The sequence below is a fragment of the Trichomycterus rosablanca genome, chromosome 23, assembly GCF_030014385.1.
Source record: "Trichomycterus rosablanca isolate fTriRos1 chromosome 23, fTriRos1.hap1, whole genome shotgun sequence".
NCBI classification, from domain to species: domain Eukaryota; kingdom Metazoa; phylum Chordata; class Actinopteri; order Siluriformes; family Trichomycteridae; genus Trichomycterus; species Trichomycterus rosablanca.
The window spans coordinates 12,690,503-12,805,008 of NC_086010.1; the positions used below are offsets into that span (position 1 = coordinate 12,690,503).

A 114,506-nucleotide genomic window follows, 5' to 3' on the forward strand; every position below is an offset into this window, starting at 1 on the left:
ATATAATTTTCTTTTTCTGCTTTTTTAATTAATTTAGTGGCACTCACTTGTTTAATTGGCAAAACCCCTTAAGTTTTAGTTCCACATTTATAGGGTGTGGTAGCATTTTATCACTGGTCCTCACGTGCACTGTTTTTATTATACCAGCTTAAATAATCTTGGCTTTCTGTCCTGGTCTCAATATTTTTCTATGAAGTTACTACAAAGCATCTGTTTAAACTTGAATGTTTAATTTTGGAACATATTGTTTTATTTCACTCTCTACATCCACCATATAGTTCTTTATATATTATAAACTATTATTGTTCTGCATCACTTGCACCTCTTGGTTCTTGCAGTACTGTTAAACAAGTAGTGTTCTGTGTATTAGGGCTTCCTTTATCATGTATGAATCTTTGAAGAATTTGAGGTACTTTTATTACTGTTGTAATTTTTTCTTTTCTGTTTTTAAATAAACAATAAACTATTTTAAAAGCATTTTGGCTATAAATAAATGTAAATACAGGTTAAGTGTCTACAAGATAGTGAGCACAAAACAATTATTAGGGTAGAAAAGTGGGCAGGGGAAAGGGGGAGTGAACAAAAGAGTTCTTGGTATTAAAACAAGAGAGAACAATTGAGGAAGAGGAGTTAAGAAAGAAGTCTTTTTCTTTACACCACTTTAAGACATTTTAGCAGATGGAGAAAATAATTGTCTTTTTCATCTGTTTCCTAGCAGGTAGGAATGCTTTATAAAACCTGTTTATTTGTGTTCTTTATTAAACTCATAAAAGAGTTTTAATAATTATTTATATTGGTGCTAAATTTGCATTTAACAAAACATAGACTGTAGCATGACTGTTTAATTTATATGAACAACAAAGTTCATAAACAATTTTACACAAAGGGAACCTAATAAAAAAAACTAACACAAGAATTGTATTTCTATGAACAACAAAGTACATTCCAGGACACTGTGTTAATAAATGTCAGTAATAAATGACTTGAGATGACCAGAATTAGTTTTTGAGGCATGTTTAAAATGTGTTTGCTAAAAATATTGAAGATTTTACAAGTTAATTTTGAACTCATTTGCCTCAGACAAGAAACACCTGTGTGTGTATGTGTGTTCCGCTCTGATGGAGCCAATCTCCTACTGAAGCAGATGTTCAAAACTCATCAGTATTATATTTAAGTAGTGATGTACAGGGGTGCACAAACATAAAAAATATAGAATGCGGTCATACAGTGGTTCTTAATAGTTTGATGGAACGTTAAACTATTTTTTCAGTTCGTCGGGTATTGAGGAGGTACATTATCTACTATCTAGTCTGTGTTAGAATGTCCCTTCAAAGTTTAATGTTTAAAGTCTGATAACTGGATGTAGAATGAAAACATAATTTCAGTGTTTATTAAACCACTCTGCATTAAGTATAGGTGTATTATTTTCCTTAAAGATGGAAACTTAACTAGCAGTAAGTGTTTTTACCATAGAGTGGGAAAATTAAATCAACAATTACTGTTAAATTACTAAAGATTGGTTTTATGCAATCATGTAAATCAATGTCTGGACAGAATTATTTCAGAAAGATAGCTACCCTACCATTATAGATCCCTCATCATACTTACTACATACAGCAGACCTTGAGGGTAAAGGCATCCTTTAGCTTCTCAAAACATAGATCTATCTAGATATAGTAAAATAATAAAAGTTAACTTTTTATAGGTATATGTTAATGCCTTGGTTTTATGCTCCTTACACCTAGTTATGCAGTTTTAAGACAAATTACAATAAACATTTTCTTTTGAAAAAGGAAATTTATACAGACTTCAGGTAAAAAAAAAACACTAATGAACAAACCGAGGCAACAGTGGGAAGGAAAAATTTACATAATATAATGGATCCAATATATCCAATGTTCACTGAATATAATGGATATCTATTGATGATTTAATATTATTATTGTTATTAGTGTTGCTTTACTTAGCAACTATCTTGTAACATGTTCATCTAGCCCTGGAATTGTGTTCACTTTTTGTAGTACTATTTATAGTAAATTATGCTACTCTGTAACTCATTACACAATAAAAGCAAAGACAAAAGTAAGTTAACTACTTGATTTTACATTGTTTTATAAGCTGCTGGCAAAGCTGAACAAGCAGAAATTATACTGAAGTACGACCAGCCCTCTCTGCGGATTCCTGTCTCGCACACAGCCACTGTACGATGCTGTTACAGCTGTAAACAGTGTAAACCAGGCATGAAATGGTTCCTGACTGTTTCTACCAACAAAACTTTTATCAATGATACCAAACGAATGACGCAGACAGGGGATGAAAAAAATAATGAAATGTGTAATAATCTGAAGCTGGAAAATGTCACTTTAAATGATACAGGTCTATATCAGTGTTCTCTAACACAGGCAGGTCACATTGTCTTTACGCCTGGCACCTTCCTTCATGTATATGGTGAGTAAAAAAAATTTTTTAATGTGTGTGTGTGTGTGTGTGCACAGCTATACAACCTACTTTTGGGGATAAATATCACAGTAATCACCAGTAAGATGTGTCTGTGTCTAGTCTTCTAGTTAAGAAAGCTCAATACAGCAACTGACATTTTATCAGCCTCAAATAAAATAAACAAATAAATAATGCATACTTTTGAATAACCAAAACCAATAACCTTTTTTAAAACAATATAACAGTAAAAACATATCATAATTACACATAAACATCATACAGATAACAGTTGTATTTTGTACTGAACATGTAAACGTCAGGTCCTTCAATGGTTCTTCAATGGTCAGAACTTTTCCAGGACCACCACAGAGCAGGTATTATTTAGGTGGTGAATCATTCTCAGCACTGCAGTGACACTGACATGGTGGTGGTGTGTTAGTGTGTGTTGTGCTGGTATGAGTGGATAAGACACAGCAATGCTGATGGAGTCACTGTCACTGCAGTGCTGAGAATAGTCCACCAACCAAAAATATCCAACCAACAGCGCCCCGTGGGCAGTGTCCTGTGACCACTGATTAAGGTCTAGAAGATGACCAACTTAAACAGCAGCCAATAGATGAGCGATCGTCTCTGATTTTACATCTACAAGGTGGACCAACTAGGTAGGAGTGTCTAATAGAGTGGACAGTGAGTGGACACGGTATTTAAAAACTCCAGCACCGCTGCTGTGTCTGATCCACTTATACCAGCACAACACACACAAACACACCACCACCATGTCAGTGTCGCTGCACTGCAAAAGAATGATCCTGGACATTGATGGAAAAAAAAATGATGAAAGTGCTAGCTTGCTACTAGCCATCAACTGAATGAAATGGGAAGCTGTAAGAGACCCCTGAGGACTCCACTGCTGACAAAGAGACATAAAAAACAGACTGTAGTTTGCCAGAACGTATCTGATAAAGCCACAATTATTCTAGGAAAAAGTCCAGTGGAGACCAAAACAGAGCTTTTTGGTAAAGAACATCAATGTACCATTTTCAGTTAATTAAATGAGCTCTTACAGAACCAAACATACTGTAGATCTTCCATCAGGACAATGACCCAAAACATACATTAAAAGCACCTAGAAATGGATTAGGCCCTGGAGAGTTCTGAAGTGGTCAGCAATGGGTCCAGATCTAAAGTTTAATAAACATAATGTGGAGAGATCTCAAAAGAAAAGGCTGAAAATCAAAATGAAAGTCACTCGGGCTGACTTTCAAAATTCAGTGACTAAATCAACCATGTCTAAGCTCTTAAAACAAAATGTTCTGTAGAGACACATTGTTAAAAATAAAGCTACAGTTTAATTACACAAGAAATTTAAATTTTGTTTATATTTATTTTCCCATCAAAACTGATTAACCTGTAAAACTGTACGCTGAATCTGCAGTTTCTATTTAAGGTTCTGTTTACATTGAAATGTTTTAATGTGATTCTCTTTAAGAACTCCACACTGCAAGAGAATAAACATGTTTGTGATCCGCCACCCCTATGATACCAAGATGTGATCTTTTGATTTCTCTACTAGAGCCCATGCGGAAGACCCTGAACATCAGTGAGAGCGCTAAGAACAGCATCATAACTGCTGAAGGTGTACTCCTGCTGATCTGTGTGGTGCTTCCTGGCACCTTACTTCTCTGCAAGGTCCTTTATGCATACTCTATATAGGTGTAACAAATCAATTATAATCAATTATATATTTTCTGTTCCAGCATGGATGTGCCTGTGCACAAAGTGAGCTCCATAAAAACATGGCTTGACAAGATTGGTGTGGAAGAAGTCCTGTGGCCCGCACAAAGCTTTGAAGTTAACCCCACAGAACTGTGTGTGTGTGTGTGTGTGGGTGTGGGTGTGGGTGTGGGTGTGTGTGTGGGTGGGTGGGTGTGTGTGGGTGTGTGGGGGGGGGGGGGGTTACTGATGTTGTTCGAAAAGCCTCAACTGATGTTCAGTTCATTCCAAAGCTGTTGAGTAAAGCTGAGGTCAGGGCTCTATGCAGGTCACTGGAGTTTAAACCAAACTTTTTCAGGTCTTTATAGAGCAAACTTTGTGCACAGGGGCACAGAAAAAGGAAAGGGCCTTCCCTACACTGTTGCTGCAAAGCATAACTTTTTCTGTTATATAATTGATTTATTACACCTGCTAGCAATTGTTGTGGCTGAAACACATATAATTAAATAATTAGAAGAATGATGTTGATTATTTTAAATTATGAATCTTTCTTTCTAATAACTTTTAACTAATAACTAGATTTAGATTATAGCATAATGACACAACTTTCTCCTATTCTCAAGCTTTTACACCCCATAAACCCAGCAATCTACAAATTACTTTTAATACAAAAGTGTTTGCTACAAAAAATTAAGTCTATTTAACATACACTGATCAGCCATAACATTAAAACCACCTCCTTGTTTCTACACTCACTGTCCATTTTATCAGCTGCACTTACCATATAGGAGCACTTTGTAGTTTTACAATTACTGACTGTAGTCCATCCGTTTTGATAATAAGTCCACTAGTTTTGAATACTGTGTATACACAGTATATACTCTGTATACTCTGTGCAATTTCTGTTTTTTTGTCATTTAGTCATTTTGGTTATTGTGGACTGGCTGTCAGTGTTTTCCTTTTGGAAATTGTGCTGTTTAAAACTGCTTATGTATTGTGTGTTTGTGGTGTTTATTTAGATTATTTGTGTGTGTGTGAGATGTTTGTGGTGTTTATTCTGATTATTTGTGTTTGTGAGATGTTTGTGGTGTTTATTCTGATTATTTGTGTTTGTGAGATGTTTTTGGTGTTTATTCTGATTATTTGTGTTTGTGAAATGTTTGTGGTGTTTATTCTGATTATTTGGATTATTTGTGTTTGTGGGATGTTTGTGGTGTTTATTCTGATTATTTGTGTTTGTGGGATGTTTGGTATTTATTCTGATTATTTGTGTTTGTGGGATGTTTGTGGTGTTTATTCTGATTGTTTGTGTTTGTGCGATGTTTGTGGTCTTTATTCTGATTATTTGTGTTTGTGAGATGTGTGTGGTGTTTATTTTGATTACTTGTGTAAAGGGTAAACTTACACTTTTAAATTCACTTTTTTACACAGTCAAAAGGCATAAACGAGCTGAACAAAATAAAAGGCAAGGAAGAAGAAAATATTTATGAGGTATTTTTTTACAACCAATTTTATGTAAAGTGGTTCTTGGTTGTAAGGATTTTATGACACAAACCCCTATTATTCTTATTTCTTTTACTTTTGTAGGGTCTCAACCTGGATGAGTGCAACTCCACCTATCATCAGATCCAGTGCTCTCAGCAAGGACCATATCAGGATGTGATGAACAGTGGAGAGGACATTCAGCTGGAGAAGCCATGAATGACTGGTGGTGATGAGTCAAAAAAAAGATGTACATTAAAATGGTTACTTTTTATATAATAAAATTCTGAACATGTATACCAACAATTGCTAAGAATAAAGATGGTAATGATAATTAATGTCTAATCATAAATGAATGTAGAAAAACATCTGAGAGAGATAATGTTTAAGTAGTTTTGTATGATTAAATATGATTTTATTGTTGTACAATATCCCCATTTGCAAAAAAAATGTGAACATAAGAAGAATTGCATGTCTTGGACCTTGTGGGAGGAAACTGAAGCACCCGGAGGAAACCCAGACGGACACAGGGAGAATGTGCAAACTCTACACTGAATGGACCCTGGCCTTCTGGCAGGAAAATCAAACCTAGACCCTTATTGCTGTAAGGCGACAGCACTAGCCACTGTGCCACCATACTGCCCAGTAGGAAGACAATGTGATTTGTTAATTCACTCAAACTTTCATATACTTAATAAAAGTTTTAAAAATATTTTCGTTTTTACTGACCAACATAATTGTATTTTGTGAATCTAAACAAATTTAGAAATTGAAGCTTGCAACAAAGTCAAAATTATTAAAACATGGACCACAGTGTACATTTCCAATTTGCTAGAAAATTCTGCACATCTGTGTGTATGTTGCTGTATGCCTTTTTGTTTGCCTAATACATTTTTATGTTACTTTTCTTGATGCAGCAGTGTACTGTATTAAGTTACAGCGGTTTTCCAAAGTATGCTTAAGCCTGTGTGGCTAGATTTTTCACAGTGGCATGATGTTTTCTCATGCAATGCCATCTCAGGTGGACTCCAGTTCTGACACATCTCAAGTATCATTAAAGCAATTTGCATCTGACCACAATTTGGACTAATACATCAAAGTGTCTGAATGAGAGTTTAGTGTTTTGCTAAAAATTCTGAAGATAAAAAACTAAATTACTTTTTTATTGCAGACAGTATGAACCCAAAATATTTTATGTTTTGTCCGGTCAGCTGCATTTCATTTGATACATCCATTTTTTGCATTTCAGGTCTGTAACACATTCCAAAAAAGTTGGGACAGTAAAGCATTTACCACTTTGTAATGTTGCTATTCCTTCTTACAACACGCCAAGCGATGAAGTGTTTCAGGAGTTATTTGTCCTATTCTTCCTGCAAACACATCTTAAAGTCTAACAGTATGGGGTTGTCATCGAATTTTTTCGTTTCTAAATTCTCCACACATTTTCTATTGTAGACATTTAAAACGTGTAGGCTACTTTAAGAAAAAAGTGTTAATTGCTAAATGTGTTAACTGCTAAATTGCTATTTACTTATTAATTCAATCATTTTTTAAACATGACATCTAACCAAAGTTGCATTGGGTCCGGCACCACCAAGAAAACATGGTAAAATACAATATTTTTGCCATTTTAGTAAACTGCTAAATAAATCCATGTAAATCTGACAATTTTGGACTCCCTAATGCAGTAACGCCCAAAGTAAACCTTTTTACGTTTAAACATTAAAACACATACATGATTTACTGTAGTATTGAGTATTGATGTGCATTTATTTATTTATTAATAAAGAAACTCTGGTATTCAACTCAAGCAATGCACTTTGATATATGTAATTTAATTTTATAGTTTGTATTTAATTTTACGTCAGCCCCTTACAATGCACAAAGCGGAAAGATGAATAGGCGGTGCTTTCAGTGAAAATAAAACGCGATAGGTTTGTTTACTAATCTGCGGTTTGTGATTGGTTATGATTGTGGCCGGTCGCGTGACTGTATGACAGGTATGACTTGAGAGGAACAAAGGGGGCGTTGATGAATTAGACGAGAAAATGGCGTCAAGAAAGAAGTCTGTGAGCAGTGTTATTGATAAAGGTGCTAATGGAAAGCGCTCGTCAAAACTTAAAGACGGTGTACCTATAGGTAAGTGGCATGTGTATTTTTACGTTTCTTGGTTTAACTTGGAAGCGAGGATTTTTTTTTTTTTATCTTACTTCATTGGTGTTTCATATTCCTAGTATGAATTATTTTCAAACACGCGTTATTGTAACGACAGCAATGCTCTTAAACACAGAAAATGGGTATTGGCTGCATTCTTTAATGTCTTCATCTTTAGGAACATCTTTATGCTATACAGAGCGCCAAACTATGATAGATGAAGCAACAGGGAGTAGCCAGTCCAGCGCCTGAATGTTTCTGAGAGGTGGGGGTAACCCACCAACTCCACCCAGAGTTTGACTGGAGATTAGTCTTGAACCCAGGTCTCCAGAACCCTGGTGCTGCATGACAGTCACACTCCTTGCTGCGTCACAGTGCTGCCATTGTAAAAAGCTCATCAAGCTTTTGATTAATTTGGACCAGTAAAATATAAAACAAAAGGCAGTATTTTGCTGACTGACTCACTAGATGGTACACAGCTTATAACAGCTTTAACCTTTTTATCCATCACAGAAATCTGAACACAGATCTATTACTTAGTTTTAGAATCATAGATGGGATCATATTTATATTAGTATAAAAAGTAGCATAAAAAGGTTAGCTTTCCATTGGTTAATGCTTAAAAATGAAAACCTTCCCATGGTTTTAAATGAAAATAACATTAAAGACGTTTATTGTTTAAATAAAGTAATACTAAAATATTCAATAATTATTTGTTGTTCATTCAAGTTGTTGTGTCTTGTTTTGTCCCGGTGATGCCGCTTTAAATGTGTGGCTATGCTTGATGTATTGCTGTGGTCATATGGCTTTCTCATAGGGCTGGGCGATATATCGAGATTTTATAAAATATCGATAAATTTTCATACAAGATATAGGATAAGACAATATCGCTTATATCGATATAGATGTTGCGTTACAATTTGATCCGACAGTTCGTCTTTCTTTTCTCCCAGTTTGTCTCTGCACATGTTCACCTGCCTCTCTCCCTCACTGAACACAACTCGCCCCTCCCCACCACCAATCCTTTCTGCCCTCAGAACACATTTCTGTAAGTAAAACTCCCATGATAGCATGGAGACGGTGGAGGAGCTGGTTAGTAAAAAGAATAATAATGGCTCAGTTATTTGGAGATGGTTCGGATTCAGTGGTGGAGAAGTGTCAGATGAGCAGCAGAATAATGTATTCTGTAGAGAATGCCGAAAACAAGTCCAGACAAAAGGTTCGAGGTCTGTGTACCTTTGGTCATTAGTTTTTCACTTAAAATCCCAAAGTTGGAAAACAAGAAAACGAGTCATTATTCGTTTCAAAAACCAATATTGGAAAATGGAAATAAACATGCACGCGCTGACATGCACGTATTTACTTCATATATAAACAGTGTAAATCATGCAAGTGTTGAGAAAGTAATAATAATGTAACGGTGCGTCTCCTGTTGTTTGGACTTGTGCGTTTGTATATGTGAACGTACATATATTTGCTCTATCTGTAAAAAACAAACGTTATGGGGAGTGATTTCTGTACTGGATGTTGTACATGATCATGTTAGTTTATACTGCACGATCGCCCGACGTCCGACACGTCATTTATTTATTCATCTTCTATTATAGTATTTCTTGTTCTTGGCCAATAAACAACCAAAAATTAATAAATTTGCATGAACTAACTCTGCAGTAAACAAGGAGCAAACAGCAATTAAACAACAAATAAATAACAAATAAATCTGTTAAATAATAATAAAGTGCATTAAGCAGAACGCTGAATAAAATGCATTAAATGTTGTAATAGTTACACAGTAACATGAACGATTAGTTCTGCCTGTATTGCAGAACTGAGTTCTATACGTAAAAAAAAAAAAAATAATGCAAATGTCAATGTTGTGGCGACTGATGTAAAATAATGTATAAAGTCCAAACAGGTTTAACGAGAACGCTACTTTTAATGTCACACAAGCTCAGTGCAAAACAACAGAAGAACATGAGCACAGCCGGAAACGATCAATTCTGATCTCTTCCCTACACACTTGCTCCCTGCGCCCTATAGTGCACTTAACATTCTTAAAGAGCCAGACAATATATTTGTAATTCACATTACACGACAGGTGAGACGTTAGAAAACAACAAACTTTTTCTTAGAATAGTTCTTTTTTTGTTTTTTAAGGAAAAATAGTTCTTATGTGAAGCTTCCCCAGCATGAATATTAATAAAAGTGCCTGTTAAAAATTTGGAACATGTAGCTTTGTCTCAGAAGTGTCTTTTTGTTATTACCATATGGGATGAAAAAATATCGAGATATATATCGTATATTGCCATTCAGCTAAAAAATATCGAGATATTATTTTTGATCCATATCGCCCAGCCCTACTTTCTCATGCCACAGTGTTTACATACTGTAACGGTATTGTCCACCACCCTTTCTCAGCCGTCAGTATATGTTACAGGAAAGCCAAAATGCTCTCGTACATGTGATTTCACTGATGTGGGAGGCTTTTCAAGTTCTTCCCATTTTAGTAGCCATGACTGTTGCTTTTAACTGCTTAGAACAGGCTCTGTTCATGTGACACACAGCAGCTTTGTCTGTCTTTCCACTGTAACCCTGCATTATTTAGAGATTAAGTAAACTGCTGCCAAGCAGTGTATTACACTATTATGGTTAAATCTTTTTTAATAATTGTTCCACAAGTCTCCTGTTGAACCATGGGGGTTAGGGTCTGTTTGGATCACAGATTATCCTTAGCCTGCTACACCACTCCTCAGAAGTGTACTTGCTTTTGTCCTCCTGCATTACCCAATTATATCTTAACTTAGCTCACAAAAAGATGACTTTACAGATTTGACCATGACAGACCCTGGCTTTTAAAAAAAGATCTGAAGTATTGATTAATCTGTCCACAATACATGTTTCCACTCTGTGATGGTCTATCCCAGATGCCTCAGAACCCTTGTTAATGTAACTCTGTATTTTACTGCTTGACAAAGGTTTGCTGAAGTAATCCCTTGCAAATGTGGTTATGTCAATAATTGATAAATGTTTCTTGAGGCAGTGCCATCTGAAGGATTGGTGATCATGGGTGTTCAGCTTCGAGGCTTGTGCCCTTGCCCATTTTGCTCTGAAATTTTTCCAGATTCCTTGAATCATTTAATGATATTATTCAGTACAGAGGGAGAAATATGCAAATCCCTATCAGTACTTCTCAAACAAACATTGTTTTTTTAAAATTGTAATAATTTTCTTACATATTTGTAGACATTCTGGAGATCCTCTGTCCATCGACATTTAGATTTAATCTAGAAATGTGATCGTCATAGCCTAGTGGGTAAAGCTGTGGGTTGTAAGTTCAAATCCCAGCTCTGCCATGCAGCCATTGTTGGGCCCTTAAACAAGGCCCTTAACCCTCTTGGGTCCAAGGGCACTGTACAATAGCTTCCCCTGTACTATGACCCCAGCTTACAAACAAGCTAAAATATGCAGAAAAGCATTTCATTGTACTGTCCATGTATATATAAATTCCATCTGCCCTAGATCATTGTTAACATTATGTGATAATATAATGATTTTAATGGCTGGCCAGTGGCCAGCTTTGCTATTAAGTATTAAGGTAAGGGTGCTTTCAAATGAGAAGCCTTTTTGTTCTTCGCTTGACACAAAACTGTGGGCAAATTACCACCTAGCTAATCAGTTAGTTGGCTTTGAGCATCAAAAGTGTACCACAACACAAATAACCATTTGTGTGAAATAACCTTCAATTCACTCTAAAACCATCAACATAAGTTTAGCTGTTTTTTTCCTCTAAATGTACTGAGAAATGGGAATCAGCTTTTCCGTGTTTGTAGTGCCCGAGTCACTTTTCCCACATCATATGAAACAGTTTGTCTCTTTGGGTGTGCTCTTAAAAGGTCAGCTGGAAACTGGGTCAGAGTTCAGTCAGATTTGAGCGCTGTGCCAAGCGCTAAAAACGCGAGCCATTACAACAAATGTGCGGGTGCACTCCTCTCAGGGAAGCTCAGCAACATCGGTAAACTTTATAGGGAGCAATGGCACAGCCAGCGCAAAAGCCACACATCATGTGAATATCCCCATACCAGCAACAACGATCACACTGACCTTTACACAGAGCTGATCTTACATCGACACAAGTAATTTATTTCACTCCCAGCATGCAAAAATGTAAAACATCCCAGGCGCATTGACCTTCTGCTTTATAAAGTAGTGTGCTGTTTATGGAAATAAATAGTGACTAAAATTCAACATCTTATTTTTTTTCAAGCATCTTTGCTAATGTTTGGGAATAAAATCTTTGTTTACAGAATGTTTGTTTAGGATTGAATTGTAAAAGGTTTGAACAGTGTAACATTCAAAATAAATGGTTGAAACAGAAGTATATTAACTTACAAAAACATGTTTATTCCCTGTTTTTTGTCTTTATATTTCCTGCTTCTTTTTGGATCTTTTATATGTTTAATTTTGACTTTATTTTAGCTGTAACACAAGAAAAGCAGAGTAAGAATTGTACAGTTCAGTGCAACTGACTGTTTACTCTGCATATGATAAACTTTTGAATGTTGAAAATGGGTTTCATACCTTTTTTTTCTGTAAATGCTTTTACTTTATTAAATGGTTTATTAATTGCATGTTTAAACACTGATTTATTTATTTTTTGCTTTTACATTTAGACTCGCCTTTGACTAATAGAAATTTACAAAAGTACTTTAAAAACTACAAATTTATGACTTTATATAAACTATTTTAAAATTAGTAATTTAATTTAAAATATGCCTTGCAAAGTTCCACTTTTTGTATCTTTAATACTGAGAGGCTATGAAAAGTAATGGGATGAATGGTTTCTTTTCTACAACCAACACACCCTAAAAAATGTTAAGTAATAATCTCATTGCATATCTTAGAAATATAAATCTTTAAATAAACATTAATTAGTTAGAAGTTACTAAAAAACATCATAATGTATCATACTGCTAAATTGCTCAGTTGCCAAACGGCTGTACTTCGGTAGTGTGTACTGTAATTTATGTATATATATACAGTGTATCACAAAAGTGAGTACACCCCTCACATTTCTGCAAATATTTCATTATATCTTTTCAAGGGACAACACTATAGACATGAAACTTGGATATAACTTAGAGTAGTCAGTGTACAACTTGTATAGCAGTGTAGATTTACTGTCTTCTGAAAATAACTCAACACACAGCCATTAATGTCTAAATAGCTGGCAACATAAGTGAGTACACCCCACAGTGAACATGTCCAAATTGTGCCCAAATGTGTCGTTGTCCCTCCCTGGTGTCATGTGTCAAGGTCCCAGGTGTAAATGGGGAGCAGGGCTGTTAAATTTGGTGTTTTGGGTACAATTCTCTCATACTGGCCACTGGATATTCAACATGGCACCTCATGGCAAAGAACTCTCTGAGGATGTGAGAAATAGAATTGTTGCTCTCCACAAAGATGGCCTGGGCTATAAGAAGATTGCTAACACCCTGAAACTGAGCTACAGCATGGTGGCCAAGGTCATACAGCGGTTTTCCAGGACAGGTTCCACTCGGAACAGGCTTCGCCAGGGTCGACCAAAGAAGTTGAGTCCACGTGTTCGGCGTCATATCCAGAGGTTGGCTTTAAAAAATAGACACATGAGTGCTGCCAGCATTGCTGCAGAGGTTGAAGACGTGGGAGGTCAGCCTGTCAGTGCTCAGACCATACGCCGCACACTGCATCAACTCGGTCTGCATGGTCGTCATCCCAGAAGGAAGCTGACGCACAAGAAAGCCCGCAAACAGTTTGCTGAAGACAAGCAGTCCAAGAACATGGATTACTGGAATGCCCTGTGGTCTGACGAGACCAAGATAAACTTGTTTGGCTCAGATGGTGTCCAGCATGTGTGGCGGCGCCCTGGTGAGAAGTACCAAGACAACTGTATCTTGCCTACAGTCAAGCATGGTGGTGGTAGCATCATGGTCTTGGGCTGCATGAGTGTTGCTGGCACTGGGGAGCTGCAGTTCATTGAGGGAAACATGAATTCCAACATGTACTGTGACATTCTGAAACAGAGCATGATCCCCTCCCTTCGAAAACTGGGCCTCATGGCAGTTTTCCAACAGGATAACGACCCCAAACACAACCTCCAAGATGACAACTGCCTTGCTGAGGAAGCTGAAGGTAAAGGTGATGGACTAAACCCAATTGAGCACCTGTGGCGCATCCTCAAGTGGAAGGTGGAGGAGTTCAAGGTGTCTAACATCCACCAGCTCCGTGATGTCATCATGGAGGAGTGGAAGAGGATTCCAGTAGCAACCTGTGCAGCTTTGGTGAATTCCATGCCCAGGAGGGTTAAGGCAGTGCTGGATAATAATGGTGGTCACACAAAATATTGACACTTTGGTCACAATTTGGACATGTTCACTGTGGGGTGTACTCACTTATGTTGCCAGCCATTTAGACATTAATGGCTGTGTGTTGAGTTATTTTCAGAAGACAGTAAATCTACACTGCTATACAAGTTGTACACTGACTACTCTAAGTTATATCCAAGTTTTATTTCTATAGTGTTGTCCCATGAAAAGATATAATAAAATATTTGCAGAAATGTGAGGGGTGTACTCACTTTTGTGATACACTGTATATTTAAGCGTCTTTGAGTATCTTGAAAAGCGCTATATAAATAAAATGTATTATATATATATATATATATATATATATATATATATACAGTGTATCACAAAAGTGAGTACACCCCTCACATTTCTGCAGATATTTAAGTATATCTTTTCATGGGACAACACTGACAAAATGACACTTTGACACAATGAAAAGTAGTCTGTGTGCAGCTTATATAACAGTGTAAATTTATTCTTCCCTCAAAATAACTCAATATACAGCCAATAATGTCTAAACCACCGGCAACAAAAGTGAGTACACCCCTTAGTGAAAGTTCCTGAAGTGTCAATATTTTGTGTGGCCACCATTATTTCCCAGAACTGCCTTAACTCTCCTGGGCATGGAGTTTACCAGAGCTTCACAGGTTGCCACTGGAATGCTTTTCCACTTTTCCATGACGACATCACGGAGCTGGTGGATATTCAAGACTTTGCGCTCCTCCACCTTCCGCTTGAGGATGCCCCAAAGATGTTCTATTGGGTTTAGGTCTGGAGACATGCTTGGCCAGTCCATCACCTTTACCCTCAGCCTCTTCAATAAAGCAGTGGTCGTCTTAGAGGTGTGTTTGGGGTCATTATCATGCTGGAACACCCAGTTTCCGGAGAGAGAGGATCATGCTCTGCTTCAGTATTTCACAGTACATATTGGAGTTCATGTGTCCCTCAATGAAATGTAACTCCCCAACACCTGCTGCACTCATGCAGCCCCAGACCATGGCATTCCCACCACCATGCTTGACTGTAGGCATGACACACTTATCTTTGTACTCCTCACCTGATTGCCGCCACACATGCTTCAGACCATCTGAACCAAACAAATTAATCTTGGTCTCATCAGACCATAGGACATAGTTCCAGTAATCCATGTCCTTTGTTGACATGTCTTCAGCAAACTGTTTGCGGGCTTTCTTGTGTAGAGACTTCAGAAGAGGCTTCCTTCTGGGGTGACAGCCATGCAGACCAATTTGATGTAGTGTGCGGCGTATGGTCTGAGCACTGACAGGCTGACCCCCCACCTTTTCAATCTCTGCAGCAATGCTGACAGCACTCCTGCGCCTATCTTTCAAAGACAGCAGTTGGATGTGACGCTGAGCACGTGCACTCAGCTTCTTTGGACGACCAACGCGAGGTCTGTTCTGAGTGGACCCTGCTCTTTTAAAACGCTGGATGATCTTGGCCACTGTGCTGCAGCTCAGTTTCAGGGTGTTGGCAATCTTCTTGTAGCCTTGGCCATCTTCATGTAGCGCAACAATTCGTCTTTTAAGATCCTCAGAGAGTTCTTTGCCATGAGGTGCCATGTTGGAACTTTCAGTGACCAGTATGAGAGAGTGTGAGAGCTGTACTACTAAATTGAACACACCTGCTCCCTATGCACACCTGAGACCTAGTAACACTAACAAATCACATGACATTTTGGAGGGAAAATGACAAGCAGTGCTCAATTTGGACATTTAGGGGTGTAGTCTCTTAGGGGTGTACTCACTTTTGTTGCCGGTGGTTTAGACATTAATGGCTGTATATTGAGTTATTTTGAGGGAAGAATAAATTTACACTGTTATATAAGCTGCACACAGACTACTTTTCATTGTGTCAAAGTGTCATTTTCTCAGTGTTGTCCCATGAAAAGATATACTTAAATATCTGCAGAAATGTGAGGGGTGTACTCACTTTTGTTATACACTGTATATATATATATATATAAAACATCAGCCGAAATGAAGATATATATACAGGGGTTGGACAAAATAACTGAAACACCTGGTTTTAGACCACAATAATTTATTAGTATGGTGTAGGGCCTCCTTTTGCGGCCAATACAGCGTCAATTCGTCTTGGAAATGACATATACAAGTCCTGCACAGTGGTCAGAGGGATTTTAAGCCATTCTTCTTGCAGGATAGTGGCCAGGTCACTACGTGATGCTGGTGGAGGAAAACGTTTCCTGACTCGCTTCTCCAAAACACCCCAAAGTGGCTCAATAATATTTAGATCTGGTGACTGTGCAGGCCATGGGAGATGTTCAACTTCACTTTCATGTTCATCAAACCAATCTTTCACCAGTCTTGCTGTCTGTATTGGTGCATTGTCATCCTGATACACGGCACCGCCATTGGATGCACATGGTCCTCCAGAATGGTTCGGTAGTCCTTGGCAGTGACGCGCCCATCTAGCACAAGTATTGGGCCAAGGGAATGCCATGATATGGCAGCCCAAACCATCACTGATCCACCCCCATGCTTCACTCTGGGCATGCAACAGTCTGGGTGGTACGCTTCTTTGGGGCTTCTCCACACCGTAACTCTCCCGGATGTGGGGAAAACAGTAAAGGAGGACTCATCAGAGAACAATACATGTTTCACATTGTCCACAGCCCAAGATTTGCGCTCCATGCACCATTGAAACCGACGTTTGGCATTGGCACGAGTGACCAAAGGTTTGGCTATAGCAGCCCGGCCGTGTATATTGACCCTGTGGAGCTCCCGACGGACAGTTCTGGTGGAAACAGGAGAGTTGAGGTGCACATTTAATTCTGCCGTGATTTGGGCAGCCGTGGTTTTATGTTTTTTGGATACAATCCGGGTTAGCACCCAAACATCCCTTTCAGACAGCTTCCTCTTGCGTCCACAGTTAATCCTGTTGGATGTGGTTTGTCCTTCTTGGTGGTATGCTGACATTACCCTGGATACCGTGGCTCTTGATACATCACAAAGACTTGCTGTCTTGGTCACAGATGCGCCAGCAAGACGTGCACCAACAATTTGTCCTCTTTTGAACTCTGGTATGTCACCCATAATGTTGTGTGCATTGCAATATTTTGAGCAAAACTGTGCTCTTACCCTGCTAATTGAACCTTCACACTCTGCTCTTACTGGTGCAATGTGCAATTAATGAAGATTGGCCACCAGACTGGTCCAATTTAGCCATGAAACCTCCCACACTAAAATGACAGGTGTTTCAGTTATTTTATCCAACCCCTGTATATCTTCATTTTGGCTGATGTTTTGAGTGTTATAAGTTACACTATTGCCAAAAAAGTATTCATGGCCACAGGTGTATAAAACCAAACACCTAGGCATGCAGACTGCTTCTACAAACATTAGTGAAAGAATGGGTCACTCTCAGGAGCTCAGTGAATTCCAGCGTGGTACTGTGATAGGATGCCACCTGTGCAACAAGTCCAGTAATTAAATTTCCTCACTACTAAATATTCCACAGTGAACTTTCAGTGGTATTATAACAAAGTGGAAGCGATTGGGAACGACAGCAACTTAGCCACGAAGTGGTAGGCCACGTAAAATGACAGAGCGTGGTCAGCAGATGCTGAGGCGCATAGTGAGCAGAGGTCGCCAACTTTTTGCAGAGTCAATCGCTACAGACCTCCAAACTTCATGTGGCCTTCAGATTAGAACAGTGTGTAAAGAGCTTCGTGGAATGGGTTTCCATGGCCGAGCAACTGCATCCAAGCCTTACATCACCAAGCACAATGCAAAGCGTCAGATGCAGTGGTGTAAAGCACGCCACCACTAGACTCCAGAGCAGTGGAGATGTGTTCTCTGGAGTGACAAATCACGCTTCTCCGTCTGGCAGTCCGATGGCTGAGTCTGGGTTTGGCGGTTGCCAGGAGAATGGTACTTGTCTGACTGCATTGTGCGAAGTGTAAGGTTTGGTGGAGGGGGGTTGTTTTTCAGGAGTTGGGCTCAGTCCCTTAGTTCCAGTGAAAGGAACTCTTAATGCTTAAGCATACCAAGACAATTTCATGTTGTTATTAATTAAATATTCTTTAGTGTAGGGATGTACATTTCGATATTTTAATTGTTAACCCAAAGCATATACTGTAGTTCTATCAAAATTTAAAAAACCATACGAGTTTTATATCAACAAGTGTTTATGCTTAATTAAATAATAAACAGCAAAACACAGTGAGCACTAGTTCTAAATAAAGCAATAAGCCACGAGAGGCCGTACGTTACTGTGATTTTAGCACGGGGATGACGTTTTTGAACTTCTTTCCCCGTGCTAAAATCGTAACAGTAACGTACGGTCTCGAGTGGCTTATTGCTTTTATAAAACGGCGGTCAACATAAAATATAATAAATACAACAATGTTTAATCATAAATGTATTTATTGTGTATAAACTTACAATAAAGCATTCTTCGCGACGCAAGGTAATCCGATTAACAGTGTTGCTAGGCAACGTGAGGGCGAAAATAACATTAACTTTCTCTATTCAGTGGCGTATTAATATGGAATGATGTGAGGTGGTCCTAGGTGTGCGTTTATCGGGGATTTTACAACGGCTTCGAACGCGGCTCAGCCAATCAGATTTTAGGACCGGAACTATCCGTTTTATAATGTAGATTTTATTACAAAAGTTAACAAAACAGTATCTTAAACCTCTTTCTGACAACTTAAGTGTAGTTATAATCAGTTAAGCAAAATATCTATGACTTTAAAGACTTACTAGAACTGCATTGTGTGAAACAGATGTAATGTTGAACTTAAAATATTTGTGTATAAAATAAAAATTAAGTGTTTAATATCCACTGCTTTGTTTCCATCAAAAAATATACCTAATCATGATGAGCGCACAAATTCCTTTTATGTTGATATGTTATTATTATTTAAAAAAAAAACTATTATAAGGTATGACATTGTAAATATAAAAAAGTGTTGTTTTACCAGTCCATGTATTTGTATGTAGTGGCTCTGGTTTACCATTCAGGGTTTTTGTACAATAAGCATTCTGCATTAAAACCCTGGAGAGGTAATTATTTGTTTCTTTGTCAAGCTGCAGTGTTCAAAACCTATTTTTTGTCTTTTCCATTCCAAATTTATCTTTGAGTCTTTCCCATCCACTGAATTGTTTTAAAGATTTTCAGACTCTCAAAAATGTGTGCACTTTCACACATTACTTTTGCATATTTTGCAGATGTATGTTCCGCGTTGCTTTTAGAAACACTGAAGGAAGGCATCTGAGGAAGCATATCTCAGCCTTAAGAAACAAAAACAGGATGGTGAAGGAGAAGTCAGGACAGGGGGGGGTGGAGAGGAGTGAGATAGACAATAGTTGTCAGCGTCCAGAGTAACCAGTCGAGTTTCCTTTTCCTTAGTCCCCTTTACACACTTTTTAGACTTTGTGTCTCTACAGCTGTTATGTGAACAGAATGGACAACTATAACAACAGATTTCAGATGAGGGCAAAAGTCTAGATTCTTCTCATTAACATGCTCACATTATCAACTTTACATGAAATGCAATTCAGTTCTGCTCTTAGACTAGAGAGTTGAAAAATATGCTTGTAATTCTCATATTTCTTGTTATAGTGGGCCATATAATTACATTTAAATGTGTTCTGACACCAAGACCCAAGCCTAAAAATATATAAAAAAATTCTATTGAATTAACATGTCAGCGTTTCTTATTCATTTCATACACTTGTATGTTTTATAAGTAAAAATGCACAGTAAAAATTGGCTTTATTATTTTACTACTATACCAGTCTGTAAAAGCAGTAAGGGGTCATGGCTCACTTTGTGCCAAGTTGAGAGAATTGTCGATCAGTTCAGAAAGAACATTTCTCAGTAAAAGTTTGATACATCAGTCATAATATTGTGAAAAGATTCAGAAAATATGGAGAGATCCCTTGTTGTGTAAGGCAAAGCCGGAAACCACTGGTGAATCTGTGTGACTTTTGCGCTCTCAGACAGCAGTGCATGAAAAACTGTCATGCTTTTGTGATGAATGAAGCCATATGGGTAATGCAATCTGAAACTCTGTTACACAAAGAGAAAGCCATACATCAGTTCTATGCAGAAACACCTTTGAGTTCTTTGGGCCCAAGCTTATCTCAGTTGGTCTGAAGGACTGTGGTAATGTGTGCGGTGGTCAGATGAGTCCATGGTTCAGCTTGTATTCAGAAAAGATGTTAAGGTCTCTTGTAAAAGAGAAAAGGGCCATCCAGAAATCAGTAAAAGGTACAAAAGTCACCATCTTTTCAAAAAAAAAAAAAGCCAGTCAATTACACACATTCTGTGTCTATGGTTGTAGTGCTTACAGAAGTCAGCCATGCCATGGGCACTTATGCACCCCCATACCAAGGTATGGGGTTTTTGTGTGTTGCTTGTTAAAATTTTTAGCTACTTAACCTTGTCCACAATGTTCAGTTTAGGTGATGTTTAAATTAAACAGAGCTGGCTGGAACCAAAACTGGGCGTATCTGGTCTAATTGAACCCAACTATCAATCAGTCACTTGCTTTACAGTTTCTTTATAGGTTAACTGTGCATTATAATTTATTAAAATGTTATTTTTAATCAATAATTAAATTATCAGTCATTTATGATTTGCTAAAATATTTTTTTACTATAAATTCAACACAAATTTAGTTTGACACTAGTGTCCAAACTTTTCCATAGATATCTATTTTCCTAAAAACTTTATGTGTAGTGTTTAGTTTTTGTGCTCACATTGGATTAGCTGAGATTTAAACTCACGAGTTTGAGATGTCAGCTCTGGTATGCTAGCGTGTTTACCGCTGTGCCACCTGAGCACCTGCACATATGGATTTTTGTTTAAATGTATATTTGTCCACAAAAATGATTAGAATATTCGCATCATGCCCAAGTCAAAAGGTAAAACTCGTTATAATACGAATTTACTATTGTTGTCAGGAAGAGATTTATTATGCATGCTGTGTCTCTATACAGTACTTTGATTAGCATGTTTAGTTTTCCCTTGTGGTAAATTTTATTTATGCAAAGAATCAGTTCAGCATTATTTGTTATCTTACAGTTCTGTCAGGGCTCTAGACTAACTTTTTGCACTGGTTGCACTGGTGCGCCTAACTTTTTTTCTTAGGTGCACCAGCACAAAAGTTAGGTGCACCCAAATTTTCGACTGCATCGCATTTAACACCGCAGTTTTACAGGTTCACTTTTTTTTTTTTTTTTTACTCACTGTCCATACAGGCAATACTGACTTGTAATTAACTAACAATCTGGTCAACATGGCCTCGTCTGATGATCTGTTTGCTACTGCCTGCCACTGAAAGGCAGTGGGGAGAGGGGGACACTTGGGCAGTGCATTTATCGATGCATTGTGCTTTTTCAGCCTTTCAATTCAAAATGTATTAGAACCAGTCACAAATACACTATTGCCGGCCATGGTCTTCCCATGCTCTTTACAGTTAATTATAGTATTATAGTCTAATTATAGCAATTCTTTTTTATAAAAATTATAAAAATAATAATAGAGTAAATGTGTATGTATGTGTGTATATCTATTTATATGTGTGTGTATATTTAAAATTATATGTATATATATATATATATATATATGTGTGGGTTTGTGTGTGTGTGTGTGTGTATGGGGCTCTAGAGTGTTAGTGTAATCTTAAATGCAGTGCATTATATTATCGGCTTTACTGAATCTTTTACACAGATTCCCAAAATCGCTTGCGGTGCACTCACTGCGTATTTTGACTACATGTATTCTAATATATTATGGTCTTTTAGTTATTTTTATATTTTATTAACGAAAATATTGTCGTGTTTTTACTTTCGCTATCATCGCACTTTATCGCTAGCATTAGCCCCTTGCTACTAGAGGGTCGTCTCACCTAGCCGCTGTCCGGTGGGGATGTAACAGGTCTTTTGCTGTGCGGTGGTGGAGGTGTGGGAATTAAGGCTGCGGTGAGCATTACAACACTTTAGACTGCCTAGCTCCAGAACCCGAACTTCCATTCTGGGGACATCCGGCGAGTCTCATATACAAAACTAAACTTACTGCAGAACATCCGAACGCACGTGTATAAACCGGGTGCTGCATTCTGATTGGCTGAGCTGAATGTTGCTTACATATCGCCGCTAGAATATTGTCCCGCCCTTCACTATCTCTGATTGGTTTAGACCATGTTATTGGCCTAATGTGTGTCTGTTGTTTTTTTTTTCCCTCGGAAGCCTGGTCGCACCGGTGCGACCTGAGATTTTTTTTAGTCGCACCATTGAGAAATTAGGTCGCATGTGCGACCAAATTGGTCGCACTCTAGAGCCCTGTCTGTTATACGTCCATGTTTTTATGTTTTTATTGGCTATATATTAAGGTAGTTTGGTACTTATTTACTTTGTTTTATTTTTTTATCCTCATTATGTTTTTCTCGGTTTTTATTTGTTTTTCAGTTATGGACACTAAAGCAGTTTTTACAACACTATATGAGGTTTGTGAAGAAAATGCTGCCTACTTTTCTAACAGTTCGAAGGGACCAGTTGTGGATGCCTCCCAGAGACTTGTTGACTCTATGCTGACTATCCAGAAACATGCCAGTGCCCTTGAGCCAGTCGTTTGTGGCTTTGCTGCTATTTTTCATCACTTTGACTTTGATCCTCACATTCCTGCCAACGGATATCGCTCACTAGTGAAGGTGTGTCTTTGTATTTATGACTGGTATTGTAATCTAGAATTTGAATGTAGAATTTACAGATGTTTTCTAGACCTAGTTTTAATGTATTGACATTTTAAAAGTTATCAAATTAGTTTATCTACAACTATGACCAAGCATAAAGTTCTGAGTAGAAGTAAATGGGCATTCTGTTTTCTGTATATTTAAGAGATATACAGTCAGTTCAACAGTCTGATAAAAAAATCACCATGTAAATAGCAATTCTTTAACTCTCTTCTCTTTGTATTTGTAAGACTGAGAGCTCAACTGGAGTTTATCTGTTGCAATGTAAGTGTATTGGACATAATGTGAAAAGGCAAACACCTAGGTCTGTAGGGCCCACAATTTACAGTGCATTGTCAGGACAAAAACCAATCCGTGATGTCCAATGAACAGTCTGGGAACCTTCTTTATTAAGTTGGCATAGATCAGGGCAAGTATAGCAAAAAATATCTAAGTGTTATCTAAGTTAAGTTTTCCCAGGATCACATTGGTCGAAATTATTTTGAAATGGATGAAAAAAATGCACAAAATTGTGCATTCAGGCAAGAAAGGCCTGTTGGATAGACAGCTCTGGAGCACTTTGTAAATCAGGCCTTTATGGCAGAATGGTAAGACATAAGCCATCCTTTAAGTGGTAAACATGTTTACATTGCAATTTTTACTGATAAATCTAAACTTAATCACTCATAATGACAATTTTATTTATTACAAATCAAATCCTCAACACAAAGTTTCTTTGGGCTTACTGTTTATAGGTGTGTTTGAGTAAAAGTAATATTGAAGACGTGAAGAAAATCCGGTTAAATGAATTTTTCAAAAACAACACCAATGTTTTAATTTAAAAAAGAGTTCAGAAATCAATGTTTGGAATAAAGATGTTGGGTGACTTAATGCCAATGGGTAAAAACTTCACCTGCTAGAGGTTCATTTGGGTTCAGTTCTAAAAATTGGACTGGCCATGACAGGGTCTTGTAGCATCTAACCATTAGACAACCAGGAGTTGGGCCATGCTGACCATTAGAGAAGATGACCTTAATTCAGTCCTCTACAGACCAGTCCTAATGGTCTGTTGAAATTTTTTGCCTGGCCTTTCACTGCTTCTCATTGATCAAAAAAATATTAGCATCTTTTTTCCACAACCTCAGCCATTTTAAACCTTTGTCAATATGTGTTTTACCCAAACTGCCATTTTTTTGTAGGTCAGTTCAAGTGTAAATGCAGGTTAAACTTCCCTCAGATTCCCTAAATGTTGTATTATATTATGCAGCATAGAGGGTTATACTGTATATTCCTATCTCTCTATGAGGATCATTGTTTTTAAACATTTTAATATTTTTCTAATGCATACAGAAGTCTTTTGGAGTCCATGCCTTGACACTAGAGCTGTTTTGTTAGCATAAGGGTGACTTACACAATATTAGGCAGGTGTATTGACATAATACATTTCATATTTTTTTTATTTGGCAATTCTAAAAACCATGTAAGCCTATTTGTGAAACTGACAATCTCAGTTCATTTGTGAGTCTTAACCTTTGATTGAAGCACATGCTGGGATGACTTTAAGCATGTGAATTAGATCTAATCATTAAAAGCTAGTGAAGTTATTAAATTTGCAGCCATTTTCTTTGTAAAAAGAGGTTATTCAACTTGCTGTGGCCATGTTATAATCAATTTGGCAATTTTCCTATAATGTCTTTTATTCACAAGGCAGACAAGTAAATGTTCACATCCATACTGCATAAAAGGATGGTAGCCAAAAATGATGTTTTATAAATAAATAAATAAAATAAAATCCATAAACATTTTTCTGGAAATGAAATGTTTTCTTTAATCCGCCACCTTGACTAAGTTAGGCATTGCTTTCTAGTGCATGGTAACTGGAAACACGTCATAAAAGGTTGGCCACTATGTTAAATTTGAATTAAAACTTAAATAAGTGATTTGTATGTTATTTTTGTTTAATAATTAAAACAATACAACCGGCATTATTTGATGGTGTACCCCATGGATTTTTTTTTTTTTTTTTTTTTTTTTTTTATTAAAATAAACACTTGGTTCTTGGTTTGGTTAATAAACAATTTGGAATTGTTAAAAACCAAATTGACTGACACCAAATAATGAAGTTTTCTGTCCCATTCTACCTCAAATACGTTTTAAGGTGTACAACACTGTTGGGTTGTATTTTTGTGTATTAAAAGGAATCACACATGTATGGGTGACCGGTCTGGACTGCAGCACCTGCACTCTCTACTTCTGCAGCCATACTTTTGAGAAGTGGGCAGAATATGGTTTTGCATTGTCTTGTTAAAATATGCATAGACGTCTATGGAAAAGATGTTGTCTGGAAGGCAGCATATGTTGCTCTAAAACCTCAATTTACTTCTTCAAAATTAATACTGCCATCACAGAATACTGCTCAGACACAGCTCCATACCAGACAGACCCTGGTTTTTGGACTTGTTGCTGATAACAGTCTGGATGGTCTGATTCATCTTTGGTCCAAAACAAACAGTGTTCATTTCTTTTTAAAATGATGTAAAATACAGATTGTTCACACCACAATACACATTTCCACTTTGTGATGTAACATCCCAGATGCCACTTTTAAACACAGTTAGCATAAGGCTTAATTTTGTCACAATAAAGTTTTTACTGCCGTTGTGAATGTTACTACATATTGTAGAGCTTGGCAAAGGTTTGCTAAAGTAATCATGGGCCCATCTAATGATATAACTTATAGATGACGATTCTTGATACAGTGCTGTCTGAGGGATTAAAAAGTAGTTATTCATCTTAGACTTTCATCCTTGCCCTTCATACTCTAAATTTCCTCAGATTCCCTAAATGTTGTATTATATTATGCAGCATAGAGGGTTATATATTCCTATCTCTCTATGAGTATCATTGTTTTTAAACATTTTTATATTTTTTTAATGCACACATTGGGACACAGGTGATCCTCTGTCTGTCTTTGCTTCTAAAAGAATAGGCCTTTTCTGGATAATGCTGTTGTTCCAAATCATGATTACAATCCCATGTTTGCATCACCTTTCAGATTTCAAATCACAATGTTATAGAATTATTTATCTCTTTACTAGCCTAAAATTTGTTTGTAATGTATTGCAGGCCCAAATAGCGGAAATAGATGTGTATTAACAAAGAATGTAGCTGACCAGACAAAACAGGAAATATCTTGTGTTCATACCATCTGCAATGAAATAAAAGTCAAAGTAAATTTAAGTAATCACTGCTTTTTATTTGCTTGTTTTATATGTATTATAAAAACATGAATTTAGATGTAATTACAGTTACTTCTCTTTAATTTTCTGCTTTTTCTTTTCACAGGTAGTGCGTTGCTGTCTCCTCCACATTATCCACAAGGGGCAATACATTTTATCAAATAAACGGAGCGTCTTTTTCCGTGCAGCGCATAATGCTAGAGAAATGGAGGCCTACTGCAGTGCTCTGTGCCAGTTAAAGGCTTTACTTTACCTGGCTCAACGGCTTCTCCATGATAACGGACAAGGAAACCTCTTTTACCAGGATGAGACTGGTCTCAGCCAGATCTTTTTTCAGGAGTATTCCTCCATGTACAAAGGGTGCTTTTTTGGCCGTTGTGTTGGCTTCCAGGTTTGTTTGTGTGTGTGTGTGTGTGTGTGTGTGTGATGTTTTTTTGTCCACATCATGATTTTTGTTCGAATTACATAAAAGCATGGAATCAAATTCACATGAGGCAGATTTAGCTGAAAAACCCCTAGCTTAGGCTGGTACAGATTATAGAGTGGGTTCCCCAGATAAAGCTGGTATTAGGAAATGTATAAATACACTGCCTGGCCAAAAAAAGAGGTCACCACCTGGATTTAACTAAGCAAATAGGTAAGAACCTCTCATTGGATAATTACTGCATGGGTGATTGTTTCAGCTGGCAACAAGTTATTTAACCCTAACTGATGCAGTGAGTAGCTCCTGTGGTCGTGGAAAAGATGTTAATCTCTTTCAGAAGGGTCAAATTATTGGCATGCATCAAGCAGAGAAAACATCTAAGGAGATTGCTGAAACTACTAAAATCAGGTTAAGAACTCTCCAACGCATTATTAAAAAGTGGAGGGACTGTGGGGAAACATCTTCGAGGAAGGAATGTGGTCAGAAAAAAATCTTGAATGATTGTGATCGGCGATCACTTAAACGTTTGGTGAAATAAAATCGTAGAAAAACAACAGTAGAACTCAGGGATATGTTTAATAGTGAAAGATAGAGCATTTCCACACGCACAATGTGAAGGGAACTCAAGGGATTGGGACTAAACAGCTGTGTAGCCTTAAGAAAACCACTTGTCAATGAGGCTAACCGGCAAAAACGGCTTCAATTTGCTAGGGAGCATAAAGATTGGACTCTGGAGCAATGGAAGAAGGTCATGTGGTATGATGAGTCCAGATTTACCCTGTTCCAGAGTGATGGGCACATCAGGGTAAGAAGAGAGGCAGCTGAAGTGATGCACCCATCATGCCTAGTGCCCACCGTACAAGCCACTGGGGGCAGTGCTATGATCTGGGGTTGCTGCAGTTGGTCAGGTCTAGGTTCAGCAACGTTATGTGCCCAAAGAATGAGGTCAGCTGACTACCTGAATATACTAATATACTAATATATTTTTTCACTGATGGCACGGGCATATTCCAATATGACAATGCCAGGATTCATCGGGCTCAAATTGTGAAAGAGTGGTTCAGGGAGCATGAGACATCATTTTCACACATGGATTGGCCTCCACAGAGTCCAGACCTGAACCCTCATTGAGAATCTTTGGGATGTGCTGGAGAAGACTTTGCGCAGTGATCTTGGGGAAAAATTAATGCAACTCTGTACAGAAATAAATGTTGTGACATTGCAGAAGCTTGTGGAAACGATGCCACAGCGAATGCGTGCCGTAATCAAAGCTAAAGGCGGTCCAACCAAATATTAGAGTGTGTGACCTTTTTTTTGGCCAGGCAGTGTATATGTTAACTGCATTATGCAAATAAATTTTTTGTGAAATGTAGTAACAACATTTTTTTGAACCTTTACTTAATTGACAGGAGTACAAAAATGAATTTTTTGCTTGACCAACTTGATTGTATTTTGTAAATATAAACAGATTTTTAATTTGCATATGATATTGTAAAAAGATTCAAGTTTGTGTTCGTTAAAACAAACATTGTTAACAAGTGTGTGTGCTTGACTGGCCTGCCTGCAGTCCAGATCTGTCTCCTATTGAAAATGTATGGTTCATTATGCAGAGGAGAATCAGACAAAGTCATCCCCAGACTTCAGCAGCTGAAGTCTTTTAGCAAACAAGAATGAACAAAAATACCACTAAAACTCCCCAGTTCTCATATTTTTATTGAGTGATGTAACACAGTAGTAAATGGGTCTCTCTACCAAATTTTGTTGCAGGCCTTAAATTCTAAATTTGTTTATAATTACAAAATACACTATCTTGTTCAGTGAAACATGAAACAGTTTTTTGGTACTTATTAATTTAATTAATTTAAAATTTGAAATTTCAGCAGCTATTTCATTAAAAATAAAAAAAGTTTAATCCTTTTTTCAAAATCACTAAATTGTATTCATCTTCATAGCGTTTAATAGTAACCCAGAGACGCCAAAATTGAAAACCACTGGCGTAATCTGTTTTTAGATAGTATGAATCAAGGGGTCCCACTTTGTTAAAAAATGTGTCTGTGAATAATCAAGGAGTTTAAAAACAGATTTATTTTTACCATTGCAAGTATTTTTAATATTTTACCTTATATAGTGCATAATTTGATCAATGTTATCTAAACTATTTGAAACGTAATACATTTAAAAAGGAATGTACAATTTACAGCTGTCTGTTTTAATTGACACAGAGATTGAGATTTAAATTGTTATAATCTAGTATTTAGTGGCTTCACCTTTAAGAGAATATCTGTTTAAAATATTTGTCAAACACTACAATCTGTGGGATTAATGTTTGTTTTTTCCTCTTTTTTTAGTTCACGCCTTCCATCCGGCCACACCTGCAGACTATTACTATAGGCTTAGTTGCATTTGGAGATAACTACAAGAGGCATCAGTCTGGGATAGGTCAGTGACTTCTTTTAATTCATTAAGTGACTTTTAATTGAGGATGTCCAGGTCCAGTTTTTGCACCTCAAAATCATTGCAAAATATGTAAGGTGTGCTTTAAAAAAGAGTGTGTTATGTTAGTTTACTTTTTCTCAATACAAACAAGATTTTAAATCTGCTCTTACAAATATTAAACATGTAAAACAGCATGACAAATGCAGTAATCTTTTTAATAACAGTATATCCAAAAAAAAATTTCTGTTACCCTGGTAATTTAACATATACAGTGGTATTTTGAAACTCAATGTCAATTGGTTCTGAGTGGAAAATAATGGGGTTGTTTTGGACACTTATACACTGAAATACAATAAAAAGAGATTTTATGAGCAGTAATATTTAGGGGAGGTTTAGTGTTTCTATGTCATTCTTTTAATGCATTGTTACATTAAGCTTTTTTTTAACAATAAGCGTTTTAGACTATCTCGGAAAAGCTTGCAATTTCTCAGAACCTCGAGCTATAACACAAGTGAAACAGGAGGAAAATCCAGATAAACACAGATACATGTGGAGCTTTCAGAGTGAATTTGACGATTATTCCACACAAATGCAGATCTGTCTCATATTCACACTTTGATGACGTTTTACGGCACCGCTCAAGCCGAGCGCTGACCTAAGCAGCAGTCGCACACACGTTGAGTTTAAGCGAAATGTTGAGTTAAGGGTACAAATTTCTTGATGAAGGGTGTTGAGTTTTAAAGATTTTGAGTTTAGGGGACATTGAGTTACACGGTAACACTGTTTTAGTCACCCATGCAATGGGCACTGATGCATCACCATGTCGGCTCTAGCACCTTTTAATGACGAGTCTTTATATGCTTTTTAATTTGTGACATGTAGAACTCAAGGTCCATTTTTTTCTTAGAATAAAATTAAACATGGACTTATCTGACATCTCCACTGTCTTGGTCTATCCAAGATAAACTCGGGCCTTGAGAGTGTTTCTGTGTAGAACTGATGTATGGATTTCTCTTGGCGTAATAGAGTTTAAGGTTGCATTTCTTGATGCATCTTTCATTGAGTAATGTTCTTTATGAACTGAGTAACAATTCTCTTCCGAGCTTTGGCACATAGTGGTTAACCATGGCCCATCTTTGCTTGCACATTTTGAGCCAGATACAGATTCTTTTTGAATGCATTATGGTCTAGCTTTTCTGACATTTCTTATTGACTCCCTGAAAAAAAAACTAAAAAAAACACCCGTGTCACTAAATTAGACACACTAACCTTTAACAGTTGTTTATAATTGTTGTGTTCATTTCTGCACTCTAGTGGAAACAGGAACAATCACATCATACGGTGAGTCCATACTACCATGTTAGTCATAAAGAGACAACAGCTGAAACATCTGTTTTAATACCCATTATGAGCTGATGTCAGATCATATCTTGTTACACTAACTGAAAATAGCATTAACTTAGTTGTTTTTACCAAGCGAATGTGGCACAGTATAATTAAGTAGCATGCCAGACCAGAAGACTTTGAAACTCTGAAAAATTAAACAACTAAATTAAAAAGCATAAATCATGAACCTAGGATACTGTGTAGATAACCCAACTTCTCCCTTTAGGCTCAGAATATAAAACAAAGGTAGATTGTGCTTTTGCTAATGTTGTTTAATTTTTTAGTCATTTTTGTTGGTATCAAAAGGTAAGCTCCAAAGTATTTTTGTGTTCCTCAGTGTTACTTTCACAGTCTTAGTTTGGTCTTCAAGAGAGAAAGCAGAGCAGTTAGATAATCAGGGTGATTAATTACATGGGTCTAATTAAAACCTTACTGCATGTAAGCAGGTTCATCAATAATTTAGCTTCTTTGTCAGTGTACCTACAGCACTTGCATGTGCAGATGGATTACCTCTATCTTTACAACTGATTCTTTTATTCATGGTGTCCAGACCACATAAGATGGTCTACTCTTATGGAGTTACCAAGATGTTTGTAACTGGTTTCTTTACCAGTAATTTCTTTATGTTGTGGCCTACATATAAAAAATTTTATTTCTACAACATGCAACACTGGAACATGATTTTTTTTCAAATCCTAATATAAAGTGAACAACCACATTTTTTATGCATTTATTTACATACGTTAAAATACTAATGCATTAAAACAAACTAGTTGCCATGCAATTTAAAAAATTGGACTGGTCTTGTTTAGTAATACTAAAATGTGAAAAATGAATAAAGTTTTCCTAAGCTGAAATTTGGAAGCTTGTATATGTCCACCAGAATGTGGGCACACCTTTCAGTTATTAAGTTTAGGTGTTTCAGCAAAATTTTTGCTAAAAGTGCTAAAAAGTGCCAGAAAAACTGGTACACCAGTCTTATATTTGTTAGGTTTCCAGCGTAGGACTGCAGAAATACGATGGGGCATGGACTCCACAAGCTTGCGAAAATATTCTGTAGGCCAAACCCATCAGAATAAATGCAGGACATAAATAGGTTAACTCATCACAAAGGAGGTACACATAGCGTTCACCTGTCAGAGACGTTTGTAGACATAAGGGGTTCCATGGAATGCCAGCTAAACAAACAAATAGGTGGTGTTGCTATGTATTTTACATAGGCTCCTCTGGACCAGTTTTTATGGCACTTCAGTGTATAATCAAGTTTAAACCCCATATTTGCAAATTAGTGTGGATCAAACAAAAAGTAAAAAGTCCATGCAAAGAAAAAGTGGAGATAATTGAAAAGGCTCATATACATGTTCTATTTGACTTACCAATTTTGGAGCTAAGGATAAAAAGCAAGTCATATGTTGACCAGTGCTTCCGGTTAAAAACTTATTCCAAATTAAATTTCAGCAGCTGACAATTCATTTAAATTGACATGTCAGCAGTCAGCAGTAATGAGCTGTTCTGATGAAACTCATGTTTGTTTTATGTTTTGATGGGACTCGCTTAAAGGTGTACAGTTGATCAGTGACAATTGGTTGTTAAAAGAAATTTACATCCCTAGTTTGAGCAATTATTGGTTTCATTTGCTCTAGTTTTTTTTTTCAAATCCTAATATAAAGTGAACAACCACATTTTTTATGCATTTATTTACATACGTTAAAATACTAATGCATTAAAACAAACTAGTTGCCATGCAATTTAAAATTTTTTATCTATATGTTAAATATATAAAATAATAAATATATTTATTACTGTGAACTAGTCTACCTATGCTCATGTGTATTTTAGAATTATGTGGTAGTCTGTTTGACTTTTCATCATGTAGCCCCTTGATAAGACTGAAGTAAAAGAAGCCAGAAATATGAGTACGCCACTTAAAACTCTCTCCAGATAATTTAGACTTTTCTGTCCTTACTATTTACCTTTAAAGAAAAATCCCATATCTGCCATACCTAGTAAAGTTCCAAATGCTGAACTAAGTTATTTTTATATTTTTATATTACAATTTTTTATGACAACACCGGTATTTTTTTTTTTTGACCATTACTAAAATAAAATCCATATTAATACTACATAACCCTAAAAGACTATTGTATGTCTTTATAACTATTTGGCTATCTCAACATGATGCTGACTGGCTGCTCTGCAGTTTTTTATTAGGCTCATGTTTTTACCAGGAAAAGAAGTTATTATCATATTACCCTGGTCTTGTTAAATTTTGCATTGACTTGCATATAACCTATCCAGATCACTTTGTGTTTATTTTCTTGAATCTTTGCATAACTGATAAAAGTTGAAAGAAAAGATTTCCAATGTGTTTTATTGTTCAACTTCATTGTATTTTGTAAGTATAAACACATTTAGAATTTGACACTGGCAAGGCACGCCAAAAAAGTTGGGACAGAGGTGTTATTGGTGTGAGGAGGACACTAATTGTTGCAGTTTTGAAAGTGGAATTTTTGTCCATTCCTGATTAGTAAGAGACTTTAGCTGCTCAACAGTCCATAGTCACCATTGTCTATATCTTACATCAGCACAGGTTTCCACAGAATTGATGTACTGCTATTTGTGTAATAGAATTTCAGGTTGCATCTTGATGGTGGTTTTCTGAAGTACTCCCAAGTCCATGTGGCTATATTTATCACAGTTTCTTAGGCAATTACATCTGAGAGCTCAAAGGTCATGCATATTGAACCTTTTTTGGTAAGCATGAAGATCAATCACCACCCACCCATTATATATTATGATATTAATACTATTAAATTCACATATCAGTGAACTAATCTATGGGTGTGTTCGAAAAGCTAGGGAGCTGTCTACATAGACAGCATTTTACGTCATCCTGTGCGCGCTCCCGAGAATGAGGCTGTTCGATGCCTTAACTTGTACCTAGTGTTTTTATTTGCAAGTTCGGGCTTGTCAGGAAATTTAATCGGTACATGAAGGAAGATGTTATATTGACGTTAGGGTGCTGTGCTACCTCAGTTTATTGGTTTTAATGGCAAGATGCTAAACGCGAAATGCGAAACCCGATGGAATCGCTGTCTAAGTAGTGCGTTCGAATAACCTAACTTATAGTCACTGACTTATTAGAATCCTCTCTACTAAGGCAGCTGCCTGTGTAGACAGTAAGACAGCAAGGCAGCTCCCTAGGTTTTCGAACACACCCTAAATGTCAAAATGGATAATAATGAAAAATCAGTAATTGTTTTTTGTTTCTTATTCTGTTTCTTTTGCCGTGTTGCTTTTTCTGTCAGGTGTTGCTGCTAGTTCTTTCTTCACTTCTGGGAAGTATGTAATTGATCCTCAGCTGAGAGGCTTGGAGTATGAGCGTATCACTCAGAACTTGGATATTCATTTTTGGAGGACATTTTGGAATATTACAGAAATTGAAGTTCTAGCGGTCAGTATAATCTTTTTTTGAAAGCACCCTGGTCTATTATGTACCTTTTAAGGTTTTGTTGCCCTAGTAGTTATCTATTTTACTCTGTCTTACAGGGCTTGGCAAGTATGACATCCACTCAGGTTAAGGTGAATTGTGCATTCTCTGTGCCACCTGTGTCTTTTGAGCTACCATTGATGGCTGATTCCACAAGTACAGTTATAATCTCTCCTCCGGCTTCTCATATCGGCCCTGGCCCTGTACAGATGAGACTTATTTCCAATGAGCTGAGGGAAGGACAGGTAATATAGCTCCTGCCCATTCTAATAGTCTGATTATGTCGGAAAATATATTTTGCCCTATGTCTTTATTTTCTTTTATTCTAAACCAAAAGCCCTTGAACCTTGTTTTTCTTCACTAGGACACTGACAAGTTGTTGGCAATGTCTCTTTCTGAAGGTGGCTCTTCCTCTCGCTCTCTGAGTCTCAAGTCAAAAAGGAGCCCTCCATCACCTTGGCTGGTAGTGCATATCCATGGTGGAGGTTTTGTTGCACAGACTTCAAAATCACATGAGGTGCTTTTTTCTGGAAATTGTTGAGATTTTTATATACCCCAGTGTCATTACTGGGAAGAAAATATTGTTCAGCCTAATAGGAACGCATGTAAATCACTCATTTTTCCAAAAAGAACAAAAAATAAAGACATTAATTTAAGTGTGAAATTATCATTTTTAAAAGAACATTATTAACAGCAGCTGTTGCTTATATCCCCTCTTTTTTTCTCTTCTAGCACTACCTAAAGAGTTGGTCTCAAGACCTCAATGCTCCAGTCCTCTCGATAGACTATTCTCTTGCTCCAGAAGCACCATTTCCACGGGCACTAGAAGAGTGTTTCTATGCCTATTGCTGGGCTCTCAAAAACAAAAAGCTTTTGGGTAAGCCAAGCCATTTTTATGATTTTTGTACAGTTGCAAAACCCAGGGGAAATGATTGTCCCCCTCCTTATGTCCTCTATTTCTGCATGTTACAATTATTGGTTTTAGATTGTTAGGTCTACACTAATGCATGTTAATGTAAAGTACAGTATATTTTAACAAGTTACACTTTAAGCTTATAATCAACAGAATGCTATCCCATATCGGTGTTTGTTGGCAAATGTGAGACTAGTCTTCTTTTCTCATGCTTAGTAGTCATTTTGGCCTAGCAACTCCCTCATCAATACCATGCTTGCCCAGTCTCTCTTTCTTATGGTAAGATCATGACCCCTCAAGTGGGTGAAGTGAGGCCTCTACTTTCTTAAATTAATTGTCTTGGTTCTTGTGTGACTTTCTGAAGGACTCCGTTGGTGCACTTCTGAAGGAAGTTTGGTAGAAAGTCTTTCTTCCGGAATTATAAATTATCCTGTTTGGAAAGAAATGGCTCCCACTTTGGTTTGCTTTAGTTCCAGAGCATTATGGGTTTGTAACCCTTTCCAGTCTTTTAGTTAAATAACTTTTCATCTTTTCTGTGATTGTTAGAACATTTTATGCTAATATACATTAAAAGATAAAAATTTTGTGCTGTTTAAAATAAACATGTCTGGCTTCTTTGGAATCACTGCAGTAACACACCCCAGACAGGATGTCAATTCGTTGCGGGGCCTCAGCCGACCCACATTTGGAATTTGTTGTCACAAAGCTCAGATTTGTCTTATCTGAACATAAAACACACTCTGATGACTTACGATGTTTGGTAAACTGCTCGAATTTGCTAGTCTTTGACAGCAAAGGTTTTTTTTTTCTAGCAACGCTTTCAGACAATCTGGTTATGTAGGCAACCTCTGATTCTGATTGTAGTTCCCAAGACTTAACTAATGTTTGTAATTCCCCAGCTGTGATCCTTGGAGATGTATAGACAAACATCCTCTGCAGATTCAAGTTGCTTTCAAGTTGCTTCAAACTGGAGATGTTACTTATTTTTCATTATTGGTCTGATAGGCATTTTAACTGAATAGATATGTTCATGTAGCCATTATCTGATTTTTGCACCTCAACATGTTTTGCTGTATTAAATGGCACAGTTGGAGTCTATACATTAACTCCATTTAGATGCCACAGCATGACCTGAAATTACATAACTGTCTTCAATTCCAATCCACTGCTGTGCATATCTAATTACAAACTTCAGGACATGTTATCTGTGCTAAAGGAAGGTTCTGATTTATATATATAGCCTGTGATTATATACTGTAGTTTAAGCTCAAGACTTGATTAAGTAATTAGTGTACCTAATCAAAGTAATTCCAAATAATTCACACAAAATGTATTATTACTGTGTTTAATTAGTATTTTTGACAAGACAGTGCAAGCATAATTAGTTGTACGGTCTATCTGTTCTCCTGCTTTATTTCTATCTTACTTATCTTTTAACTCCTGTAAACTTTCAGGTTGGACTGGTGAACGTGTGTGTTTGGCTGGTGACAGTGCAGGAGGTAATTTGTGTCTGACTGTGTCAATCAAAGTTGTGGCTCATGGAGTGCGGTTGCCAGATGGCATTATGGCTGCATACCCTGCCACTATGCTCACTGCCTATGCCTCACCTTCTCGTCTGCTCAGCCTTATGGATCCAATTCTGCCCCTTTGTGTGCTGTCACGCTGTCTCAGTGCTTATGCAGGTCAGGGAAATCAACACATGAAATATTTGGAATAATTTTGGAATAATTTTGTATAATAATATAATATAATTGTTGTTACCATGAAAGAAGTACAAACCCCATTTCCAGAAAAGTTGGGACACTTTCTAAAAATGTAATGAAAACCTAAAAGCTGTATTTCTTAATCATGTAAACGTTTATTTAACTGATAAAGGTACAAAGAAAACAATTTCAGTGGTTTAACTAAGAAACTTGGTGGGTAGCACTATCGCCTCACAGCAAGCAGGTCCTGGGTTCGATTCCCAGGTGAAAACATGATGTTAAAATCCTAACAAATAACTGAGACGCCCAGTTGTATTTTTTAAATATACAGAAACAATATAATGTAATGCCTGCAACATACTCAAAAAAAGTTGGGACAGAGACAAAACAAGTTTATACAAGTAACACTGTTCTGGAAGGTTCCACAGTTTAACAGGTGTTTAACAGGTGAAGTCATCAGGATTGAATATATAAAGAGGATCTACCAGAGGCTTAGTCTTTGCAAGCAAAGATGGCTCGTGGATCACCACTTTAAGCCAAACTTTGTGAGAGAATTGTCAGTCGTTCAAAGACAATGCTTTTCAGTGCTAGATTGCATGTAATTTAGGTCTTTCATCATCTAGAGTTCATAATGTCATGAAATGATTCAGGTAGTCAGGGGAAATCTTGGTGCATAAACTTTAAGGGAGGAAGCCACTGCTTAATGTGCATGACCATCAAGCCCATATGAGGTATTGATCGAGAAACCATCTTGCTACCGTGATGGACATAGCCGTATGGGCTTGGAAGTACTTTGAAAAATCATTGTCATTTAACACAGTCAAAAATAACAGATGTTGAATTCTATGTGCTGAAGATGAAAAAGACCAGCCAGACTGTTACCAACAAAAAGTGCACAAACCAGCACCTGTGATGCCATCACAGATAGGTGCTCGGTATATATCGCATTGATACAGTGGCCTATATTGGTATTTTGGAGGGACACATGTTGCCACCAGGACAGCTTCTTTTCCCAGGAGCTCCATGTCAGTTTTAGCAGGACAGTACCATGCCTCATTCTGCACAAGTTACAACAGCATGGTGGCATAGACACAGAGTCATGTGCTTGACTGGCCTGCCTGCAGTCGAGATCCTTCTCTTATTAAAAATGTATGGCACATCATTAAGAGGACAATCAGATGGTCTGTTCAGCAACTGAAGTCTTGTATACATCAATAATAGGCAAAAAATTCACTTGCAAAACTGCAACACTGTGTATCTTCAATGCCCAAATGAATAAAAAGTATAATCACCAGTGGTAAACATTCTCTGTCCCAACCTTTCTACATAATAATAGAATTAGTTTAACAGGTTCGTCATTAAAAACTTTTTTAGAAAGTGTCCCAAGTTTTCTGGAAATGAGGTTTGCAATATGTAATGTCTGGACAATATTTTTTTATTTTTTTCGTCTTTATTTAATGTTATTATGAGTAATGTAGTGTAGATCAGGGTTTAACATGTTTATTTAGGGATGTTATAGTAATGTAGTGTAGATCAGGGTTTAACATGTTTATTTAGGGTTATAGTAATGTAGTGTAGATCAGGGTTTAACATGTTTATTTAGGGTTGTTATAGTAATGTAGTGTAGATCAGGGTTTAACATGTTTATTTAGGGTTGTTATAGTAATGTAGTGTAGATCAGGGTTTAACATGTTTATTTAGGGTTGTTATAGTAATGTAGTGTAGATCAGGGTTTAACATGTTTATTTAGGGATGTTATAGTAATGTAGTGTAGATCAGGGTTTAACATGTTTATTTAGGGTTGTTATAGTAATGTAGTGTAGATCAGGGTTTAACATGTTTATTTAGGGTTGTTATAGTAATGTAGTGTAGATCAGGGTTTAACATGTTTATTTAGGGATGTTATAGTAATGTAGTGTAGATCAGGGTTTAACATGTTTATTTAGGGATGTTATAGTAATGTAGTGTAGATCAGGGTTTAACATGTTTATTTAGGGATGTTATAGTAATGTAGTGTAGATCAGGGTTTAACATGTTTATTTAGGGTTGTTATAGTAATGTAGTGTAGATCAGGGTTTAACATGTTTATTTAGGGTTGTTATAGTAATGTAGTGTAGATCAGGGTTTAACATGTTTATTTAGGGTTGTTATAGTAATGTAGTGTAGATCAGGGTTTAACATGTTTATTTAGGGTTGTTATAGTAATGTAGGGTAGATCAGGGTTTAACATGTTTATTTAGGGTTGTTATAGTAATGTAGGGTAGATCAGGGTTTAACATGTTTATTTAGGGTTGTTATAGTAATGTAGTGTAGATCAGGGTTTAACATGTTTATTTAGGGATGTTATAGTAATGTAGTGTAGATCAGGGTTTAACATGTTTATTTAGGGTTGTTATAGTAATGTAGTGTAGATCAGGGTTTAACATGTTTATTTAGGGTTGTTATAGTAATGTAGGGTAGATCAGGGTTTAACATGTTTATTTAGGGTTGTTATAGTAATGTAGTGTAGATCAGGGTTTAACATGTTTATTTAGGGTTGTTATAGTAATGTAGTGCAGATCAGGGTTTAACATGTTTATTTAGGGTTGTTATAGTAATGTAGTGTAGATCAAGGTTTAACATGTTTATTTAGGGTTGTTATAGTAATGTAGTGTAGATCTGGGTTTAACATGTTTATTTAGGGTTGTTATAGTAATGTAGTGTAGATCAGGGATTAACATGTTTATTTAGGGTTGTTATAGTAATGTAGTGTAGATCAGGGTTTAACATGTTTATTTAGGGTTGTTATAGTAATGTAGTGTACGTAGATCAGGGTTTTACATGTTTATTTAGGGTTGTTATAGTAATGTAGTGTACGTAGATCAGGGTTTAACATGTTTATTTAGGGTTGTTATAGTAATGTAGTGTAGATCTGGGTTTAACATGTTTATTTAGGGTTGTTATAGTAATGTAGTGTAGATCAGGGATTAACATGTTTATTTAGGGTTGTTATAGTAATGTAGTGTACGTAGATCAGGGTTTTACATGTTTATTTAGGGTTGTTATAGTAATGTAGTGTACGTAGATCAGGGTTTAACATGTTTATTTAGGGTTGTTATAGTAATGTAGTGTAGATCTGGGTTTAACATGTTTATTTAGGGTTGTTATAGTAATGTAGTGTAGATCAGGGATTAACATGTTTATTTAGGGTTGTTATAGTAATGTAGTGTACGTAGATCAGGGTTTTACATGTTTATTTAGGGTTGTTATAGTAATGTAGTGTACGTAGATCAGGGTTTAACATGTTTATTTAGGGTTGTTATAGTAATGTAGTGTAGATGAGGGTTTAACATGTTTATTTAGGGTAATGTAGATGCGTGACAAACCCCAGACAGGCACCTCCACGCGGAATCAACCAGACTTCATGAATACATGGAGCTGGGGCCACCCGGGCAACAGGAGACTGCCCAACGCCTGATGGGACCGCTGACTGGCGGTATATAAACCCCACAATTAAGTGGGCAGTCTGGGGGAACGATGAAGACAACAACGGCGGATCAGGCGCAGACATGGCAATCTCACCAAACGGCTGTGATGGCGGAAGATTGGATTCATCTAGTACCCCGTCCCCTCTGCCAGTCGGTCTGGCAGAAAGGCGTACCTCAATCGACAGGCTACGACCTTAAAGACGGGCCCTTATTGCGAGGATCCCCGGCAGACAGGAAGCATCAAGACTGGTTCGATAACAACGATGCGGGGAGATCACAACCATAATAGCTGAAAAACGGAAAGCAAAGAACAGGATCCATCAAATCATGAGAAGAAAACCAAATTCCAGCAACTGAAACGACAGTGCCAAGCGCGGCTCAGAGAGCTCCAAAACAACTGGTGGCAACAGAAGGCAGAAGAACTCCAATGCTTTGCTGATAAAAGAGACACAAGGAACTTCTACGCGAGCCTCAAAGAGATCTATGGCCCAAGGAGATCCTCTGTTGGAACGCTTATGTCCTCTGACAACTGCACACTTCTAACGGACAGCCAAGCCATCCTAGACCATTGGAAGGAACATTTCGACACTCTTCTTAACCGAAAGTCATCCGTTGCCAGAGATTTCCTGAGAAAGGTCCCCCAACTGCCCCTACGACTTGAACTGACAGCACCTTCGTCCTACCAAGAATTCGAAACAGCTCTAAGCCTCATACGATGCGGAAGAGCTGCTGGACCCGACAACATCCCAGTCGAGCTCCTTGTACATGGCGGTATAACACTCAAGACCCGCCTCTTCGTACTGATGCTCCGAATGTGGGAAGCAAGACAAGTCCCTGACGACATGAAGAATGCACTGATTGTGACGATCTTCAAAAAGGGTGATCGGAACATCTGTGGGAATTACCTTGAAATATCCCTGCTTTCCATTGCTGGGAAGATCTTCGCCCGGATCATCCAAAATCGTCTTCAAAAGGTTGCAGAAGAAATTAGAGATGGGACGATCGATCGGCTATGAATCTGTATCGGCCGATTTTTAATCAAAATATGCTATCGGCGATCGGCCGATATCTCCTAAAAGTAACAGATCCGATCGTGTGATATATAAAGATCATGTTAAGTTAACAGCTCAGTGGATTGATCCAGACGCCAACCATCACATCACCATTCATCAACCATCGTACAGAAACCACAGTGAAAGCTCTTCATGACCTAAAATAACATCATTAACTTTGTGCATCATACATACGATGTAATTTTGCTGATTGTAATATTTACTTTAAAAAGATAATTCAACCCGGTCACATCTGAGTCGATTCTATCAGCACGTTATATAAACTCGTGGTTCACTTTGGTAAATCGTAAGCGGTTCTTACTTGTGATGTAGATGAGAACAGAAAATGTTACAGAGCCAATCGGAGGCAAAAGTTTATTAATTACCAAATTCGTTAGTTCAGGATCATCTGCTGAACTTTTAGCTCCTTAGACGGAACGAGTCTGACGGTCGGTTACAGATCTGTGGTAATAGCAGTTTAATTAAGCTTTTTTATTAAGCTTTTTAATGTAAGAGAGTCACACAGAATGTTCTGTAGTAGCTGGTGTTTATTTAAAACCATGACATTTAATTAATAACAGTAAACACGGAGAGATAACTGAGAAGAGAAACTTACGCTTGGCGAAAAATGAATCGACTCATGAATCAATGAATCACTTATAGCGATACTGTGAACAAAGCGTATCTTCTAAGGGCACACACACACACAAACACACACACACGCGCGCGCGCTGCTCCGGTTTATCTTCACTGTGAGGCTCTTTTTAAGTTTATTTATTTTATTTACTGCTAAACCACCCCAACCCCCCCTCCCCCCGATCGCAATCGGCTATCGGCCGATGTCCCTGAAAGGAGATCGCAGATCGGAATCGGTGCCAAAAACCCCGATCGGCACATCTCTAGAAGAAATCCTTCCGGAGTCACAATGTGGATTCCGTACAACCAGAGGAACAATTGACATGATTTTCTGTGCTCGCCAGTTACAAGAAAAATCACGTGAACAGCAAAAACCCCTCTTCCTAGTCTTCTATGATCTGGAGAAGGCCTACGACAGTGTCAATAGGGCTGCCATGTGGGAAGTCCTACGACGCTTTGGCTTCCCCAACCCCTTCATCCAACTGATCCAAGCCCTACATGACGGCATGACGGCACGAGTCATCCATCAGAACAACATACAGTGTATCACAAAAGTGAGTACACCCCTCACATTTCTGCAAATATTTCATTATATCTTTTCATGGGACAACACTATAGACATGAAACTTGGATATAACTTAGAGTAGTCAGTGTACAGCTTGTATAGCAGTGTAGATTTACTGTCTTCTGAAAATAACTCAACACACAGCCATTAATGTCTAAATAGCTGGCAACATAAGTGAGTACACCCCACAGTGAACATGTCCAAATTGTGCCCAAATGTGTCGTTGTCCCTCCCTGGTGTCATGTGTCAAGGTCCCAGGTGTAAATGGGGAGCAGGGCTGTTAAATTTGGTGTTTTGGGTACAATTCTCTCATACTGGCCACTGGATATTCAACATGGCACCTCATGGCAAAGAACTCTCTGAGGATGTGAGAAATAGAATTGTTGCTCTCCACAAAGATGGCCTGGGCTATAAGAAGATTGCTAACACCCTGAAACTGAGCTACAGCATGGTGGCCAAGGTCATACAGCGGTTTTCCAGGACAGGTTCCACTCGGAACAGGCTTCGCCAGGGTCGACCAAAGAAGTTGAGTTCACGTGTTCGGCGTCATATCCAGAGGTTGGCTTTAAAAAATAGACACATGAGTGCTGCCAGCATTGCTGCAGAGGTTGAAGACGTGGGAGGTCAGCCTGTCAGTGCTCAGACCATACGCCGCACACTGCATCAACTCGGTCTGCATGGTCGTCATCCCAGAAGGAAGCTGACGCACAAGAAAGCCCGCAAACAGTTTGCTGAAGACAAGCAGTCCAAGAACATGGATTACTGGAATGCCCTGTGGTCTGACGAGACCAAGATAAACTTGTTTGGCTCAGATGGTGTCCAGCATGTGTGGCGGCGCCCTGGTGAGAAGTACCAAGACAACTGTATCTTGCCTACAGTCAAGCATGGTGGTGGTAGCATCATGGTCTTGGGCTGCATGAGTGTTGCTGGCACTGGGGAGCTGCAGTTCATTGAGGGAAACATGAATTCCAACATGTACTGTGACATTCTGAAACAGAGCATGATCCCCTCCCTTCGAAAACTGGGCCTCATGGCAGTTTTCCAACAGGATAACGACCCCAAACACAACCTCCAAGATGACAACTGCCTTGCTGAGGAAGCTGAAGGTAAAGGTGATGGACTAAACCCAATTGAGCACCTGTGGCGCATCCTCAAGTGGAAGGTGGAGGAGTTCAAGGTGTCTAACATCCACCAGCTCCGTGATGTCATCATGGAGGAGTGGAAGAGGATTCCAGTAGCAACCTGTACAGCTCTGGTGAATTCCATGCCCAGGAGGGTTAAGGCAGTGCTGGATAATAATGGTGGTCACACAAAATATTGACACTTTGGGCACAATTTGGACATGTTCACTGTGGGGTGTACTCACTTATGTTGCCAGCCATTTAGACATTAATGGCTGTGTGTTGAGTTATTTTCAGAAGACAGTAAATCTACACTGCTATACAAGTTGTACACTGACTACTCTAAGTTATATCCAAGTTTTATTTCTATAGTGTTGTCCCATGAAAAGATATAATAAAATATTTGCAGAAATGTGAGCGGTGTACTCACTTTTGTGATACACTGTATATGAAGAATTCCCAATCACGTGTGGACTGAAACAGGGATGTCCTTGCACCTACCTTGTTTGCCATCTACCTTGCCGCCATGATGTATGAGATACCATCCAATAACCCTGGCATTGAAATGAGGTACAGGCTGGACGGAGGACTATTCAACCTGTCACGTCTGAGATCCAGAAGCCTGGTTTCCACCATCAAAGTCACCGAAATGCAATATGCAGACGACAACGCTGCACCAACCCACTCAGTCAAAGACTTACAAACATCAGTCAACTTCAATGCAGCATACACACGCTTTGGCATGACCGTGAACGCCTCAAAAACCAAGGTCCTCGCACAACCGCCTCCCGGGACTTCCCTACCAGACTTCAACATCTCAATCAACGAGAAGACCCTAGAATGTGTGGACCACTTCCCGTATCTTGGCAGCATCCTGTCCACCCAGTGCACATCATCTAAGGATGTAGAGAACAGAATCCAAGCGGCACATCGAGCCTTCGGAGGACTCACAAGCCGTGTCTTCCGTAACAAGGATCTGACCCATCAAACAAAACTTATGGTCTACAACGCCGTCGTCGCATCCACTCTTCTGTATGGATGTGAAACCTGGACCCTCTACCGAGCAGATCTGAAGAAGCTGGAGCAGTTCCACCAACAGAAGCTGCGAGCCATCCTCAACATCAACTGGGATGATTATATGACCAATAATTCTGTGCTGGAAAGAGCTTTCTCTGTCAGCATTGAAGCATCCATCAACTCCGGTGGATGGGCCACGTAACTCGCATGTCAGGAGATCAACTCCCACGACGGATCCTGTTTGGTGAACTCGCATCGTGGAAGCGACCCCTCGGTGCCCCACTGAAACGCTACAAAGATCAATTAAAGTGGACCCTAAAATCCACAGGCATCAACCCCAAGACCTGGGAAGCATCGACTCAAGAAAGACCTCTGTGGAGAAGAGCGGTCAAACAAGGAATTACTCTCTTTGAAGCCAACAGATCTGTCCTCGGACTACGAGGGGACGCCATCATCATAATCTTATTATATTCTTAGATTTTTGTTTTTGTAGCATTGTACAACATATCCCAACTTTTATCAAAATTGGGTTTGTAATTATGTTCATAAATAAAATGTATTTTTTATCTCTCATATTTTTTGTTTATTGTAGTTTGATTGTATTCTTTACCATTAATTTTTGTGTGTAGGTGTGGAACTGCATGAGGAGAAGCAGGTTGAGAAGGTAAGCACATTAAAGACGATGAGGAGAGATACTGCTCTGCTATTTAGAGACTTTAGACAGGGAGCTTCAAACTGGATTCACTCTCTCCTGGACCCCAACAGGGCAAGTGCAGGTCAGTGCATGTGTTTTAATCCCCAAAGAAAAGATTAATGTGTTTTACATTGTTAACATAATAGAATGGTTTTTTTTCAATTTAGTCTGTTACTCTTTATCTGTTATTTATTTATCAACCTTTAGCTTAAAAAAAATCAGTTCTCTTAAATTCGTTGTGGCCAAAACTATGTGGACACCCCTTCTTACTGTTCAGTTCTCTCAGCCACATGGATTGCTAACAGGTGTACAGTGTATCACAAAAGTGAGTACACCCCTCACATTTCTGCAAATATTTCATTATATCTTTTCATGGGACAACACTATAGAAATGAAACTTGGATATAACTTAGAGTAGTCAGTGTACAGCTTGTATAACAGTGTAGATTTACTGTCTTCTGAAAATAACTCAACACACAGCCATTAATGTCTAAATAGCTGGCAACATAAGTGAGTACACCCCACAGTGAACATGTCCAAATTGTGCCCAAATGTGTCGTTGTCCCTCCCTGGTGTCATGTGTCAAGGTCCCAGGTGTAAATGGGGAGCAGGGCTGTTAAATTTGGTGTTTTGGGTACAATTCTCTCATACTGGCAACTGGATATTCAACATTGCACCTCATGGCAAAGAACTCTCTGAGGATGTGAGAAATAGAATTGTTGCTCTCCACAAAGATGGCCTGGGCTTTAAAAAGATTGCTAACACCCTGAAACTGAGCTACAGCATGGTGGCCAAGGTCATACAGCGGTTTTCCAGGACAGGTTCCACTCGGAACAGGCTTCGCCAGGGTCGACCAAAGAAGTTGAGTCCACGTGTTCGGTGTCATATCCAGAGGTTGGCTTTAAAAAATAGACACATGAGTGCTGCCAGCATTGCTGCAGAGGTTGAAGACGTGGGAGGTCAGCCTGTCAGTGCTCAGACCATACGCCGCACACTGCATCAACTCGGTCTGCATGGTCGTCATCCCAGAAGGAAGCTGACGCACAAGAAAGCCAGCAAACAGTTTGCTGAAAACAAGCAGTCCAAGAACATGGATTACTGGAATGCCCTGTGGTCTGACGAGACCAAGATAAACTTGTTTGGTTCAGATAGTGTCCAGCATGTGTGGCGGCGCCCTGGTGAGAAGTACCAAGACAACTGTATCTTGCCTACAGTCAAGCATGGTGGTGGTAGCATCATGGTCTTGGGCTGCATGAGTGTTGCTGGCACTGGGGAGCTGCAGTTCATTGAGGGAAACATCAATTCCAACATGTACTGTGACATTCTGAAACAGAGCATGATCCCCTCCCTTCGAAAACTGGGCCTCATGGCAGTTTTCCAACAGGATAACGACCCCAAAAACAACCTCCAAGATGACAACTGCCTTGCTGAGGAAGCTGAAGGTAAAGGTGATGGACTAAACCCAATTGAGCACCTGTGGCGCATCCTCAAGTGGAAGGTGGAGGAGTTCAAGGTGTCTAACATCCACCAGCTCCGTGATGTCATCATGGAGGAGTGGAAGAGGATTCCAGTAGCAACCTGTGCAGCTCTGGTGAATTCCATGCACAGGAGGGTTAAGGCAGTGATAATAATGGTGGTCACACAAAATATTTACACTTTGGGCACAATTTGGACATGTTCACTGTGGGGTGTACTCACTTATGTTGCCAGCCATTTAGACATTAATGGCTGTGTGTTGAGTTATTTTCAGAAGACAGTAAATCTACACTGCTATACAAGCTGTACACTGACTACTCTAAGTTATATCCAAGTTTTATTTCTATAGTGTTGTCCCATGAAAAGATATAATAAAATATTTGCAGAAATGTGAGGGGTGTACTCACTTTTGTGATACACTGTATATAACTATTTAGCTGAGATAAACTGTATGCATGAAACACAGTTCAGCTGAAAAAAACTGTGTTTAATCGTAAAGGGTGGGCCAACTTTAGTAATGACATCAGATGTCCAACAAGCTCTTGTTTAGGTGTCAATATCATTTTGGCTATATAGGGTAACTGAATGAGAATGAGATTCTTATTCACTATGAATCTGATTAGCTAAACAGATCAATTTTGGCCATTGCAAAAAACAATAAAATACTCAGTGGAATGTGATATTCTGCAGAAATGCAATAAATGTTGCATTTATGTGTGACCTGTGCAGTGGTGCAGAAAGGTAACTGAAAAAAACAAAGCATATTAAACAAAGCCGGGTGCTTGGGTGGCACATCAGTTGGAATCCCTGGCTGTGCTATTGGCCGGTCAGGCATTTACCTGTAGAAATGACTGAAGTGAAAAATGGCCGAGGCGATGGATTGGCCTATCCTTTCCTGGGTGTGTTACTGCACTGCGCCTAGTGCAATAGAGCTGGTAAAAGTTGCGGGAGACATAGATGCCTGTGCTTATGTGCTTGCCCTTTTGCCAACAAGACCCTGGAATGGATAAGCAGAAAAGGCGATGATGACTTTTTGTTTGTATTGTAGTATTTCTTCAACAACTAAACACTTTCATTAATTCATTATTAATAATTGAACTGATTGAATTCTAGAAAATGATATAGCAACATGTTTGAAGTAAAATCTAAATACAAATACTTACTGTAAAAATCATGAATTTAAAAGCTCAGAGCTTTTGTGGAAAGACAAAAAAATTTAAGACGCAAAGAGGTGCCATTGTAGCCTTAGTAACTGCATTATATAAGTAATCAATAGATTATTAAAATGAGGACTTTTATTACTGTTCTTTCTTACTAAGGCTATAGCAAAATCATCATTAATATAAACACATCTGTCTCTTCCCCAGCACTTCCTACATTTAGTATGTACATTCCTTTAAATTCTCTGTTGATATTATTCAGTATTAACTGTATTAATTTGTGTCTGGCCTGTAAGTCATTTCTTTAATACACTATTTGTGCATTATATTCAGATTTACAGTATTTAATTTATAGTAACAAACTTGTAGTCTCTCTGTTGTTTTCTTGACTTCCATGTATCTTAAGAGATGGTAAGGACAAGTGTCTCTGAGGGAACTCTAACTTCTCCTCACTGTGATCCTCTGGCCCCTGTGACTGCATCAGAGTTCTCATTAAGAAAGGAGTCTTTAAAAAGCAACACATGTGAGGGTTTGGTTAACCACAATAACAGCAGTGCCAGCAACATCAGTCATAATACAACCAGCCTTCCTGACGACCACAGTGCCAACCTCAGTCATTATCATAATCCTATACTTGACACCACAACCCTTAATGGCAAGGTAAGGACTAAGCCCTAATTCTTACTGACAAATTTTTTGCTCTACTATTTTTTTTTCTAGTTTTCTTTACCACAGTAAAATAAGTTAAAAATGTTTTTGGCATGTAAACATAGATACAGAAATGAGTCTAAAGCAATGTACTATGTAAATGTAAAAAAATAAAAGTAATTATTTTGCATTTTCCTTGTCCTCACTTACCTTTCTCCTGCATGGAATTACTTCATTTTGGTATCTCTTTTCAGTTTGTTCTAATGGTATCTCTTACTTAGATATTCACTAAGAATTCATTTTTTTCTAGGTAGAAGATGTAAGTAGCCTTTTTTCTAAAGAGGAAGATCCATTCTTTTCAAGTTCAATCTCTTCCATCGCAGTGCCTCCTCCGAAAGGAGCGAAAAACTCAGAAAGCCAAGAGGAGTTCCCTGATGATTTTAAGCCCTTGAGGTCAGAACAGCTTGCCGAGATAAAGATAGATTCATCTCCCATCTTCAGAAATCCCTACATGTCCCCACTTCTGGCTCCAAATCACATGCTGAAGGGCCTACCTCCGATACATATAGTGGTAAGGTTAAGACACTGGCTTGCCCACCACCTTGTCTAAGAAAAAAAGGTATTGATGTTATAAATTTGTTCTATAAATACATCTAGAACAAATTTTGAAAACAGAAAAACTTTTGAACTTCATTACAATTACTAAATTAGGAATATACATATAACGTCAGAGACTAGATAACAGATACAAAGCACCCACATAAACCTTTCCTGCCATGAATATAACTCACAATAGTAAACACAGCGTTAAAAGATAGATAGATAGATAGATAGATAGATAGATAGATAGATAGATAGATAGATAGATAGATAGATAGATAGATAGATAGATTGTGTGCATGTACTTTCAGAGTCGCTGTCCAAGTGCAAACGACGTGACTTCATTGTGTTATTACCATTAAAGGGTTTTACATCATGTGATTTTATTAGTTGTTGGGTCTGATTACAAAATCTTATAAATAAGTCATTCAGAAAGTGTTCAGACCTGTTGACTTGCTTTACACTACATTATGTTGTGAATTTAAGTTTGAATCAATATTTAACAAACGTTATTAGCATGTAGCTGTTTATAGTACGGTGTTGCCGAAGCATAAGAAAAAGAAAAAACAATAACAGAAATGTGAAACAAATATTAGTTACTATAAGAGGATTTGTAGTGGGAATGTAGACAAGTGTTTGTGGTGGAGAATAGATTTAAGGTGGAGCGGAGTTTTGTATGGTAGGGGTGGGGATAGGGATTTTTACCCTCTCTGAGGCACTGACATGTTGTTTATACTGGTGCTGGTCATAAAATTAGAATATTATGAAAAAGTTGATTTCAGTAATTCCATTCATAAAGTGAAACTTGTATATTATATTCATTCATTACACACAGACTGATATATTTCAAATGTTTATTTCTTTTAATGTTGATGATTATAACTGACAACTAATGAAAACCCCAAATTCAGTATCTCAGAAAATTAGAATATTACTTAAGACCAATACAAAAACAGGATTTTTAGAAATGTTGGCCAACTGAAAAGTATGAACATGAAAAGTATGAGCATGTACAGCACTCAATACTTAGTTGGGGCTCCTTTTGCCTGGATTACTGCAGCAATGCGGCGTGGCATGGAGTCCATCAGTCTGTGGCACTGCTCAGGTGTTATGAGAGCCCAGGTTGCTCTGATAGTGGCCTTCAGCTCTTCTGAATTATTGTGTCTGGCGTATCGCATCTTCCTCTTCACAATACCCCATAGATTTTCTATGGGGTTAAGGTCAGGCGAGTTTGCTGGCCAATTAAGAACAGGCATACCATGGTCCTTAAACCAGTTACTGGTAGCTTTGGCACTGTGTGCAGGTGCCAAGTCCTGTTGGAAAATGAAATCTGCATCTCCATAAAGTTGGTCAGCAGCAGGAAGCATGAAGTGCTCTAAAACTTCCTGGTAGACGGCTGTGTTGACGTTAGACCTCAGAAAACACAGTGGACCAACACCAGCAGATGACATGGCACTCCAAACCATCACTGACTGTGGAAACTTTACACTGGACCTCAAGCAACTTGGATTCTGTGCCTCTCTTCTCTTCCTCCAGACTCTGGGACCTTGATTTTCAAAGGTAATGCAAAATTTACTTTCATCAGAGAACATAACTTTGGACCACTCAGCAGCAGTCCAGTCCTTAGCCCAGACGAGACGCTTCTGACGCTGTCTCTTGTTCAAGAGTGGCTTGACACAAGGAATGCGACAGCTGAAACCCATGTCTTGCATATGTCTCTGCGTGGTGGTTCTTGAAGCACTGACTCCAGCTGCAGTCCACTCTTTGTGAATCTCCCCCACATTTTTGAACGGGTTTTGTTTCACAATCCTCTCCAGGGTGCGGTTATCACTATTGCTTGTACACTTTTTTCTACCACATCTTTTCCTTCCCTTTGCCTCTCTATTAATGTGCTTGGACACAGAGCTCTGTGAACAGCCAGCCTCTTTAGCAATGACCTTTTGTGTCTTGCCGTCCTTGTGCAAGGTGTCAATGGTTGTCTTTTGGACAACTGTCAAGTCAGCAGTCTTCCCCATGCTTGTGTAGCCTACAGAACTAGACTGAGAGACCATTTAAAGGCCTTAAAGGTGTTTTGAGTTAATTAGCTGATTAGAGTGTGGCACCAGGTGTCTTCAAAATTGTACCTTGTCACAATATTCTAATTTTCTGAGATACTGAATTTGGGGTTTTCATTAGTTGTCAGTTATAATCATCAACATGAAAAGAAATAAACATTTGAAATATATCAGTCTGTGTGTAATGAATGAATATAATATACAAGTTTCACTTTTTGAATGGAATTACTGAAATAAATCAAATTTTTCATGATATTCTAATTTTATGACCAGCACCAGTATATTCAGTTTATACTGAATATATGTTGCAGGATTTCCTCCTCCAAGGAAGATTGGTAGTTTTTGTTCGGGTGACATGTCTTTTCAGTTTGGAATTAGAGTTTCAATGTGTAAATTTGGGCACTGAGCCTGTTCTTGGTTAGGATCTGTCTCTGCTCGGTATCTCTCTGCTCTGTATTTTTGTATCTGTATACTTGATTTAGTGTCCGAAACAATTAGTTTACTTTAGATTAATTGTGTCATGCACTTATTTTTATAATATAGAGCCTCATGGCAAAATGAGTCAAATGCATTTTTAAAGTCAACAAAACAAGCAAGATTTTTTTTTTTCTGTTAATTAGGGTGTAGGGTATAAATGTGGTCAGTGGTCTCATCGACTCCTGCTCAGAACATTGTGTTTAAAGAAGGTCAGAGTTCTGATATTAATGCTACTAATATCTCTTTCAGGATACTGTTTACACAGATTTCACTGACATGAAATGTTTCCTTTCTGTCTCCACTTTTTTATCAATGGGGGTCTGAGACCTTGGCTCCACATATCAAGAAACGGCCCGAATGCAAAATGAGGTTAAATAATTTGAGCAGCACCCTCTGTAACTTGTGTACTGGTGTGCTGTGTTTAAGCATTTTAGTTGGAATGCTATCGGTACCACATGCTGCTTTGGTTTTAAATTTGCTTTGGAGAGAATTTTTAAAGATTTTGTGGTTTTGTTTTTGCTTGTTTGAAGGTTTGGTTAAGATGGTTGTAAGTCTTGGTTATCTGGTTGGTGTTGTATTTGGTTTGACAATTTTCTAAGTCCCATAGATTTGCATTCTGTGTCAAACTGTCATTTTTTTCTTTTGTTTTTCTGAAGGTCAGCCACAATGAAAGATGCTGGTAATTTTCTTAACAGTGAGGTCAAAATAATTAATGCTTTCTTTAAAAAGAAAAACAAATCGAAAATAAATTTAGAGCTTAATAGTTTTTTTTTGTTATCTGGTGCCCATATGTATGGCTTATGGAGTGAGTACAGTTTATTGGACTGTTGGTGCGTATTTGGGTTTTTTGGACATTTTGAGGTACATGTTAATTAGGTAGTGGTCTGATAATGGAGTTTGCTGTATGATGGTGAATACTCTGATGGGTCTGGGTGGGGTCTGTTATGCAGGATCAGAAGCGACTATGCTCTATGTGTATTACAAATTATCTTTAGTTTTCTCTGTTCTGTGTTAGAGGGACAAAGTGCTGTGGCAAAGTTGCATCTTGGGTGTTTGATGTGTGGGGGGGGGGGGGGGGGGGTATTTCTCACAGGCGACCTTGACCTTCTTTGTGGGGCAGTGTGAAGTGGAAAGGAATAGAGAGAGAGGTAGGGGGAAGAGTGGAGCTGAGGTCCAATTGTGGCTTTTCTTATTTAAAAAATGGCTTATATCGAGAAATGTTTAGGGATGGAGTTCGATTGTACAGTGTTCCTGGAGCCAAAAGGGTTAAGGGCCTTGCTCAAGAGACCAACAATGGATGCAAGGCAGAGCCTGGGATTTGAAACCACAACCTTTCGTTTGATAGCCCAAAGATTTACACACAAGGCTACCACTGTTTCTAGTGTCCCACAACTGCTTGTTGTGTTGCAACTAGGGATGCATCAATACCATTTTTTCCCAACCGAGTACGAGTACAAGTACATGTATTTTTGTACTCGCCGATACCGATACCTATTTAGAATGATGCAATCTGGAGCATTATGGAATAGTGTAGTTTTTAGTGTAAAATAGTGCAGTGGAACAGTTGCTTGGGTTGCCATCACTAATTGTAAAAAAACAAAAAAAAAACACCGCACAGACATCATTGAGAAAGCTTCTGACAAGCTAACGTTAACGTTCATTAATAAACGCACGTAATTAACGTTGTGCACATCATACATGCGATGCGATTCTGCTGATTGAAATATTTACTTTAAAAGGATAATACAGTCCGATCCCATCTGAGCCGATTCTATCAGCACATACATTCGTGGTTCACCTCGGTAAATCGTAAACGACTCTGAGTCGGCTCCCGCTCTGTGGTAATAACCAGTATAATTAAGCCTGAGCTTTATAATGTAAGCGAGTCACACAAAATGTTCTATAGTAGTTGGTGTTTATTTACAACCGCATCATTCATATAACAGTAAACACGGAGAGATGACTGAGAAAAGAAGCTTAAAATGAGTCGACTCCTGAATCACTTGTATTGACACTGTGAACAGAGTATTGAACACAAACACGTCCTATAACAGCGGTCGCTGCTTTTGTCGCCGGTTATCTTCGCTGTTAGCTCTATTTTGAAGGTTTTTTTTTTTTTTCAAACGGAACTAAATAACATTAAATGTGCGTGTGAGCGTGGTCAGTGAGAATAATTCAATCTGTCTCCCGTGGGTGAAAAATTAATTGCTTTAGTTTTAGAAGTAAAAAAATCTCGCAATGTTAACGCAGCAACGTGCACTAGGCACAAGGTATCGGATGTTTAGTATCGGAGCCTCGTTTGCGAGTGCGAGTACGAGTTAATGAGCGCGGTATCGGGCTAATACCCGATACTAGTATCGGTACTCATGCATCTCTAGTTGCAACGTAATGCTACATGTTTAAATGGCTTTGCAGGATTCACACACTTTCTTTTTGAAGACGGACTCCATATATCATTTGTAGAGAGTTGGTTGGGTGATGGGCCTGGTAACCATTTAGTATTTTGTCACATCTTTTACTGGTACTTTTGGTACTAATTTGGTACTAATTACATAGATTACATGGGGGAGTGTCTGATCATAAAAGTAGTGTAGAAAGTACTATTAGTGTGATTAAATTACTACTGCTTTGTGTTGGCTTTTTCTGCCAATTTTTGCACACCTCTGCAGTGCCATCAGGTAGAAGGTGAAAGTCATTGGTGCCTGTGGGTATAATTATTGACCAGGGATTGTTTTTTCAGGAGTTTGTTATTAAAGCAATAAAAACATATCTTAAACAAAAAGGTTTTATAATGCATAAGTGCTCAAAATGGTCATGTGTAAAGTTTAGTCATATATGCCTATTTCGTTTTTTGTGTTTTTTATTTATTTATTTGTGTTGTAACAAGGTTAATTGTATTATATTTCTTTCCTGCATTTGTGATATTGAAGCATCATTTTTGAATAATACATTTATAGAATGTAAAAGCTATAGTGAGTTATGACGTGGTGTTAAAACATTACTGTTTAAAAAGTATTTAATTATGTTGACTGTTTGCCTTTAGCTGCTGTCACTGTAAATATTTCTAATGTTGTAAGAAAAAGGCTGAGGTTAATATTTGCTGAACAAGTAAAACAGATTATACAAAAAATACACACCTTTATTAATAATGGCTTTTTTACTCTGTGCCTTTTTAGGCCTGTGCTTTGGACCCCATGTTGGATGATTCTGTGATGTTTGCGAAACGACTACAGAACATTGAGCAGCCTGTGACCTTATGTGTGATTGATGATCTCCCACATGGCTTTCTCTGCCTGTCACAGCTTTCGAAAGAGACTCTAGAAGCCTCTAATGTCTGCATGGAGAGGATCAGAGAAGTATTCACCATGAAAGACCAAGATCAAGATACATCGCAAACTGGAAAGGACTAATGCACAGGCTTCAGGCTTTGGTTCACATAGCCTTAGAGAGAAGGACTTTCACCAAGCTCTTGCAAAATAACAAACAAGAAATAATTGGGACTATAGTTTAAAAGATTGAAAGTGCATTCTTAAACACTAAGACAAAACTTATAAGCCTAGTAACAAAGTGTACCCAAGGTAGTTAGGTAAAGAGGAATTAAATACTGAAAACTGACCAAAACACTGTGCAATGTTTCAGTATATCAAGAAAGATTAATAAATGTAACTGTCGAAAAGCATATTTTATTTGTGGATAGAAATTGAAGGTGACAATATATGTTGAGCTTTTTTTCCACTTACCTGCTAATTTTGTCACAAACATAGCTTCCTGCCTTGTATAGGACTGAAGGTTAGTTGTATAGGTTAAATATACTGTATGGGATCATCTAAATCAAAATTCTAGCTTTTTATTTTTTGTTTGTCTGGTAATTGTAGTTTTAATGACTACATCACTTTTGTTGAGGGTAAGAACAAAATAATTCTATACCATTAAAGTGTTTGTGTAGTTTAAAGTATGTTGCCATTTGAATATGCAGAGTATCCCAAAATATCTAATACAAGTTTTTTAGAATGTGAGCGATGACATATAGAATGATTGAATCAGTATTAGCTATCATACATTTGCACAGTTTAAGCATTAATTTATTCTTTAAATATTATATATTATATATACATATACATATTATTTTCATCACTGTGAAGTATGCTTGTTGAAACTTAGTTCCTTTTTGTTTTTTTCTTAGTTACTATAAACTCTTTTTAAGCTTATCTTTTTTCATTCAAACCTCCCAGCAAATATGATGAGCTTAATCCTTTAACATCTTTGAACTAATTAATCACAAAGACACAACACTTACACTTGCTCTATGTAATTGTCATTAAGAAGATCTTAAATGATGAATCAGATTCCTTTTTTGTTATCCTTCAACTAAAACCATTTTTTGTAAAATTGCAGCACAACCAAAATCGGCCACCTTTGACATCTTAGTTTTAGGTGTCAACTTGACAATGTAGTAAAGTGTGTTACTATGCTATGTATTTTACAATTTATTAGATTTTTTAGTACAATTGAAGGAGTTCCTGACAAGTTCAAATGTCAGGTCCCAAGAAAGATCTAAAAAGGTCATAGTCCTACCTGTTTATTGATCGATTAAAGATATAGTTTTCTTTCTTTTTTAAGATCTATGTTAATTCTATAAACAGCCAAAACAATATTACATTTATATGAGAAGAGTATTAACGGCATATATCTATAAAGAAAAGAGAATGTACCTTGTTCCTGTGTATGTATGAATGTATGTATAGATGTATGGATGGATGAATGGATGTTTGAATGGATGGAAGGATGGAATAATTATTCAGTGCTGCTGAATTGTTGGCTTTTTCTGCTGTCTTTTATTTTTAATCCAAAACAGTTTGTATGTAGTTCAGAAGTGAAACATATGAATCTTATGAGTAATAGGATATTCAAATGTTTACACTGACTACTGAACAATCTGAATATGTCCAGAATTCTGTTCCTTTTTTATGTTTATATTTTGATTAATTTTTTACTGTTTATTGGTATTTGAATAAATTTAGCATTTACCTTATTGTGATCCAACTGTGATACTTGGTGTGGAACAAGCATTAGCTGTGATTATACTAATTATTTGTTGGTAGGGCAGGGGTCTCGCGTGTTTTTGATTTATTGTTTAGGTAAAACAGTATGTATTGTGGATACAACATATATTCATGTGATTCTTGAATGTCATGTGATTCAGAAAAAGTATATAAGCTGACTTACTCCTTCATTATTAAGGATGCTTAAATAATCCAAAAATAACCCCCGAATTGTCACTGTAAAATTTTCTCTCTGATCAAAGGACCAACAATCAAAGGTAACTAATTAAGTTAAAAAGAGCTAAGAGACATTTAACTAAAATTTAATTGTTAAGACTTTTGGACTCCACTAAATAGCAGTGTGCGCCATTACATTCAAAGAGAGAAAACGGGGAAAAATTGGTTGGTTGATTGATAGTATCAGTGTTCATAAATCCACAATGCAGAAGAGTCTAGGGAAAAAAAGAAATGAGTGGAAGTGTAAGTAGGTAGAGATCACCAGTGCTCGTCTGACCTTTGCAAACAAGCATGTGAATAATTCCCAAACCTGCTGGGTTAATATTCTATGGATAGAGGGCTAGAAAGTTGTTTTGAGACAAAAAAACACTTTGCACCTCACAAATAAACTTGACTTGATACATGAATCAAACTTCAGGAAATACACTGATAAGCAAAATGTTAGGATCATCTCAAAGATGTGCATAGTACAGTCTATTGTGTAGCAATTTTACTGGTCACGGTCAGGGATATTTTAAATGTTGGGCTGTTGGTAGTTACATAGTTACATAGTCGTAGTATTCATGTTGAACACAGCAAATATAGGCTGGCATAAAGACATAAGTGACTTTGATAAGGTCCAAATCAGTGTGGCCAGAAGACTGGATTGATTATTTCTGAAAAAAGCAAGGCTGAGCCACTTTCAGCCTTCACTTTGCTCAAGACCTTGGAGTATGTCTGTGGGAATTTGTGTTTAGTCAAAAGAGCATTTGTAAGGCCAGGCACTAAGGCTGGAAGACCTCACTGTTTCAATTCATTACAACGGTATTTAGTGCGGTTGAGGTCAGGGCTTTTTGTGGACCACTGGAGTGGACTTCAAACTAAACGAGTCAAATTGTGTCTTTAGAGACCTTGCTTTGTGTAGTGAGGCACAGTCAGGCTGGAAAAGAAAGTTGGAGGCATATAAAGTATTTTATTTAGCATTTTGTCAGACCTGTTAGCATTCGACATGGCTAAAGCACCTAAACTTGATAATTAGAATACTGTAGGTGTCTACATACTTTAGGCCATATTGTGTCTATAAACATTTACATTTTCAGCATTTAGCAGATGCATTTAATCCAAAGCGACCTACAGTACTGTGACAGTACAGTCTAAGCAATTGAGGGTTAAGGGCCTTGCTCAAGGGCCCAACAGTGACAACTTAATAGTGGTGGGGCTTGAACCAGCGACCTTTTAATTACTAGTCCAGTACCTTAACCACTAGGCTACAACTGCCATAAATGTGCATACTAATATAAATAAAACATATTCTGTAATTGTATTATATGTATATATTCAATATGCATTTAGTTATTACCAGTTACTTGATTTAAGAAATTACGGAGTCTCATGTTCCTGTGTATATTAGAAGCACCAGACGTTTTAGGCGTTTATGACCCCTTTGGCATTCTATACGAAGCTCGTCCTCGTCTCTACGGTACAGAGGATGCAAGCATGACGGGATGACGCGAGTCTGCATTCTCGTTCTGCACAATTTTTCTTCTGTTTCACATAATTTGCGTTAAACTCTGATATTGGGTACCGACGAAGAAAATAGGCCAAAATGGACCGAGTTGTGGGATTTGCTATTTTATCAACCATTTTATGCGTCGAACCTGTTTTCGGAAAATACGTCAGGGGTGTCGTCAACACCAAAGAGGTGAGATGTTTAGGTTTACATTCCCTACTTAACGTAAAGATAAGTTCTTTTTCTACATTTTAGGCAGTACCTTATCATAAAAGAACCTTACTACTTGTGTAATTTAAAGTCATATAAAATAGTCATTAGAATATATTTGTAAAGGTATTTCCGTAACTGGTTACTGCTTCAAGTCTTGTACAATTTTGAGGCCAACTATCCACTCGCCTGCGCGTTCAGTAATAATATACAAGGCCATTGTGCTGCCTTCTTAAGCCTTAAGATCATCTCATCGATTACATGTTGTTACAGATGTGCTGACTTTAATTTCTCACCTGATGGCATCATCCATTGTTTTACAATATAACGATTTAATACGCTGCACAAAACCAAATCCATTATTCAGATGAGTTGCCCTAATTAACGTTAACGTATTATATACTTGTATTAGAGACAATATGTGTTATACAGTGTTAAATACTAATATGATCTGAGCACTACACATCAGATCCAGAACGTTTAGCCTTGCATTTTACAGTTTTTTTCTGACTTGATAAAATAATAAAAAATCATAATTAACTATTGTATAAAACTATTGTATATTATAACAATGTATAATAAAACTACATTCTTAATAAATGTCCTCAATCAAATTAACTGTCAGGCATTTTCTTCTGAACAAACCTTTCATTGTTCAGTGAAAGTGGTACACCTGTTCGGTTAAGACAGGATCAGTGAGAGATAACAATAGTGTCATTAAGAACAAAGCTGCTTGCTCAAGTGCATAGGTTTGTGTGTATGTGTATGTCTGTGGCTGTAAATTAATTTTTTAGTATTTAATACATTTTAGTTTAAAGTCACCAATAAAGATACACCAGTTTAAAGTCACTTTATGCAATTAGTGGATGAAAAGATGACAATGAGTGGATGAAAAGGGGAATATGATTAGGGTGAAAAAAGAAACATAAATAAAAAATCCATATGGCTTTGTGTAGAGTAAGGCTCTTTGGTCATTTCTGTAGTGATTAAGGATTTTTAAAGCTTCACAAGTTCAGACAGAGGGGCTTGTGTTCCCTAAGATAATGATAGTAATTATTCTAACAGTATTTATGTATTTTTATTCTTTAACAATATTTATTTGTTTTTAGTCCCCTTTTGCATTGTCCCAAGTTGGAAATATACAAGTTGGATTTAATATTATTATTATATATTCTTGCAAATCAAAATAGCTGTTTACCTGCTTTGGTGCAAATGAAAGTGACAACAGGTACAACAGCAAGACAACCCCCAAAAAGGGAATGGTTTTGGAGGTGGTGGCCACAGACAAATACTCTATCTTTATCCGTCCTGACTGATTCTACTCTAGTTTTGCGTTTTGCTCGTGTTCTTGTCACTACTGGTAGCATGAGGCGGTACCTGCAGCCCTTTCAGGTTGCACAGGTAGTCCAGCTCCTCCAGGATGGCAGATCCATATGTGTTGTCGCGAGAAGGTTTGCTGTGTCTCCCAGCACACACTCAAGAGCATGGAGGAGATACAAAACACAGGTTGCTACACAAAGAGAGCAGGACAGGGCCATGGAAGGGCATCAACCTAGCAGCAGGACCTGTATCTGCTCCTTTGTGCGAGGAGGAACAGGAGGAGCACTGCCAGAGCCCTACAAAGTGACCTCCAGCGGGCTACTGGTGTGCATGTTTCTAAACAAACTGTCAGAAACAGACTCCATGAGGGTGGCATGAGAGCCCGATGTCTTCTAGTGGGAAAAATACTCACAGCCCAGCACCATGCAGCTCGATTGGCATTTGCCAGAGAAAACCAGAATTGGCAGGTCCACCATTGGTGCCCTGTTCTTTTCATAGATGAGAGCAGGTTCACACTGAGCAGATGTGACAGACTTGTGGAGATGCCATGGTGAACGTTATGCTGCCTGCAACATCATCCAGCATGACCAGTTTGGTGGTGGGTCAGTGATGGTCTGGGGAGGCATACATGTTAGGTACCAAGATGAAATCCACCGAACCATTGTCAGACCTTACGCTGGTGCAGTGGGCCCTGGGTTCCTCTTGGTGCAGGACATTGCCCGGCCTCATGTGGCTCATTGATGCCATTGACTGGCCCTCACATTCCCCAGACATGAATCCAATTGAGAACCTCTGGGACTTTATGAATCAGTGCATCCAACGCCGCCAAGTCGCACCACAGACTGTCCAGGAGCTCACTGATGCCTTGATCCAGGTCTTGGAGGACATCCCCCAGAACACCATCCGCCGTCCATTGCTGATAGTGCATAGAGGCACGTGGAGGGCATACACACTACTAGATAACGTTATGAGTTGCCGTGATGAAATTCACAGAAATTGGATGAGCCCTGTGATTTCACTTTGATTTTTGGTATAAATTTGAGTCCAGCCCTCCATGGGTTGATGATGTTGGTTTCCATTGACTGTTATATCATTTTGTTTTTAACTAATTACACAATTTATTTCAGTAAAGATTTTCAACTTGAATCTTTCATTCATCGAGATCTGATGTGTGATTTAAGTGTATTAAAAAAATTATGTGCGTATACTGAAACAAAAGAAACTATGGGTGATTGATAGATTGATAATATTAACAATTCTCAAGCACTCTGTACCATTTACAGATCTGCAGCTCAATTCAAACATCAGCTGTTCAAAATTAATTTAAATGACCTTCATAACTTTTTTTTTACTGTGGGCACTGTGCCTGTATCTTGTCAAAATCAGTCTGTGCTCTCTATTTTTGACAGTAAGGACATACCATGCCAATTTGTATTTTCTGTTTAGGGACCCATACTGCACCAAATGTTTTAGGCATTAAGAATATTAATATTTAGTTGTAGAGCATTGCTGGACTATGTGTGCTTAGTATTAGTTTCTGCAATAGGTTTAGTTAGTTTTAGTTCCATCCTACTGAGGGAGTTTTGTGTGTTTATATATGGTGGACATAATTTTTGCCCTGCTTGCATTGGATGGAGTGTTTTTTGTTTAATGTGACTGTGGCGGTGACTGAGTGGACCCCAAACCTTACTTCCATATTGCACAATGTTCTAGATTACAATATCAAATAATTTGCACATTGACATTGTAATGCTTTGCAAGCTTGTACATTAGTGCATTTACTGTCAGATCTCACTGATGCAGCAACAATAAGGCTGAGGTACACAATATGGCCAAAATATTTGTACACCATGAGCTTGAAGGACATCCCATTACAAAAACAAATGTTGATATCTATGGGGTCTTTTTAGCTGCAACAGCCACTCTACTTCTCACAAGAAGTATGTTTGTGGAAGTTTTCACTCTTTCAGTCAAAAGAGCATTTGTATGGCTGGGCACTGATGTTGGTCAGGGAAGCGACTATTGTTGTTTCAGTTTATTTCAACATTGTTCAGTGAAATTGAAACTGAAAAATTTCTTTAAACCAAACTTTTCTTCATATAACTTTTTTTGTGCACAGGGACACAGTAATGATGGAACAGAAAATGGTATTTTCTAAGCTGTCACTGCGAAATTGAAAGCATATACACTGCTCAAAAAAATTAAGGGGACACTTAAATCACACATCGGATCTCGATGAATAAAAGATTCAAGTTGAAAATCTTTACTGATATAAATTGTGTAATTAGTTAAGAACAAAATGACATAACAGTCAATGGAAAGCAAAATCATCAACCCATGGAGGGCTGGACTCAAATTCATAAATCATCAACCCATGGAGGGCTGGACTCAAATTCATACCGAAAATCAAAGTGAAACATTGCTATCACAGGCTCATCCAATTTCTGTGAATTTCATCACAGCAACTCATAATGTTACTCAGTAGTGTGTATGCCCCCCACGTGCCTGTATGCACTCTCAGCAACACCTGCATCGCAGTCTGTTGCGTATGGGGCTGCATAGCTGCAGACCAGTCAGGGTGCCCATGCCAACAATGGGTACATGAGCATTGGAACTGGACCACGGAGCAATGGAGAAAGTTGGCCTGGTCTGATGAATCACGTTTTCTTTTACATTACGTGGATGGCCGGGTGCGTGTGTGTCGCTTACCTGGGAAACGCATGGCACCAGGACGCAGGATGGGAATAAGGCAAGCCGGCGGTGTGGGCAATGTTCTGCTGGGAAACCTTGGGTCCTGCCATCCATGTGGATGTTAATTTGACCCGTACCACCTACCTAAGTATTGTTGCTGACCATGTACACCCTTTCATGGAAACGAAATTCCCTGATGGCTGTGGCATCTTTCAGCAGAATAATGCGCACTGCCACAAAGCAAAAATGGTTAGGGAATAATTCGAGGTGCACAACAACAAGTTTGAGGTGTTGACTTGGCCTCCAAATTCCACTTACAGGAGTTAAAGGATCTGCTGCTAACATCTTGGTGCCAGATACCACAGCACACCTTCAGAAGTCTTGTGGAGTCCATGCCTCAATGAGTCAGAGCTGTTTTGGCAGCAAAAGGGGGACCACACAATATTGGGAAAGCGGTCATAATGTTATGCCTGATTGGTGTATATTAACAGTTGGAATTAAGCTGACCAGACAAAACATGAGTCAATGTATAAATGTAAGAAACTCTGCATCTTGTTTATTTGTATTTTCTATATTGTATCACTGAAGTATTATCACTTACATTACATCACTGGTGTACCCTGTGTGTTCTAGTATTATGTTGCTGAAAGTAAAATGGTATCATGTGTTTCTGACATCTAGGATTACTATAAAAGATTATGACATCGTTTTTTTTAAGATCACTGCCAGGGCAAGATTCTGGCAGTAGTCTGGTTTTAAGCCAAGTACAGTAGGCCACAGCAACATTAGTTCATCTGTGTAAAGTAGAACATTTACCTTTGTGTACTGTAAGTAAATCTGAGAGATGCAGACTGTTCCATCAATGCGTTCTTGGTGAAAGTTTCAAAGGCCGGCCACTCCTGGTTTTCTCCATCTGTGCATAAGCAATGGATTTGTAACCCATTCCAGACTGGAAGATGCTTTTTGAGACTTTCTAGCCCGTTTCACACGACCAGACATGTATTATATAATTGATGTTTAGATCTAATAGGTCTGGCAGTAATTAGGTTATTTAGAAAGCCTGGGTATGAATAGTGTAATTGAACCCAACTGTCAGCTAAACTTGGCTAACTGGATGATTTACTTGCTAAGTGAGCAATTTGTTTTTACATGGTTTAGCCAGGTAAATAAAAAAAGAAGACTTTTTCACAGCACTGTAACTAAACTCATTACTACTAATAATTCAATAGTGCAGAGTAAAGCTTGAAACTCCAGGGTACCTAATTATTACAGCATAACAAAAAGGACGAACCCGAACATACCACAGCCATGGACTTGAACATTGAGACAGTGTCTGAAACCAAACCATAGTATGTAAAATTTAAATAATAGAGTATCAAACACCACTAGAATAAGAACACAGATTCACCAATTATCAAATAAGATTGATAGATTATTAACTACTCTAATGCAGTTTTAGTATTATTTGGTTGAGTCTAAATGCTGAAATGTTTCATGAATACTGTTTCTGTGCAGATTTTAGAGTAAAAAGCCAAATTCTTCAAAAATAAGAGGAAATGTGTCAACTTTGTGTCATTAAACTATTTTAATAGTATGTCCAAAAACATTCAACAAAAAGTCGGCTGGTCAACATGCAGGCAGTCATTTAAAAAAAGAAATAAATAGTAAACACAGTATATGACATGGACATGAATCTTTGGTAACAATGACATTTTTTGTAGCCATCTGTAAGCTTCTTGCGCCTATCTGCTGGTAGTTTCTGTCACTTTTCCAATGCACTTCTTGTATTCTCCTGAATGTTTGCCGGTTTCAACTCTTATAATAGCTTTGGGTCATTACCCTGCTGCATGACCTATTTTGTTTGACTCAAACCTAGTTTTCTTACACTAGGGAGCACATTTCACTCTACAGTGCTCAGACAATTTCATTTTTCATGTCACTTGTTTAAGACCTCCAGTCCCAGAGGGAGCAAAGCAGCCCCACAACAAGATAATATTCAGTACACTCTCAATAACCATTATAATACTTTGCAACCAGTTGGACACACAAAATGGGCATATATACTAAACCAAACAAATGTGAATGAGTAGCTTGTTGATAACATTTTAAACTGTTAAATCTGGGATGCATTTGGAGATAGTATTGCACTCTTTAGACTGCTGGTGCTTGATGATAACAGCATTTCTGGTCTGCTCAGACAGCTGTATTGTCTTGGACATTGTGAATAAGGGAAAAAGGGAAATAACTGTTCTTTTTAAGCATCAAAGCTACCATTCACAGGCTAATTAAAGGCATGTGAGCAAAGTGGGGACAGGTGAGTCTGTTTTTTTTCAAACTGAACAAAAGGTGCCGTTTATAGGGTTCTTTATAGTGTTTTGAATTTTGGATCCTTTTTTCACTTTTGATTTAGTTATTTTTGTGTATTGTGCTGTTCTGTTTCAAACCTATAATTTTACATATCCAAACATAAACACTTTATTTCATAATATTTACATGGTGTATTCAAGGGAGCCAATAATATTGACCAGAACTGTAAGAGCGTAATACTTGAAAAACTGCTTTTTCTAGAATCTTGGAGACAGTGTTAATTTGGTTGACGAATGATTTTCGTCATAGTTTTCGTCAACGAACCTTTTTTTTCATGACGAAAACGAGACGATAACTAAATAAAAACTACATAAAAGGATAAAAACTATGACGAAAAGAATCGACACTTTCGTCAACGAATAAAAACGAGACAAAAATGTTTGGCAGGGACAACATCCAATCAGAACTGATTTAGTTTTGTGGAAGGGAGGGACAAGTTAGAAAGAGATCCAATCATAACTACTTTAGCGTATGAGGAGGGGTGGGACAAGCCGATTAGCCATCCAATCAGTACTAATCTTTTGCAGTACGGTGGTAAGACCACACTTGCACAAATTTGATCTAAACCCGGGAAGAGCAGACTAGCCTGTGAACTGTCTTTACTCATGGAACCAGGTTAACTCCACAATGTCAACAGGGAGAAAGAGGAGAGTCGATATATGGACACATTTCTCATTTGATGTCGTGAAAAACAAGACGATGTGTAAACCATGTGGGGCGTCGATCTCAGGTAAAAACACAACAAATCTGAAACGACATCTGGCACTGCCGGCAGTATAATGGCAACATAATGGCACTGCTGCTTTTATGGTACCCAGTTTTATAAAGAATGTAATATGCAATTTGTTATGAACAATGCATATACTTTTCAGGCAGAGCAAGCCTACTGGTCATTAATATTTTCTTATTGTTATGCTCAATAAGCAAGGTCAGTTAAATAAAGATGTTTGAAATAAGTTAAATCTGGTTTTGTGTATATTGCACATTCAAACATTAATAATATTCTATAACTGGTTAAAAATGTTTCGTTTTGTGTAAGTGTATATAATGACTTAAATAATTTAAGGAAACTGATGAAAAAGCATTTACATTTTACACCCTTTATATGTATTTTAGGGCGGCACGGTGGCTAAGTGGGTAGCACTGTCGCCTCACAGCAAGAATGTCCTGGGTTTGAACCCCAGGTGGGGCGGTCCGGGTCCTTTCTGTGTGGATTTTGCATGTTCTCCCCGTGTCAGCGGGAGTTTCCTCCGGGAGCTCCGGTTTCCTCCCACAGTCCAAAGACGTACAAGTGAGGTGAATTGAAGATACTAAATTTGTCCATGACTGTGTTCGATATAATCTTGAGAATCAAATAAACTTGTGTAATGAGTAACTACTGTTCCTGTCATGAATGTAACCAATGTGTAAAAACATGACGTTAAAATCCTAATAAACAAACATACAAACAAACAAATATGCATTTTAGTCGACTGAATTGACTGTAGATTTAGTCGACTATATTCTTATGATAATTAGTCGACTAAAACTAGACTAAAACTAAAACAATTCAGATGACTAAATTATGACTAAAACTAAATCAAAATTTGCTGTCAAAATTAACACTGCTTGGAGACTAAAGTTTTAATGTTGGTCTAGACATTTAGACATAAATAGGAATATTATGTTTCTTTATCACTGGTATAATATCTGCACATTTAAAAGTGTAGGTACTTATCCAAGACCAAGGGACTTACTTGTTATATTAAGCAAGCATTATAATATGACATGGAGTAATTCTTTAAATAAGTGTGTTGGAATAGGGTCCAGTAGACGTTTACATTTACATTTTCGGCATTTAGCAGATGCTCTTATCCAGAGCGACGTACAGAAGTGCTTCCATAGTAAACATTACCTTACTCTAGTTTAAGTAAACAACAGTCCAAGAACACAAATTTGTATTAGTGAGTGTTAGTAAGTAAGTACAAGTCAGCTTAAGTGTTTAGTAAAGAGGTGGTTTTTTATTCATTTTTTAAAGACATGACGATGACTTGGATGATTACATCATTGAAGTTAGTTCTATTTAGAAGTTTGAATCTTTTTTAAATGCACTTCAATTGCCTATATTGATATTCAGCATTACAGGGCAGGCGACTGAAAAATCACACTAATCTTATTCTGATGATTTGCACTGAGTGATGTCAGCCAGGTTTATGCAGTGTGGCTGCTGATGCCAATTCTCAAGCAGGTTTTCAAGTGTTCATCAGTAAGCGTGGACCGATATTAAGACTTAATTATTTTAATGTGGGAGAAGGCTGATTCACACAAGTAGGATGAGCTACACTTGCTCATACCACAAATTCCATTCAGTTAGACATGCATTAAGTTTGCTGGTGACAGTATTGAGGATGGTCTCGAACAATTAAAATCGTAATGAAAAGAGAATGGGCCAAAGGGCAATAAATATACTTCTTCTTCTTCCTCGGCCTTTGTCCCATTCGGTTGCGGGGTCGGCTCTCGGCGGATCATGATCTGCATTGATTTGGCAAAATTTTTACGCCGGATGCCCTTCCTGACACAAGCCTCCCTATTTTATCTGGGCTTGAGACCGGCACTACAATGTGCTGGTTTGTGCATCTAGCGGCTAGGTATCTATAGGACAATTCTGTGTTTCCAATAAGCCTGGTAGAATGTTTTTGGACTGAGGGAGGAAACCAGAGCACCCGGAGGAAACCCATGCGGACACGGGGAGAACATGCAAACTCCGCACAGAAGGCCCATCTGGGGATCGAACCCAGGACCTTGTTGCTGTGAGGCGACAGTGCTACCCACTAAGCCACCGTGCCGCCTAAAGGGCAATAAATACACAGGTTCAATATACACCCCGTGGTGTGTGACTATTTAGACTCAAGAAGGTTAGAACACTTGCTCATACCACAAATTCCATTTAGTTAGAAAAGCATTAAGTTTGCAGCAGTATTGAGGATGGTCTCGAACAATTAAAATCGTAATGAATCAGAATGATCTGCTGTGGTGACACAGCGGATACTGGAGCAACCAAAAATGCATAATGCCATTAGGTGATTTACTAAATAACTAGATCCTTCACTGATCCCTAAAAGACCCACCACTGTTCCTTGGCTGTTTACCATTGCTTACTAAATCTGACTTGGGATCTGTTTGGACAAGAAGTATATCATTTTCAACTTGTGAATTTTAATGATAAACTGATAACCAACAACAAAGTCATTGTTTACTTAATACTTTTGTTTAAAAAAGTTATTTAAATTTAACGTCCAACATGCCAAACCTTTTTTTTTTTTTACAAAATTGATGTTGCTATTTATTTTGCATCCATGTCCCCTTATAAAGGTAGAACCCAGATAGATAGATAGATAGATAGATAGATAGATAGATAGATAGATAGATAGATAGATAGATAGATAGATAGATAGATAGATAGATAGATAGATAGATAGATAGGAGGAAGTTATTGAAAGCTTTTATATAATGACTGCATCTTTAATGATTATTATTAGCATGTTTACATTACTGCCATGTGAGGTGTTTTATATACAGTCTGGCCAAAAAAAAGGTCACCACCTGGATTTAACTAAGCAAATAGGTAAGAGCCTCCCATTGGATAATTACTGCATGAGTGATTATGTTTCAGCTGGCAACCGGTGATTTAACCCTAACTGATGCAGTGAGTATCTTCTCATTGGTTAAACAAACATCCTGTGGTCATGGAAAAGATGTTAATCTGTTTCAGAAGGGTCAAAATATTGGCATGCATCAAGCAGAGAAAACATCTAAGTAGATTGCTAAAACTACTACAATCGGGTTAAGAACTGTCCAACGCATTATTAAAAAATGGAAGGACAGTGGGGAAACATCATCTTCGAGGAAGGAATGTGGTCGGAAAAAAATCTTGAATGATCGTTTGGTAAAATCAAATGGTAGAAAAACAACAGTAGAATTCAGGGAGATGTTTAATATTGAAAGTAAGAGCATTTCCACACGCACAATGCGAAGGGAACTCAAGGGATTGGGACTAAACAGCTGTGTAGCCTTAAGAAAACCACTTGTCAGTGAGGCTAACTGGCAAAAACAGCTTCAATTTGCTAGGGAGCATAAAGATTGGACTCTGGAGCAATGGAAGAAGGTCATGTGGTCTGATGAGTTCAGATTTACCCTGTTCCAGAGTGATGGGCGCATCAGGGTAAGAAGAGAGGCGGCTGAAGTGATGCACCTATCATGCCTAGTGCCTACCGTACAAGCCTGTGGGGGCAGTGCTATGATCTGGGGTTGCTGCAGTTGGTCAGGTCTAGGTTCAGCAACGTAATGTGCCCAAAGAATGAGGTCAGCTGACTACCTGAATATACTAAACGACCAGGTTATTCCATCAATGGATTTTTTCTTCACTGATGGCACGGGCATATTCCAAGATGACAATGCCAGGATTCATCGGGCTCAAATTGTGAAAGAGTGGTTCAGGGAGCATGAGACATCATTTTCACACATGGATTGGCCACCACAGAGTCCAGACCTGAACCCTCATTGAGAATCTTTGGGATGTGCTGGAGAAGACTTTGCGCAGTGGTCCAAATCTCCCATCATCAATACAAGATCTTGGGGAAAAATTTATGCAACTCTGGACAGAAATAAATGTTGTGACATTGCAGAAGCTTGTGGAAACGATGCCACAGCGAATGCGTGCCGTAATCAAAGCTAAAGGCGGTCCAACGAAATATTAGAGTGTGTGACCTTTTTTTTGGCCAGGCAGTGTATATGGGACACTACAAGCTTGTCAGATATCAGTTGATTAATAATGGTCAGTTATCAGTCATAAGAAATTGACAAAAGTTAAAAACAATTTAAGCTTAAAGTGTAGCTGTTGGCTGGCAAAGTGACAATAAAGTGAAAGTACTACATTTTGTTTACTAAAAGAGGCTTTAAACTTAAAGGCAAGCAAGTGCGCCTTTTCATGGTTTAAAAGAATTGATAATGATATTAATATCACAAACACATTTTCAAAAGTCAAGTGTCATGTCTTCTGAGGCGCCAGTAAAAGTGCAAATGCAGTGTATTGAATAGCTGAGAAATTTGCCATTTTATTTGTGCCTGACCTGTCCTTCCTCTTCTCCTTACAGGACTGGGTGTTTCTGACAAGGTTTTGCTTCCTCACTGATTTTGGCAGACTGGATTTTAAGTTTCGATACCCCAAGGTGAAAAGACAAGCAATACCGTATAAATGCATGTTTGCCTTTATTTAATTTTATTTTTGTAGTTATGTGTAATCAAAGTTTAGTTAAAACTAAATAGAAACTGCTACATATAGTTTAATATAGTTTTTGTATGCTAAAATATTTTATCTAATATATATTTATGATCTTAAATGATAATATACACAGCTGAATTTAGGGAACAATTAATCATAACAGTATAACATCAAGTCAGCTAAACTTCAGGAATTAATCTGTCCAGTTAGTAAGCATAAGCCAATTTCACCTGCTTTGGTACAAACAAAAGTGACGGTGGAGATTTGATTGGCATTCACCAAGGAACACCAGAACTGGCAGGTCCACCACTGGTGCCCTGTTCTCTTCACAGATGAGAGCAGGTTTACAGTGAGCACGTGACAGACTTGAAAGAGTCTGGAGACACGACTGTGAGCATTTTGCTGTCTGCAACATTATCCAGCATGCCTGTTTTTATGATGGGTCAGTGATGGTCTGGGGAGGCATATCTCATGTTGATAGCCTCTGGGATGTTATGTATCAGTGCATCCAACACCGCCAAGTAGCACCAGAGACTATCTAGGAGCTCACTGATGCCCTGATACAGGTCTGGGATATGTGTGTGTGTACATATATAGGATTTGAACCCACAGCTTTTTGTTTGATAGCCCAAAACTGTACCCACTAGGCTACAAGTGTCCCACTGGCTATTGATCATCTTCCTAGATATGTTGTTTCAAATGGGCTCTCTGTTGTTGTTGCAGTGGTAGCTCAGTGGTTAATGTACTGAACTAGTTTTGAGAAGGTTGCTGTTTTAAGCAGAACCAAGATGCCAACGTTGGGTCCACTAGCAAGGCACTTAACCCCTAATTGCTGACATTGTAACAGTCAAAGTTCTAAGTCACTTTGGATAAATGTGTCTGCTAAATGCCATTAATGTTAATGCCTGTTAGTGCCTGATTTTCATACAGTTTAGAGTTTAAAGTTAAAGCTGAATTAAGTTCAGCTTTTTCCTAGTAAAATGTTGTTTGGAGTTTTGTTTTCTGTGCCTTTGTTATTGCTGGGGGGGGGGGGGGGGGGGTGGGTAGCATTTGATTAAGAAGAATAAAAAAAATCAAGTAATTCAACTCCCTATAGCTTATGTTGTGTTTTTGAGAATGGACACATATTTGACCTGCCCAGCACAAAAGTGCTCTTTATAATTATATATTAGACCCGATCAAAGATACTGTTTACAATTTCTTTATTTCTCTATGACTCAGTCACACTGTTGTGAGAACATACTGCTCTACTTCGATGACAGTTCGCAGTGGCCAGCTGTATACAAGAGGCCAGAGAAGGTAAGATAGAAGTTACATTCCTTTCTGTGTAAATATTTTAAAGAAATAAATGCAAAAGTCTGTGTTCAAAGGGAGTGAGCACCCAGAATACAATATGAGAATACTATCAAAAAAAAAATTCCAAAAGAATAAACAATAAAGTAAATAAACAGTTAGATAGGGTCTGGAAAGGGTTACAAAGCAATTGCTAAGGTTTTTAAAATCATCAATGCACTCGTGAGTTTAAATCTCAGCTTTGCCTCTGACAGGCTGGGCACCTATACAGACTAAAGATTGGATCCTCCGCGGGTGGAATTCCAAGAGATGGTTGCTGTTACACTTTCTTTTGGCTGGGGATAAAGAGATCAGTGCATGATTCTCCATACGTGATACTGAGCATCATGTGAACTCGTCTAGTGCGGGTGAAAAGAAGCAGTCGGAGGGGACATGTGACAATTGCAGCAGTAGAGGCGATAGTACAAATTGGGTAATCGGAAACTAGATTGAAAGGAAATTTAGGGCAGAAATGCATACATAAATTTAAAAAAATCATTCATGCATATTTGTTGTACAAATGCTACAAATAACAACTAACAAGTTATTAGTTATTCAGTCAAACTTTTTAAATGTTATACTGTGCAGGAATTATTGTTGCATCAACTCATTATATGTTGTGAATTTCCCCATTGTGGGACTAATAAAGGATTATCTTATCTTATCTTATCTTATCTTATCTTATCTTATCTTATATGTAAAAACCCTTAAAAAGAGAATGTGGGGACCAAAAAATGAGACTACTAGTATTTTTTTATTTTATTTTTTTTTTAATAACTTTTTCATTACTTTATAATATTTACTTTATTTTTTATCAAGTTATTTGAATATTTATTTAGGACTTCATCTCCCTGATAGAGCTTGTGTGTTTATCTGTGGAAAGCAGCAGTGAACATGATACATCACCCTATATGCTAGTCAGTTTTTCAATTAAGTTTGTTGTGTAATCATTAATAATATTTTCATGTCCCCCACTAAGTGCGACCCTTTTAGACTGTCTGGCATGTTAGACAAAAGAAGATGATAGAGATTCTGAGCTTTCTATTATGGCTCATTTAGCAACTTCATCAGCAAATGCTCAGCTTCCTGGCTGTTTGAGGTCTTAAAAACAGGAAGAGATATGATCAGAGACTAAAGATGCATGAGAGATGGGCTTAGTATCAGCAGAATGGAAACCACTTGCATGCCAGATCCTACCAAAATCATTTGTGACCCCAAAAGAATAATGTGAGTCAGTATATATTGTGGGCAGCACGGTGGCTCGGTGGGTAGCACGGTCGCCTCACAGCAAGAAGGTCCTGGGTTCGATCCCCAGACGGGGCAATCTGAGTCCTTTCTGTGCGGAGTTTGCATGTTCTCCCCATGTCACGTGGGTTTCCTCCGGGAGCTCCTGTTTTCTCCCACAGCCCAAAAACATGCAGTCACGTTAATTGGAGACACTGAATTGCCCTATAGGTGAATGGGTGTGTGTATGTATGTGTATCTGTGTCTACCCTGCGATGGACTGGCATCCCATCCAGGGTCTAACTGTGTGCCTTGCACCCATTGAAAAGCTGGGATAGGCTCCAGCACCCCCCGCGTCCCTAATTGGATAAGCGGTTAGGAAAGTGAGTGAGTGAGTATATATTGTGGCTAGTTGACAAGCTAAGAAGCACAGACCCTAGTCACGGTAACCAGTTCTGCTTGAGCAGAATTGTAAGGCAGAGAGTTGGTGTGATATCATAATTTTTTCAGCATCCATGGCCATGTAAGCTGACACAGCCACTGGTTTTAAGTCACTGGTGTGTATCTTCCACCATGCACCTGGGCTCATACACCAACATCATGTTCTTGCACGTACAGGAAGGACAAATAAAAGTAGGGGAAATCTAAAGTTGGGACAGCACACGTTAAGGTCTTGAAAAAGAAAATGATGCTTGTGTAGGCTAGCTAATTTTCTTACTTGAATCCAATTCAACTGAAAGTAGAATTTTGAAATTGCCAATTGTCCAATGGAGGGACCATTCTAACCTTGAAAAATTGAAGATGATTTCTTTATGTTTTTTTGTTATTTTGTCCACCACCTGTACCCGTCATGCATCTTCAGTTAAAATGAAAGGTAACTAAAGTGGTGTTTTGGTGTTTTTTGGTATACTAAAATACATTCTTTACTGTAGTATCCAAATGGCGAGAGACTTTTGTACTCTCTTATGCACTTCCCTAGTGTAATTTCATGTTTTGTTGTTTCTATGATAAATTATTTTAGCACGTCCTCTACATGAAACAAAAGTATGCATTTTTAAAATGTGTATGTTTGTATTGCAGGACTGCTATCAGAGAGAGGCAGTCCTAAGACCTGAAAATAATCAAGTCATTAACCTTACCACCCGCTACACCTGGTCTGGGTGCATGGTAAGAAGTTAAAAATTGTTGATCTATACTAAACTATCATTTTGCACAATGTGTGTAAGTGATATGAACGTGTGTGTTTGTGTAATTTTTTACATCTCAGGTTGAAGTAGAGGATAATGAAGAATTTCTGAGCTGTATTGGAGGGCGTAGTTTCCGGTCAATCAGAGAGAGATGGTGGTACATTGTGCTCAGCAAGTGTGGAGTAAGTACTGACTTAGTTTCCTTACAAATAAACAATTACTATAAAAATTAGTTAAGCAGTTTGCTGTTCACATCAACACCAGTCTGCTCTACAATTAACAAATTCACCTTTTAGTGAATTAGATTCATTTAAAAATCCAAACTTAAATTAACAAAGGTTTATACTGAAAAACATTCCTTCTTGGCTGAGGCGACAGATTTGAAATGTCCGGGTATTCCATAGAGTCTGAGGAATCTCTTCAGCCCTCCCACCCAGCAGACATTACCCAATCATGTCTTGTAGGTGCCCGGCCGGTTAATAGCAGAGCTGAGATTCAAGCTCGAAATCTCAGCAGTGGTGGGCTAGCTTTTTTTCATTGCTGCACCAATGTTCACAAATGTTGCTATTTCAAACATCAGCAAGCCTGTAACAGGTTTGGTAACATTAACCACACAGTGCACAAAATATTAAGGGTGCTTGAGCCTAGATGAGAATACTTTCTGAATCCACTGTAGATACAGACAGTGTACATTGATAATCAGTCTAATCTTTTCTAATATGCGGGAAATAATAGATAATCTATTTGCAATCTTGGTTTTATTATACTGTATATTTGTAACTTTAGTCAGTCTCAGTTCTAATTATGCACCAGGCGTTAATTGCTTACTTGCTCTGTCTGATTTATTTTGTAGTAGTGTATTCTTTGTTATACACTATTTCTATGAAGAATGAGGTCTGTCATGCCAAATCCAATGAAAAGTAGCTTTCTTGCCCCTTGATCATCTTAACTACTAAAAGGCCGTTGTTTGCCTTTTTTTCTCTCTCTTAAAATGATATAGGGAGAAGGGTTGCAGTTGGAATATGAAATGAAACTGACTAATGGACTGTCTTTTTGGACCCAACACTTCTCTGCAGATGAGTTTGGTAATGTACTTAATTGTCCTAAAAGAAAATATAAAGAGATTAAATATTGTAATTTTTGTTTTTTCTTGTTTGATACAAGACTGTAGGTGCTCAACAGCATGTGCATGGACACTGTTTTCTGGTTGTCCTATTCATTATGCTTTGTACAATTTCAATAAGAAACATATCTAGGCTGTAGGCAGGGCAGTCAAGCACACACACTTTGTGTCTGCAAAAAGCCACAATGTAAAAAAAACATGCAGAATGAGGCCTGGCTTTGTCTTGCTAAAATAACAGTGGACTCCAGGTACAAGATATTATCTTGACCATATGTCTCTTCTGAAAAATGACTCGCTTCAAAATGTGTACTTAACCCTCAGTTTGTTACTTTCATAGATGTGCATGTTACCCATGTCATTGGCACTAACACACCCCCATACTATGACAGACACTGACTTTCAGACTTTGTGTTGGTAACCATCAAGAATTACCTTTTCCATTATTTACAAGAACAATTTAAAAGGTGGATTTATCTGACCACAGCACATTTCTATGTTGTGTCATCTCAGAAAAGTTTGAGCCCAGAGAAGTTTGTGGCATGGTGTTCTTTTGGTGATGCACAGTGTTCATTTGCCAAATATACCATTTGAGATTATGGCCAAGTTCAACTTGGTTCCATTAGACATTAAGACATTTATTGACGTGCTTTTAACAGACTTGATGTAGGTTTTTGCAAAATGTAGCTAGGCTTGAATGTATTTCTGGCTGCCCTACCCCACATCCCAGATATATAAAGAGCACAGGATATTGTTGTCACATGTAGTACATACAGTGTATCACAAAAGTGAGTACACCCCTCACATTTCTGCAAATATTTCATTATATCTTTTCATGGGACAACACTATAGACATGAAACTTGGATATAACTTAGAGTAGTCAGTGTACAACTTGTATAGCAGTGTAGATTTACTGTCTTCTGAAAATAACTCAACACACAGCCATTAATGTCTAAATGGCTGGCAACATAAGTGAGTACACCCCACAGTGAACATGTCCAAATTGTGCCCAAAGTGTCAATATTTTGTGTGACCACCATTATTATCCAGCACTGCCTTAACCCTCCTGGGCATGGAATTCACCAGAGCTGCACAGGTTGCTACTGGAAACCTCTCCCACTCCTCCATGATGACATCACGGAGCTGGTGGATGTTAGACACCTTGAACTCCTCCACCTTCCACTTGAGGATGCGCCACAGGTGCTCAATTGGGTTTAGTCCATCACCTTTACCTTCAGCTTCCTCAGCAAGGCAGTTGTCATCTTGGAGGTTGTGTTTGGGGTCGTTATCGTGTTGGAAAACTGCCATGAGGCCCAGTTTTCGAAGGGAGGGGATTATGCTCTGTTTCAGAATGTCACAGTACATGTTGGAATTCATGTTTCCCTCAATTCAATGAACTGCAGCTCCCCAGTGCCAGCAACACTCATGCAGCCCAAGACCATGATGCTACCACCACCATGCTTGACTGTAGGCAAGATACAGTTGTCTTGGTACTTCTCACCAGGGCGCCGCCACACATGCTGGACACCATCTGAGCCAAACAAGTTTATCTTGGTCTCGTCAGACCACAGGGCATTCCAGTAATCCATGTTCTTGGACTGCTTGTCTTCAGCAAACTGTTTGCGGGCTTTCTTGTGCGTCAGCTTCCTTCTGGGATGACGACCATGCAGACCGAGTTGATGCAGTGTGCGGCGTATGGTCTGAGCACTGACAGGCTGACCTCCCACGTCTTCAACCTCTGCAGCAATGCTGGCAGCCCTCATGTGTCTATTTTTTAAAGCCAACCTCTGGATATGACGCCGAACACGTGGACTCAACTTCTTTGGTCGACCCTGGCGAAGCCTGTTCCGAGTGGAACCTGTCCTGGAAAACCGCTGTATGACCTTGGCCACCATGCTGTAGCTCAGTTTCAGGGTGTTAGCAATCTTCTTATAGCCCAGGCCATCTTTGTGGAGAGCAACAATTCTATTTCTCACATCCTCAGAGAGTTCTTTGCCATGAGGTGCCATGTTGAATATCCAGTGGCCAGTATGAGAGAATTGTACCCAAAACACCAAATTTAACAGCCCTGCTCCCCATTTACACCTGGGACCTTGACACATGACACCAGGGAGGGACAACGACACATTTGGGCACAATTTGGACATGTTCACTGTGGGGTGTACTCACTTATGTTGCCAGCTATTTAGACATTAATGGCTGTGTGTTGAGTTATTTTCAGAAGACAATAAATCTACACTGCTATACAAGCTGTACACTGACTACTCTAAGTTATATCCAAGTTTCATGTCTATAGTGTTGTCCCATGAAAAGATATAATGAAATATTTGCAGAAATGTGAGGGGTGTACTCACTTTTGTGATACACTGTAACCAGTACTTGCCAGAAATTCCTGCAGCTCATTTACTGTTTCTGTAGGCCTCCTGGCAGCCTCCGGAAAGAGTTTTCTTCTTGTCTTTTTATCAATTTTGGGGGAACATCCTGTTCTTGTTTTAAAAAAAATGGATAGAAAACACCATAGACAGGTCATCAGTTTGTCACAGGGCAAACACACATACACACATTTACACACACTCACTCATACCTATGAATACTTTAGTATAAACAATTAATCTGACTGCATGTCTTTGGACTGTGGGAGAAAACCGTGGCACCCAGAGAAAATTTAGGACATATCAGCTGCCCAAAGAAGAATGATGGACACTCACTTGTTAATTATTGTTGTAACCATTGCATAAAGCCCAGTGGGAAGCACCTAGTTTCACAGACAGCTAAAAAAAAAGGTCCCAATTTCTTTTTTTTTTTCCATATTTGTCTCACTTAATTTAAGACTATCAAACTACTTTTGATTATTAGACAAAGATAACTCAAGTAAACACAAAATGCTTTTTTAAATGATGATTTAATTTATTGAAGATTAAATGCTTTTCAGACCTACCTGGTCATATGTAAAAAAAAAAAAAACAAGTGGCCCTACTACATCAATCATTGAACCAACGATAACAGTTGGATTCATTTTCACTAGTCATTACTTAAATAAAACCTGCCTGGCAGTGAAAAGCAGACTTGAAAGATAGATAACAGTAATAATAGTACATGAAAGTACATAAAATAGTACATAAAAGAATAGTACATGTAAAAATTATAAAGATTCAACAGTATATAACTGAATAGTATCTGCTACTAGGATAGAAATTTCACACACAAGCCACAGAACTACATGCCATTACATGGTACTACTTTAGAGAAATCTAAATCAAATCAAATCGGTATTGGGTGGGACCACCCTTACCATCAAAACCCTTACCATCAAAACAGCATCAATTCTTCTGGGTATACTCGCAGAAAGTCAGTAATTTTGTGGAATTATAGTCAGGTGTGTGATTAACCGATTATACTAAACAGGTGATAATAATCATCATTTTCATATGTATGTTGAAACATAGTCATTAACTGAAATGGAAACAGCTGTGCAGGAGGCTTAAAACTGGGTGAGAAAAACTCTGCTACAAAGGTGAGGTTGTGGAAAACAGTTTCTTGTCACAGGTCATACACAATGGCGAGACTGAGCACAGCAACAAGACACAACGTAGTTGTACTGCATCAGCAAGGTCTCTCCCATGCATGGAAATGTAAAAGAGTGCAGAAAAATGGCAGCAGGTACTCTGGTGTGATGAGTCAAAATTTGAAATATTTGGTTGTAATAGAAGGCAGTTTGTTTGCCAAAGGGCTGAGGAACAGTACAATAAAGTTCGGGGCTGCATTTTAGCAAATGGAGTTAGGTGATTTGGTTCTCAGTGCTGAGAAATGCAGGTAGATACTCATCCATCATGCAGTACCATCAGTAAGGCATCTGAAATCTACTGTCACCCATGCAATTGTCTCAACCACTGAACAAAGGAGGCAATTAGCAGTAGCAATGAGGAACCCCTTCAACTGTCCACAGAGCCAGCCAATCATGTCACTTTTGGCACCCAGCCAGTTGATAGCGCAGCAAGATTTAAACTTGAGTGCTTAAGATCTCAGCAGTGGAGGGCTACTGCAATTCAACCAGTGAGCCACCTGAGCACTTTACATATCACTGTTTTGTTTTTAGTTACATTTTATACTTTATAATTTACTTTTATAACTTGGAATAAAAAAGTAATAAAAAAATATGAATAAAAAAGCAAATAATAATAATGTTATGAAATCATGTGTATGCAATCAGTGTGTATTGTCTCAATTGCCCATTTGCCACTTTTATTCTTTCGTTCATTTTATGGCTTTGTTTCTCTGTCAGGAATTTTGGAAACAGATATCACTTTCTTGGTTATATTTGCAACAGTATTCTCTCTCTCCTGCTATTTTGCAAGTAAGTTTGTTTTCTTAATTAATTATTAATTACACTGATTAATTATTAATCATACATAGAAAAAACACATCTTGTTTTAGATAAATTAAAGGGAAGACAGCTGCTTCATACCACTTATAAAATGTTCATGACTGCAACTGGAGTTGAGGGTAAGTAAAGACCTGTAATTTACACCACTCAAACTTTTACAAATCATTGTTCATTTTGCCAGTAAATATTGAAGGTAGGCTAAATAACTGCTTCAGGTACACCTTCAGTAAACTTAAATAATGTCAACTAGCCTATCAGAAGCTTCTAAAGCCATGATATCAGTCGTTATTTAAAGGTCCAATCAACATGGTATATGTAAACTTTTGACCCAATTGAATTTTGATATGGTACATTTTAAGTTAAATTATCTGTCTATAAACATTTGATGAAACAAAATGTTTGTGCCATGTACAGAGAAGATGTTCAAAACCTGCCAAAACTAGTTTCTTGACATGGAATCTGTGGAGGGGATAAATGTGCCTAAGTGTATGTAAACTTGTGACTTCCACTGTATATCAGTCTTACCAAACTCTACATAAAATAATTTTAGTTTCTACAAATTGAAATAGCACAAAAATAACACTGCTAGAGTAAAAATGTTTGCTGATCTTAAATTAATACACTGAAAAAAAACCTGATTTTAAGCGCATTCAGAAACATTTACACTTACACTGGTCTTTCCATTTTTGTTCCTTTGATTTAATGCAGTTATTCTATGCAGTTATTTGTATTTTGTTGAGACCCTTGGTTTTCTTTTTCTCTCCCAGTTTTCAGCCTGCTCTTCTTATGTATATATTGGGGCCTGTATGCAAGAGATGGAGTGGGAAATGGATGCCTAAAGTTACTTGGTAAGTAAAGCAATACAGCAATGTAAAGCAATGTCTCTTAAATGAGGTCAGAAGAGGTCAGTGACAGTCATTGTGAATTTATACAATATTTAAGATTTTTAGCCATTCTGTCATGTCAAGTTTGACTTAGCTATTGTGTCCAAAAAGTCAATTTTTTTACAATGGACATTGTCTCAAAGCAACTTCAGAAGCAGAATCCAGGACCAACCGACTAAAAACTCCTGTTGTGCAAGTTGTGAGAATAATTTAAATGAATAGGATTTACACAAATCATACATACACACAATTAAATTGAACTAAAAGTTAAAACTAACAAAAAAGAATGATAATAATAATGTATATCATATACAGTGTATCACAAAAGTGAGTACACCCCTCACATTTCTGCAGATATTTAAGTATATCTTTTCATGGGACAACACTGACAAAATGACACTTTGACACAATGAAAAGTAGTCTGTGTGCAGCTTATATAACAGTGTAAATTTATTCTTCCCTCAAAATAACTCAATATACAGCCATTAATGTCTAAACCACCGGCAACAAAAGTGAGTACACCCCTAAGAGACTACACCCCTAAATGTCCAAATTGAGCACTGCTTGTCATTTTCCCTCCAAAATGTCATGTGATTTGTTAGTGTTACTAGGTCTCAGGTGTGCATAGGGAGCAGGTGTGTTCAATTTAGTAGTACAGCTCTCACACTCTCTCATACTGGTCACTGAAAGTTCCAACATGGCACCTCATGGCAAAGAACTCTCTGAAGATCTTAAAAGACGAATTGTTGCGCTACATGAAGATGGCCAAGGCTACAAGAAGATTGCCAACACCCTGAAACTGAGCTGCAGCACAGTGGCCAAGATCATCCAGCGTTTTAAAAGAGCAGGGTCCACTCAGAACAGACCTCGCGTTGGTCGTCCAAAGAAGCTGAGTGCACGTGCTCAGCGTCACATCATACTGCTGTCTTTGAAAGATAGGCGCAGGAGTGCTGTCAGCATTGCTGCAGAGATTGAAAAGGTGGGGGGTCAGCCTGTCAGTGCTCAGACCATACGCCGCACACTACATCAAATTGGTCTGCATGGCTGTCACCCCAGAAGGAAGCCTTTTCTGAAGTCTCTACACAAGAAAGCCCGCAAACAGTTTGCTGAAGACATGTCAACAAAGGACATGGATTACTGGAACCATGTCTCATGGTCTGATGAGACCAAGATTAATTTGTTTGGTTCAGATGGTCTCAAGCATGTGTGGCGGCAATCAGGTGAGGAGTACAAAGATAAGTGTGTCATGCCTACAGTCAAGCATGGTGGTGGGAATGCCATGGTCTGGGGCTGCATGAGTGCAGCAGGTGTTGGGGAGTTACATTTCATTGAGGGACACATGAACTCCAATATGTACTATGAAATACTGAAGCAGAGCATGATCCCCTCCCTCCGGAAACTGGGTCGCAGGGCAGTGTTCCAGCATGATAATGACCCCAAACACACCTCTAAGACGACCACTGCTTTATTGAAGAGGCTGAGGGTAAAGGTGATGGACTGGCCAAGCATGTCTCCAGACCTAAACCCAATAGAACATCTTTGGGGCATCCTCAAGCGGAAGGTGGAGGAGCGCAAAGTCTCGAATATCCGCCAGCTCCGTGATGTCGTCATGGAGGAGTGGAAAAGCATTCCAGTGGCAACCTGTGAAGCTCTGGTAAACTCCATGCCCAGGAGAGTTAAGGCAGTTCTGGGAAATAATGGTGGCCACACAAAATATGGACACTTCAGGAACTTTCACTAAGGGGTGTACTCACTTTTGTTGCCGGTGGTTTAGACATTAATGGCTGTATATTGAGTTATTTTGAGGGAAGAATAAATTTACACTGTTATATAAGCTGCACACAGACTACTTTTCATTGTGTTAAAGTGTCATTTTGTCAGTGTTGTCCCATGAAAAGATATACTTAAATATCTGCAGAAATGTGAGGGGTGTACTCACTTTTGTGATACACTGTACATCAGATAATACATAATGTATATAATGTGTCCTTCATGTATATCAGACTGTAGTGTGGTCTAAAATAAACAGTCATGATCTTATAATAAACAGACCAGTTGGTAGGCCAGCTGGTGTTAATTAACATGTCATTATGTTAATTATATGACGAGTGAATATCCCTTCAAATCAATATTGGAAATATCTTTTTAAAGCCAGGTATCCATTAAACAGATCAAACTGAATGTACTAAAATCCCAGTGATATTTCACACAAGTACAAAGTCATTTTGTTTTGTATTACATGCACATTAGACAAAGTGGAAGAACAATCTTCTCATTTGAGTCCCCCTCTAGATTCCCACTTTTTTCCTCTTCTTTCTGAAATGTTGAGTCGTTTGTCATTGAGCAAGTTGATCAATTTTGGGCAGCTAAAGACAAGTTTTGGTGCAGTTTTATTCATCTACTAGAAATGCAGCAGGTGTTTTCTGGTATAAACAGGAATCATAGAAATTTTGTTTAAATAGCAGATATTCTTTTAAAACAAACACACCAAACAAACAGGCCTATTGCTTAGGATTAGCACACTTGTATGTGCCCCTATAGACTACATACACTGACGAGGCATAGCATTATGACCACTGACAGGTGAAGTGAATAACACTGATCATCTCCTCATCACGGCACCTGTTAGTGGGTGGGATATATTAGGCAGCAAGTGAACATTTTATCCTCAAAGTTAATGTGTTAGAAGCAGGAAAAGTGGGCAAGTGTAAGGATTTTAGGGAGTTTGACAAGGGCCAAACTGTGATGGCTAGACAATTGTGTCAGAGTATCTTCAAAACTGCAGCTCAGTGTTTCCGGTCTGCAGTGGTTAGTATCTATCAAAAGTGGTCCAAGGAAGGAACAGTGGTAAACCGCCGACAGGGTCATGGACGGCCAAGGCTCATTGATGCACATGGGGAGCGAAGGCTGGCCCGTGTGGTCCGATCCAACAGACGAGCTACTGTAGCTCAAATTGCTGAAAAAGTTAATGCTGGTTCTGATAGAAAGGTGACATAATGCACAGAACATCGCAGTTAGTTGCATATGGGGCTGCATAGCCACAGACCAGTCAGGGTGCCCATGCTGACCCCTGTCCAATGCCGAAAGCACCAACAATGGACACATGAGCATCGGAACTAGACCATGGAGCAATGGAAGAAGGTGGCCTGGTCTGATGAATCACGTTTTCTTTTACATCATTGTTGCAGACCATGCAACTGTATTCCCTGATGGCTGTGGCCTCTTTCAAAGCAAAAATGGTTCAGGAATGATTTGAGGAGCACTACAACGAGTTTGAGGTGTAGACTTGGCCACCAAATTCCCCAAATCTCAATCCAATCCAGCATCAAGTCAAGTCAAGTCAACTTTATTTATATAGCGCTTTTTACAATATACATTGTCTCAAAGCAACTTTACAAAATCCAGGACCAACAGATACAAAAACCCCTGTTGAGCAAGCCGAGGGCGACTGTGGCAAGGAAAAACTCCCTGAAAATTACAGGAAGAAACCTTGAGAGGAACCAGACTCAACAGGGCCCATCCTTCTTGGGTGGTCTGGAGGATACTTTAAATAAATACACGATTTACACAAATCATACAAACACAGAATTGAATGATCTAAAAGTCATACAGTGGTAATAAATAGATAAATAAACAATTAAATAATAATAGAGTTGTTATCCGCTCTAGTCTTCAATAAAGTCTGTAGTGATTTCTTGTCGTTGCAATTACTCCAGACCCGTCACATCTGACAGGTGCAGCATCGTTGTCCCGGCAGTCTCGACTTTAATCCTTAACCTCGGCGGGTAAACAGGTTTCCATCAGAATGCCCTCGGGGTAAAACAACAGAGAATGTAGTTAATAATGTACAATGCTAGTTGACAAACAGTTTTACAGAGAGTTTTAGACTCCGGCAGCCCTAATTATTATAGCATAACTAAAAGGGAGAGCGAGCAGGTAACAAGGTCATGAAGGCTTTCACAGGACATCAGCGCCCACCTCTCCTACCCAAACCAGAGTGATTGGACAAGAGAGGCAGAACGACAGCGACCCAACATCCCTGATCACCACAAGTTTCTATGACCAAGAACCCCCAAGCTCTGCGCCTTTGTCTATATTAATCAAAAGCCTGAGAAAATAAATATGTTTTCAGTTTAGACTTAAACATTGAGACTGTGTCCGAATACCGAACAGAGGCAGGAAGATTATTCCAAAGTTGTGGAGCTTTGTAAGAAAATGCTCTTCCACCAGCTTTGGTCTTTTTAATTTTAGGAACTATAAGTAACCCTGCATCTTGTGAACGAAGTGGACGTGCTGGGTTGTAGTAATTAATAAGCTCACTCAGATACTGTGGAGCCAGACCATGTAGCGCTTTATAGGTTAGTAAAAGTATTTTGTAATCAATGCGAAATTTAACTGGCAGCCAGTGTAGAGATGATAGAACAGGAGTAATATGATCAAATTTTTTAGTTCTAGTTAGCACTCGAGCTGCTGCATTTTGAACTAACTGGAGTTTGTTTAAGGATCTACCAGAGCATCCAGTTAGAAGAGCATTACAATAATCTAACCGAGAAGTTATAAACGCATGGATCAGTTTTTCGGCGTCATTAACAGATAGTATATTTCTTATTTTAGAGATATTACGCAAATGATAGAAAGCAACTCTAGTAATATTATTAATGTGTGTATCAAAGGAGAGATCTGAATCTATTGTGACACCTAAGTTTTTTACATCTGGGCTGGGAGTAACAGAGAACGTGTTTAAGTTTAGCACCAGGTTAGACAACTTGTCTCTTGCAGCTTTAGAGCCAACAAGTAAAACCTCAGTTTTATCTGAATTAAGTAAAAGAAAATTACACGACATCCAGTTTTTTATGTCGTTTACACAATCTTCTATCTTACTGATTGTGTCAGTATCATTTGGTTTGGCTGATATATACAGCTGAGTGTCATCTGCATAGCAGTGAAAGTTTATGCCATGTTTATGAATAATTTCACCTAGTGGAAGCATATAGAGTGTAAATAATAGCGGTCCAAGTACCGACCCCTGTGGAACACCACACTTTACTTTTGTAGTTTCTGAGCATTTATTATTTACATAAACGAATTGAGAGCGGTCAGTCAAATATGATTGAAACCAAGAGAGTGCGAGTCCTTTAACACCTACTGTATTTTCTAGCCTCTCCAGTAAAATGTTATGATCGACCGTATCAAACGCTGCACTAAGATCTAATAGAACAAGAAAAGAGACACATCCATTATCAGAAGACATTAACAACTCGTTAACTACTCTAATTAATGCGGTTTCGGTACTATGGTTGGGTCTAAATCCTGATTGAAATTTTTCATGAATACAATTTTCATTCAAATAAGAACATAGCTGTTTGGAAACGACTTTTTCTAATATCTTTGAGACAAAAGGAAGGTTTGAAATTGGCCTATAATTAGATAAAACATGTGGATCAAGATTAGGTTTTTTAATCAGGGGTTTAATAACAGCACTTTTAAACAATTTAGGTACATACCCAAGGCTAAGGGATGCATTGATTAATGTAAGCAGGGGCTCTACAATAGCTGGGAGTAAATCTTTAAGTAAACGAGTTGGAACAGGATCGAGTATACACGATGATGACTTCGATGATTTAATCAACACAGTTAGTTCATTTTGGGAGATTGGATTAAAGGAATTTAGTTGGATTAACTCGTTACTATTATCACCAATGCTGCTCGGAGTGAGTCCATACTTAACATTGGCAAGTGACACACTCTGACTCTGAAGTCGTATTTTTTCTATCTTGTCATTAAAGAATTTTAAAAAATCATCGCTGGTACAGTCAGGCGGTATATTAGATTCAGTTTCATTGACGTTTTTAGTTAATTTGGACACTGTCTCAAAAAGGAATCTAGGATTGTTTTTATTTTTCTCTATTAGGGATGAATAATATACAGATTTAGCTTTTATAAGTGCATGTTTATACTCAGTTAGAGCATCTTTCCAAGCAATCTTATACACCTCCAGTGTAGTGTGACGCCACTTACGTTCTAATTTCCGTGCTGCTTGTTTAAGTGCGCATGTGTGGTCATTGTACCATGGAGCAAGTTTTTTCTCCCTAATCAGTTTAGTTTTGAGTGGGGCTACGTTATCTAAGGTTGTGCACAGTACGGTCTCTAGGTTTTGAGTTGCCTGATCTAGTTCTTTAGGTTCTGATGCTGATATATTTGGTAATTCTGGTAGGCAGTTTATGAACGCTGCTGCAGTTGCAGATGTAATAGTGCGCTTACATTTAAAACAATTTGGTTGCTGTATATTATTGGACAGGGACACTTCATATATTAGTAGGGAGTGATCAGAGATTAAGTCATTCTGTGGTATAATTTCCAGGTTGTCTATGTTTATACCATAAGTAAGTATTAAATCTAAGGTATGTTTACAGCGGTGAGTGGGTCCTGTTACATTTTGGGTGATGCCTAAGGATTCTAAAATAGAATCAAACGCAATTTTGAGTGGATTACACTTATCCTCATAATGAATATTAAAGTCACCAACAATTAGAGCTTTCTTAGTTGATAAGACTAATTTAGAAAGAAAATCGGCAAATTCGTTAAGAAATTCTGAGTAAGGACCAGGGGGTCGATAAACAGTAACCAGTTTAAACATACTATTTTTATCAGATGAACATTTATTGGTTATGTCAGAGATAAGAACTTCAAACGAGTTTGTTATGGGAGTTGATTTTACAGTAAGACCTATGTCTTTATCATAAATTGCGGCTATTCCTCCACCACGACCGCTAAGACGTGGCTTATGTTCATAACTGTAACCCGGAGGAGATGCTTCATTTAAACCTAGATACTCATCAGGTCTAGCCCAGGTCTCGGTTAAACACAGGGCACTAAGACAATTATCTGTAATTATTTCATTTACAATTACTGTTTTGCATGCAAGTGACCTGATGTTTAGAAGTCCTAACTTTAGTTTAGCTTTACTATGGTTTTCATGATGCTCATTTAGATTAATTTTAATTAAGTTATTATGACATACTTTTTGATTTTGTTTTGGCTTACACCTGCCACGGTAAACAGACACAGTCTCAATGGTTTGTGACCTAAGGATTCCGGGTGACATCCGATGGCGACTCGCAGACAGTCGGTTAGGCCTGTTAGTCTGCTGCCTGGTCTTGGCTCTGGATAGTCATTTAACACTATCTGCCGCTACACTAACGCGGTGGTAAAGCCTGTCACCTATGCTGCAAGAAATGCGAGCAGCACCCTCCCACGTGGGGTGGACACCATCCCGCTTCAAAAGACCAGGCCTTCCCTCAAAGGTGGACCAGTTATCTACAAAATCGATGCAGTTTTCTGAGCACCATTTAGACATCCAGCGGTTCAGCGACAACAACCTGCTGTAGGTTTCGCCACTGGGTCGAATCGGTAAGGGGCCAGAGCACACTACTGCCTCAGACATCGACCTAGCTAACTCACACACCTCTTTAACATTACTCTTAGTAACCTCAGACTGCCGTAAACGAACATCATTAGTGCCGACGTGGATAACAATCTTCGAAAATCTACGATTAGCATTAGCCAGCACTTTCAGGTTTGCTCTGATGTCAGGCGCCCTGGCCCCCGGAATACAAGTGACTATGGTTGCTGGTGTCTCTATGGGGGTTGCAATATGCACGTGTCGGAGCTGAGAATCTCCTATAACCAGAGCACTTACATTAACAGGCTTCTCAGCGGGTGGCTCACTGAGTGGGGAAAACCTGTTGGACACGTGCAACTGAGATGGTCGGTGCTTTTCCCTACGACTATGTCGCCGAGACGTCACCCAGTCGCCCCGCTGTGAGGGCTCTAATGCCGGAGTCTGGGGTTCTGTACCTGAACTGCTGGCATTCGGGACTGCTACAGCTGAATCTAAGCCCTCACTAGTAGTAGTCTGTTCTAACGCCCGAATGCGCCCTTCTAACACTGAGATCTTCTCCGTCAGACTAACAACTAATCTACACTTATCACATGTAAAGTTATCACTAAACACGGAGAAGGAATAACTGAACATATTACACTCAGAACATGGATACAAAGCTCCTGCTGGGGCCATAGTAACAAAGAAATGTACTTAGCTTTACAAGATGAGTTGGAGATGATGTTTATGTTGGATTCACCGGCGCTTCTGCTGGTAGTCACAGAAGAACGGCTTTAATTCCGGATGAAACAGGCGATGATAAGCTGGAATACAAAAACCACCAACCAAAGCAACACAAATGCGCTTCGTTCGGACAAAAGCGGCTGTAATTCTAAAGGAAAACGGTGTTATGCGCTGGTGTACAAAACAAATAAACGCGCTTCCTACGAACAGAAACGGTTATAACTCCCCACAAAACAGAGGTGTTTTAAGAGCTGAAATACAGAACACAACCAAACACAAACGTGCTTCGTGCGGACCGAAAACGGTTTTAATTCTGGATAATTATGATGTTTATGCGCTGAAGTACAAAAACAAACAAAACCGGCTTCGTTCGGATGCCGGTAGCAGAAGTTTCCTAGTTTCCAACACAGCACGAATTTACGTTAGTAAACACAAGCGCTTTTTTACGATAAACAAAATAAAACTAAATCAACAACACACGGAAGATTAACGTATAAATTATATGTTTAAAACATACGTATATAAAAAGTTATTTAGCTAAAGGCTACAAACAAACAACTAGGCTAGCGTCTCAGCGTGCGTACCACCGGAAGTACCACCATTAGCAAATCATCAGGTTTCCCATGCAGCATCTGTGGGATGTGCTGGACAAACCAGTCCGATCCATGAAGACCCCACCTCGCAACTTACAGGAGTTAAAGGATCTGCTGCACACCTTCAGGGGTCTAGTGGAGTCCATGCCTCGACGGGTCAGGGCTGTTTTGTCAGCAAAAGGGGGACCAACACAATATTAGGAAGGTGGTCATAATGTTATGTCTGATCTGTGTATATTGTTTTCATAAAGATGCCAAAGTTTGAAAACTGATTTTCATTAAGACAAATGTTATGTTTTTAACTATGTGTTGGTAATGTATTAGATTGTTGTAATGGATTTGTGTTGTCACTTTCTGTTTATCCTATCACTCTAGGCAAATTACTTTTTTCAGTTAGTTTTCTGGTGTTTCTCCTGATGCTGATTCTCTTGGGAAAAGGCTTTACTGTCACTAGGTAAGAGATCTTGGCTCTTTCCTAATGTGTGTATACAGTTATTTAATTGCAGTGGTGAGTATATCACTAGCCATACAATACTTATCAAGTAATTGTAATATTTCAGTAAAGTAATAATTCATTACTGACCAGGCTCAGACCCTGGCTTTTGAACTTGTTGCTGATAACAGTCTGCATGGTTCTTTTTGTCTTTGGTCCAGAGCACACGGCGTCCATTTTTTCCAAAAAAAGACCTGGAATGCTGATTCATCTGGCCATGTAGCGCTTTATAAGTTAGTAAAATATTTTGTAATTAATGCGGAATTTAATTGGCAGCCAGTGTAGAGATGATAAAATGGGACTATTATGATCAAACTTTCTAGTTCTAGTTAGCACTCGAGCTGCTGCATTTTGAACCAACTGGATTTTGTTTATGGCTCTACCAGAGCATCCAGTGAGATGAGCATTACAATAATCTGAGTTTTAAATGCATGGATCTGTTTTCAGCGTCATTAACAAATAGTATATTTCTTATTTTAGAGATATTATGCAAATGAAAAAAGGAACTCCAAGGAACATCCAAGGAGCGATCTGAATCTATTATGACACCCAAGATTTTTACATCTGAGCTGGGAGTAACAGAGAAAGTGTTTAGGTTTAGCACCAGGTTAGACAACTTGTCTCTCGCAGCCTTAGATCCAACAAATAGTACTTCTTTTTTATCTGAATTAAGTAAAAGAAAGTTACATGACATCCAGTCTTTTATGTCATTTACACAATCTTCAATTTTACTGATTGTGTTAAGTTCATCGTGTTTGTGTAACATGCTTTAGGGCTAGACTAGACAGGAGGGGCGGTCACACATGCAGAGATGTTTAACAGTGATTTATTTTAAACAATAGACAAGAAACAAAACAGGATTGAACAAGACAAGACACTAAAACATGACCTATGCTAATGCTAATCGCTAAGCTAAACACGCATGAACTAAGTTAAATGCTAAACCCTATACTATGGCTAAACACACATGAACAAAGCTAAACATGAACTACACTAAGACAAGACAAACAAGAATCATGAACTAACAAAAAGCACGGACTAATAAGAGACAAACCTGACAAACATGAGCAAACAGGGGCAAACCAAATCAGAGTCAAATTCAAAATACAGTAGACCCTTGACTTACGAATTAATTGATTCCGAAGGGCTGTTCTTAAGTCTATATGTTTGTTAGTTAAACCTTTTTCCCATAAGAAATAATGTAAATAGAATTAATCCGTGCCAGACCTCCCAAACCACCCCCTTACCTAACCTTTCTAATGTCTTAAATGGTATTTTTTGTTGTAAATACAAGTATATTTTTCCTTAAATCCTAAATTATAGAATAGACATTACTGTAATAAACAGTAATAAACAACAATACACAGTAGTACTGTACTGTACATAAAAAACACACATTTCAGTACAGTACGCGTGCTGTACCATACACCTTAATAAATTTCCTTCTTTTTTTTTTAATAAAATGTATCTACCAGAAACAACAATAACTCATATTTCTCTATTATCTCCTTCTTTATTTCAATAGCATTGTATTTTGAAGGTGTTATTGCACTAAAGAAAGAATACTTTACTCAGCGAATTCCTTCTTCTCTCTCACTCACTGTCCCCACTGTCTGATACACAGTGACAGCTACTGGCAGGAGTAATTATACAACAACAAATAATAATAGATTTGTTCATTTTCTCACCACTATGCTGCACATTCTTTGGGGCCATTTTAATATAGTCTGCTGTCCAAATGTTTGTTTACTTCATATATATATATATATATATAGGGAGAGAGAGAGAGAGAGAGAGAGATGGTCTGAGTCAATTTGTTCGTGACATCACGTGTTTCGCGAACTTCGGTTCGTAATCCAAAATTAGTTTGCACGTTAAGTTGAAAAAGATCCCTCGTAACCCGAAATGTTTGCATGGTAAACGATTTGTAACTCAAGGGTCTACTGTAGTCTCCAATGACTGTTCCCAATCTGCCTTCTTAAATCCCATTAGCTTATTAGTGCAGCTGTGGGTAATTAGCCGGAGACCAATCACAGTGAGCTAGTGACCTAAACAAAATTTCTACAACTAACATGGTAAACTAAATCAAAAGAAGTTTGTCTGGTCAGCTTTGTTTTATTTGTTAATACACATCCATTTCTGAATCTCAGGCATGCAAAACATTAAAAAAATGTTGGGTAGGGGGACCATTTAGGGCTAGTAATAGGATAAAAAAAATAATAATTATGTGATCTCAAACAGGTAATGTCAATACGTGATTGTAATCATGATTTAGAACAAAAGCAGATCATCAGTTTGTCAACTAATGTGTGATAAAACAATTTAAATGCTTAAAAAAAATTGTTTCTCAAAAAAGATGGGAATGGATTTGCATGTATCTCCCTCTATAATACATAATATCTTCAAATGATTTAAGGAATTCCAGAGTGTAAAAGGCTAGGGCTCAAGTCTAACCCGAACACCTGTGATCTCCAAACCCTAAGACAGCATTGCATCAAGAACCATTTGCTGATAGAACCACAGGGGCAAGGAATTACTTATAGCAAATCTACAATACGGATTATATTCCACTTTAAACTTTACTGTGCAAAAAAGAAGCCTTATGTTAACCATGTCTAGAAGCGACATCAAGTTCTCTGGGCTCTGAGACATCTGGGATGGACCATCACACAATAAAAACTTTTTGGTCAGATGAATCAGTATTTCAGATTTTTTTTTAAAGAAATGGACACTGTTCTCGAACCAAAGACAAAAGGACCACCCAGACTGTTATCAGCAACAAGTCCAAAAAACAGGGTCTGTTATGGTATGGGGCTGTGCCAGTGCCCTTGGCAAAGGTAATTAACATCTCTGTGATAGCAGCATAATGCAGTTTGTTAGGACTTTAGAGCAAAATATGCTGCCTTTGAGACATTTGGGACGTCCATGCATTTGTTAACAAGATAATGCAAAGCCACATGCAACACACATTACAAAGGTATTACTGCGGAAGAAGAGAGTATGGGTACTGGACTAGCCTGCCTGCAGTCCTGTCTTGTCCCCAATAAAGAATGTGTAGAGAATTTTGAAATGAACAGTGTGACACCAACAACCCCATACTGTTGCACATTTTAAGACATGTTTGCATTTCCATATGGGAATGTGCCACAGCTGTTTTCGAATTTGGAGATCCATCTGATGTGAATAATTATTGGGAAATTTCTGTTATTTTTACTACTGCCTAATTTTTTGAGTTAAATTAATCAATTATTACAATACATTGATCTGTTCAATATTTTATCTTCATCCTAATCCTGTTGTCTACCACCACAGCACTTCTAAAGATCACTAATGATGTATTCTCTCTTTTAATAAAGGCCAAATCACAGGTTCAATTTTTATTGATCTTTCCTAGACTTTTCATATGGTTGATTGCTACCTCTTCCTTGATAAGCTTTATTTTGTTGGCTTATCTCAAAATGCTCTTTTGGTTTAATCATCATAACAGATGTCAATTTATGTTTTTAAGGCTCTCAGTCTGATTACTTAATTCTTGAAAACCTTGCTCCACAAGGTTTCATGATGTACTTAATATTTAACTATAGAATACCAATGATATTGACCACATTTTTATAAATGAAATTACCTTTTAGATGTGGTTCCTTCTTAAAACGTTTCCATTGTCTTTTCAAGATTCAAATGTTTTGCTCTTTCTGGAAAGCAGACATTCTTATCTGACTTTCAGAAACCCACATAAATTGAGATAATCTTAAACATAGGGCATCTGGTACTTCCTAGATTAATAATTCACGGTGGGTGCATTTTTGTGTTTACCTATAGATTCTACACTTTAGACAAAGTAACCTAATATTTATTTATTTTGTAAACTTTAACAGAATGTCTTATTTGATTTAGAGCGAGAATAAGTCACAGTGGCTCCATCAAGCTATCCATCTACATGACCGTCTACACAATTACCTATATTATACTCTTCATATATGAAGCTGAGGTAAAAAAGATCTACAATTCGCCTACACACTCATTTAACTGTAAATTGTATATGTTCAGCTTACGTAAAATATATGACAAACAACAAAATTAAGAAACATGCTTAAAATTTACAGAACAGTGCCTTAAAGTATTTAGCTCCTATATGCATATTTAAAATATATATTGATCTGTATAGTTGTACATTATGTCTTATTAAAAAATAAAGGGCCAACTCAATTCAATAATTTAGTAAAAACAAAGTACTGTAAACATAAAAGTATTTGTAGCCCTAGTGATTGTAAAACATCTCTTTGTTAAGTGTCGACACCTGTGTAAAATATTCAGGCTGTTTTTATTTACATTACTAGGATAAAAAGACCATGTGAGGTGTGTCAGTATGGCAAAGATCGAACAAATTGAAATTGTTTCAAAGGCAAGCACATATCAGTTAACTTGTAAACTTACATCCAAAAAGTACAAACCATACATCAGAGTTCAGTTGATAAAAATACCCTACTACCTAGATCAGGCCACTCTTCTAAACTTACCTAAATGTAAACTAGGGGTAGTTTATTGATCCAATGCACATTGCTAAAGTAATGCTAAAGTAGGATTGATTTAAATTGACATGCTAAAAATCTACATTCTTAAGCGGCTCAGTCAAATCCTTCCTGCCAGGACCTTAGAATAGGCCAATATTGTGGCTCAGTAAAGTTCTGAAGAAACGGGATAAATATGTATGAATTGTTAACATTTCGTCTTGTTAAACAAATAATGTTTTTTTCATTACTAATTAAATGTTGTTGATTGAAAATTCTAAGTAATCTGAGTATTTAGTTAAATTGATACAAATTTGAGTTATAAATAGTTGGTAATTTTATGACATTATTTATATGACAAAAAACTAGGGGCTGACAGCTTCACAATAATTTACTGTACCGTTAATAAGTACAGTAAGACCCTTGACTTAAATCTTTAATTATAAAATAATTTGTTCGTACGTTAAGTTGAAAAAGATTGCTTGTAACCCAAAATGTTCGTATGGTAAACAGTTGGTAACTCAGGGGTCTACTGTATATACATAACTAACATAGTAAACTCAATATTAAGCCTTGGTTATTACTTTAAACTACATCAAACTGATTTAACTTTTCATGACTTAATAGTTAATTATACACTGTTATTGCAATACCAATTAACTGTTTATACATGTCTATGCATTAAAATGTTTATTTGTAATGACTTTATTGACCTGATGAAAAATGTCTGAATCTTAAATTTGAGAACAGGGTCTAGCATAATAAGACACCTAAATATGTGAGTGTTAAAGAAGGCCTTTGTTAACTTTTTAACTGTGTAAACTGTTTCCCCACAATATTGTGTTTATGCACACAGTATGATTGTGTTCCTAATATAATGGCTGCAGTGTGTATATTTTTAGTATTTTTAATGCAATTTTCTTAAGTGGGTTAAATAATTTAAAAAGTCAGTTTTAATTAGCATCATTGTTTTGGTTAAGCCCAAAAGGGTTTTTGTACTGTAAAGTACATTAAAGTTACAGATGTGTAATGTGTACCTTACGTAATACAGTTCAAGTGAAATGCATATAACTATCAAGCGGTACATTTTATATTATTTTTTATTATCAATGTTACTTAACTTGATTTAATTCACATTATACAATATATTTGTAGTTTTTTGATCCAGGTCAGGTACTTTATGCTTATGACAGCCCTGCTGGATATGGGCTGATGGGCCTCCAGCTCCTTGCATATGTCTGGTTCTGCTATGCAGTACTTGTGTCACTTAAACATTACCCAGAGAAACAGCCATTCTACATCCCTTTCTTTGCTGCCTACACTCTCTGGTGAGTGTAAGAGTTCAACTACTATACTGCATTTACTGTACTTACTAATAAGCAATGTAAATTACTTTACAGCAGTAATAATGCATTTTTAATAAACTTTTCTGCCAGGTTTTTTGCTGTACCAGTGATGGCACTAATTGCCAACTTTGGTATATCTCGATGGGCTCGGGAGAAGATTGTAAATGGCATTCAGCTTGGTATTCATCTTTATGCCCACACTGTCTTTTTAGTAAGTTTTTTTTCTAGCATTGTTCATTTTGTGATGCACTTGCACATTGAGGTCAGTGTGAGCTAACACTGAAAGTACCTGTGCAATGTTAAATTTTGATATTAAACTATGATATTTTATACATCAAAGTTTTGTGACTTTGAGCGCTGGATCATGTGATATTTTGGTTAGGTGTGGAGTAGGACCTAACAAGGTAGAAACATTAGTGCAAGTATTGCTAAATGCTTAATAGTACGAGCTAATTTCTCATTGAGCATTCATACTAGAATCAAGAGAACATACTTTACAAAATACAAACCCCATTTCCAGAAAAGTGTCTAAAAATGCAATAAACACTGAAATCTGCCATTTGTTAGTTTACCTTTGTTTAACAGACAAAATAGCAAAAAAATATTTTCAATGTTGGCTATGTCCATTATGGTACCAATTATGGTTTCTCTAACAATACCGCCTTAAGTGTCACCACTATGATTAACAAAGACAAAGCTATGGAACTAGGAAAGTGCAAGAAAAGAACACAGAACAAAGGACATGGGAAATTTGATGTTGTGCACGGAACTGAAGGGCAGAGGCTCTTTTGAAGCACTTTGATGATGTGCTCTAAACCTGGGAGTTTCAGGTGTTAGTGCTGAGGTGACTGGGAAACGTAGGTTGTTATAACTGGAGTACAGCATTTGACATTACTGACCGTGATATTTATTACTTGGAGGCACAATTGGTTTAGTCAATTTATGCAACAGTAATTACTGAATAACAAGTTAGCCTAAACAGTTGCGATATGCAGTCATACAAAGTTCCTAGTCCCATGTTACTCTCCCTTACACATACTATAGGCTTTCTTTTCTGTGTTTACGTAACATGGTTATAAATTTATCCAGATTTAAAGCACAGTATTACATGAGTATAAGATAGGGGTAAAGCTTAAATAAATAAAGCTTAGACAGGTAACACTTACTTCTTAATTCTAATTTGAATTAAAAAAAAAAACTTTTGTTTGGTCCAAGTCTCCTCAAAATAAGATGGTTGATTTAACCCTTGTGCATGATAGTTATTTTGTATAGCCAAAAGCTACAGTTAGGAAGTCCATGATGCTGGTCTGTTAATGTAAATGTTATGAAGAACAAATGCTAGCAGTCCTAAAGCAGTTTAAAGCAGATTTGTTTTCCGAGTTTTGTCTTTTAAATAAAGTCTGTCAACAATGAAGTATATTTGTGTCAACCTACATCAGCCTTTTAAGTCTATAGCAACTGAACTCAAGGGAAATTGCAATTTTTACTGAGTCTTTTCTTTCTGTCCTTTCTTTTGAATAACTATTTCCTTTAGGTAATCACACGTCCATCAGCAGCCAACAAGAATTTTCCCTATCATGTGCGAACGTCTCAAATTGGTATCCTGCTGTCGAGCCCTGAAGAGAAGGGCACAGAAAGTTTTCCACATCATGCTTATGGGAACAGCTCCTTTCTGGAAGACTCCCAACCTAACTTCACTGAACTCTTCTCCATCCAGTCAGTAAGTCACAGCAAAGTAACAGGAATTCCAGCTTACTTAAATAAACATATTGACAAATGTTTTCCCCCCACAATAAACCACATATAGCAATAAATGTAATGGATTTAATCTTGTTTCATTAAAGATTAACTTTTGGTTTTCCATCTTAGGAGAGACAAACTCTTGGCATATTACCAAGGTGATTTACTTAGTATGGAACAGCCATTTAAAAATAATTTCAAAAGCTGTCAAAAAAAACTTCTGACTGCTTTTTCATCTGTGAATAATGTGGGAATAGCTTCTGTTTGGGATTAGGCTTATAAAGGACCTCTTTTTTCAACCTATATGATGCAGTCTTTGTAGCATTTTACAGACAACCATTAAATGTATTCATTGTGCTAGAAAAAATTAAACACTGTTTGTGGTTTATAATACATATAAAGACACTTCAGTTGGTTTCAAACCAACCCAAACAAAACCAAAGTTTGGCCATATTTTAAAAGCTAAATAATGTTACGAGTGAGATTCATAAAAGCAGCTGCTGTTTTCATTAGGTAGGGTATAGACAGTATGCATGTTATATGCATGTATTATTAAGCCCAGTTTGGTTTATTGTCATGATGATTACATACATTCTATTACCATTACTTAACAGATATACTCTATATGGAGAAAAGAATTTATATAGAATTTATGAGGTCAGACAGTCATGTGGGACTAGAGGGCCTGGCTTGGAATCGCTAGTTCATCCCAAAAGTGTTGCTGTGTTCACTGAGGCATAGTCATGCTGGAACAGAAAAGGGCTAAACTGTTTCCCAAACTGTTACCACAAAGTTTGAAGCATACACTGGAACCAAGGGGCCTAGTCCGGTCCCTGGAAAACAACTCCACAGTTTTGACCAAACTTTACAGCTGGGACAATGCAGTCAAAATAAAACATTCTTCTTGCATTTGCTGAATCCAAACTCATCCATCAAAGTGCCAGTTAAAAAAAACTTGATTCATCATCCAACAGAACACATTACCATGGTCCAGTACAGTCCAGAGTCCAGTGATGGTGCGCTTACACCGCTCCATCCGACGCTTAGCTTTGTGCTTGGTGATGTAAGCTTGTAACGCACAGTGTTGGTGATGTTAGAGGAGGTTTGGAAATCTGCAGTTATTGACTTGCTGTGGTTCCTAAACGCTTTGACTTTTTAATAACACCAGTCACAGTTGATCATGGAATATATAGGAGGGAAGAAACATCACAAACTGACTTGTTGCAACTTTGGCATATTATTACAGTACCCCAGTTGAATTCAGTGAGCTCTTTAAAATGATTCATTTTTACACAAATGTTTGTAAAGGCAGACTGCATGGCTAGGTGCTTGATTCTATGCACTTTTGGCAATGGGACTGAAAGAAATGCCTGAATTCAGGGATTAAGAGGTGTGTCCCAACACTTTTGTCCATATAGTATATGTCTGTAGGTATGCAAGGTATGCAATCAGTTGACTTTGGTATTTCCTTCCATCATCACATTACTATGTCAATGTTTTAAATCACTTAAATTAATAGGTGTCCATAATTAAAAGAAAATTGTACTAGGTCTCATCCTGAAAAATTGCTGTGTTAGTGTACATGGTATTGGTATTATGGGGTGCCTTTAGACACCCCAGGTGAATTGTCAGGTAAAGGTGCCCTTGTAAAAGCTTTAATCTGCAACACCCCGCCAACACACACACACACACACACACACACACACACACACAAGCCTTTTCTTTATATACAGTATAGGACATGTTTGTGTGTGGGTGTGTCAAGTCCACTCAAATTTATTTGTATAGCACTTTTTACAGTGGACATTGTCTCAAAGCAACTTTACAAAATCCAGGACCGACAGACCAAAAACCCAGAGGGCAACAGTGGCATGGAAAAACTCCCTTAAAATTGAAGGGAGAAACCTTGAGAGAAACCAGACACCGCAGGGACCCCCAACCTCCTTGGGTGGCCTGGAGAATAATTTGAATGAATAGGATTTACACAACACAACAGGGGTTTGGTGGAAAATGCCAATAATGAAAAAACACAGAGTTTCTTAAATTTACTTTGACTTTTATTTGATTGCAGACAGGATGAACCTGAGATATTTCATGTTTTGTCTGCTCAACTTCATTTCATTTATTATTAAACATCCATTCCTGCATTTCAGGCCCGCACATTCCAAAAAAAGTTGCGATAGTAAAGCATTTACCACTTTGTAATGTTGCCATTACTTTTCACCACACTTAAAAGACGTTTTGGCACCGAGGATATCAAGTGATTTAGTGTTTCAGGTTTTATTTTGTCCCATTCTTTCGGCAAACACGTCTTAAGATGTGCAACAGTACGGGGTCGTCATTGTCGCATTTCCTCACATTCTCTATTGGGGAAAGGTCAGGACTGCAGGCAGGCCAGTCCAGTACCTGTACCCTCTTTATTTGCAGCCATGCCTTTGTAATGTATGCAGCATGTGGTTTTGCATTGTCTTGTAGAAAAAGGCATGGACGTCCCTGGAAAAGATGATGTCTTGAAGGCAGCATACAGTCATGTGAAAAAGTTAGGACACCCCATGAAAACCTTTGTCTTTTTGAACATATTTAAACATATGAACATTTGAGCTTTATGTGAACAGTGCTGAGTGATAGAGCTTATATAACTAAACAAAAAAAATTAATTTCTTTTAAACACAAGTTGTAAAATGTAATGAACAATAATGGAAATTTATTTTGAGGAAAAAGTTAGGACACCCCCACAATTATTACTACTTAAAATGTCTAAAATTAGAATCAGGTGCACCACATCAGCTGCAATGATTAGACCATGGTTAGAGGACATTGGAGTTTTATTTAAACCTCAGACATTAGTTTGGTTTGCTCTTGATTGTTGAAGTGACTGGTATCACCATGGTGAGATCTAAAAAGCTCTCTGAGGCCTTCAGAAAGAAGTCTGGGAGGGGATTTAAAAAGATCTCAAAACAATTAGAAATCAGCCATTCCACTGTCCGGAAAATAATTCACAAGTGGAGAACATTTAAAACAACTGCCAACATGGCCAGGTCAGGCCATCCTAGCAATTTCAGCCCAAGAACAGACCGCAAGATGTGTAAAGAAGTCTCCAATAATCCTACAATGTCATCATGGGACCTACAGGTAGCTCTTGCCACAGTTGATGTCACGGTACATGCATCTACCATCAGAAAGAGACTGCACAAGTTTGATTTTCATGGGAGGTGTGCAAGAAGGAAACCCTTGCTGTCAGGGCAAGACTAAAGTTTACCAGAGAACACCTAGACAAAGACCAGGACTTCTGGAACAATGTGCTTTGGACAGATGAATCCAAAGTTGAATTATTTGGGCACAGTAACAGAAGACATTTAAGCAAAAGAACCTCATACCAACTGTGAAGCATGGAAGTGGAAATGTCAGGGTTTGGGGCTTCTTTGCTGCAGCAGGGCCTGGCAAGCTCTCCATTATAGGACCCAGGATGAATTCCTTACTGTATCAGAGGGTGTTTGAGGAAAATGTAAGACCATCTGTCCAAAAACTAAAGCTGAAGAGGAAGTGGAGCATAAAGCATGACAACGACCTAAAACATTCCAGTAAATACACCAAGGAATGGCTCAAAAGAAAAAAATGGAGAGTTTTGGAATGGCCAAGTCAAAGCCCGGATCTTAATCCATTTGAGATGTTGTGGGGTGATTTGAAATGGGCTGTGCATGCAAGAAACCCCTCAGACCTCACACAGCTGAAGAAATTTTGCATGGAGGAGTGGGAAAAACTTTCTCACAGTCAATGTCAGAGACTGGTAGGTGGTTATAGGAAACGTCTAATTGAGGTTGTTTCAGCCAAAGGGGGAAATACCAGCTATTAGGGCATAGGGTGTCCTAACTTTTTCCTCACAATCAATTTCCATTTTTGTGTTTAAAACTTGTGTTTAAAAGTTTTTTTTTTTTTTTTTCAGTTTTATTTGGTTAAAGATATGGTAATTTGAGATTCATTTGAACAGTACTGACAGATAAAGTTTATATGTTTAAATATGTTCAAAAAGACAAAGGTTCTCATGGGGTGTCCTAACTTTTTCACATGACTGTATGTTGCTCTAAGATCTCAACTTTTCTGCATTAATGCTGTCATCACAGAAGTGTAAATTACCAAGGGCACTGACACAGCACCATACCATGACAGACCCTGGCTTTTGGACTTGTTGCTTGTGTCTGGATGGTCCTGTTCGTCTTTGGTCCGGCGTCCATTAAAAAAAAAAAAAAAAACCTGGAATGCTGATTCATCTGAGCACAATACACGTTTCCACAGTGTGATGGTCCATCCAAGATGCCTATAAGCCCAGAGAAGTTGACGCCACTTCTGGACATGGTTAACATAAGGCTTCTTTTTTGCACAGTAAAGTTTTAAGTGGCATTTGTGCATGTAACTCTGTATTGTAGTGCTTGATAAAGGTAATCCCTTGCCCATGTGGTTATATCAGCTATTGTTGAGTGGAGGTTCTTGATGCAGTGCCATCTGAGGGATCGAAGATCACGGGCGTTCAGCTTAAGCTTGCGCCCTTGGCCTTTACGCACTGAAATTCCTCCCGATTCTCTGAATCGTTTGATAATATTTTGCACTGTCATCATTTTCTCACACATTTGTTGACAAACTTGAGATCCTCTGTCCATCTTTGCTCATCAAGGACTCAGCCTTTCCTGGATTCTGCTTTTGTACCAAACCATGATTACAATCACCTGTTGACATCACCTGTTAGGAATCTACGGTGACCAAGAAGTGCAAAACAAATTAACATTTTAGAAAACAAATTTTAAAAAAAACTAAAAAAAAAACTGAAGAGCTGAAACACTTTTACCAATGCCGAAACAAATTTACAAACTGCCGATCTGACGGAAAGGGTAGGTACAATACACAGGAAGTGCTTGTTGCTTACCTGCTGTCAATCAAACTGTTTCTCAGGGGTAAAGTGAACGGAGTTTGTGATGGTAACGCTAAACAATAGTGATGTGCAGATAAAGCCTCAATAAAGCATTTGAAGCTTTTTCCTGATTGTGCTGAAAATACTTGAGCGGGGGAGGAGGGGGGGTGGTTAGGGTTGCACCTATAAAAAATATAACGGGTCTTACACCGTCATGAGAACATTATCAAAATGTTTTATTTAGGGTGTTTAACATATACAGTGGGGGAAATAAGTATTTGATCCCCTGCTGATTTTGTAAGTTTACCCCCTTACAAAGACTTGAACAGTCTATAATTTTTATGGAAGGTTTATTTTAACACAGAGAGACAGAATATCTATTTAATTAAGGGAAATAAGTATTTGATCCCCTACCAACCAGCAAGAATTCTGACCCCCACAGACCGGTTATGTGCACAAAAGGCACACAAATTAGTCCTGTCCCTGTATAAAAGACTCCTGTCACAGAATCAGTTTCTTCCGTTCAAATCTCTGGACCACCATGGGCAAGACCAAAGAGGCGAGTGGAGTTGATGCCAAAGAGCTCAATTTTGGTCTCATCTGACCATATCACATTCTCCCAAGCTTTCTCTGAATCATTCAGGTGTTCATTGGCAAACTTCAGACGGGCCTGTACATGAGCCTTCTTGAGCAAAGGGACTTTGCGGGCACTGCAGGATCTCAATCCATTACGGCGAAGTGTGTTACTAATGGTTTTCTTGGTGACTGTGCTCCCAGCTCCCTTGAGATCATTGACAAGCTCCTCCTGTGTAATTCTGGACTGACCTCACCTTTCTCAGAATCATTTTTACCCCACGAGGTGAGATCTTGCATGGAGCTCCAGAGCGAGGGCGATTGACTGTGATCTTGTATTTCTTCCATTTTCGAATGATCGCACCAACAGTGATCTCTTTCTCACCAAGCTTCTTGCTGATGGTCTTGTAGCCCATTCCAGCCTTGTGCAGGTCTACAATCTTGTCCCTGACGTCCTTTGATAGCTCTTTGGTCTTGCCCATGGTGGTCGAGAGATTTGAACGGAAGAAACTGATTCTGTGACAGGAGTCTTTTATACAGGGACAGGACTAATTTGTGTGCCTCATGGGCACATAACCGGTCTGTGGAGGTCAGAATTCTTGCTGGTTGGTAGGGGATCAAATACTTATTTCCCTTAATTAAATACAAATAAATTTATAACTTTTATTTAATGTTTTTTTTCTGGATTTTTTCTTGATATTCTGTCTCTCTGTGTTAAAATAAACCTTCCATAAAAATTATAGACTGTTCAAGTCTTTGTAAGGGGGTAAACTTACAAAATCAGCAGGGGATCAAATACTTACTTCCCCCACTGTATTATTTTCATTCTTAATAATAATAAGTAAGAACCATATTTTAGGCAAAACAACGCACTCTGCCCACTGCGCTACTCATACAGCAGTATATTAAACAGATCGTTATGCTGATAAAACTGCGCACACACCGCGTTACTAAGAATAAAAGCGAATACTACTTAATATAATAACCTAACGCTATCTAATTCCCACGGTAGCAGCAGTTTCCTTCTGTTTCATACATATCACCCTGTCTCCCATTGACGCGGCGTTTAGTCTCTAAATAAAGAACAATTCTGTATTTTACGGGATGGTTGGCAACCCTAGTTTGACTGTCTCTTATATAGTCAGTGAGATAAAAGGCAGCACCAAAGCTTTGAATCAGTCCCGCACATTCCTGCTGGTTCAATACAAGCTCCTATACACTGAGTCGAGTGTTACAAAAGTGAAACAAGCTTCAAAGCCTCGGTATCAAATGTTCCGTCCCTAATAAACAATGTTTTGTCCATTTTGTGTTAATTATTTCAGCCAGTTGGCCGCTTTTGTTTTTCTTGTGGGAATTTCTTAGATGTTTAGAAGAGCGGACGGTAGATAGAGATGCACAGGCGACGTCTAAACGTCTGCACAAACAATCTAAGGACTTCCCACAAGAAAAACAAAAGCAGGTCAACTGGATAAAATGATTTCCACAAAATAGACAAAACATTGTTTAGCGTTACCATCACAAACTCCGTTCACTTTACCCCCGAGAAACAGTTTGATTGACAGCAGGTAAGCAATAAGAACTTCCTGTGTATTGTACCTACCCCTTCCGTCAGATCGGCCGTTTGTAAATTTGTTTCGGCATTGGTAAAAGTGTTTCAGCTCTTGTAAATTTGTTTCGGCATTGGTAAAAGTGTTTCAGCTCTTGTAAATTTGTTTCGGCATTGGTAAAAGTGTTTCAGCTCTTGTAAATTTTTTTTTTTTTTTTCATTATGTTTTCTAAAATGTTAATTTGTTTTGCACTTCTCGGCCACCGTAGGAATAACATAATTATTTTGTTTTTTCACCTCATTACTAGCCCTAAATTGCCCTCGTCACAACTAATTTTGGAATGTGTTGCAGGCCTGAAATGCAGGAATGGAGGTATATTAACAAATGAAATGAAGTTGAGCAGATAAAACAAATAAAAGTCAAAGTACATGTAAGGAACACTGCATTTTTGTTTTATTTGCATTTTCCATACTGCCCCAACTTTTTCTGATTTGGGGTTGTAAGAAAATACTCTTCCACCAGCTGTGTGTTTTTTGTTTAATTATTCTAGAAACTATAAGTATAACCCTGCACCTTGTGAATGAAGTTAACATGTTACATTTTGGGTAATATCTATAGCCTTTTCGAACGTGATTATAAGTGGATCATGCTTATTTTCATACTGAATAGTTAAGTCTTCAACAGTTAAAGCTTTTTTAGTTGATAATTAACATAATTTGGAAAGAAAATCAGTAAATTCTTGAGTAAGGACCAGGAGGTCGATAAAGCATTGACATGGTAAAAGACTAATGGGAGAAAATATAAAAGTGTTTGTTTACAATCAAAACATGATTAGTATACAAATACATTGAAATAATATTAAATAACATTTACATAATTTAAATAATTTTGTAATTTAGTGTTTTTATTTGAGCATGGTTTCTAATTGTTTTTAATTGTGTTTTCTGATCATCAGATTCCATCAAAAACAATAATTGAGGCAGGGGGTTGGAAAGGACAGGAGCTGGCAATCAACAGTGAGCAAAAGATCATTACAACAGGAGCTGACTTACCAGCCACAGTTAGCCAAACTCCTTCTCCCACAACACAAAAAAACTGTGATATATCTCCTTCTAGACTATGTCCTCACTTTACAGAATATTTCAGTATGCACAGCAGAGAATGGGAGGGCTCTAAAGCGTAGTGAAGCGAACATGGGATTTAAAATTAGGAAATACTAAGTGTCTGGTTTTCTGCATTAAGTAACTGCTGTATTTGTGAGAGAAATCTAAAATGTTTTTCATGTAATAAAGATTAGCAGCAAATCTATAACTGGATCAAAAGTACTTAGATCCATAAAAAGCAATAAATATTTAAGCAAATTAAAAAAGGTTAGGAAAACATTTTTGATGAACAAACCATAGAATTAAGAAGGAATTGTAATTAATATGCATTTTAAATCATGTCAAAAATACATAAAACTGTAAATAACTTAATAATTTAGTGTCCTGGCAGTTTTTAAAAAGTGTTTGTTTTGTTTACATATTTGTCAGACCAAAGTATTTATTGCAGTGAATGATAACAGTTTGGCAAATAATTTCATATTACTGATGTTGGTTGTGCATTACAGTTTTTTAATGTTCTATAAAGCACCAGATGCAACTTGATATAGCACCAGCTCTCTCATTTAAATCATAATATTGCCTATTAGCGCTTATATAAATTACATAAACATATTTATGCACAATTTCAACAATCATATTATTAAATAATTCCTGTCAGAGCATATGTTTTACAGTTTTATTTTTTGGATGTTTGTATGTTTTGACAGCTTTGGCCAAATTAAACTGTGTAAACCTTAGCAACAAACTAGTTTAAAAATTACAGGAATTAGCCAAGTATTGTTATAATAAATTATCATCTAATGACAAACACACACTGTGTGAGAGTAATTGGAAAGAAACCCTACCTGCTACCTCAGAAGTCATTGTCTAAAGTATGCAAAACAAGCTCTATATTAGCCAGAATTATTTTAAAAAGTGCTGTGGCTTGATGAAGTAACAGTGGAACTTGGCCATAATGACCACAGGGACAGAGGCAGCATTTGATTAAAAAATACCTGTCACAGGAACAAATGCACAGGTAAATGGCAAAATGTATTACAGTAAATTATGTGGTGTGAAAATGTATTTGCCCCCTTTTGAATTTTTATTTTATTCCAACATAGGCAACCTTGGTAAACCCAACACATAACTGAACCCAACAAAATTTAACTGATAATTTTAAACCTTTTAAAACTTATCCAACAAAAATTGCCCCCGTGTTTAAAAAAAACATTTGTATTCAACCCTTGGGGGGCACATACTTTTTTATCACAGAGTCTGTTAGTGTTTGCTGTTTTATGTTCAAAAAGTTAAATTAAAAATTATTACAAAATATTTCAAAACCAGAAAAGTGTATGGAAAAGTGGATAGAAAATGGATAGCAAAGAAGTGAGAACTGGTTGTCACAATATGACAGACTACTCTGGCCGCCTGTGACAAACCAGTTCTTAAAAAAGAGGAAAGATAGGGAACATTAAAAAAAGCAGGGCAAAATGCGAGCAGGACCACCACACCATCAACTGGCCCAGCGTGCTTCTTAACGTGGGGCCCGCTTCAGAAAAGGCACAAGGACATGATTCCGTAACCAAGTCATGCCTCTGAGCTTCATGGCCGGTGGGCTTGTTACAAACATTGTGTTATTTTTTTTTTTAATGTAACAAAATTTTTATGTATTACACTTGAATACGTTTAATGCATCCATATTTTTAGTATTGTATTAATCTACAGGGTGGGCCATTTATATGGATACACCTAAATAAAATGGGAATGGTTGGTGATATTAACTTCCTGTTTGTGGCACATTAGTATATGGGAGGGGGAAAACTTTTCAAGATGGGTGGTGACCATGGCGGCCATTTTGAAGTCGGCCATTTTGGATCCAACTTTAGTTTTTTCAATGGGAAGAGGGTCATGTGACAAATCAAACTTATTGAGAATTTCACAAGAAAAACAATGGTGTGCTTGGTTTTAACGTAACTTTATTCTTTCATGAGTTATTTACAAGCTTATCTTTGTTTACAGCCATTGACATGTCGCAGAGGTTAACACGTGAGGAGCGGATAGAAATTGTGTTGATGTCTGGTGAACGCAGTACCCGGGTCATTGCAGCAGATTTCAATGCAAGACACCCTATGAGACCACCCATCTCCCATACTACAGTTAGCAAACTGCTTGCCAAGTTTCGTGAAACTGGTTCAGTGTTGGATTTGCCAAAATGTGGACGCATGAAAACTGTCACTAATGAAGAAACATCAGTGGCTGTCATTCAGCAAGAGCTTCATTCAGCAAGAGCCCACAGCGTAGCACTCGCCGCATGTCACTGGAGAGTGGCATCAGTCGAACATCCCTTCGGCGGATATTAGCTACTCACAAATGGCACCCTTACAAACTCCAGCTGCTGCAGCATCTCAACGAGGATGACCCAGATCGGCGCACTGAATTTGCAGAATGGGCAAATCAAAAATTGGAACAGGACCCTCAGTTTACACGGAACATTTTGTTCAGTGATGAGGCAAACTTTTATGTGAATGGTGAAGTTAACAAACAAAACCACCGCTATTGGTCTGACACTAACCCACATTGGATAGATCCCTCCAAGACTGTTGGAACACAAAAATTGATGGTATGGTGTGGTATATGGGGTACAAAGATAGTGGGGCCATTCTTCATCAATGGAAACCTCAAGGCCACTGGATATTTGAAATTGCTACATGATGATGTGTTTCCCTCTTTATGCACTGAAGCTGGCACGTTCCCTGAGTTTTTCCAGCAAGATGGTGCACCACCACATTATGGGTGTCAGGTCCGAGCATTCCTAGATGAACAGTTTCCTGGAAAGTGGATTGGTCATCGTGGGCCAGTTGAATGGCCCCCAAGGTCTCCCGATCTGACCCCCTTAGACTTTTATCTTTGGGGTCATTTGAAGGCAATTGTCTATGCTGTGAAGATACGAGATGTGCAGCACCTGAAACTACGGATACTGGAAGCCTGTGCTAGCATTTCTTCTGCGGTGTTGCTATCAGTGTGTGAAGAGTGGGAGAAGAGGGTTGCATTGACAATCCAACACAATGGGCAGCACTTTGAACACATTTTATAAGTGGTCAGAAACTTGTAAATAACTCATGAAAGAATAAAGTTACGTTAAAACCAAGCACACCATTGTTTTTCTTGTGAAATTCTCAATAAGTTTGATGTGTCACATGACCCTCTTCCCATTGAAAAAACTAAAGTTGGATCCAAAATGGCCGACTTCAAAATGGCCGCCATGGTCACCACCCATCTTGAAAAGTTTCCCCCCTCCCATATACTAATGTGCCACAAACAGGAAGTTAATATCACCAACCATTCCCATTTTATTTAGGTGTATCCATATAAATGGCCCACCCTGTATAACGCTGCTATTTAATTGCATAATGGTAAGTAATGTAGATATAAACAATTGTATTTTTGCAAATCAGTTGTGCTAATTTTATACATGAAATAGTGTATAAATATGAAATAATTTTTTTTTATTTATAAATAGGACATTATCATGCACTTATAATTTTGCAATTAGCAAAGAGTGTATACATATTTTAAAAAAATCAATTTCTATCTTTTATTTATAAAACTGACATTATCATGTTTTTCTAACTTTCAATTAGCCGAGAGTGTATAAATATGAAATACAAATCCATTTCTATCTTTTATTTATTATTATTTATTTTATGTTATCATGTATTTCTAATTTTGCAATTATCAATAGTGTATAAATATAAAATAATAATTACAGTATAAAATCCAAAGGTTTACTTGCTACTGTAGACTTTATTGAGAATGACTAGAAGAATGCTTTTTGTGTTCTTGTATTTTGTGATAAACATTAATTTTGTATTTTAATAATAAGCTTTAATTGTGGTGTGTACATTACACTCATGAAGCCAAAATGTAAAAAAAAAAAAAAAAAAGCTTAATTGCTTTTAATTTAATCTTTCATTCTTGGGGTTTGGTGCATAAAACTGGTAAAATGTACATAATAAAATGTATAGGATTGATGTACTTTAATCATTAATGATTGATGTATAGTCTGGTGAAATTTAAGTAATTACTAGAATAAAAAGATTTCTTACTAGTGGTTCAGCCATTGCAATTGTTGTATTGTGAAGTTTAATAAACAAATGTATATTTTTGTCATGTTGATAAATATTACAACACAGTAAAATGCATTTATTTAAATTAATTGTCCTATTTAAACAATGAGGTAAAATAATTAATATTACAGTAGAAAACAAAAGTAGCTTTGTATACTTAGTATGGAACAGTGGGAGCCTAGTGGGTAGAGCTTTGGGCTATCAGTCGGAAGATTGTACTGTACATTCAAATCCAGCCTCTTTTATGCAGCCACTGTTGGGCCTTTGAGCAAGGCCCTTAACCCTGTCTGCTCCCCTGCGCTTTGACCTCAGCTTTCAAAAAAGCTGGGATATGCAGAAAAATAATTTTATTGTACTGTACCGTGTATATGTTTATATGACAAATAAAGGCATTCTTCTTCTAGTATATAATTACAAAAATATTATATACCAGTATATAATATAAAAATAAAGAAATGGTTACTTTACCTCAGCTAGACTAATTTGCTAAAATCATTACATAACTATTTTTTACATTTGTAAATGGTGTACAGATTTAAGGATAATCAGTGCACCTTTAACTGTTATATATTGTGTTCAAGTATAACACTGTTTTAAGAATTAAGTTAGACTGTGTGCTGTGGGACTGTTATAACTAAGTGTAACATAATCAAGTCAAGTCAACTTTATTTATATAGCGCTTTTTACAATAGACATTGTCTCAAAGCAACTTTACAAAATCCAGGACCAACAGATACAAAAACTCCTGTTGAGCAAGCCGAGGGCGACTGTGGCAAGGAAAAACTCCCTGAAAATTACAGGAAGAAACCTTGAGAGGAACCAGACTCAGCAGGGCCCATCCTTCTTGGGTGGCCTGGAGGATACTTTAAATAAATACACGATTTACACAAATCATACAAACACAGAATTAAATGATCTAAAAGTCATAACTGGTAATAAATAGATAAATAAACAATTAAATAATAATAGAGTTGTTATCCGCTCTAGTCTTCAATAAAGTCTGTAGTGATTTCTTGTCGTTGCAATTACTCCAGACCCGTCACATCTGACAGGAGCAGCATCGTTGTCCCGGCAGTCTCGACTTTAATCCTTAACCTCGGCGGGTAAACAGGTTTCCATCAGAATGCCCTCGGGGTAAAACAAGAGAGAATGTAGTTAATAATGTACAATGCTAGTTGACAAACAGTTGTACAGAGAGTTTTAGACCCTATTAGCAGCCCTAATTATTACAGCATAACTAAAAGGGAGAGCAAGCAGGTAACAAGGTCATGAAGGCTTTCAATGTAACCGTAGTCGTTACATCGTTACATGAAGGGAACCAAAGACATTCTGAGGTGAGATAGAAGCATACAAGACGGTTGGTGCAATATACTTTAACAAAATTTAAAAAACCATGTGTTTATATGGTTATTTTTATAACCCGATTCCATCGGCTTTAGCATTTAGCATCTTGTCATTAAAATCAATGAATTGAGGTAGCAAAGCACGCTAACGTCAATATAACATTTCCCTTCATGTAACGATTACGGTTACATTTCCTGACAAGCCCGAACTTGCAAATAAAAACACTCGGTACAAGTTTATACAAGTTAAAAATCAGTAATATTTTATTTACGTTTGAAAATAACTCCATAGACCACTGAAATCGTGTCGTCATTTTGTAGGCCACGCCATGTTGTTATGCCCATATTTGGTAACCCAGGTCTAAGAAATTTTGAATGGGAAATATGAATGGAGATTTCGCAAATTGCCTCTCTCGCATCCTGTAGTCATAAAAATTTTTCCAAAGCTGTTACGTTTTGTTTTATGAAGATTCTTTTGTCTATTATCACTGGATCCTCTGAATTATGAAGTCGTTAAAGAGTCAAAATATTAATATTGCTACATGTAAGCTAAAGCTACTGCGCACTGAATTGACGTCACTAGACTGGAAGCCTCTTAATGTTTTCTTTTTTTCTTTCTTTTATAAGCCTCTTAAATGAACGCACGAAGCAGCGCGATTCACCAGTGTCACAGTGCGGTGATAGTCACAAGTTTTGGTTGATATTTTTAGTAGGTAGATACATTAAAGTAGAAAGCAAGGATGGTTGGGTGTTACGCCTTTGGTTGTACTCACCAAAAGCGAGCCGCTCGTTCCGTTGATTTGATTGGTGTAGTTCAGTGACGTAATTAATGCGCAGTAGCATTAGCTTTCGTGTAGCATTATTAGTATTACGACCCTTTAACAACCTCGTAATTCAGAGGATCCAGTGATGTACAGGAGAAAAATGTACATAGGACAAAACGTACAGGGTTCTAAAAATGTTTATTTAGCACAGGATGAGTGAAAATAATGTTGAAATGTTAAGAAGTGAGGATATGGAACAGCCTCCTAATCGGGTGCGCACACAGGATGACGTAAAATGCGTCTATGTAGAGAGAGAGCTAGCTTTTCGAACACACCCCTTGTATGCAGAAATCCGCAAACCAGCGAAAAATCCGTGATTTATATTTAAACATGCTTGCAAATAAAATCCGCGATAGAGTGAAGCCGAAAAAGTCGAAGCGCGATATAGCGAGGGATTACTGTAGTTCAATTAAGTAACAGAAAGTTACACAACATCCAATGTTTAATGTCGTTTACACATTCTTTAATCTTATTGATTGTGTTAGTGTCATTGTGTTTGGCAAATTGATGCCATGTCTATGAATAATTTTTTCTAATGGTAGCATATAGAGTGTAAATAATAGATGTCCCAATACTGACCCTTGTGGAACAGCATACTTTACTTTTGTAGTTTCCGAGCATTCATTATTTACATAGACAAATTGAAAGCGGTCAGTCAAATAGGATTTAAAACCAAGAGACTGTGAGTCCGTAAACACCTACTGTATTTTCTATATTTACTACCCAGTAAGATGTTATGATCAACAGTATCAAACACTGCACTAAAATCTAATTGAACAAGATCAGAGGACATTAATAAATCATTTATACCCTAATTAATGCAATACTATGGTTGAGTCTGAATCCTGATTAAAATGTTTCATGAATACTGTTTTCATGTAAATAAAAACATAACTGTTTAGAAACTACTTTTTCATTAGAATCTTGAAGACAAAAGGAAGGTTTGAAATTGGCCAATAATTAGACAGAACATATGGATCAAGATTTATTAGTTTTTTAATCAGGGGTTTCATAACCGCATTTGAACAAGATGCATTTAATAAAGTAAGCAGGGGCTCTACAATGGCTGGGAGTAAATCTTTAAACGAGTTGGAACAGTGTCGAGTATACATGACAATGACTTTGATGACTTAATTAACGCAGTTAATTCAGATTTGGAGATTGGTTTTAAAGGAATTTAGTTGGATTACCTTGTTTGATAACTCAATATTATCGCCCATGCTGCTCAAAGTGAATTGATTCTTTATATTGCCAGGTGACACACTCTGACTTTGAAGTCGTATTTTTTCTATCTTATCATTAAAGAATCTTTTAAAACGATTGCTGGCATTTGGTATATTAGATTGACTTTCATTGGCATTTTTAGTTAGTTTGGACACAGTCTCAAAAAGAAATCTAGGGTTATTCTTAGTAGTCTCCATTATGGAAGAATAATATAAGGCTTTAGCTTTTATAAGTGCATGTTTATACTGTCAGGGCATCTTTCCATGCAATCTTATACACTTCCAGTGTAGTGTGCCACCACTTGCACTCCAGTATTCCGGCTGCTTGTTTTAGAACGGGTGCGGTCATTGTACCATGGAGCAGGTTTTGTCTCCCTAATCAATTTAGTTAGGGCTACACTGTCTAATGTTGTGCAGAATACGGACTCTTAATGTAGAGTTGCCTGATCTAGCTCCTTAGGCTCTGATGGTGGCATAATTGATCATTCTGGTAGGCAGTTTATGAATGCTGCTACAGGCGTAATAGTGCACTTAGATTTAAAATGATGTGGTCGCTGTATATTATTAGATAGGGACACTTCATACATTAGGAGGGAGTGATCAGAAATCAAGTCATTTTGTGGTAAAACAACCCAGGTTGTCTATGTCAAAAGTTAGTATTAAGTCTAAGGTATCTTTACAGCGGTGAGTGAATCCTGTTACATTTTGATGTAGTACCTATAGATTCTAAAATAGAATTAAATGCAATTTTAAGTGGTTTAGACTTGTTTTCATAATGAATAGTTAGTAAGTCTCCAGTTAAAGCATTTTCAGTAAATAAAGACTCATTTGAAAAAAAATTGTGAATTCTTGAAGAAATTCTGAATAAGGACCAGGGGGTCGATAAATGGTAATCAGCCCAATTATACTAGTTTTATTAAATGAAGATTTATTGACTATGTTAGCAACAAGGACTTCAAATGAGTTAGTTGTATATATTGCTTTTATAGTAAGACCTATGTCTTTGTCATAAATTGTGGCTACTCCTTCTCCATGACCACAAAGATGTGGCTTAATGGTCGTTTAGCAAAGAGTGAAAATTACAGCTATAAAAAAATGCCAATGTGCTGGCAATCATGTGTGGTAGCAGACCAGATATTTATTAAAGTACAAAATATAAAGAGCATCTTTAATGGCTGTACAGATCCAAGTCACAAGTACAAGTCAAGTTTGGCACTTATGTTTGTTTAAATATGAAATGTACTTTTTGCACCTAAAGGCCAAGCAGTTTAATAAAAAAAACTTGAAATACAACTGTCCTCAGCTCTTTTTTGTATGAAGTCAAGGACAGAAATAAAATACTGTGCAGTGATCAGACATTGATTTCTGTCATTTTGATACATCTTTTGAACCAACCCATTGCATCTTTTAGTAACTTTTAAAAGCTTCTTTATTAATTCTGATAAGCCTAAAAATGTAGTGGTCTTCTACCCTCTACAAAATAACAGAACTGTAACAAAAAGAGTGGTAAGACGCGTGTGTGGGGGTGCACTTCCACCACAACTAAAGAGAAAAAAATAGATCCTCTATGCAAAATCTCAGTCTAAGGTAGAATTAAACTGTGATTGAAGTAAAGGAGAATAGAAATTAAACCATTAATAAATACAAAGTAACACTGGGAAAAAACATACCAATATATAATGGCCGCAGCCTACTATGGAAAAGGGGATATAACAGAGATAGTGCAGTAATAACACCTGGATCCAATAATAGGGATGCACCGATCCGATATTAAGATCGGATATCGGTCCCGATATTACCAAAATGAGATGGATCGGATATCGGATAATCAGGCCGATCCATGGGTCCGATACGTTCACTTTAGTTCGTTTGCGACG

The 114,506-nt window shown here is 37.8% G+C and overlaps 3 protein-coding genes across 3 annotated transcripts; all 3 read left to right on the plus strand.

The window, feature by feature from the left end:
* The first annotated feature begins 581 nt into the window (after positions 1 to 581).
* cd79a (CD79a molecule, immunoglobulin-associated alpha) lies at positions 582 to 6,346 on the plus strand. Its single transcript, XM_062985754.1, has 5 exons — positions 582 to 718; positions 2,119 to 2,448; positions 4,013 to 4,128; positions 5,584 to 5,643; positions 5,740 to 6,346. Exons 1-5 carry the CDS (start codon positions 679 to 681, stop codon positions 5,851 to 5,853), a joined length of 660 nt encoding a protein of 219 aa, XP_062841824.1. The 5' UTR covers positions 582 to 678; the 3' UTR covers positions 5,854 to 6,346.
* Positions 6,347 to 7,682: 1,336 nt separating this feature from the next.
* lipeb (lipase, hormone-sensitive b) lies at positions 7,683 to 55,509 on the plus strand. The gene is given in 14 exon segments (XM_062985444.1): positions 7,683 to 7,773; positions 22,631 to 22,872; positions 26,239 to 26,523; positions 28,905 to 28,995; positions 33,687 to 33,832; positions 33,928 to 34,113; positions 34,233 to 34,385; positions 34,601 to 34,745; positions 36,236 to 36,463; positions 44,972 to 45,118; positions 48,079 to 48,332; positions 48,631 to 48,891; positions 54,628 to 54,824; positions 54,826 to 55,509. Coding segments are annotated over 14 exon segments (2,532 nt in total). The 3' UTR covers positions 54,932 to 55,509.
* A 2,806-nt stretch (positions 55,510 to 58,315) lies between these two features.
* On the plus strand, positions 58,316 to 105,493 carry tmem145 (transmembrane protein 145). The gene is made up of 15 exons (XM_062985872.1): positions 58,316 to 58,411; positions 69,940 to 70,014; positions 71,289 to 71,366; positions 73,704 to 73,790; positions 73,891 to 73,992; positions 74,811 to 74,895; positions 79,214 to 79,285; positions 79,366 to 79,434; positions 80,083 to 80,163; positions 89,293 to 89,371; positions 93,305 to 93,398; positions 95,074 to 95,246; positions 95,355 to 95,475; positions 96,799 to 96,984; positions 104,983 to 105,493. The coding sequence occupies exons 1-15, from the start codon at positions 58,316 to 58,318 to the stop codon at positions 105,208 to 105,210; spliced, it is 1,626 nt and encodes a 541-aa protein (XP_062841942.1). The 3' UTR covers positions 105,211 to 105,493.
* Positions 105,494 to 114,506: the final 9,013 nt, after the last annotated feature.

Coding starts and splice junctions, on each gene's coding strand:
- cd79a (XM_062985754.1), top strand. CDS start 679: ATGGAGAAAATAATTGTCTTTTTCATCTGTTTCCTAGCAG. Junction 4,129..5,583: donor GCACCTTACTTCTCTGCAAG/GTCCTTTATGCA, acceptor TTTTTTACACAG/TCAAAAGGCATAAACGAGCT. Junction 5,644..5,739: donor AAGAAGAAAATATTTATGAG/GTATTTTTTTAC, acceptor TTACTTTTGTAG/GGTCTCAACCTGGATGAGTG.
- tmem145 (XM_062985872.1), top strand. CDS start 58,316: ATGGACCGAGTTGTGGGATTTGCTATTTTATCAACCATTTTATGCGTC. Junction 58,412..69,939: donor GTGTCGTCAACACCAAAGAG/GTGAGATGTTTA, acceptor TTCTCCTTACAG/GACTGGGTGTTTCTGACAAG. Junction 96,985..104,982: donor AACTCTTCTCCATCCAGTCA/GTAAGTCACAGC, acceptor TCTGATCATCAG/ATTCCATCAAAAACAATAAT.